Below are 144,179 nucleotides of genomic sequence, written 5' to 3'. Positions count from 1 at the left end.
TGCAGGTGTTTAGAAGTCCTTCCCTCCAAAGCAGCAATGACACATACTTCTCAGCTCATGCGCAAAATTTTCAGGAAAGTCCACTTAAGTATTTTGGCATTAAAATAAAAATCACTGCATTTCTTGTACAAGACTGACTAAGGGAAGGTGTAGGTTTAAAACCTCCAGACTAGTGCTCAGAAAGGAATATGCTCATGGCAAAATTAGCTGTTTCTAAGAACTGAAAAGGTTATCAATGGCAGAAAACTGCATTCCATGTGGACATAATATACTGTTTTACCTACTATTCCAAATATCCATGGATCTGATAAAATCTGACCTCTCCTCTCCTGGATCTACTACAGAGGCAGTGAGTAAGCACATTATTGGTCATAGACATCCATGGGACTAATCATATGCTTAAAGTTACAGGACTGCTTAAGTGCTTTGCTGGACGATGGCCTAATGGACCATATGTGCCGCACCAACTACTTATGAGAGGGATCAGCAAGGATGCAACTCAGACTCTTGTGGATTTCTTTTTGGCCCTCAGGGCTATTTGTGCATGTGTGTGTGACTAAATAAACCTCATTTTTTATATACAGAGCACCAAACAGGAGGTGGTCCATACACTGTGGTGGGATGTCCACAGGACGAGACAGGTACTTCTCTGCCTGCCACGGGGCCTTCCCACACCGCAGACTGATGTGCAGGAAGAGGAGAAAAATTAACTAGAGGTAAGTATTGGCTGAAAATATTCATTGTCAAGAGAGGTGTTGTGTTGGTGGACGTGTTCTTCATGGGGGATGATACTGAAGTAAATGTTCATTTTTAGAGAGCGTTCTTGTATGCTTTGTAAGTGGCAGAAAAGAAAACATTAGTGATAACCCTTGGAAAAAGTTCTTAGCCATTTCTAGAAAACTATTTATCTTAAAAGAAATGAAGCAGAAACAGAATGCATTTGCTGAGAACAAGGTGAAGCAAAGGTTATTTCAGACAACAAAACAAAAACCACATTGACTTAAGTGCAACCCTACACAGAAAAGCACTTAACGCGGGTACTTCAGGTACAGCATATACCTGATTGCTTTTCCAAGTCATAGCCATGATTACAGAATATTTCATTTGCTCTTTGCAGTGTCCTCAGGTCTGGAGATCTTTTTTTCTTCAGAGAGAAATCACTGTAATCAATCAAAAGGCATTAGCATTCCCACCACTGGGATTATGAATTACATTTCTGTAATAAACATGAATGCCATTTCCCTCATCTCCTGTTCTTTCAAGAGCCCTAAAAGTTTTATTTCAACTTTCAAACTTGCATTGAGGGCTTTGGCTAGGAGCGAGTGCTTCTGGCTCACTTGAGCTAATTTGGCAAATAATTTTAAAACAACTTCTACTTTACGTAGAGTTGCAGAGTTTGACATATTGCTCAGTCAGCTCTTATTTCATGAAGAGTTTGTTTGATTAGGTGCCCAGGTGAAACACAATCGGGGAACCTGGTGAGCTGTAACGCCTCCAAGGGGAGGAGGAAATGAAGTGGCTTTGCTTGCTCCTTAGCAGAGTGTTACAACTCCTCAGCTGCTGTCCAAAGGGATGTTTTAACAGTGCTGCTGCTATATGTTGTAAAAGGCCCTTTTCTGACAACACATATTGGGCCTGCCATAGGGCATTGCCAGGAGTGTTCCTCTATCAGCGGGCTTTGAGCTGGTGTAAGCGCGATAACCTGCCAGGCCTTGAGGCAGGTGTCTGCAGGCAGGAGGACCAGGCTCAGCCCTTACTGACAGGGCTTCCAGGTCCTGGTGCTCCAGGGTAGGTCAGAGCCACCCAAAAGCCACTTTGGTTGGGGTGGGCTTCACGACATCCGTATGATGATAAAGCTGAGCTGGCAGGAGGGGCCCCGGAGGGACTGGGCCTTTCAGGGTCTCAGCTGGGCCTTGCTGGCCACAGCAGGCCCTTCACTGTATCTCAGCTGAGGCCCAGGCTTGCACTCACAGACAATTTTCCTCTTGTTCCCATGACAGAGACATGAGCCTGCAGGCTTCATGTGGGTTTTAGGGCATCCAGAAATATGGAAACAAGTAGTGTTCCCCATGCCCAGCTGCTGCTGGGACTCTTGTACTGCTCCTGCAAGGATGGGGAGCCCCAACATCACTGACAAATTCTGACAATAAAGAATTTACCTTCAGCAAGGAATTCACTGAAAGTATAAGTCATAAGCTGTATGGAAGAAAAAAAAAAAAAAAGGAAAAAAAAAAAAAAAGACCGCAAAACAGAGCATTGTTTCCAAGCTCCTAGAGAAGCAAGACATGCTATATCCTGAGGACAGAACAAGAAACCAGACCGAGTTTATATAAAGCTACATGTGGAAACCTCCCCTGGTAACAAAATGAGCAATAAAAATCAAATATCAATGAGAGTCCAAACATTCATCTTTAAAATCACTGAGCAGTAAATTACATATCACAGACCTCTTCAGTCTTCTGGCAAAAGCTGCACAAATGGAAACTGCCGAACGCAAATAAAAAACAATGTATTTGTTTAAATCTGCGGCTAGAGAAAGGCTTCGTACCAGTCACATTTTCTAAACAAAGCACTTTTTTTGCCACCTGAGTTTCAGAATGCCTTTGTCCAGCACTACCTATGAGGCATTTAATCAATCACGGTGGTAAAATGAAGATGGCAAATTCCTTCCTCCCTTGCCCCCACGTGAAGAGACGGGCACATTTCCTAGGACAATTTGAAAGAATTTGTCAGACATTCTTTACTGAAACCCACAATCTTAAAATAAATCCAAAGGAACTGAGTGGGTTTGGTGTTCATTTTCCATCAGGAGCTTTTATTTTTCTTCACCCGGGGCTGGATTACATCACAGGCACACCAGCAGCAGCCTGCTCAGTGGTGTGGAGAGCAAGTTTGTCCTGTCGCTGTCTTCTCCTCAAGCCCGAGCAGGAGGAAGAGGTGGCTCTGTCTGCACCAGGGCCTTTTTTGTTTCAAATAAGCCAAAACTCAGCAGCTTTCCTCATTATTCTCACAGCACAAGGCAGCAGCAAGCCCAAATGAAGGCAGCAGTTGGAGTAGCTCCTGCTCCGTGTGAGAAGTGCAGAATCTGGCCCTTAAGAAACTGGGCTCTTCTTGTGCAGAGGTTGATGGACTACACGGCTTTGGTGCCATCTTTATCCCTGTCACAACATGTCAGGCCTATGGCCTTGCACTTCACAGGTGCTCTTGTTTTCTCATGTTTTATGTGTTGGTTGATGTAAAGGTCTCCACCACCTGAACTAGGCACTGACAAAAGGCCAATGCCCTTCTGAACAACTATTTACAAGACATCAGAAGGATCTTTGCATAACATATTGTTATTTTTATTGATTGGAAATAAGGCAGTATGTCATCTGATATTTTATGAAGTAATGCACAGATGCTCTTAATATGAGGAGCAGCAGTGGGGTTGCAAGCCTTTACAGTTCTTTTAGCAGTTCTCTTCCCCAGGCTGTTAGAAGGTGACTAGCACAAAAAGCTATATTAATGATTATTTAGGTCTTTCCTCCCCTCCTCTTTTGGTGAGCTGCAGTGAAACCATGTGAAATGACCATTTTTGGTAGCATTTAATTGTGGATGTTTGCACAAGACATTTTAAAGCTTCAGTGATAGATTATGAACCCTTTCTTTTAAACATGCCATTACAATTTCCCATTATATTGTTGCAGTGGACTGAACATAGCAGCAAACCAAATCCTAAATCCATAAAAGCAGTAAATTAAATGTGGCTCCAGTGGTTTTGGAGCTTGACCAACAAGTTATCTTTATTAATGCATTCAGGGAAAAGGTCTCATTTTATTACATTATTTTCTTAATGATAAAGGCAGTAATGGAATCTCAGCAGAACACACCAAAGGAATCTTAGTTTGCTGGCAGTTGGGTCAAATTTTTGTGTGTGTGCTTGGTACAGGGTTCAGACTTGGCAGTGTCCAACTCACTGACTTCTGTCTTGAAAAGCACAGTCTTTTGCTGCTTCTCTGTACTTGCTAGTTGACATTTTCTTGGCTTTAAATGAAATTTTGACACATAAATCCCACATGTCAAATGATATTGTAAAACAAGCATCCAAGTGTCAGCACATAGCCCAATAGTCTAGGGAGTACAGAATAGAATAAGGAACACCTTTATGCAGTCTTTCATCTACATCCAGCCATCTGCAAGTAATTTGAAACCAGTTTCAGATGAAGCTAGGTTGTTTGGCCTGTTAATGCACACAAAGCCAAAGCAGAAGTTTGGAGTCTTCATGGCTTTTATTGACTTGCTAATAAGTAGATAAAGCTTTTATTTTCCAAAACTGTTCTTTTCTCAGATAGCCTATTCCAAAGAAAGCCTAATTGAAATTACAGAAGTCTCTTGCAGAGTGCCACAAATTCCATTTTTAAATAGCCTGCTGATATTGAAAGACTTCATGATGAGCCTTTCACTTGCAAAGCAGGACCAGTTGGTTCCCTACCAATGAGCTGTTTTGTTTGATTTGGGGAGACACTAATGGTACTAGGTTCCTACAAAACAAGAGCGACAAAGGAGTGCGGATTTACGTGATGATGGGCTGGCTCTGAGATTCATGTCTGAAATCCCATAGGAAGTCTCATGTGCCTGCCTGCTGGGATGGGTACTTTGCCATACTTGGTTCTTTTCTTTGTAGTACCATTGGAAAAACAGAACTGCAGGTGAGCCATGATTTAACAGGAGATTCAAGGCCCCTCAGCTGCAGCAAACTCAGATTCAGCAGAAAGAAGCTGCACATTCAAAACGGTATTTTAAATATGAAACCTCTTAGGAATTTCAGATGACACAGAAACATGGACCTTGAAAATAAAACCAACACTCACCTGTGTTCCCAAGAGGAGAAATCCTATGCACCTCGATGCACAGCCACTGCCAATGAGACCAGAGAGGTGTGAAAGCAAGCATCAGGACATGCAAAATCCCAACTGAGGTTTGTGGGTTTGTAAATTTACCTGAAATAATAAGTGTAAAGCAGGTGAAGATGTGAAGATCCAGCAGATTAGAAATAACACATGAAGTAAATGCAACTATATACAGCTGTCAATCTGGCAAATATGAAATATAGTTTTTTTATATATGGATATACATATATGTACGTACATATATAATTTTATAAAAAAAATCTACCTGTTTTTAGGAAAGGTCCTATTAGGTCTGACTGAGAAAAGGATTCTTAGTAAACTTAACCTTGAAATACTTTGAAGGGTAATTAATAAAGGGCATTAAATTCCTGCAGGATTTTACTGCACATTATGTGCTGTGAGTGATTTTACTTCACTTGCAGTCATGCTGGGGACAGTGCAATGAGGTTTGGCAGAGGCTGAATGCACAGCTGTGATGATCAGGCAGAGTATGCCCTGAGGATGGGTCCAGGTGTCTTCTGACTGCCCCCACCCCAGGACTTGCCACATGTCTCTTGCTCCCACAGATGGCCTCTACCAAAGCTTGATGAGATCCAGCTACTGCCCTGTGACAACAAGGGTGCGAATGGGACTGCATGCAGCCAGGTAGGTCCAGACTGAGAACAATAATTTGAGACTAAACCCAAAAAGAAACCATTGGAGGCTGGTGAGACAAATCTGCATTTTTTTGGAGAGTGGTTTTGTTGGTTTTAGCTCAGTAAGGCCTTTCAGCTGCATTTGGTGTTTCCATGCTTAGGAAGATGTCAGAAGTGAACAGGACAAATGAACTTAGTCCATGGAGGTAGCTATCCCCTCTTCCCATGTATTTTAAATGGTTATCTGGTCTTCATCAAGGGCCTGAGATTCCTCATGTTGTGCTGATCATTTTTAAAAGCAAAAATCCACTCATGGCAAACATGTAAATGAAAGCAAAACAAATGATGCTGATTTTGACAAGCAAACAATAATGATATGAGGTTGGAGCTGAGGGGAACTCTTGTGAACTACTCACATGGCTAAAGCTTTTAGAGATCTCACTTCTGTTTGGTCTGATTCTTGGCTCTGTTTATTGTGCTGTCTTTTTAACTTCTTGGAGTGACTTGTGACTCAGTGTGTGTGAGAGCAAGAGGGGAATTAGATGTAGCAATCATAGGCAGAGGTGGTTTCATCCTAGTCCTGCAGTCCTAACTTAGCCTTGCACTGATGGCACCAAGCGTTCAACACCTACGACTCCCTTTGATGTCCTCCAGCACCCTTGCAAAGAGGTGAACCAACTCAACCCCCTGCCTGGTTGCTCTGAAGGTAATGCAATCCGTCTCCTTTAGAGAAATTGCTTTTCCAAGTGTGGGGCCAGTCCTACCACCATCCATGAGATGACAGTGTCACTAACATGGGAGGAAACCCCAAGGAGATCCTCTTCTTCAGATCTCAAGTCCTTCTTCATCAAGATATTTGCCACAGTGACATAGACAGGCATTACAGGAGCAGTTAAAGCAAGAGGTGCACACGTTCTTTGAGAGATGCGTACTGGTAAATATGGGGCTACAAATAGCAGCGTGGATATATCAATAAATAAAACACACCTGATTGACATCAGTTGACAAAGACTGGCCTTTTCCCAAACTAATGAATGCTCTTAGCTCCCAAAAGAGTGTGGTGACGTTCAGGCTGCCTGTTGGTTTGGTCTCTCTGGCAAGCCCAGGAGAACAGGTAGGGACTGCTACAACAACACAGGCAGATGGCCTTCAGCCTCCAGAAACATGCCCCATCTCTGTTTAATTTACTACTGTATATATAGCCTGTGAGAACATTGTGTGTTATCCCTGTAGAAATTTGGCTGTTTTCATGTTGGATTAGATACCAAGCATCATTTTTTTTATCAGGTGCCTGGCCTTCTTAGGATTTGCCCAGCTATTTTATTTCAGAAACATCTATCATATTTTCAGAAACAAGTATTTAGATAACATAAAGATCAGCTTTGCCTTCTGCATGCCCAGTACAGCCAATATCTCTCCCTGCTACATGCCATATCTCTTTGTTCAACTGTGTAGCATAGCGATACATCACAGAAGACATTTCTATGAGAACTTGTGTAAAAGTATTTCATGAGTTGCTTTCCGTAGCATCTAGTGACTGTTAATATCAAATAATTGGCCAGAAGCATTCTTAATGTCATTCCCCTAAAATCCACACAGTTACTATTAGGGAATATTTTTATTCACAGATACTTATCTCGTGTTTTTTCAATGTTATTTTTTTCATTAATTATGAATTTAAGACTCGCACTTTTAGTATACTTGAAGCTGAGTTTGCTGAATGACAGTCCTGTTACATAATCATGTAGAAAGACCACAGAACCAGGGGTAAGATCTGGAATTTCAGACATGCAGAGTTCAACCTATTTTTGAGGATGACATAATCGCACTGAAAAAATGAATGCGATCCATTTTATAAGCTGATCTCATTCAACAGCTAGCAAATTTGTAAGCCTGCTTTCAGAGATCAATTCCCCTCTTTTCCAGTGAGCGGATATGGAGCTCTTCCAATGCACTTTGTTTCTCCAGTTCACAATGCTACAGCAGAAACTGGGTTTGTTTCATACCTACATGGAGCCAGCAAAGCATACCAACACACTTCAACAGTTTATTGACCTTGGCTGTTAACAACGGCATCACAAAACCAGTGTTGCAAATTACATGTTGTGGAGTTTCAAAATTTTGTTCTTCCACTTTTTTTTTTTCTTAGCAATATTCCTAAGACAAAGGGGAAAGAGCTAACAGAAAGGTATGTTTCTGCAACAACTGTAATTGTGTTAGGCCAAACAACTGACAGTCTTATGGAGTTTAACTAGCTTCACTCATTTTGCAATTAAAAGTTTCATCAATGCAACAGAGAAAATGTGGCATTTGTGGCCTCTTAAGACTTTGATTTGTTTTCATTGCAATGTTGATGTAGTCCAGACAAATAGGAGACTAACACTACTTCAAGGCATAAGCTTCTGTAAGAAATTTTACACTCTATCTGCTTTTCTCCACTCAGGGGTCAGCTGTGCATCATATATATTGGTGAGATACATACGATGGTAAGATACAGAGTGATTTATTTACAAGATTTGATATACTTCCATAGTAGTGAAGAATGTAATAAGCAGCCTGGTGTGCTTCCAAAAATTATTCATCATCAAAGACTTTCCTTAATCAGAAAAAAATGTCCCTAAATTCTGTAGAGTAATAACAGAGAAGTTTTCACATGCTGCCTTCTTGAAGATCACTGAGTTCATCTATATTTTGCTTGTATACATCTACACATAACAGATTTTGGAGAAAATTCCTACCATTTCTAGCTACATACTAGTAGCAGTGTGTAATGAACTACCAGTATGAGCAGATCAGCCACATGCAACATATTCGTTTACCTCACCAGCTAGGTTAATCTGCCTCTACTGCATTCTGGGCAGTTTTCAAAGTCACAATATTTAAAAAATCTTGTGGTTACAATGAGGTTTCCTTTCTTCCTGAGTTGTTTCGCTTACCTCTAAATGTACTTTAAAATGCAGATCAAAATTTAACCCTTGGTCAAGACATGTTTGCAACTTTTGAGATATACGTGAGCTTGTATGTGCACAGTGTAATACAGAGATGATGTAAATATTTTTCTTCCAGATTTATACACAAACAGGTGGGAGTGTAAATTGACATGAATTACATTACATTTAAAAGAGGCTTGAGTATTTTGCTCTTTGTCTTGCTTGACAGAAGGACTTTTCCTAGTTTGCTGGCCCATGTCATTCATTATTTTTTTTCTGTTATCCCTTCACATGGGTGCAAAATGTAAAATGGTAGATTTGTACGTCTTGTGAGGCAATGCACACCATGGGCTTTTGCTGATCTGCTGCATCGATGCAAAACACATAGGCTATTCTCAGGAGCTGCATGAAATAATAAAGGAACTTTCTTTAATATCCCCGAAGGCACTGTGCTGAAGAGATATTTTTACTGTTAACACCATGACTAAATAAACCAATAAAATATGAAAAGATAATAGCTGAATTGGAAACATTTGCATATTAACATGATTTCTATTAAGTGCACTGATGCTAGTGACAGAGATTTGGAAACATTCAAAACTTAGTCTTGCATTCAGTCTGCTATCTTTCCTCAAAATTTTCCGTGCTTTCCCCTTCCTCCCACATCTAGTCATTGACCATGGGAATTCTCAATTTTACACAGACAAAGACTCTTTATTGTCTACTCTAACATGGCAAATTTTCTGTCTGCCTGTTGGATTCTAAAATGACCCCTACATTTTTGTAACCAGATTTAGCTTATAAGTTTGAGAAGAATGTGTACAAGAAAAAAGAACATAATAATACAGCTTGGCCAAAAAGCGCTAGGAGACGCTGAACATACTTAGACATTGGCCTGATCTTCATTAACATTATCCATGAGACTGTGGTAGGGAGGACTAAATTTTAGTTCTGAAGTAGGAGAAAAAAAATTAAGAGGCTACAGTAGAATTTGGGCATAATTTCTAAAGCTGTGACTCTGAACAGCCACTTTCACCCACTCCATAGCTTCATCCATAATTTCTCTCCTATTCTTCAGGTATGCAAACCGTGTTTCTAAGAGGCCAGATGTTTTTCCTCCAGGGAAAGTAGCACCAAGAATGCATGGGATTGCTCCCAGGAGACCAAGACTTATACAGCTGGAAAAGGATTTCAAGATCTACTCCTGTACAGTAGAGCAAGATCCATTATACCCATGTCATTCTTGACAAAAGTCTTATTTGGTCCTGGCCATGGGGACCCTACAGACTACTCAACGCGGTGCTGCACTACCTGTCCTATTGGAAGGTCTCCAGAACATCTGTTTTGACCCTTCTTCATGGTAAGTCAAGCCCTCTACACCTTGTCCTATTCCAAGGGATGCAAAGAACAACATATTGCTTAACCTTGCATCATGACGGCCCTTTACGTATTTCGGGATCTTTACTTTGTCCTTTCTTGTTCTTTTCGTCACAAGAGTATCCTGAGCAGCCTCAGTTTGCTTTGCCTTTCCTCTGAGGTCATGTTTCTGAGATCATTCCTGCTGGTCTCTCCTCTGGACTCTCTCTAGTGTTTGTGTATTTTATCCGGTGACTATTAATACAAAATGTGGCGATGTAAAAGTTGCTTTTGGCGCCTGTGGATGGTCCAAGTTGTGGGGAGATCCGCATGAGCCAGGATTTCTTCACAGCTGTCTGGGCCCTTCTGTCCTCTGTGGAATGCGTGCGGTGAGAAATTGGTACACAAATTGTGCTTGCAGCAACAACGAATGCAGGGAAAGGGAACATATGTGAATGTCCTCTGACAGTTAAACAAGACAGACAGTGAAAGGATGCTTTACAGGGAGAATACTTATGGTAACGTGCTGAGAAAAAATAAACATATTTAATTCTCCTGGCAGCCAATCAACCTTGCAAAAATCTGTTCTCCTCCACTCAGGGAAGGCCTCAGGCAAGGTCAGTGGTACCCAGAAAGCAAAAAATGTTGAGTTTTGGAAAGAGATCACACTGTAGCAAACAGCTCTTGCAGCCCCCCCAGGCTTCTGCTGCTCTTGTGTAGGAGGAAGCCCGTGTTCCTTCCTCTTCCCCTCGGGGACACCACCATGTACCATGTCCTACGGCAAGGCAGGGCCCTGTTGCACTGTGTCCCCTTGGGTTGACAAAGCTGCGGGTGCCGAGGGGGCAACCAAAACGTGCAGTGCCCCAGTGCAAACAGTCAGTGGAGGGGATGCCAGCAGATGGTGCTCCAGCCCATGCTGCCTTGCTCTTAGGTTCACAAAGGTTATGAAAAAAGTTACAGTCTTGTTTTGAAGAGCACCTTGCTTCCTGCTGCCCCCCTGTTTGGAGCCTAGAGGTCACGCTGCATGATTTAGGGGATGGAGTCAATCAGTGAGGACAGGCTGAGTTTTGGGTATCAGCTTTTGAACATGTGCAGCCAATGGCTAATGAGCAGTCTGTACAATAAAACCAGACATATAAAGGCTGTGACAAATGTGATGGAAAAACAAACAGTGAGGAAAACACAGTGTTCTTGTGGCATTACTGAGGACAGAAAAGGAACAGAATCAATTCTTTAAAAAAAATATACAAGCTCTGATTTATTTTCCTAACTCAAAGGAGATCTCAGGAAGTCCTGTGTATTTTTTCTTCTCCATTATGCTGTAACAGCTGATAGAAACTGAGATTAAAAATGTTCCACATAAGCAAGAGTGTTGTACAATAAGGAAACATATAATGTAAGTTAGCAGAGTGATGTTATTTCCCCTGTTTTATGTCCAACATAGCTTGATGCTAGCTTTGTGGAAAGAGTGTGGTAATTCTCTAAGCAAATCTGCCTATGCACTGATCCACTGCTCACCAGCGGTTCCTTTAAAGTCAAATAACTCAATTTTTAGAGGCCGTTGGTACAGGAAACAGGAAGAAACTGCAAGTTTAATTCAATTTCTCACTAAAGAAGGGAGCAGTCCTATTTTTAACAGGATAAATTATATCAGTAATTGCTTGCTCCTTTGTGTTTTTTTTTTTAAACCTCTGAATACTGAAGGCACATCCAGTGCATCTAAATAGCAATGCAGTGTAATTGACGAGGCTTTTTAGCAGGCAAAGGTGACAGATACTGCTCAGAAACTATTTTTACATCTGATCCTTCTCTCTCTGCCATTGCATGTATTCTACTCTGCTTTATACCTTTTATTCCATCTGGACGGGGTTAATACTGCTTAATCCACTTGGTTGAAACTGAAGAGTAAAATGAGCGAAAAAGGTCTTTTTGACTTGGAGAATTTTGTCTTTTTGACTTGGAGCATTTCAGCCCACATCTTTCGAGATGCTATGTCAGGTCCATACTCTGCATCCTCCCACATCACGCAGAGAGAGGCCATAAGAAAGATCTGATACTGGTCCCAGGGTAGCCAAAAGCTGAAATGAAGCTGCATATCCTATGATGTGTCCCTTTGATTCCAGGGGTATGATCTCTTCCTCCTCAGGCTGCAGCAGGGTGTGGGCTTTTGGAGACAAGTTCTTACCTTGGCTGGTAGCAGAGATCACACACGGCAGTAAGTCTGGAGGCTTGCAGGGCTGGAGTGTGGCAAAGCTTGCTCCCCAGCCACTGGGCATACGATGGGCACTGCAGGCAGCAGCGTGGAGGAGGTGAGGAGCAGGGCAGTGTGCCAAAGCAGGGTCGGGAAGGGGTGGGTGCCAGCCACATCTCCTGGGGCTGCCCCACCGCAAAGCTCTCACCCCAGCGTGGACTCCATCTTTCAGCAGGAGAGCATTAGCTTGTCACCCTCAGCCTCTCTCTTTCCCATGGTTTATTCCACCTCCTGTGCTGTTAGGGACGGGGTTGAAATGAAAAGGGATTCATTCTACATCACACCTTCCTCTCCCCAGTTGTCTCCCTCGCTGCTCTTGCTTATTTATAAAGAGATCAATGCAGGTGACACCTAGAAATTGCTTACACTCCTTAATCTCTAAGGTGTGTTTTAAATGGTGCTGCCCTACTGCTGTAGCTTGGTGATGCTTATTTAACATTTTTCCCCCTTGCCTCTCACACACTTCATTTACAAATGCTATTATTTCTATCCATACAAAATAGACTGTAGAAACAGGCAATAAAATCTTGTGGAGTATGCCTCCAGATGGAAGGGCAGTAATTTATCATACCTGTAAACTTTCTATCCACATCGGTGCTGTGCAAAGAAATGCTCAGCCAAGGGATGGAACTGCCATCACAATCTGTATGCACGTATTTTGGGCTGTATGAAACACTGCATAAATTGTCAAAAATATTTGATTTGCTTTTCTGATTGTTTCTACTTTTATTCTTTAATTCGAATGGTATTTTTAAAAGTAGTGTTTCAAAACAAAACCATCAAAAGGTTTCAATCTGAAATGAGTGAAAAGAAAATGATCTGAATGTACGTAATTTCCTTCCTCCCATATTCTCTTCTTTGGGTACAAATTACTCAGGAAATCAAGACAAATTTGATACTGGTTCTACCACCTAACAAAATTTTGCTGCACTCTGAAAAAATTTCTCATCGTTTTCCCATGAGCTTCGTGTTTGGCATCAATGCATTTTTCAAAACTGCCTCTGCAACTTTTATTCTTATTTATTATTTGCATTAGCACCTGCGGGGTTAGGGGTCTTTCTGGGGATATACTAAAAATACAGTCTTTGTCTCTGAAACCCCATAATTTTCAACATCTCCAAGGGATTTCAATGCATGAAATAATTCAGTTCTGGTACTCTCTTTGAATTAGCTAGTTAGTTAATTCTTTGAGTGATGTGTGTAAAACATTGGATACTGTGAAAGAGGCAGCAGGCATGACTCCTGAGGAACCACCCCATAATATTTACCAGATTTAGGTCTCCTCATTTTCATAGTATCTCCAGTCTTGAGTAGTCACATGAAAGACAAAATGAATGAGCTATAAGAAATTCACACCATGCAGCATTACTATAAGTAATAAATCTCCTGCAGAAAAGGAATTTGTATAGAAATAATAAAAGTATCGGATGCTAAGAAGAAGTGAAACCAGCTGTGTAATATAAAAGAAAATCTTTATCCTCATCTCACTGGTGAAAACTAATTCAAACAAAATCCATTACATAAATCATACACTTGAAATTATTTACATAAAAACAGATGGAGAGAGTTCCTACTGCGATAATGATGTTTTAGCAAAGTATGTCTTCCACAGATCAACCAGCTTTCTGCAAACAATGGAATTTATTCTGCTTTCGTCAGGGGTGTAAATCTCTCATAGCTTCCCTGACTTCTGTGGAGGCTCAGGTACAAGGCAGGGCAGCGCCTGCTCCCACTGCTGGAGCATCCTGCCGGTTTTGTGGTTACAGCCTGCAGAAACGTCAGGCTGCACAGAAACACAGGTTTTGCCTGCTCCCCGCTTTCGGGGGCTGGTGCAGCACATGCTGTCTGTTTTCACAGCACCATGCATGCTGCTGAGCATTACCCAGCTTTGCTATTAATTAGTCCAGTGTGTTTTTATACATTTTTCCATTTATTATTTTGTTTCCCTGTCCTGCCAGACCAAAGGCTTTTGTGGACAGACCAGTGGGACCACGTACCCCTTAGATGTTACTTTCTGCCCCTGCCTCTCTCCCTGCCTGCTGCTGTTCCCACCGGCCTGGGGACCTCATCCCATGGTGGCTTGGGAAGCCACTTCCTCCTCTTGGCAGGAGCTTCCCAACACTAGGTCGATGAGGCAAATCTTCCCTGACCCTCCAAAGGGCCCTTGGCACCAACACACAGCACAGGCTAATCAGCTTGTGGACTTACATGTCCTGTGTTCACACTTTTTTTTTTTCATGCTGCCTTTTCCTATCACTCTTTTAACCTGGTAAGAAAAAAAGAAGGGGTTTGTGGGTAACCAGGTTATAATGGAAATCCTATGTTTCTAGTGACTTAGGGAACTGATCAGAAAGTATATCAAATCAAAGAATGGATCACCACGTAACTAAGATGTATTCGATGGGTATTTGAAAAGGCTATATAAGTTAGGACAAACCATGCTGGCAATGGATTTAACAGAATAACATACTTCAGAGTAGCCTGTGTGCTAACGCAGAGTCAAGGTGCTGATACTTCAATGCAGATGACACTGCGTGCTCTTCAGCTTGTGTGTGAGGCTCATTGTGCAGGATTTGAAACTCTCCGGTTCCTCCTGATTACCTTCCTTTAAAAAAAAAAAAAAAGTAATATTGCAATTTTCACCTTGGTTCATGGTGGTTCTAACTCTCTGAATGACCCCCTGCCCAACAGAGCCCCCCCAGCTAGCTCCACCACTCCTGCGCTACTTCTTCAACTGCTGTCAAAACTCGCTTCATGTTCGAAACATGCTATTTCTGTCAAAATAACTGCCTTCATTTCTTCCACATGATGGAAATATATGCTGTCCCTTTAAAAATGTATCATAAAAATGAATGTTCGTAAAATATGAGTCAAGTTTCCATATACCTTAATCAAATTCTGGAGGGTCTCTGGGGGACGGCACTTTCACTGCAGCTGTGCAATGTGAAGTTTGTTCCAGTACTGATTGAAAATATTTTTGTGCTTCCTTCATTTTTGCCAGTGAAAACCCCAAGGCACTTTCTGCAGGCTGAAGGCGCCGTTATTTGGGGTGACAGTGATGGGTCACAGGAATGGTGCGGAGAACTAACTAGCAGACTTGAAACCAGCAGAGTCCCCAAACCGATTGTCAGTCTTGAAATCTTCAGAACAAAAAGTGTCTGTCTTTCTCATTCTTGATTTTTATTCCATGTGGGAATAGACAGCACCAGGCTTGCATGAGCTATAGAGGTTGTCTGTAAAAGCAATAATGTGATTGTGTGATTGGGTGTCACAGTTTTTAACATGCTTTTTTTTTTTTAAATTTTTTTATTTTTAATGAACAGTGTAGTACAGTTTCTTAACTTCCTCAATTTTCCCCCTTTCCTCCCCTGTGTTCCCCAGCATTACTATCACCTGTACTGTCAGGTTAGTATAGGATAGTCATGGCAGTGTACCCATGGTTTTTCCAGTCTGTTTGCTTTCTTCTCACTCTGAATGTCTTCACACAGCCCTACATCTTCCATGAGGAAGCACATTACCTCTTCGCTCTTTCCTGGTGTTCCCAGGGAGCTTTGTCTCTGCTAGCAAGGAATCTTCCTTCCTCTGGGGCCATGAGAGTCTCCTCAGGGCAGCTCTAGCAGGGCATTTTCAGTGGAGGTTCCCTAGTCTTGAAGCTCCATCTCTCAGCGTGTTTTAATTACCAACATGGGAAAGGTGTCCTCATCTGGTGCTTTAGGTGAACAGTTGTACAGGACCTTCAGCTTCAGATAGACTTAAAAAAAAAAAATCAAAGCTCAGCCAAAAATTCTGTAATTCAAAAGCAAAACCCATCTCAATCCTCCAAAGGCTCCAACCACGTGCTGTCGTGCCAGTACCTGGTAGCCACCTGGGTGAGGTTGGGGTAGCCCGTGTTTGTTGAGGCTGATGAACCCTGCACCCCGTCTGTTAGTAAAGCTCCTGGGTGCAGGGCTGATCTCAGCAGGGTGAGTGCCATGCATACATGCTCTGGACCCATACTGAATGTGGCCCGCCTCCATTCACAGTCACCCTAGGATGCGACTGGTCTGGCATTGTGAAGTCTTGGCACCCAAACCACAGCAATCCATCAATTCCAAAAGGACATTGCTGGTGCCTTTTCAAGGAACTACAGGAATCAGAGATCTGCCAGTGGAAGACAGCTCTTCATTCACAGCATATTTTCCAGTGCATTGTCCAATCCAGTTTTAAGTGATTCAAGAAATTAGGCTTCCCACTACCGTTTCCCTGGGGTGGATATTCCACAGGCTTATAGACCTCACTGTTAGGACATTTTTCTTAATATTCTGCCTAAAATTACCTTTATTTTTTTTGCTGTCTCAGGAAAACTTCTTGGTTGTATGTCACTGTCAAATGAAAGAGAAAGTCAGCATTTTTAGCATCCGGCGCAGCCACTTCCCCAGTACTTGAGCTGATGTTCGTTTTGCTATTCGGAAGATTTGTCAGGCTGCTTCACCATTCCTCTCCAGGCTTGACTGTATTTTTATGAGCTACCAAACCCACCCATTTATTATTACTGGCAACAAGTAAGTTCCATCCATTCTCGAGGACATACAAAATGATCCAGCCCTAGACATTACCTGAGCAAAGGCACTTACTAAATGAACGGAAACCACAGTCAGAATCCCCACGTTTCTCTTCAGCCCACCAGATAGTCACAAAATGAAGAATTTTATAAAAGTGTGCTGCACAACAGTGTCAGACTCTTACTATTGTATTTCAAGGTTGGTGATGATACTGCTTTTTCCTGGTCAAATTTCCAGCCACACTGTTTTATGCTTTGACCCAGAAAACCTCTGCCTGCAGACCCCCATTTGCTCGCTTTCTGGCTTTCTGAAGCATCCTTCCCAGACTTGTGCATTTGGGTCTGTGAGCTTTGCACCCAGAAGCAGTTTTCAGGTGGCAGTGGTGGAGACTGGCTGAAAACACAGCCCACGGTCTCTGTATTAATTGGTGTGCACTTCTCACATACAGTTCATGTCCAGAGTGAATTCTGAATCAAAAGAATGACCACGGAAAAATATTTCATGCCTTGCCTACTTTTTCTGAAGCAAAGAGTGGTAGATATCTTTTTAATAGCTTAATTTTTTGCTCACTAAGGATGGCAAATCTCACCCTTTCAAAACATACTTTTGGTAGAAATCGGGATGGAAATGGAAGTATTGATCTCTGGTTCTTGATGGAAAAGTGCACAGAGACTTCTTGTGAGATTTTTATTTCTTTATAGGCTACGAATGAGGCTTACAAAGATGCTGAAAGCGTGTGAACCATGTATATTCTTCCTATAAAACTAATTATATCCAGGCTCAGAATAAAATCAGCTACTACAAAATGTTGCTGAACAGACCCTTTCCCCACTAACCATTGAACGCTCTGAGCAAAACGGCTGATTTTTCAAACTTTTGAAATGTCTGCTGTGAAAATACTCCAGGTGTCCTCTCAGAAGGTACTCTGACAGAAGAGGGAGAAGAAAAAGAAGAGAGGAAAAAATAGGGCATACTTGTGGCTGAAATTTGGATTTCCCCTGGAGTTCTCTTGGAGTTCTGCTGGCAGCAAAGGATGCCAGGAGTGGAGATGTTTTTCAAGAATCAAATCCAAAGCTTGAAAGGGGTGCTGAAAGGGGAGGGCAAACTGGCCCTTCCGGAGGCATTGCTGAAGGGTTTAAAACTGTTTACACCTCATGTGACACAGCTTTTTTTTCTTTTTTCTTTTTTTTTTTTTAAAAAAAAAAAGGTAGGTTAATTGCTGTAGTGGGGAGTGACATGAAGTACAGCTGTCTGGAGACGCTATTTTACAATTCTCTTTGTATCTCACTGCAACTTTCAGTGGTTGTGGGTTGGTTGGTTTGTTTGTTTTTAATGCACAACCCCGTCAGCCTGATGAGTGTCAGTAGGACCTAGTTTTGAGGTTTTGGATGGTTTTATTTTCTAGAGGTATTATTGGTCTACCACTTTTGCAGACCAAGAATAAGGGTTGCATGCTATATGAGGCATAATTCAAGTGATCATTATAAGTGATTTCCCTCCCAGCATGTTGAGAGGGAAAGGTTGTTTCTTTGTGTTAGCAGAGTTGGTCTCCCAGAAGTCACGAATAGAGCTGAGGAGAGGCTTGAGTATGTTCCTTAACACCAAAGTCATACACCTGGGAGCTGTGGGAAACCTACTGGGTCTTCTGGAGAACGGGAAGAGTGGATTCCTCTATGCTGGGTGGACGTCCAAGGAAGGATTGTAGCCATGCATTGCGACCACTCTTGAGGAGGCAGCTGTAGTGCTCTGTTCGATGTTACCAGGCATCTGTAAGCGAGCTAACCATCGGCACTGTGTGTTTGAATGGGGTCCTGATTGCTTGTAGACTTCGTGATTGCTGTTGTGAAAAGCCTTGGCATGCTTACATACTGCCTGTCAGATTTACATGTGTGCCTGCAGACCTATGGGCTGTGCTGAGCTCTCCCAGCAAGGCTGGAATTAATGAAAGGGCATCACTGAATTCAGCGGAGGTAAGCACATGTCAAACCAATGTAAATACTTATCAAATCAGGCCTTGGGTTGCTTTATAAGATGATAGAAATGTTTCAAAACCTCCCTGGTTCTGTAAATCCTGTGCAGGTAAAACTCTGGGATTGGGCTCTCTTTGCTTGCAATTTTGTATGTCTGAGGCACAAAGAATAAGGTCTGGCTCTATGTGATGTACCCAAAGTAATAGCTACAAAAGTAGTAATAGTTAATTTTTGATCCCACCCAGAAGTATGTTCATTTAACTGATAGAGACAACTGATGCCTTATAACTTGACCATCTGCTGTCAACAGACATCTGAGCCTTAGAATTAGGAAAAATAAAAAAAAAAAAAAAGCTTTGCTGATGCTTCATACTTCAGATGGGTTTCATTTCATGTTGCAAAGTTGCCAAGGCCATGGGGAGAGTGGAATGGCTGTAAGATTTAGCATCTTTACACACTTGGAGCAATGTTTGAGGAGAGGAAAGAGTGAGGGGCATAAGCTGGGGACTGGGCTACAGCTGTCTGTTGAGGTCCGAGAAGTGTGTGTGTGCATCATCTGTGAGCTATTAAGCACTCATTGCTTTTGCCATCTAATATCCTTGTTCAGGAATGTACATACTTCAAAATAAATTAGACAGGGATACGGTATCTTGTATCTGTCTTAACTCATCTGTCTCTGCAGAAGGAAATTCCCCACTCCTGGGGTCCAGATCCTCCTGGCTGCCCAGAAGCAGCGACAGCAGCACGTGAAGCCAGCATCCACTATGTGCAGAGGGAGATGACAAGCAGCAAGCACTCGTGTGCACATCAGTGCATGGCTTGCACGGACCCCCTATAGGGTCTGTAAGACCTCCAGCGATCTGGCCTGCTTGCCTGGAAGTTGCCACTGACTTTCAGTGCAGGTGAGGAAGGGGCCTGGGGCACAGCCATCCACAGGTCCCCCAGCGCTGCCCCACAGCAGGGGAAGCCAGCAAAGCATCGCAGCCCCCAGCCAGGGCACCTCAGGGCTGCCCTATCCCACTCCCAGTTAACGCTGATGAGGGATTTCTCAGACATCTACCGGGCTGAAATTATGTTGCTCAGACTAAACATATTAAATGAATTACAGCAAATTAGCCCACGTTCCCTGGTGACTTGAGGCCTGTTAAAAGGCAGTTATGGTAGTTATTAGAGAGTTGCCTTTAGCTACTGCTTTGTTGATTCAATGTTCCTTGCATGCAAAAAAACCCCTCTGATCAGAGGTGGACTCCTCTGTGACAAGCAAGTACTTATTACTGGATGAAAGGGACGAACACACGGCTGCACCACGGACCAGCAGACATGTCCCTGGAGTACCAGGTGAGCTCTTCTGGAGGGGCACTGGAAGCATGGGCGGCTGGTGGGGGTCTCCACAGGACACAGAAGAATCACAGGGTGCTGAAGGAGGCTTTGACGTGGAGGGACCACAGCTGCATTAATACAAGTGGGAGTAAGGCTTTGTAAGCCCTGCTGGAGTGGTTGTGTAAGTCAGTGATCTTCCTCTTGAGCACTCTGGCATCCAAAAATATCCTTCTCACTGGAGAGGAAGCGGGGAAGGGTGAGCTTGGAGAAAACCAACATCTCGGAGCAGTGCTCACCATGGTTTATTATTGCATGTCCTTCAAGGGCTGTGAACATCTACCAGGGTCTGGAAATGCACAGCCGAGTACATGGTCCCAAACCTGACGTTTCCGCATGCTAAACAGGACAAGCCATCAGCAAAATGCCACAGATTTTGAGTCCTATTGTTTACATGCTTTTCCAAAACACTATTTCTTGTGAAATCAGGTTCACCTTGGATTGCTGGAAAATGCACCTTAAGCTGCTCACTCAGTAACTGGAGCCCTGGCGCAGGCTGCCCAGAGAGGCTGTGGAGTGTCCTCCTTGGAGACCTTCAGAAGCCACCTAGACATGTCTTGGGCACCCTGCTCTGGATGGCCCTGCTGGGGTTGGGCCAGATGGACCCAGAGGTCCATATCAACTGTAAACAGTCTGTGACTCTGTAACAGCTAGGTAAGCGACTGCTGGCATTTAACCGTTCGGGTGAAATGAGAACGTGTCTCAGTTCCACTTCCACTGCCAGCAGACCACCTCTCAGGTTGTGCCATCAGTGCTGGTTACAATTGACCAAAGGCTGTTGAGGGTCCTGGTTGCCTTCCTGATCTTGGTCTGTCTCCAGGATAACTGCACAAATTTTACACTACCCTCTGATTTTATGTACTCCCAAGCGCCCTGTGTTTGGCTGGAAATCCTGATGGTCTGGCTCTTCTGGTGGTAACTCTGTGTGTTTCAAGGGTGCGATGTCACAAAAGATGAAAGATGAGCTAATGAGAACAAAATTCGTATCCTTGTCATCTGTGTTTTCTATTTGTCTTCTTGGAAATAAGACACTGTCCTTTCTCCGTGCTTGCTCTTCGCTAATATTAGGCATATGATATGGACTGAATACGTAATTTAATCAAGACTCAGTGTTGCTTGATTAGTGTCATTTGGATCACATTTTGAGGTTATTACCACAAAATGGGCTGGTTTTGATATCTATTAATTTTTTTATGATGATACATGTAATTGTGTTTTTTTTTTCTCTTGTAACTTTAACTAAAGAGAAAGCCTTTTTAATGCAATCATCTAGACAGATTTCCTGAAAAGAAACCTGCAAAGGTAGGTTAATGGAACGTTTCACTACACCTACTAACCCCCCAAAAAATAGCAGTCGTATGTTTCCATTTACAAATATTTAGTGAAAATGCATTATGTGAAATATTTTAGTCAAGCAGTGTAGCTGAGCATTTACCTTCTCATGGTGTGGTGGACCTCAGATGTTTATCGTTTTATTTTTCAGTGTATAGAAATACAGTTGTTAGCGATATAAATTTAGAGCATCACTGAACCAAGACACAGGGATTAAAATGGTTCTCCTGAAGAACAGTGTAATGCTCTAATTGTAAGTGGAAATGGGACTCTGGTCCTAGAAGAAGGGCTCTACAAGTTTGGAAAAGCTGCCTTTGGGCCCTGCATGGGGCTCCTGGGATAAGGAGGACCCGGAAGGTTTCGCTCTGGGCAGCTGGGTTTCTGCTTCATATTATGGTTAATTATACCACGTCCTCATGTGCTCCCTGGGACTCAGACCCCAGGAGTTCAGGTTTCCTCCCCAAACCTCCTATTCCTGGTGCTGCTGCTGAACCCCTGGAGCTCCAAGTTCATTCTGAGAAAATGTTCTGCAGCATCAGGAAGGGTTTGCGGGAAATGAATGTGATCGCTAATGACTCCAGGATTGCATTTCAGCTAAGAACTGTGCGGTTCTATGTCTAGGTTAAGAGCTAATTCAATTTGGGTGGATGTTTGTCCTCAGAACAGCTCACTTCTCCTCAAAATAAGCTCCTCATTCTTCCCTATTCTGAGAAGCTCCATTCAGGTCCCCAGGTCTGGGGGCTGACACAGGAGCATTGTTCAACAGATAACATTTGGCTAATCTGAAATTCCAAAAGAAGGCAAATAGTGAAATAGGTCTGAGCAGAGGTCAGATTTCAGCTTCCTCTGGTGTGTGTATAAAGAGCAGATTCTGTTTCTCACAGTCAGCTAGGATTCTGCTCTGAGCGTGCCACTGGAGTAATTCACAAAATGACAGTGTTTTCCCAAGCCTTCACTCGAATTTATCTTTTGGTGTTTTTTCCCCCCACTTTATTCCTCACATCATTTTATTTCCTATTAAACAAAGTCACAGTGTGGCATAAGCATAATAAACTTTATACCTTACAATCTAAAAAATCAGTGCTATTCCAGCTGAGAGTCTAAGAGTCATAGCATGTGAATGCAGATTATTTTTTTTTTCCACTTTATACTTTAAGAGGTTTCCTTTGTGAACCATTTGGGAGCTTTAAGCTGGAAGACTGTCTTACAACCAAACTACATAGATAAACATATGCATTCATGGATATTTCACAAGCCAGAGGCCGTGTCCATCTCTGATGGCTTGGCAGAGAGCACGTCCCTCGTGCAGAGGTCTAATGGTGACAAAATAATGTGTGTTTCTATTGCTGTGCAAGATGGGTTGCAGGCTCAGACACAGTGGGGTTACATACAGCAATGAAAATCCTCTGGGAGGAGGGCTGGAAAAGGCCTCTGGAGGCCCTTTCCCCATCCCAGGCAGGATCACCTGTAACTGATGTGTTTTTGTTCACCTGGCTTTCCTCTAAACTCTCTGGCACTGGGGCCTAAAAAAGTTTCCTGAGCAGTTTATTGCATGACTCTTTACCCTTTCTGTTAAAATACTTTCCTTAGTGAATAGCCTAAGTCGCTGCTGCTGAAGTGACAGCCTGCTCTTTTGTGTCCCACAGAGAAGGGAGTTGATCCCACCCCTCTGGGCAGTGAGCTTTTACAGGCCTCCCCTCTGCCTCCTCTGCTTGGGGTTTCATACCTCTCTGAAATTTTGTTCCTGAAGATTTCACGTGGGTTTTTTTTGGTCAGTATTCAGGACTTCAGACCCCAAGCACTCTGACCAGGAAAGCAGTGCTGCAAAGCAAACCCCTGCTTTCTCACTGCAGCTGCGAGGCTGACATATCCCCATCTCCTAACACTACAGACTGAGCCAAAGAAGTCTCGGGGTGCCAATACCTAGGGAAGGTTTGCAGGTGTCTAGCTGGGTTTCAAGTACACCATGCAACCATGGGTGAGAACTATATCTTTCCAAAATGCAGCGAGAGGATGGGGAGATGCTGAAGTGCAGGAGCAGCAGCGTGGATGGGACCATTTCTGTTGAACTCTGGCTCTTGGTGGAGGGGGGAATGCTGCCTCTCTGTGCCTGCCTCAGCATCTGTCTTGGTGTCTAATGGGGTGTGATGTTATGGAGCCCTAAATGTCTTCTACTCTTCGTTGAAATCCATTTTCTAATCACTCCGGTCTCATGGGATTCAGGCAAGAACCAGTGACAAGAGGGTGGAACAAAAAATATCTCCAATACTCCCCTGGAGAGGTGGTGCTCCTTTGAGGCTCTAAGGGATTAAACTGGAAAATGTTGTGGGTGCAAGCTCTGCAGCTGCTCTGGCAGGAAACCCCAGCAGTGGTTTGCTGTGGGCAGCCCTCTGATCACTGGGGGTCACCAAGGCATTCATCACCATGGCAGGGTCAGTGTCTGGAGGGAGGGAAAATGAAAAGAAGCTCGCCACTCTTAAATATTTTGGGGATGAAAAAGCCACTGATGAAGGCTGCTGAAACCCAGTCTTTTAAACACAGTGATGACCTCGAGTCCCTAGGATTTTAAGCTAATTAAAATAGAACTGGATGGAATTAATATAAATATAGCCTCAAACCAGGCAAAGGAAAAACAAAACCCCATGCAGGCTGATCTGATGAAGATTATGGAATGTAAGTGCCATTCAATTTTCTGGAATACCACATTATTTTTTTATTCTGATGTTAATAGGAAAATATTTTACAGACTCTCTCAATAGGTTATGTTGGATTTCATTCCAGTGTCTCCTTTTGCAATAATGCTAATGGCAAAAGAAATGCACATCAATGTTGTTTTAGCTGCAGTAGAAATGCCAGGGAACTCAGACCTATGCTATGCACTATCACCTCGTCAACTGGTAAATTACTAAATCGAAATTTTATGAAATTACTCAATCAATATTTGTGCAGATGGCTTCCAGGAAAAAGCACTTGTGTCTGTTTAACTCTAGTGCGTAACAGATGGCTACAGACAAGTAATTTCTGTTCAGCCAGGCTCATATTGACATTTTAAGATAGCTTTCTTTAGATGCTTATTAGTTCTTGTAAGCCAGGCACTAAATCGTGCCTTACATATTACAGTTAGAATAAAATTCAGTCATATACAAGGCCTTCAAGCAATGTTATATAGCATGTTACTTGCAGGGAAATTAAGTGCAAATCACCCCTTCAAATTTGTATTTTATTTTAGCTTGTAGCATTTAGTTATTAGAAGTCAGTTATTTGTCTATACTTTCACTGCAATTCTTGAACAAATCGTGGATAAAAGCACTTTGTCTGTTATTACTGACTGACAGATGTGACTCATTCTTCTCTTCTTCTTGCTACTCCAAACACCAGCCTGCCTCTAGGCAGTCCGGGAGGTCTCCAGATCGGCCAGCAAAGAGGAAGCAACCCATGATTCCTCAGACTGGGACTTCCGTTGCTGTCTCAGGTCACAGTGATGGATGCCTCATGAGTGAAAGTGCAAGAAAACCTTTGTGGGGCCACCATCAGCACAGACAGATCCTGCATCTTCTCCAGCCGCAGCAGTTTGCAAGCAAGCCTCCATCTACAGCTCTGCTGCTGCACCCTCAATTTGTGTACCCTGTCCAGGTGTGAACCTCCTCCTCCCCACGTGGCAATGCAGGTAAAGGTGGGAGACTTTCACAAGCCTCCAACCCACACCAATCACTGTTGTCACCTATAGTCCCACTGCACAGAGAGAAGTGAGGTGTGCGATGGGATCCAAATAACATTCCCCGTGTGACTCGAAGCATTTCCACTAGCCTCAGGGTCTGTCCCTTCTCATGCTCAGAAATGAATGTCTCTGCGAGTGTTTATCTCCCATCCTCTCCAGCCTTCCAGGCCAAAATTCTGATTAGCCATGATTGCTAAGACAGAATTTTAGTCTTTTAGTGGCAAAATGTAATTATCTGTTGTTTCACACTTGTTTCTGAAATGTTGTGACCACAAGGGAAAAAAGAGGACAGCACATTTTAGAAATTAGTGACAGTCAGTGAATGTAAATATAATTTCCCAACATATCCCCAAGCACTGCATATCTGACTTCAGTGACTCTTGGACGAGTCCTTAACCTGAATGCATCTTTGTTGGGGTTTGTACGTTAACCGCACACTCTGTAGAGTTTTAATGTGCAAGAATAACATTTCCAGATGCATATTCCACTTTTTGGTATCATCCTGAAAATGGTTATGAAGTGACTTAAACATTCACTTAAAAGTCTTAGCTTTGTGATAAAGAGTTGCTTGTCAGAAAACGCTTATGATATGACTTAGTACAATTAACTGTCCATGGAAGAACTACCATTAAACCCCACAACAGCTGGCATTTCTCACTATCATTGCACCCACCACAGCTGAGACGTTAATGAGCGATGAACAACTTCTCTGCAACATCCCTTCTGTCACTTCTGAGTTATGCTTTTCTTGTGAGGGAGAGGCACACCAAAGTGCTTTTGAAGTATAACTGCCACCTCACAGTAGGGGTGAAGAGCAGTCTCACTGCACTTCTCAGAATGGTAATGCCATTCAGAGGTGTCTGCCATAATCTGGAGTTAGGAGGCTGAGTCCCTGGGGGAGCAGTGGGGCTGGTGTCACAACCAGCACACTTTCGTACGCCAGAGATGCCTTGTGGAAAAAGAAAAAGAAAAAAAAGAAAAAAAAAGTCAGAGTCCAAATATTTTGTTTTGTTTGATGAAAGGATTGTGAAAGAGAAGCTCTCTTGAGCAGCAGATAATTTCACAAGAGTTTCTCATCATCCACAGTGGAAAATGATAACAGTGGAATGCTCAAAATAAGATCAATTTTGTTGACATCTCACACCAGGAAAATTCTTGCAGAATCCTCTAATTATTTCAACATCATGCTAGCACGTTAAACAAACCAAATCCTCATGGAGGTTCATAAACCACATTTCTCCACTGGAGTCCTTGAAGGTACCTCTCTCCTTTAAGGATGAGGCTGACTACAAGAGAACATCCTCCAGTGATGTCCACTTCATCTTCCCTCTCCCCCCTCTCTCCATGTCTGGAAGAGAGCCACAGGATGGGATAAAGACTGAAGTGCAAAGGTTTTATACACATTAATCCAAAATGGAGAACAAATTTAACGTGTGTCTTTGAAGTCATTTTATGTAATTTTATACTTGGATGCTTCATGAGTATATGTAACGCTTTACAGCTAAGCCCCCTAAGATTGCTTTGGCCTTGATGACCTAAGGATACAACTGAGACAAAATTTGCAAGGATGTATTTTTCTAAAATTTAGTTTTCTGTCTCCCCACAAACACTGCCACCTCTGTAGAAATTTTATTAGTCCCTGCTGAGCTCCATTGAGTGCTTCCTCAAGAGCTCTTCCCATCTGCTTTTTCTTACCTAGGCAGCAGACAAGATTCATTAAGCAAATGGGCCCAGCTTTAATGGATTTGATGAAGAGGAACCTTCTATTTTGGATATGGCAATAGCAGCACAAACTATACTGTGAGTACATCACCACTTTCCTTTGCTTAGGGAGCCGGATTCAGAATTTTCTTCCACTTATTTAATCAGGATTTGTCTTTTAAAATAGCACATTTGTGTCACTAGTCTCTCTTATTTTTAATAGCCCATCTTAGAAGGAGTCTTTGTACAAAGAAAAAAGGTCAAAAATATTTAACATGGATGGGGCTTGCAAACTACATGAACTTCAGATTCATTTTCAGATACCCACTGAAAAAAAGGCTTTTATTATACCCCTTGCACAGTTCCATACAAATATTTATACATGGCCCATATTTTAAAAAGCCTTATGCTTGTGCTGAAGAACCTTTCAAAACTAACTGAAGTTGATGCCTCTGGAGAGGTGGCCTGTGTCAGCAGATGCTCAGATGTATCCCTGCTCAAGCACTTAGGGCACAAGGGGGCTTTGTAGGCTTGTCCCCAGGAGGAGCAGCCCTGCCCCAGAGAGACTGTCTGCTACAAAGCGTCCCAGATTTCTCCATCCAGTGCAGCAGAATAATTGCAACTGGACCATTTTCTGTGCAAGCCGCTTATTTTCCCTCTGAGGCTCCTTTGGCATGTACGTGGTGAGCTTGTGGAGCCAGTGCTTGGCCGCACCAGTGTTTCCCCTGTTTTGGGGCTTGTAGGTGGTTGGAAGGAAATTTCTGAATTTCAGCCCATCAGTGGGCTGCAGAAAAGGAGGAGCAAGCCCATGGGCTGCTTCTAGAACAGCAACACTTAATGCGGGTCAATGACAATTTATGGTCTTTGCTTGCCTTTTATTTTTTTATTTTTTTTTATCAACACTTTGAAAAGGCAGCTGTGGTGTTATTGTCCCATAGAACGTTATTAAAGCCTAGTGGAAGTATTCATTTAGTACTGGCAAGCTGAATATTTCACATAACTGTTACTTTCTCATCATGTAGCATGTTATTAAATGTGTTTTAAAAACCAACTGTGGATCCCATTTTACCAGTGGTATAACACAGATCCTTGCCTGTCCAAGCAAAGCAGCCCACTGCACCAGTCTACTGAGGAGCCATTTATGTGCACAGGGTTCCTGTTGGGCTAACGCTGGCATTTAGACATCAGTGTCCCCCAAGTCCAGGGAATTTCTCAGTTGCCCTTTTTAGAGACTTTTTTTACAGCCTTTTGTGCTAGCAGAGAAGCATTATAGCGCAGCTCAGTGCCAAGGGAAGAGAAGAGCAGAAGGATGGAAGTGACCGCTTCCAGCTCTCCATGCCTCCTCCTAGGGGATTTGGAGGAACCAGCTGCACCACTTCAACCACGCATCTCCAACCCCACATCTCCACATTTTAGGGGTAGATGCTCTGGATTCATTTTCAGCTCAAGCACTGTCAGGTAAAATATTGAGCTTTATCTATTTGAATTGTAGACTCACAGAATAATTTAAGTTGGAAAAGACCCTTAATATTAGCCCAACCTTCAACCTAGCACTACCAAGTCCACCTCTACACCATGTCCCTAAGTGCCACATCGACACATCTCTTAAATAACAGCAGGGATGGTGACTCCACCACGTCCCTGGGCAGTCCATTCCAATGCCTAACCACCCTTTCTGTTCAGAAAGGAAGATCTTCTGCATGAGGAAGATCTCCTGTCCCAGGGGCTTGTTCCAATGCCTGGCTCACGTGGAGTCAGCAGACACACTCTCACCGCACTCACTGCAGGGGATGCCAATGATAGCATTGTTCTCTCTCTACCACAGCCCATTAGGTCATTGGGACTGCAATTCCCAAAACTCCTCACATCAGCAAGAACAAGAGTGTATTTTATTGCCTTGATGAGCAAAGGCAGCCCTTTGGGTTGGGAAATTTGCAGGTGGCTCCACAAAAACAAGACCTTGCGTCTTCACATCAAGCCCTGTACAGCTGGGACCCCATAAACTCCTTCCCCTGAGCAAGTATTAGTGGTGATTCATGCCTGTGGGTATACTGGTAATGTACGTACGGAGGTTTTGCTGAAACTTAAAGGAAGTATGTGCCAAAGAACAAACAACGTATGAGTTGCAATTCACTGGCGGTCATTTTGTGAAAGTTTATAATGAGATAAATGAGGAAAAAAAAGTGTTTCGTTTAATTAATATGGTATAGAGCAGAAAACGTTTTAGGCTGAAAAATGATTGGGTAAGTTGGATGTGTGAAAATGCATGCAGATAAAGGAAAGGTTCGTCTCAGTGCCCTGAACCCCAGCCTGAGGCCCTATTTCTAGGCAGAATCATTTTTCCAAGGCAGAGCAGGCACTGGGATATGTTTCTGCACTGCATTCCGCTAAACAGTCTGTTAACCATCCTGCTAGAAAGGTTGTGCTGTGTGCTGCGCAGAAGAGCACCTGAAACATCTGAATTGGTCTCCCCACCTATTAAATACAAAACTAATCTCAGTAAATCACTACAGAGTCCCCATCCTTCTCCAGGAAATCTGTGGGTGGGGTGGGGGAAATATTCCAGTTTACTCTGTTTTTGCAAACCGGCATCGTAATGATGAGCTACCATCTGCCAGGGCCCCATAGTCCAGCTACCATACCCTGGAAAAGAGTTCCTGAGGAAACATGCCTGTTCCCCTTTAAGTACCATGTAGTGTTGCATACTGCCTGGAGCCTCTTGAAAACTGGACTTTGTGTCCTGCAGGAAATTCCAGTGCAACATTTGGTTTCATCTGCAATTGCAATAAGTTCTCTAAATGTCCATTTCCCACAGAGTGGGGAAATTTCAAGAAAAACATGATAAAAAATGGTCAGAGTGACCGATGACACTGTTACAGTCTGGTCCACAACAGAAGATGGCCCTGATATGGCTTTGCGTGTATCTTCAGATGTATGTGCGGCCGCTGCCTCCGTTGCAGGATCCGCAGTGAGCGGGTAGATGTGGCAGCTGACCGCATTTACAACAAAGCTGCATTTCGGGGCAAGTGCTGGAGGGCACAACGTCTGAGGTTCATCTGGTATGCTCCTGCATTTTTCCCATTTTTGCCACAAAGTGAGTGATGACTTTAATGTTTGTCTTTATAAAGTGAGTAGGAGTTATATTGGCTATACTGTTACTTGGCAGTCTTAATGGCACCACGCTTACAATTAATAAGCAATAACTATCTTGCAGTTCAGCCATAGAATGAAACGGGGAATTTCGGTAGCAGTTACCAAAGAAAACGTTGGCAGTGGGTGCTGTCTTTGGGCTATTTTTGCCTAACCAGACTACTGCGAATAGATTTTTTAAACGGCTCGAGCATATAAGTATTCAAAGCAATGGCAATATATTTTATTAAAAACAGTGCGTTGCTTGGTAGGGCAGAAGGAAATAATGGCTCAAGGGTCTGGGAATGGGAGATGGAACCGTTTACGTCTAAGTCACTCCTTCACATCCAGCCAAGGTCAGCAGTAAACAAGAATCCTATCGTTACCAGCTGGTGGCCCACAGAATGAGAAATAAATTGATAGCCGGTTTCCATTAACGGAGGCAAATATAACAGAAAGAGAACCAGAAGTGGAACTAATTGACACCACTGTTGGCTGTACCTGGGAAGCTGAGGACAGAGCCGTGGTAGAAACCGGACCTCCAGCTCTCGGCACGGCGGGTGGTCCTGGCGGAGCTCAGGTGGCAAAACGTGAGCCACTCTTCATGCTGCCACGGTGCCAAGGCGTCCCACGTCCTGCATGAGCCCAGCAGAGGTGCTGAAACTAGGCACTTCCCCCTGGCAGGGCAAGATCTCCCCTGCCCTGGCCTTCCCAAGGAATTGCACGTGTCCCAACAACACCCGTGCCTGACTGACCTTCAAGGGTATTTCCATAAGCAGCGTCCTCTTCGCCCACCTCCCTTTAATTACACATCCACTTGAAGTAATAAAATTGTAAAGTGTAATGCGTGAGCCCGGACTGAGCTGGCAGCTTTTGTTTATTATTATTTTAATTGTTTGCTTCTTCTGGATTTTCTGGTATAATTAATTTATCTAGCCATAATATTTTAGAAACACAATCAAAAGTCATTTTAATTTGAAGCCAAAAAATACAGCCTCATACTATATGAAAGCACAAAAAATGATGACTCTTTTTTTAAACACCACAAGGAGAACATCAATTTAGCATAATTGCATTAAAGAACAGTCCCCTGAGAGAGAAAAAAAAAAAAAGAGTGAGAAAGGATTTGCCAAAAATAAAAAGACTGCATGGGTCAGTGGTCTCTTGATTACAATGTACACATTACAATATGCATGTGTATATATAAGAACATACATGCTTGTGCATAATCGTATATAAACCAGCATGCTTTAACACTTAGCTCCAAATTTATACTTTACAAAATGATCCTTTCATAGGTATTAAGAGAGCATGAGGTCCAGAACTACAAAAGGAAGTGTGCTGGTTTGTTTTTACTTTTCTCATATGACAGGCCAAATATTGCCTTTCTTGACATTAATATCTGGAAATTTGTTACACAAGTAAGGTAGGGGGAAAAAATTAATAAATGGGACTCATTAAAGGTATTGCCAGAAAAAACTTACTAGATTTGGCCAGGACATTGATTTAATCAACATTTTTTCTTATTGAAAGCAAATGTTCAAGTGCAGTGAATTTGAACTGGCTAACCGGGGAGTTTCAAAAAGCAGAAAATAAATCCGTATAAATCTGCATATATATACCAAATCTTAAATGGAAGCTAGCTCTGTCTGCATATCCTGGAGAAGATCCTGGGGAAAGTAGAAATGAGTAAAATAAGGCAGAATTAAACTTTGATGTCTGCAAAAAGATGCTCTCTGAAGAATGAAATAGCAACTCCCCACTTCTGTTTTTTTGGGCTGTTTTATGGAAGTCTGGCTATGCTGCGTGGATAAAGCTCTTGTGAAATGCTTTTCGCTCTGCTCAACAGGCTTCCCTTCAACAGCTAGAGATGTGTGCTGAGCATCAGTCTATATGGGAACACAAAAAGCTGCTGAAAGATGTTTTGCTGAGAGGGGACCGCTGTGCCTGCCCTTTCTCCTCGGAGAGCTGTGTGTGGAGCTTCTGGTGGCTCCAGCTCCCTCAGATGCCACCTGGAGCATGCAAGTACCTTTGTGCACCTAAATCAGGCCTCATAGGTCTGGGGAGATCTAGCATGCAGTCATCAGCTGGGTGCAGATGCCACCCCTGTCTGTGCCTGCAGGAGGAACCTTCTCCTGGCTTTCTCCACGAGTGTTGGGAGACAGGACCAGTTGACACCATCTTTCATTTGCACACCAGTGCAGGAACGAATAGCAGCATGTAAGATAAGGCAAGCATTCTTGCTCCAGTTCATTTCCTTGCCCTTATATATTCAGCAGCATTTACTCTTCATGCCACATGATGAGTGGCACAACCATGGGTTGAAGCAGATGAAAACACTAAGCAGAAGCTCTGGGAAATGCCACATCTACAAGTAACCCACCGCAAGGCAGCTGTGCAAAGCTAAATGTTTTCCTTACCTCTCTGTGAGTGCAATCTGCACCTTGAGTCAGCTATGCCACAGACAAAGATTTTGTTTTAAGTACAGGAGTCTTAAAAATAGCCTTCACCTCCTGAACCTTTTTCTACAAATGTTCCTCCACTTAGCCACAAGCTGAAGCTAATTTTCACACAACATCTGCTGTAATCAAAACCATCTGTGTGGCTACACATTAAGGACAGAGAATTTATGGCCCACGTTCTTCCCATCCGACACCGGGAAGCTTTTGTGTGCATTGTCTATACATCTGCATTAGCTATATGGCTTTGGGTCCAGACACCCACCCTGTTTCTTTTTCAAAAACACTTTTCTTTTTCTTTTTTTTTTTTTTTTAAATCAGCAAGGCACACTCATTACCGAGATGCTAAGGAAGGAGCAAGTGATGCCAAGCCAGCTCTAGCAGAGATGCAGACTACTGTGCACAATTAGTTGTTAGGCACTGAAGAGGCCCGTTGCAGCTTTTTGATCATCTGATGTGCTTTAAAAAGGTTCCTCAGCTTGGACCAGATTTCCCTCACTATAGGTAATTAGGAAAGAAAAATAAACGAACGCAGGGCTCCTCTGGCTGCAGAGGAGTACTGTGCTCAACATAACCCCCTCGGCTGTACAAAGCCGGAGGGAGTTGCTAACAGCGCTGACAGTTCAGGGAAGTGATTTATGAAGCTTTTCTTTTGTGAAAAGTTGGCATCTAGACAAACTATACCCCTGCTGCTGCCTGTGTACACCTCTGGCAAGTATAAAATGTGAAAGTATTCTATAAACAGACCATTATGCCCAGCAACTTCTCTTAAAAAACATGATTAGAAACCAAAACAGCTTGATCTGCATTCATTTGATATTTGTATAGGGGATTATGATACGGCAGCAGAAGAGCAAGAGACATCTTACCACCTGGTACCACGGAAGATAAGTAAACATTTGTTTACTTAGATAAAAATCTGAAATTCTCCACTGCTGAACATGTATTGCCAAGCTAATCCACTCCATTATACACATTTTTCTTACAGTGTGTTACTTATGTGCAGTTTCTTTGCTGGTCTGCATGCAGCAGTGACCAACCTCAGTCCATGGAGCCCATGCCCTCAGGAGGATCACCCTCACTCCAGGGTGATCTCTGGCTCCAAAACCAGTCTGCAGAGGCTGCTTGTCCAGACATCACCCAGCTGCCTCCTCTGAAAGGCAATGTGGCTCTCTTTTCCCCTATCCATCTCTCTATTGACCACAGAGAGAGCCTGGAGAGAGTTGGCTGTTGGAAATACTCCCTTCCATTTTAGTGTACTCTGCTGCTGCTACAGCTGTTCTTGAGTTTAACTCCAGTTAACTCGAGGGAGCAGCAGCTGTTGGTTTTCATGTGCATTTGTGGGCACCGACCAAGTGCCCAGATGATTTTGGGTATGTGGGGGGGAGAAAGTCCTAGCACATATAGCCACACCAAGCAGTGCCTCACAGGACCAAGCACAGACAAAGGACACCATGCTGTCATCACGGGAACATCACATCAGGTCACAGAAAAATTGTCTTAAGCTTATGTGGTAACTTTCAATCACCATTTTTATTCAGCACCACAGAACAACGCAAAAGTTCCTGCAGTGTTTGTGATCTGATATTACACTGTATTTGTGACACTTTAAAAAGACAGTAATCTATTTTTAAGTAAGAAATTGCTGGGAAGTTTAGTTTAAAACAAAACAAAATGTAAAGAAAAAAACCACAACACCAATACTATATATCTGTATTTAATAGAAGGGATGCAGTTTTCCTTCATAGTCAAAAATAACGTAGTAATAAAGAGTTCTGCATTATCTGAAACCCATTTTCATGTGAGAACAACTGCAGAGGCAGATGAGAAGGAGGAGTGCCATGTTCACCACTAAGCTGTGTCAAGGCTGCTCGTAATTTGGATGAAAAGCAGTAACGAGAGTTTAAGGCAGCTTAAGAATAGGCTAATGTGTTTAACCTACAGATAACTCAATGAAAGCTTTCCAGATCCTGCTGTAATTGTACAATGTGGTTAATCCAGTGCAAGAGACGTCATCTCTGCAGCCTCCTCAGAGGTGTTCCTCTAATCAGTTGAGCTGTTTTCATTAGGGTAAATGGATTGCACCATTACGATCAGGAATGAATCTACAAATGTTTCTGGTCACGTGAGTTGAATTCCCTGTGGTAAAAGTAATTAAAAAAAAAAAAAAAAAAAGATAACAATGATCTTGAAGATTCATTAGCATCAAATCCCTCCAACCCTTAAAGAACATGATGTAATATAGCCTTTAAAATATGAGGGGAAAAATTTTCCTCAGCACAAAGGGGGACCGTAAAGAAATACTCTAAAGAAATCTTTGGAGATTTATCTGCGGAGGGCATTGAGAATTTTTTCTTCTTCCATCGCAACGTTTTACTTTCACCAAAATCAGATATGGAGATATGGAGACATGCTCAGCTGGAGAGCTGCAGGAAAAGAAAAATGAGGAATCGAGGTGTGTGTTTTGGATGACATCCACAGTGAGGTACTGTAGTTTCAGTGTGCTGGTTTTGTCAGCTTTGCACCTGTCCTACCTGGGAGGCGGTGCAGACCTGCCCGATCCACACAGGCAAGTTTATTCAAGGCTTAGGAGGTCGCCTCCCTGCCAAAAATCTGGAAAGTTTTTATAATCTACCTATGCCATCACATCAGCTAAATAAACTCTCCTTGCTCTTTCTGGAGTGGTGACTGAATTTATTTGATCTGTTTGGCACCACAGATTAAATACAAAAGTGTGCATTAAAGGAGAAAAATTTTGTTCGGCTATATTTTAGGTGAGATGGTGCAGGGTGAGAGAGAGAGAAAGTCAAATAATCAAGGTGTTACATTAGAAAAAGTAGCCTTTTCCTTGGCACAAAGTAATTGGAAGTAGAGCCAGGAAATTATGATTCTAATACGTACTCTGTCATCTGATTCCCTGTGTGGTCTTGGGCAAGTCCTTTAACCTGCTTGTCTAATTTCTTCAACCTGTAAAATGGGGACAACCAACCACAAAGGAGTTTGATGAGTACTAGCAGATGTTTTCACAGCACATTGAAACACACGTGAGAATCCATGGATGTGCTATTATTACTATTGCACATATATGTTTGTGTGCTATTATCGTTATTACACTTCCCAGGAGTACACCTGATTGAAATGAATTTGAAATTAAGTTTTCATATATAAAATACAAACAACAATCCTCTTTCCACAGTCTACAGTTTTCTTTTATTTATTTTTAATTGAGTTACAAAAATATCCTTACAAAGAATTCTTGCTCTGAAGCTCTCATAGAAATAGCTTGCTGAAATATTTTATCATTAGAAATCTGCTATTTTGACTGGTCCCCCAGGATATGTGGTATGTTTCTGTCTCTCAACTACCTGAGTATGACTTTAAGGATTAAGTTGCTGGAGAAAACTACCAGAAAATTTGAAATTTGTTTAAAATTTGCTCATTCAGGATGAAATTGAGTTTATCCTCCTCAAGGTAGACACTACAGGAAGCTGTGTTATGTCTTTTGGCATTTCTCTCTTCCTTCTGCCAGGTTTGATAAGAAAAGCCACTCCCCAAACGCCTCACAGAAAAGAAGCATGTGAAGACTGTGCACATGGACAGCTAGTATATGAAAAATTCAAACAGGGAGTCAGCAGGAAGATGTGGTAAGAACCTCCTAGCTTTGCTACTTGAATGTTCAGTAGCTTTTACTCCACTGAGATGACACACAGCAGAAAGCATAAATAAAGCAGTTTGGTAACTTGATGTCTATCAAGTATCGTCCTCTGCTCGGTACTTTACTGCTGGTCTGATTTGCAAAGATGCTGACAGTTTCCCAGTCTTCACAGAAATCCACAGGAGCTGAGAAACACTGAGCAGGGATAAAAAGCACCCTTGCCTACGTACCTCCATCTAATAGGGAAACCTAACTCGTGATGCCTCTGTTTGAAATTTCTGCTTTAAATTTGCTTTCAAACATCTGCTATGCTAATTCTAGCGTTAGTACAAATGAACAGACTCAGGGCTTTCTTACTGGCTTGAGACACACTGAAAAGCTCATTTCCAGCAGCCGAGGAAGGGGTTAGGGCTCCTTGCAGTGTGGATGTCAGGGTGTGGCAGTACAAACTCAGGCTAACGGAGCCGATCCCATTCAAACTTCGAGTATTTGCCATCCCCTGGAACAAGTGTTGCATTGGACGTGTTGCACAAGATGCTAGAAGAAAACTGGGACTTCACTGCCACTCTCAAACAAAGAACATATTCATTAGGAAAACCATCTCCTCCGAAGCACTAACCCTGGGTTATGTTTCCTACAGACAGCAAGGGTTTCAAATCGTATCATGTGTTACTCATTTACGTATCACGTTAACTAGTGAAGACAGCAGAAGGCTAATATTACTTCCTACCAGCTCGGGATCTCTCTGCAGCGTATTAGTCACTTCTTCGCTCGGAGGACTTGTGCTGTGCTGTATGGTTGTAGTTAAGGAGCCACCAGACGGTAAAGAGTCAGCACTCTACCTTTTTACACCCAAAGCCCACTCGTTTTTTAAGTAATTGTGTATTTGTGAAAACCTAGCTAAACGAGCAAGAAAGAAGGCTTAATTGAGGAGAGGTACTTGCATGGTACTTGCATGCATCAGTCAAGATGTTCCTGCTGTGGCCCTGTTACAGTGCTGCTTGGCGTGCACAGGGATGGGCCAGAGGTGGACAGAGCTCACAGTGAGATACCCCCACTGCACACGGGATGTGCACAACCCGTAGGTAAATGCATTTCTCCACTGACCTTGCTAATGCTGCCATGCCTGTACACCTCAGCCTTATACCCACAGGTTGCTTGCTGCAGCTCGATGATCCCTCCTGAGCAAGAAAGAGCCTAACTTTGACTGACTGCTTAACCCCATGACCACTAAAGGAATTTCACTGCCATTTAATAACAGTGGAGCTGCTCAAAGGTCCCTCTGCCCTGTCCTGTGTCAGTGCAACTTAGCATGTGGGAAACAAAGCACTGCTCCAGAGAGCTAGGCCCAGCCACCGCAGAAACCAGTAACAAAATTAAGGAAGGAGGCCTTACAAGGGGACCCACTGATTTCTTTTCCTTCGAGGTCTCTGGAAAGAATTTCACTTATTTCCCTGATGGAAGAGAATTGTCACACGTAATGGTTTGATCTCTCATGTGGCACAATGTTGGTTTCATTTAAACCACTTAGCAGCCCTGCTTAGGACATCTGTGTAACCATCGCTCCACTGGTGCTCCCAGATCTCCACAGTTCCCATCCTGTTGTGCCAACAAACTGAATGGCCTCTCAGATCCAGAAACAGTGTATTCACAGTGCCTGAAAAACAAGTAATTTCTGTAGCTTGCCAAGTAAACTAGGTTCAAGACCATTGTATTCTAGCAGTGGTTGTAGGGTATACGTCAATGGCTTTTGTTTAATGCAGCTTACTTGGACCATCATGTGGGTGATTGATGCATCAGGAAGTAAGTTTGAGACAGCTGAAGCAGATCCCTGTCTTGGAACCATTCAGATACATGATTAGTCCTGTTTGTTAGAATTTGTGCGTTTCCTTAGGCAGGTAATTTTTTTCAGGATCTTAAGCTAAACCACTACAGAGGGTGAGTTGGTGACTTCACCTGGAGCTCCATGTCACAAGCCATGTGGTGTAGCCACCTGAATTAGCAAGGAGTGACACAGGTGGACACCCTGGCAAAGTTCTTCAGGGAAGTTTACACAAGCTGTGCCTAAATTACACCTGAGTTAAGACCACTGTTATTAGCCTCTTGTTTTGTCAAGCAAATTATTTCTTTAAAAAATGCTTTTTCTTATAATAATTGGATATCACAATTTTTTGATCATGTCTTTTTTTGATCATGTGTTTTTTTTGTTTTGTTTTGTGTTTTTTTTTTTTCCAACAATAATCTCTTTTCTGTGTTGGGATTTTAAATTAAAACCTTTCGTCTTGTAGTTTTTCCACTTAGCAAGTGGATTATTGCCACTTAAAACAATGAGAAGCAAGCATTATCCCTTGTGTTACAGATTGATTAGAAAAAAAAAAAAAAAACACCACAAAAGCAATAGAAGTATGCCATCTTTTGTTTACACATGTGTGCACATCAATGGTTTTCTGGTGTAGGCACATGAGAGGCAGAGCGCTTGGAAGAAATCACCAGCATGATTGATTGCGTTTTCCTGTTCATGGTCATCTGTCTGTGTGACATACACACAGCAGTACATATGGTTATCATAGCACTCCTGACTCTGTGTATTTCACACATATCCATACTAAAATCAAAGCTATAGTTCCTTGTACTTGTTTATTTTGCTGGCATAATATATAGGGAAAGGTGACCCAAAGAAAACATAATGAATAATTCAAGAGAATTCCATTTTCCCTCAAAACTCTGCGAAAACCAGACAAAGTTTTCTGAAGCACAGAAGAGACGGGAGACCACTGTGGCCACCTGACCTTTTTCCCATGGATGCTGTCTTCTCCATCATCAATCCTTTAACTTCATACCTATTTTTGGAAACCGTTCTCACACTAAATTTCCAAAAGTTGTTTCAACTGGGATAGAATGAATGAAAACTGAATTAGATCCAACATCTTGACTTTTATACTGGTGATATATTTTGAGAAAGGACTATTTAAACCTTTTGTCTTGCAGAGAATGAAGCGCATTGCCGCTGCTACACAACCTGCCCATGAATAACAACTGTCTTCCAAAGCTGCTTTGTTTCTTGCCTCCAGCATTTTTTTTCAGGTTTATATATCTTTTCCCAGTACTGCATAAAGTATTGAAATCACTGTGAGGGATGGTTTTTTGATAATATTTCTGTTCCTATACCGGGAGGAAAAAAAAAAAAAAAAAAAAGAAAAGGGGTGGGAAAGAAAATGAGTAAGATTAATCTGGGAATTTTACTGCTTAGTTTTCGGCTTTACACATGGAGTTCTTGTAATTTCCTGAAGTACAACCAAACAAGATTTCTTTTCTATCAGGGCTTTTAGATTTCTTGAAACAGTGGCCTTGTTTTGATACAGGAGCACTCAAACACATATATATTTCTACTACTGATCTTACATCAGTTCATGGACATGTCATTTAGAGAGATCCTCAGTTTCCCAGTGGATTTCATTCAGACTCTGGATAACATAGCACTCCGACAGCATTACGTTCCCCCTGATATTAGAATCTGGTCACTGTCTTCAAAATAGACCTGTCTTTGTTTCTAGTTTTGTGGTTCATTTATCAGAGAACAGAGGATGGAAGATTTCGTGCTCAAGGATCTGTGTGTCCAAATATGTCTATTTTGCCACAATACACATGAAAAGGGAATTGTTCATATCTCCTTTTACATTTTATTTATAATTTAGTTTAAATTAATTTAAAAATAATTTAATTAGAATAATTTAATTTTATTTTTCTATTTATTACTTTTTTAAAAGCTCACTCAAAACTGCTATCAAGAAGCATGCTAGACCAAAACATGTCTCTTGTTTCATATGCAGTATGAAGAATAATAACTATTTTAAGAATAAGACTGATACTTGAACAGAATTCTGTTATACAATACTCCCCTGTTGGGGAAAGAAAATAGGACATAACCACAGCCTGGCCACTTACTTTTTCCATTTCTAGTCTCTGCCTGTGTTAGGAACTTAGACAACATTTTGCAGAGAGAACAAAGCGCCAGAGAAGGGAGTAAGAAGAATTTGATGGCTGTCTGTCTTTCCAGCTGTGTTTTCTTGTCCGGTAGTCTCCAGCCATTTGTCTCAGCTCTGTCTGGGAGTTCGGTGTCTGCCACCCTGCACAAATATTGCTGCTGCGGGTGCATGTTCATAGGTGCAACAGGATGCTCGGTATGATAATAGGGACCTGTCCCACCTCTTTTTCAACATGGTCAGGCCAGAATCTTACCAGAGGCATTTTGGGATGGTTATAAACTTCATATACATACCTTCACGGCACGTGTCCCAATCAGGAGCACCAGCAGCATTGCTTCTCCCAAGCTGTGCAGGCTTTTCTTTGGTTTTCTCTAAAAAAGGGACAAGAGATAATTTTCCCCAGAAAACATGGCTTGAATTCCCAGCCTGACTTTTCCAGATACATAAGTACATGTTTTTCTGTGCTGAAACAACGAATTGTTGGGAGAAGGAAGAAGAACCAGGAGCTTTCACTGAGGGGCTGGGAGAGGAGTCTGTACGGAGCCGTGCCTATCTGCCAGTGGCAGCTTGAAGCTTTGCTGGCACATCAAAATGGAAAGGAGAGCAATCCAAGCTGTGTCTCCCGCTCAGAGTGGATCAACACAAAAATGAGCCCTCCGGCTTCCAGGGGAAGGAAGGACAAAGGGAGCACTGAACCACCTCCCTAACAGGTTGTTGATTTCTGGGGGAAAGCTGTTGTAAAAGCAGAGCTTTGGTCAGAGCAGGGCCAGTCCCACAGCCCTTCCTCCCATTCTTAGACCTCCTTTTTGTCCATGTCCTTTTTCTGTTCCCCTTCCACAATGACTGTAGTGGACATGTTTGCTGGCAAGGGCGTTTGCTAAAGCTGCAAACTGGAAGGGAACATTGCAGACTGAGGAGAGCACAGGGTTTGCTCCCCAAGGCCACAGGAATATGCCACGTGGCTGAACACAACCAAGCAGGTTTGACCAGCAGGCTCTTAGCAAGCTGTTCACCAGCTTTCCGCAGACCACAAACTGCTTGCAGACAGTGAGAGGGGGTGGATTGTCAGTTGGTAATATGAAGCGCACGCATTTCTTGGAAATGCCAAAAGAAAGCACTTGTTTTCCTTCAAAACGTATTTCTGCACTTCGTGCACCTTCTGCTAAGATGTATGGCTGCAAAGAGCCTTCCTCCTCCTTGTGATCTGCAGGAGGGTTAGAAACCACTGTTTTGCTTGCATTAAAGTCTCATCTGCCTCCTCAGGGAGTGCGGAGCAGCCTCACATCCATGTGGCACAGCAGCTCCTGCGCTGCCTGCCCTGCACCAGCCCACGGAGTGGCACCAGGCCGGAGGACGCTCTTCCTGGGTGGTGGCAGGAGGACGCGCTGCCCTCACATGCCGGGGGGCTTGGGGAGCAGGCAGCTCGCATCGAGTCACCCATTCATCTGGACAAATTCCCGTCTACTTGGGAAGCTCACAAGGAAACAAGGGAAAGAAAGGAAATTGCCGGATAAAGCCTTCCACTCAGACGGTTCTCCCAGCCCCAGCCGTAACCTTCTCCCACCCAGAATTTACTGCTGTAACCGAAATGTCACTGGCAAAGCTGTGGGTATGGTGTGTGAGAGAAAAGTTAGCCCTGTCCTGCAAAGGGGAGGGTGAGCCCGTGGGCCCGCAATGGGGCCTGTATCATGTCTGCAGCGCAGACAAGGCCTGCTTTGAGGCCTCTGTCTTTCAAGACGGTCTGATAGGAAAAAGGTCCCACAGAACCTGTCTTACACCAACCAAGGAAAACACCCATAATTAAATTAAGGCACTTTTTGTTTTTATATCAGTACAATTTATAATGATACCAGTTTGACAGTTTCTAGGCACGGATATAAGCTTCATATTTTTCCTGGATGTAGCACATTGTTTTCTCAGCCAAAAAACCACGCTAGGGAGACACTTGGGCACTGAGCAATGCTCCAGGCCATCTTCCTTGGTAATGAGAAGGGGTGGTATCTGCTCTTAAATTGTATTTCTATCTAATTAAATTCAGCAAGAGTGCCTTCTTTAACCAAAGCCAGTCACATGAAAGAATTTGGACCAGGGAACGCTGATATCTGATACAAAAGTTCACACCAGCTGTAACGCCTTTCCAAGACGATAAAATATCCAACCAAGCCATAAGCTGGACCACTGTATTTTGACAGTGTATTTCCTGCACTTGGAGCCTCTGGGTGTAGCGGGGGACATTTTCAGAGCCAGTTCTCACTGGGTGTAGGCAGCATTAGGAGTGTGGATACATGCTGATGTGATATGACACAAAAGTTGATAGCAAGACATGTCTCTGTTGGCACCTGCACATGACCATGACATTACTGCGGGGCAGAACTTGCGGGCAAGGCTCCCCTTGCCTCCTACCTCAATACCATACAGGGCTGTTTCATTCCCACACTTCGCCCAGTAATGCTGAGTGCCGTCTTGTTCTGTCCCTGTGTGAAGCTTGTGGGAGGAAATATAAGAAAGTTTTTTTCTGACAGATGCAAGATGAAATGTGCTCCTCTATGGCATTGTTGTTGTTTTTTCTTGGAGAAGTGGAAATGAAAAACAAAAATCAAGCAATAGTAGGAGCAGTTGTGACTTGCAGAAAAGGCTGTCAGCAAGGAGCCTGGCAACAACGGAGCGAGGGGCTATGACATGGGATTTCAAGGAGATCCGCATCTGCCTTTGGTTTTAGAAGTGTTGTAGAGCCTCAGCAAAAGACTTAAGTTTTTGAAAGTTCAGTTATGATACGCTGATTTAAAACTACTAACCCATTGTACTCATTCTCCCCTACTCCCCGAGAAATTTCTCCTTTAGGATGACCACAGGTACCATGGGTCAAGCTGACATGGGGTGGGTGCCTCCAAGGCTGCCCCTCTCAGGGAGAAGGGGGCCTTCCTCCCAGGTGTGTGGGCAGGGAGATGACCCTTTCTCAGAAACGAGAAACATCCTTTTTGCTGAAAGACAGACACGTGGGTGTCACCCAGTGCCTGCTGCTGCTGCTGCAGTGCTGAGCCTGAGCCCGGACTGGCAGCAGGAATGGCCCTGAATGAAGGCAGAGTTATTGCTGATGTCATTCATAAATTAGCATCTTTGATGTTTAACAAAACTGGACATGCTGTAAATGAAATTAATATGTGTTCAACATGTCATAAAATGCAATCATTGTCAATTAAGGATTATAGCAATAATCCCCAGGGGGGGTGCAGAACAAATGGGATTTGTCTTCAATTTTTAATTTAGGGGCAGATTGCCATGCCCTTGTTCACAGTGAAACAGTGACTAACGTTACAAAAATAATGTGCTCTCATAGCACAAAGGCTCTTTGGAGTGGAGGCCTCACAATCAACCTGGCTGTGACATTTACCAAAAACAGTGTGTTTTTTTTCATGTACTTCTTGGAATATTGGCAACAAGGAAAATGTGCTTGATTTCTGTTCTTACAGAGAACAAGCTGACCCAATCTTGGTTTGTGCTGGTCAGGCTTGATGTTATTGGCTGCAGTGGGAATGAGCCTCTGCCAGGTGTCCCGTCTATATGACCTTAAGAAAAGAAAGGGTGTCAAGGCTTATTTTGAGACAACCAGCCTTCTCATAAAGTAAAACTGGATGATCCCAATAATTGTATTTCATTTAGTTTACAGCCTCCTACACTTGCCTGTTAGAGCATACTGTGATATCCTTTTGCTGTGGGAGTACATTGCACAAAATCTAATTGTTTCTGTCAAGCTGAAAAACTAATAAAAATAACTCAGGTAAAGGTCTTATGTGCAGTGTTTTAATAATCTTATGAACTGACCTGCGCATATTGCTGTTACAATTGTAGGCACTAAAAAGCTAAGGTCAGGCTGAAAAAACTAAGGGCTAGAGATGGAAGGGAGCACTGTCACAGTATTCTTCTTATATTACTTTGTTTTTCATTGACACACTGAAGGCCACTGAGTTACCTTAGAAAACAAACAAACAAACAAACAACAACTCCTAAAAGCAAAGTCCTAATGATCTCAGATGTAGTACATACTGAGCAGAAAGCAGAGCATTTGACTTTCCTCTTTCTGTCTCTTGTGCTTTACATGTAGGCACATAGGGTAGGCCTTTGGCTTGAAATTATTTTCTCCTCCCTACACATTGTCTTTAGTGCCTTAGTTAATCCAGGGTTAACACAGAGCTATAATCCTGAGTGGGTTGGAACCCATCGCATTAAGACCCATATCTGAGAGCCTTATAAAAATGTTATATTGCATGTAACCTACTATATTGATCCTAAAAGACTCCCATTTACGGAACTTGAAATTAATTAAAAGGTCAATACACCCTTATTCATATTGTTAGTTGATAAAAATGAGATGTGTGAGGCCCATTCTGAGTCTGTTTTGTCGTTGCTTTTTTCTGTTTTTGTTTTTGTTTTTTAAATTTTTGTTTTGCTTTGCTTTTATTCTGTTTACTAGGGTCATGATGAAATGCATAACTCACCACAACCTTCACATCATTATCAAGGTATTCTTTGGTCCTCTCTAATCAGGATCAAATTTTTAATGAGGAATTTGTACCTATCTGAAGATAAACCCCTTAGCTCTGCATATAATCTTTCTCTGTTTCCAAAGAAATGAACATATAATTCATTTTTTCTGCTTCTTGCAGATAATTTGATACATGGTATTTTAGAACATTTCTTTTGTATTTACATTTTGGCACAAGTACATCATATTGTTACATGGTTCACAGTCTTTCTATCATCGTTGCCAACATCTTTTGGGGAAAATGAAAGAAAAGCTGAGACAAGATATATCAAGCCACAGTCATTTGGCTGCCTAATATTTGCTCCTTTCTTATCGGTTTCCAGTTCTCAATCTTTTCATTTAGTGCTTCTAAATAAACCATTCTTCTTTCTTGTTTGCTAAATAATTTTACAAAAAGAACTTTCTGAGGACATGCATCACACTCCTCTTCAGGTCACACAAGTTAAAATACTCTAAAGAGTCTCTTCAAGCTATGGTTGACAAATGTTTGGTAGATTTCCTTTTTACACTGGATTTGATAATATATTTTTTATTTTTAACGTATTATGAAAAGAAAAATGAGGTGACTTTCACTGGGATTTCTTAGAAACAATAAAAACAGAGTGCTTATAGTGTAACCAGTTTGGGATTCTAGACCTTCAAGTGTTGAAGTCTGCTGCCTCTAGAGAGATTCACAAGAAATTAATGCAGTTGCTCTTGTGTATCTATTCCCTCCAAGTGGTCTTACCTATAATTAAAAGGCTGTGCATACTTACATAAAAACAATCAGATTTGAGGGGGAAAAAATGTTTATTTACCCACATGCACTACCCACAGTCTTGCAACAGCCTTTCTGCTCTCAGGGCTTTCACATGTCCAGAAAAGTCTTTACTGAACTGCTTGTGCCAACCTGACTTATTTCACAAGCATCAGCCAGAAAAATAATAGTCATTCAAAAACCCTAAAGAGACTCTCTGCTGTGGCTTGGCTTTTGTACGTTGTTTCTCAGCACAGCATAGCTCGTTTCCTAAGGATCAGTGCACTTCTGCCTGTTCTCCCTGTATTGAACTGTCAAAGCCCATTCCAACTTAGTCTGAAAAATTAAAGGTATGAGGCCTGGAACTTCAGGGGAATAGAAAAAGCCCTGCAGTAAGAGGTGGGATAGAGGGGAAAAGTGGGAGAAGAGGCAGGGAGGGGTTTTCTGCTTGCATCCTACCTCCAAACCAGTGATGCTTCCCTTGAAAAATGGCAAAAAACATTAACTCAGATGTCTCTCTGTGTTATGAAGCCTTTCTGCCTCTGATCTCTGTAGGCGTACAAAAGGTCCAGACCTAGGGAGTAATTCTGGGGCAGCAAACCATAGGGGAAACAATAGACCTTTGCCATCCATCATGTGTGATCAGGGATCTGCTGCTTTGGCCCCTGCTGATCAGGCGGGAGTGCAGCAGCAGGCACTGCCAGCATCAGCGGGCATGAGCTGGCTGCAGGCTTTAAACATATAAGACTAAATTGGACACAAGTCTGAAGATTTTATGCGGGCAAAGCTCCCTTTTGAATCTAGCTGTCTGTGTAGTCTAGTTAAATAGTCCCCTCAGGACCTCATTAGGCATTATTATCTTTTTTCAGTTATTCCAATATTATCTTTTTTTCAGTTATCCTCCCCTGGAGACTAGATGATAATGTTGTTTAGTTCATATAAATTCATTAAAAAAAAGAAAAAAAAAACTTTTTTTATTATTTTGCTTTTTGTTGTTGCTGCTGTTTTTATTTTGTTATATCCCTTTATTTAACAACAGGTTTGGTTCTACCCAGGCTTAATTAAGGTCTTTTTTTTTTATATTTATCTCATACTATTGGCCCCTCATGATTTCATCTGCTCTCTTAACATTTATTTCTCCTACATGATCATTGGCCTAAGAAATTTCCTTCATTTTGTCAGTAAATAAATAAATAAACCATATTTTTGATTGTAAAGAGGATGCTGTGATGAATGAATAGGGAAAACAAGAGACCGAATCTTAAGCATCAAGACACTTAAGAGGAAACCCTGTCCTACAGTTGTTAATGTTATTGTTGTTTCCTATTGCGGTAGAAAATGACAAAAAATTAGGTGTCAAAATATGGATGCTGCTGTTGCAGATGCTCTGGACACTGGTAGGATGGGATGATCTGTTAATCTCGCATCTCAGAGAGATATCTCTTCGCTGCCTGATGAGAACTCTGAGCGCTGCCCCTGGTGACAGATGATGTGATTCCCACCTCCATAGTGAATCCCTGGGGATTTTAATCTCTCTGATATTACACGATATATCACCAAAACCCTTTGCATGGGTCCAATTCCGTCCACAGTCAGAAGAGCACTTCAGCACAAGCTTGATGCAGAGCATGTACTTGAGACCGCTAAAGTTAATGATGCTTAGGCAGATTTCAAAGTTAACTTTATGTTAAGGGTTTTTCTGCAGTTTCCAAGGGTTTGCCTGGACGAAACTCCATTAAAGGTAGCTGGATTGAACCATGTAGTGTTTTCACTGTAGCAAATTTGTTTGTCTTGAAAACATGCATGGGGAAGCATAAACCTCTGTACTAAATACTGCTAGAAGAATGATTTATACACAGTATTAAAAAAATATTGTTACAAGAGTCTGGATTAGTACAAGCTCTTTAGGGAGACAGCATGCTTTCCTTGGGTTTTGCACAGTGCCTGGCATACTATGGATGCCAGAGTTAACAAAGTTATTAATAATAATAGGATATTTTTACTGACAGAGTTAATGCCAGTTCTTCCTATCACCCACGTGTCAGACATAAATATAAACCTGATCAAAGTAACTCTTTGTGAGTTAGCAAATTTTTAAAGATGAGACTAGCTCTATTTCATTCTTTTTCCACCCCTTACCCTGTCTCCTTTCAGTCTGAACCCGGTTTTTTCAGACCCCTCTTCTTTGCAGAAGAGCTGTCTGCCTGAGACAAATCAGCCGGCCTAAGTACAAGAGCATCAGCCACTCTATTTCGCTATAGGAATAATGTAAAACAAACCCACGTGTCAACAGAGCCCAAGCTGTTGACAATTATATAGCTCTATTACAATTATAGCTCTATAGCTCGCATCTGACATTTTTTCGCAGCGTACATCTCAGACCTTAATTTGTCATAGCCAGGAATGTCTTGGTTCATGTTAACTGCCTGATGTAGTCTTTTCCCATTAGTAAAATAGTAGTAAAAGATTGGTGGTGCACCCAGTCTTGTAAGTGTGTGATTCTGACAGCAAGGCTTGAGGTATTGCAGCTGGTACGGCCTGATGCTGGAAATGCAGCGTTATGAGGTCTGGGGCAGTACACCAAGAAACACGACATGACAGCAAGCTGGCTTGCTGTGAGATGTGAACAACTCCCTTCCCAGCTTTTTGGTCTTATGCTGCAAACTGGTACTGGCACGAATACTGCCTGCCCTAGTCTAGCTCTTGGGAAATGCCCTTGTAGTGGGTGGTGAGGACACCTAGAGTGTATTCTTGGCTTGCTGCCCTGCTGTGCCACCCCAGGCAAGCTGTGCCACTGCCTCACACCGTTAATAAAAGGGTGAGAACAAGAGCTGAGGTACTGCAAGGCAAGGATAAATCCAGAGTTTTTTTTTTTTGTTTTTTTGTTTTTTTTTAATTAATAAATAAATAAATAAAGCATCCCACCATTCCTACAGCCCCAGCTGGGCTCTTTGTTCACTTTCTGATTTTAGCACAGCCAAAGCACATTGCATGTTTTCAAGCTACTTTTTTCCACAGTCACAAGGGCTCGAAACTTGCTCTAAAAAAATAAATAAATATGAAAGCTAGGATTCCAGCCTAATCAAAGCACTCTGGAGGCTGAGACAATAAAAATAACAAGGAAAGTTATGAGAGCTGCTAATGCAGCCAACGTCACAGTTGTGCCCACACCACCTCCAGCTGCCTGAAGAGACAAGCGCTGAGTTTGTCAGGCCCTAAGCTTTCTTGAGAGCCCAGAAACACTCACATGTTTTGAGGAAAACAGGATTATTTTGACATGGGCTGCCAGAAACTAAAAGGTTTATACACGCAAGGAACACTGACTCCTCTATTTACAATAAACGGTCCCAGTGTTTCCCAGCCCAGCTCCTAAGGGCTGTCCAGGGCAAAGGCACAAAGAGGTTTTTTGGAAGACTCCATGTTCTCCGTCTGCCTTCAGGCAGCTGTCCTATATTTTCTTGATGGGACCCTCACAGCTGAAGCAAATGTCCTTGGCCAGAAGTCAGGCATCCTGTGGTACCTTGGGGACCCACCGCTGAAGGTGTAGGCCCATCCATGCCTTCCCCTTCATAGCTCCACCTGCAGCTCCCAGCCCATTGCTTTTCTTCTCCAAATGGCCTGCCTGTGCTCATGGCCAAGCCCTCTCCTGGGGGACGCTGTCCCTTCTGCTCATCAGGGCAGCAGGAAGACAGGTGGTCAGAAGACGAGGAGTGTGATGAAATGGACTCGCACACACAAGTTTGTAGCTGGGGGTGCAAGGTTGGGACCCTTCCACGTGACTGGGCCCTGTTTCACTAGACTCACTCAAACATACAGAGAAACAGCTGCAGAAATCACTATGAAAAGTCTGTACTCATCTTTCAGTACACAACTTTCAACAGGTTGGGCCTGGGAGAGCAAAAGGTGAGGAAAGAAAGGAAAGAGAGGTTGCAGGAGAGTGACGCCTATTTGCACACAGCAGGCTCTGCGCAGCCAGGGTGCAAGCTGTGAGCAACGGGCAGGGTTCCCCCACAAGCGGACTCAGCCCATCACACTTCAGAATCTGCACTGGCTTTAAAAGCCATTTTACAAATAAATATATTAGCATGTGGAAAGTTGTCCTTGATAGAGTGTGTAAAGGGTTTTGGCACAGAAAACATGTGTGACAAAGTGCATTCCAAACCAAAACCCTGAATTAAGTATTTAAGAACATCTTCCAACAGGGAAAAGGGGTAAAGAAAGAAAGAAAGAAAGAAAGAAAGAAAGAAAGAAAGAAAGAAAGAAGGAAGGAAAGAAAAGAAAGAAAAGAAAGAAAGAAGGAAAGAAAAGAAAGAAAGAAGGAAAGAAAAGAAAGAAAGAGAAAGAAAAAGAACCGAAGCGGTTGGCAAAAGCACAGATGAATCATGAAACTCTAGGTGGAGCTGCCAAAGTTTCAAAAACACTCTTAGGTACAATTTACTAAACCAACCAAGTAAGAGGTGCTCGTAAATTATGGATGTACACAGATATTGGTGGACTCCAGAATTAACTCTAAGCCTATTAAAACTTTAAACACTCTATGTGCTTGACTGTCAACAAAGGTTTTAAGTAGTGTGTTGCAGTTTGCAGATCACCAGGGATTCAGACTTTCCTAACTGAACACCATTAGGCTGAGGACTCAAGGGCTGCAACCCACTGTGCTTTAACAGGACGCAAACCTCAACAGGATGGAATGTACCTACAAATCAATCACATAATGGGAAGGTCCAGAGAACGGCTGGATCCATGACATTTCACAGATTTAAGATGGAGAACCCTCTATGAACAGTTAACATGGCATCTGCTGTGTTCTCCAGTGCATCAAGAGTTACTTCAGTATGGCACAGACAGAGGACAACCCCCCTCTCCTGCTTTGTGCATGGAAAAGGATTCATCTTGTAGGACAAAAAATTTAGTCTCCCTGATACTGTGCTGAGAGACCCAATCTTGTGCTCAAGCTGCTTCTGCTCTCATGAAAGCCCAGTTTCACCTGAGGTATCTCCCTTTAGGGAGGGTTTCTGGGGAGGATGAAATTCTTAGAGGACTAACTTATGAAACAGAAGATTTTTATGATGTAAAAGTCATGCTTAGAGCATCAAAAAATGGACTGTCATCTATTCTACTAAACAGATTCCTAGCCTTAAAATTAGGGACCATCTCAGGAGATGTACAACAGGCCAGATCTGCAGTTTTTAGTAGGCACAAGGAGAAAGACTGACTGCTGATTTACATCAGTTGAGCCACTGGCCTCCAGATACAGGAGGGTCTACTGAGGCTTACTCTGTCCCCAGGACAAAAAGAGGAAAATAAATGCAGAGGCAGCATACCCTCTTTAAAGAAGTCCACCCATGCTCTTGGGAAAGGGTGAAGCAGAAATCCTCCTCCCTTGCCAATCTTGGTTTTCAAGCTCTTTTTTTTTATCATCTGAACTTATTAAAACCTTTTATACACTTATAAATTCTTCTGTGGTACATACTATTTTTAAGGCCAAAATAATAAAAGAAGGAGAGTGTTTCTGCCCAGAGTTCCTTAAATATTGAATGCAAATTTCCTGATAAAATCCTGAAGAATCACAACATAGTCTAGTGTACTATAAATTATACTAAATCAAATAAATCAGACTATATTGTCCCTAGCGGCTCCTACATAGTCTTTAAATATATTACCCACTCCTCATCAGTCCATTCCACTCAATAACCAGCTCTGTCTTCAGTCCCCAGGCCCGCTTTAATTTGAACAATATATTAGCCTTCGCAGCATAAAGGAGAAAGAAACCTCAGGAAGAAGGTAGGCCAGCTTACAAATGAATCTCCTGTGGCAGCTTACTCAGACGTGGAGGATGGATCATTATCCTGAGCAGTCTGTGTCCCAAACACAGCCAGGGCAATAAATCCTTCCCCGGATGGCACGCTGGGACCTGGAGCGGTCCCCACCTCCGCCTCCCCTGCTTCTCGGCCCCTCAGCAGCACAAAGGGCTGCAGTGTCTCCTGCTCTGCTCCACGGGCATATTTCATTGCGGCCCAGGGAAGAGCGTAACCAGAAGCGGCTGAGCGGCCTCCAGGGAGAGGCTCTGGATGGGTGGGCTCTGGTGCCGGGTGGACATGGTCCTTCCCACATGGGGAGAGCCAGAGCCTGCACCCAACAACCCCGAACCGCGGGGAAGAAGGACCTGAGCATCACCTCTCCTACGTCATCCCCTGACCGCATTGGTAGGCTGGAAAAGGGGAACATGCAGCAGCCGGGCAAAAACCTGCTCCTCCCCAAGGTGTCTTACAGCTGGGGAGACCAAATCCCCCATGCCCCTTCCCGGCATACAGCTAGCTTATGGCATGTCTGAGATGTGGGGTCACACGCTGAGGGCTCGTGGTGCTGAGCCAAGGCTTCGCTCGGCCATCCCTGGAGGAAAGAGCAAACGGCGCTGCCTCTAGCACTGTAAAACATCTGGTAGGGCTATCAGGAGGGAGACTGCTGAGGATACGGTTTAACAGAGCTGCTGGGATTTTTTTTTATTGCATTTATTTTCACGAATCATAATAAGAAAAAAAAAGTTGGAGTTGGCTCAATTGAGTTAATGCTTTCGGAATTTTATTAATCAACGTCTCAGCATTCATAAAAAAATGACACCTTTTAAAACCAGTGGAGAGGAACATTTCCAAATACTTCCAATCAAAAAAAATAATTTTCAAACTCACATTACATGTATTTTTAAACCAACCCCTCAGGGATAGGGGTGTGAACTCTGAATTATCCCAATTAACTTTAGAGCCAGAGATCAAGGCCAAAAGATGCAAAGTCAGCTCTAAGCTTTCTGAGCAGATTGCTGAGGGTGCTCCAGTGCCAGGAAGGCAGCAGCCGTGCACAGATGAGCTTTCTTCATGCCCTGTGTCCGGGTTTGTCCTCAAGCAGCAGAGCTTCGGTTCAATGCCACAAGGTGCTGGGCATGGCGAAGAATGAAATGGTGCTGCCTGTGACAGCCCCGTCCTGACAAAATAAGATCTGCCTGGTGAGGAGAAAATGGAAACCGAATTATGTTAACGTCCATAAAAAGATGTTTACTGACCAAGCAAATGCATTCCTTTTGTCTGGGCACATGGTTAGCATTCACTAAAGGGCACACAGTTCAGTGCTGAATTAAAACCCCGTATTTCATGCCCAGGGCAGGGCTGAGCATCAATATTTTCACTGTGAGTCTGTGAGTAAGTGAGGGGGCAGCTCATTAAGTGTGCAAGCACCCTACAATACCCCATGGGTCCTGTCCTCTCTACTTCTAAGTGCCTGATAATACACCATGTCCTGTTATTTACCTTGGAAATGGAAAAGCCAGTAGAAAAATCTAAATTTGGAGCAGCAAAACTGAAGCAGGGCCATGAAGCAGATTTTTCCAGGGCATACACATAGCCGGTGGGACATTCTTGGGGGGGTAGAGGGAGGAAGCAATATTTAGCTTTTCTACTTGTATTTAAAAAGCTGTTTCTGCAAAATAGAAGTTGCCTTCCCCCCTCTCTTTGTCCTAAGTTTAACTTCTACTTTTTTTTTTTTCCTTTCAGTCTCTCTCTGTCTTTCTCAGCTGACTGCTTTGCTTTGCCCTTGGAGGTTCAACATCCTCCTCATCCCGTGCTCCTGAGCCCTTCCTTCTCCTGCAATATCTGCTCAGCCTCGTTTCCCCAGTCAAGGCCTCTCTGCCTCTCCTGCTGCCTGGGGGAGCAGGGCAGACACATAAGATGATAACAGCAAAATGAATGTGAAGGAAAAGGCTTAGTGGACTGTCCCTAAGTCCTAAGAGTCATGTCATGCAGCTGAAGCATGGAGGCAAAAGAGCAGCTCTAATCTGTTGTGTCAGAGGAGAGCATGGGTCCAATCAGATCATGATGAAAGACCAGCAGTATTTTGGTGGCCAAGATATAGTAATTCTCACGGGAACGTGACCTTTCCAAAGCAGCAAGATAGGACGCAGAGCCGTGTCTTGCAGCAGCACTCAGCAAGGTTACGCCTCCTGGGGTGCAGCAGGGGAGCTGGCTCAGCATGGCTGCACTCTGCTGAGCCACTTCCAGCAGGTCCCACAGAAACCAGATGGCCGTTCAGTGCACTGACCCGTTTCGTCTTGTGAACCCAGACGGTGAAAGAGAGGAGCTGACAGAAGGGAGTGGCTGTCATCAGCCCCACGAGATACAGGAGCTTTTTTCTGACTCTGAATGAAAGAAAAGCATTCAGAAACTAGCAAGGCTCTTCATTCAAACAGATACCATTGAGCACTACTTATGCCACAAAGGTTTATTTAGCTAGAAGACAGTGAGGGGCCAAGAACTAACAAACACAGAATTTGATTGTTTTCAAGGGTACTAAGTTAAACTCAGAATAATGCCCTAAGAATGCTAATTGTTGTGCTGTTCACAAAAGTCCATTGTGAGCAGAAACGTTCATGTAAGCAAATGCTACTGTGTAATGTTTGAGCTTCAGTGTCACAAAAAAAAAGGCCAGTCCAAGAGCCACTTAGCTATCTAGAGCAAAAGGCAAGGTTTTACCACAAGCCTCAATTCTTCGAAACAAGCTTTACTGCGACAAGCAAGACCTGGTGAGGCACTGTCTGCAACAGCAGCCAAGTAGCCCATGATCCCTGAAGGGCCAGGTTTCTGCCAACCCCATTGAGCCAGTTCTTAAATCCACTTCACGAAGGGAACTTCCAGTTGGAGTGAGCGGGAACCTACTCGCATTGCAGCTGGTGCTGTTCAAGTATCTGGGAATAAGGAATTCCATAATTTAAAAAGTTGTTGGACCTTAACCAAATCCCATTGAATCATCTCCCAAATTATTCAGCAGACTGCAATATTTACAGTACATTGTTTTAAGAAAATTATGCAAACTATATGTCTTTGTCAGATAAATTATTCACAGTGAGTAATATGACCCTGCCGTTGTTCATAAATATAGCTCCTGACCCAGTTATTTCTCCTGTTGTCTAACTACTGCTTCGGTTAGCTCAGGCTTTTGAGAAGCTCTAAACTTCAGCAAAAATAACACGGCCATTTCAGTCCACTTAGCTCTGCAGTTCCACGGCTCCTTTACCAGTGAGTCTCAGAGTGCTTTATAAGGAGGATTAGGACTGATATCTTCATTTTACAGATGAGGCAGCAGAGGCATGGCAAAAGGGGACCTCCTATCCAGAGACAAACAGTGGCCAGTGACAGAGGCAGGAGCACAATTCTGGTCAAAAGTGTTTGGTCCTGTACTGAAATCCATAGTTTATTTAAGATGTGGATTTGTCTGTCCCTCTCTTTCCCTTCTAGATACAGCCAATTTAGCAGCACAGAGCCCCAGCATCCGCTCTCAAAGTCAGTCTTGCCTTTCTGTCCGTTTTCCGGTATTTGTCTCACCTCTCCAGGTTCCCAGGTCCCTGTCTTCCTCACATTGGTGAACATCTCTGATCAACTGCTGAGCACTGAGAGGCTGAGGCTTGCCTATTTCAGGGCCTAGCTACCAGAAGAGCCACCAAGCAGCATGGCAGACCAAGGTCTCCTCTCGACTCTTTTCTCTAATGCCCGCTGGAGCCACAAGATCAGTGCCACAACAAGAAGAGCATGGGATGAGATGCTGACACGTGGTTGAGAGAAGCTTGTAAGGGCAGCCTTCATCTTCTCTGCTTTGTGCATGTTACTTGAGTGAATAACCAGAAAGGTGCCACTGCAGCATTTAATAATCCAGAAGTGCTCATTCCCTAGCTGGCTAAAAAAAAGGTAAGTGTGGGAAGCTAACAGCTATTCCTGTCATTTAGCCAAAAACTTAGTCAGGACTACTTCTCAATGGTATCAACAGTGGCTGAGTGATAGCAGGACCTTTTTATAACAGCACTAAACATTTGCTCCACCGCAGAGTTAGCCCAAGAACAGATGCAGAAACTAACTCATTTTTTCAACCCCAGATTCAATCTCAAGGCCAGCCTCACAGGCAGGCACCCAGGGCACTCGTGGGAGATGAACAGAGCACTCAAGCATCAGCACATGTCGGGGCAACCTGTCCCACTGAAACCCTGAAGCTAGCTTTGCCCCTTTGGCAAATGCCCCTTACATTTCCAGGGCGCTGAGCTGCTGCTGAGCTGTGGGGTTGGGACTGGAGTCCTGGAGGAGGATGCCTGGGGATCCCAGCAGATACCAGGACTGAAGCTGATGAAGCTCTGGCCAACCAGAAATCCCCAGACCCCATCTGAAGAGGTTCAGCTCAAAGGGTTTCTCAGAGCCTGAATCCAGGAGAAACTGCATATGCAGATACCCCTGCTGTGGCATTTAACAGAAACCGAGCAGACAGCTGGCATTTGGAAAAAGCAGCCACATCCATCACAAGCTCGCCTTGGACTGTTCAAGTACTAGACGAGTGCCAGAAGGAGTAACGCTAACATTACGAGGAAAACCACAGGAAACAGGGTGTTAATGGCTAAAACGCAGGTCTTACCAAATGAAGGAAGGAGAAGCAAGGAAACGGAGAGAAAGATGAAGACGATGTGAGTGCATAGGCTTTGCAGAAGGGAAAAATAAAAATTAAAAAAAAAAAGAACAAAAAACAGTGAAACCTTAAATAGCCTCATTTACGTACATTATTGAAAGAACGTAATATGGGAAAGCGGAATTTTCCCCTCTGAGGGGAGAAGCCTCTGGGGAGGTGGTGGATGCCAAATGTTTTCCTGTGCTTGATACAAGGCTTTGGCGGGCACTACTGCACAAATGGAGCACACATCTGCGCTCATTTGACAAAGGAGAAGACACCTCTTACTTGTGGGGATTGGAAGTCTGATGGCATTGATGATTTGAATCAATGCATTACATTTTTGATGGTGTAACTGAAGTGTTGATCAGAAGAAAAATAGTATGGCTGTGCAGAAGACTGAAAAACAAACAAACAACGACAACAAAAAGCAGTGTTGGCCTAAAGCTGAACAAATAAAAATACACATTCTGTATAATAGAAATAACATGACTAGGATTAAAATGAACACAGCAAAATGAGTAGAGAGATACCAAGACTAAGCCTAACATCACTCTGGTTACTCCAGCAGAGATGGGTATGAAAGGACAAATATCCCTCAAAACGTAGAACAGGGAAAGTACACTCATGCTTAATCCACCTACTAGACTTGAAAGTGTGTCTGTGCAGATAAGACCATAAGGCGCTGGTCTCACTGAGGGATCTGAGGTAGTTAATCAAAGGATTGGAGAAGTTCGGCCCAGAGGTACCAAGACAGTGAGTAAAAAACTGAGAAGCCCTTGGACTTTTCCTTGATGGTGAGGTCATCCCAAGAGCACTAGCTTATATCTCACAGATGCTAACAAAAGTGTGTCGCAATAGTGAATGAGGTTTTGCCTATGGTATTTGAGTGTCAAAGGTTTCATGTCTTCACCTACTGGTGGCTCGTCATGGCTGGAAAGGACATTTTGCCACCTACTGCCTCTGCTAAAAGAGCTTGACAAACTTGCCCTGGGAACAGGTGACATTTTTTTATTCTTAAGAGAGAGCCTTAGTAGGGGACAGCACCACTAAACAAGGGACTCATCTGAGCTCTAGGTGCACCAAGTGTGGCACACTTAATATAAGAGCACAGGTGATCTGGAGTTTTAAACACGTTGCAGTGAAGCCCCAGACACACAGCTGCAGGCCCCTTTTACACCAACGCAATGGGCAGTGATACTGTCAACACAATAAAGCACCTATTGAAAAAGGAGGCAGAGGGATAATCAGATCTGCATTTAGTACTTCTACATTACAGAATACCAAGAGGGGCATATGGTTCGTCAGCTGCAGACATCTTATTGAAAAGAAATGAGAAACTGAGAATGCCTCTGCTATTAGAAAGTGATCACAGAAGCATCAGGGACTTGCTGGTGCATGAAGAAATATTTAGAGAGAAGCCAAGTATAAAACGCAGTGGGGCATCCTGAGAGCTGCTCCCATGTCCTGGAAGTAATGCTGTGTGCCCCTGTCCATGCAGGAAAACATAGGTGGGTCAGCAGGCGTGTGAAACAATCATTCTGTCTGGACATGAATATAGAAGAACCAGCATCTCATCCAAACCCCAGGCACAAGGGAAGATGAGGAGTGTGACCACAGTATTTCTGACCAGCGAGGACATCCACAGCAGCCTGAATCAGAGCTCCCCACAACACAAACCAGCCAGAAATTAATGTTTTTTCTACTGCCCAGTGCCATGGGGCTGCTCGCTGAAGACAGGAGAAGCCATCTAAGGACAAGGCACCACAGAAGTAAATTGGATGATTGTGGTTACTTTGATTAACAAGCAATTTATAAGCATTCCGTATCCTTTCTAATCTCAGTGCTAACCTCAGTGTCATTACTATAATGAAGCTTAGCTGGGAAAGGACAAGGTAGGGAACTGTTCATTTACAAGTCTCTGGCATGACCTAGTTGGACTGACTACTGCTTTACACAATAGCAGGCATTTAAAAGCCAGGCATTGAAAGAAATCAGCCTCTCCCAAACTTCATGGCCTCACAGGCTTTCTGACCAGCACAGGAATGCCAACTGAATTATAGGAAACCTTGCCTGCTGCCAAGTCAGGACTTGTACTTCTAGGGTCCACTTTCTTCTCATCATCCTCCCAAAGGTGGAAGGCAGCAATACATTCAAAAGAGAGATGCCCTTTGAGAATAGATGATGTCCAGAGAGAGCACAGACATTTCCTCGTGCAGATATCCCACCAAATATGCGGATCTCTAAACAATAAAGGACCTGTATCTCCAGATCTGGCCTACCTGGCCTGACCTAATTGAAGGAAGAGTCCATCTTCTTTATGGGAGTCAGTCCATGGAAACCTTTTTTTTGTTACTTGCTGCTACAAAAAAAAAATAATAATAAAATAATAATAACAAAAAAAACTCCTACTAACTTAGCTTTTTTTTGACAGGACAGTTGATGTAAAGATTTCTATCACTGAAGGATGTCTCTGAATTTCCAGTTTCCTACAGACATTTGCTACATCAAAAAGCATCATCAAAAAGCAGTGCTGTGCTGAGACAGGGGTCGTGTGCTCCCATCTGTGTGCACAGTGAGAGGCACAGATGTTAGCCCTTCCCTTTCCCTTCCTCCCCATCTCCCTTCTTCTCCAGTCAGACCCCTCTAGACAAAGCCAGAAGATAATCTGGAGAAAGAAAGATGCATTTTTTCCCCTTTGTTTGGATATAATAGCACATTTCTCTTTTACCCATTGAAATACAGATCTGTACCACAGGGTCCATGGAGACTCAGAACCAGAAAATACCACCCTGGGATGAGAGCTGATGGTTTGCAACTTGCGTGTGCCCATCTCTGCTGGGCTCCAGTCTCCACTGACGCTCCATGTGCGGGCAGAGGCAGCCAGGCTGCTCTCCAGAAGTGGACAGCAGCTTCATTTCTGCCAGAGATGCCATTAAAAACAATGTTAAAGACAACTTTCTGGTAGCTAGTTTGTGTGTGTATAAAAAGTATAATAAAGCAAATAAAACTCTTGGTGTCCAGCACAAAGTTACTGGATCTCAGACTTGCTGGCATTTGCTTTTGGACTGAAGAGGGAAATATCTGTGTAAAGTTTCCATTGATCTATAAAGCAGAAACATCTGCTGGAAATGCTGTCACAGGCCATCTCTGACTGCAGTCAGCAGGAGGCAAGCCTGTGGTTAATAAGCTTTCTCTCTCCCTTCCACAGTAGATGTCATTGCAATGAGTACGAAGCACAATAAGAAAGTTTACAGGATATGGGCTAACTCAGCCAGAAAATACAAAACACAAACATGGAAAAAAAGCATCATTGAGAAAACTGTCAACAGCTTTCAGATTAGTAATGTGCTCCTGCCAAAGCAACAACAGAACCACTGGACCAGCTACCCCAAACGAGCCCCGGGACTTGTCTCCATCAGAAATGCCATAAGGACCTTTTTTAAGGTTTCTTCTGTGATCCTACATAAAAGCGCTTGCAAGGTGGGATTTAACTGGTAAAAGGCTGTCCAGAGCTCTCTGCCAGTTGTTTTTGTTTTGGTTTGGTTTGGTTTTTTTGAGGGTTTATTTCAATTTGCAGTGCAGTTTATGCCACATACCCGCACTGAGATTATTACTTTCCTCAGTGATGCTAATTGGTACTCCCTCCTCACTCAGCAACCAGCTTCCCGCTGGTACCAGACAAGTGGAAGCTCCACAGGACAGAGGTAAGCCTGGGATCTGCTGCCGGCAGTGATATTGAAGAAGTCAGGCAAAGTTTGCGTTCCCTTGGGTAAAGCTTCTCTCCCTCCAGCTGGCACATCCTCCTGCCCACCGAGGCAAGGCAGGGTGCTCGGCGCAGAGAGGAGGGCTCGTTTTGGAGCAGGACCCCAAGGTAAGCACCCCAGCAAGGTCCCCCCATGGTGCTGCTGGTTACTGCAGCTGTCCTCAGGGCTGCAGGGACCTCCTGAGGCTCTGCCCCCTCCAGCACCCTGATGCTTCTGGTTCATGCCAGCATCTGGGTGAACGTCCAGCACATGCTGCCCGTACAGACACGGCCAGCGCTTTTCTGAGGCGTAGCATCTTTTCCCTCCTCCTGGGGAACTGAAAGTTAGCTGGTACAGAGAGCAGTGCATTTAATAGCAGGAACAACAAGATTCTTCTTATTATACTGTACTGGTTATAGCATGTCACTCTGTCATCACCCTATCACCGCTCTGCTGTGCACTCCACTTATTCTGACTTTAATGGTGTTATACTTACCAAGGTTATAATTACACATTATAGTGTGGCTTTCCTATGCTTAAAAAGGACTAAACGTACAATTACACAGCTCATAAATACAAGGACATCATACTACTACATAAGTGCACATGCCCACATAAAACCTTTAATTTAGGTCGCAAATAGATTATAGAGATTTTACAAGCATTTCGTTTTGAATGTGGTAATTGTTAGCACCACCTCTTGGTGAAAACCTCAAACTGCACGGGACCGACACCGGCACTGCTCCTCTCTAGGGGTGAGGACTAGACGATGCTTCCTGCAAAGCCAGGCACTAATTGGAAAACCGTAATGAGAAAAAGGGATTTACTGGTTGTTCTCTTGTTGTTCCAATACTTCCAGGTAAATATCTGAACCTATCTGTACCTCTTTAAAATGTTTTAGGATTTAGAAACATTTATTAGCCCGTACGTCAGAGACATAATCAAGTGAAAAAGCATGCGTGCCAGAATCAGTGACCCCTCAAAACTTTAACATTAGTGCTAAAGAGGAAAACAGATGGCAAATACAAATGCCTAGACAACTATCAATACTAAGATTAACTGTCACTGTGACCAAATGTGATCTGAGAGCCTTCCTTTAAAAGCACCCCTCATTTGAATCATAAATATCAATCAGAGGGGATCAGAGAGCAAACTAATCCCATCTCCTATCCCCAGAGGGTTTCTGAGAGCAACACACTGCATTTTGGTGATGTGAAAATTCACTGTACAGCTAGGCTCTACCAAGAGGGTCTACCACACATTTAAAGATTTTTAACACTCAGTAGTTCAGTCAAGATAAAAGCATATTCCGTGGTGTTCAATGGTCTTTTTTTTTTAGCCAGTCCCTTGTCTCAGAGGCACTCAGAGCCCCACGTCCTGAAGGAGAGAGCACCAAGAGGATTTCCAGCAAAGGGAAGCCCTTTGCATGTGCCATTTCCGTGAAAAGCATCAGGGCAGGCAAGGTAGAGATACTTGGGCAATATCCTCAAATGACAACCCAAGACACCCTCTGGCTATGCGTCTAACAGCCATGTATTTTATAGGATTTGAACAGTTAAATTTCATTGTGTATCAAGTAACTGCATGTTGTCTAAACATTGAGCTCTGTGTTCACATGCACAGATTCCGCTGATAGCATAGTAAGAGTGACATGACTTACATTCACAGTAAAGACAGAAGAAGGAGAGAGAGAGAGAAAGAATGAAAGAGGGAGGGAAAGGGAAAGGGAAAGGGAAAGGGAAAGGGAAAGGGAAAGGGAAAGGGAAAGGGAAAGGGAAAGGGAAAGGGAAAGGGAAAGGGAAAGGGAAAGGGAAAGGGAAAGGGAAAGGGAAAGGGAAAGGGAAAGGGAAAGGGAAAGGGAAAGGGAAAGGGAAAGGGAAAGGGAAAGGGAAAGGGAAAGGGAAAGGGAAAGGGAAAGGGAAAGGGAAAGGGAAAGGATACTTTATTCCTTTCCATTCGTTTCATTTGCAATTTTAATTGTGCAGAGCAGGCAAATAGTTACAAATGAATGACTGATGTTTTTGGAAAGGTATAAAACATGAAAAGTATGCACTTCCTTTAAATCAGCTTTTATATTAAATTACTTACAGCACACTGTTCTCAGAGTAGCTTATTGTGGTGTACAGAGCCCCGTGATCTACCGAGAGGCATGAGTTTCGGGAATGGAAAGAGGTCACTAAAACCTTTTTCTTGTTTCTTTTTCTCACATTTAAGTAACAGAAGAAGGAAGGAGGAGAAGGAAAAGATCTCAGTGCTTGTTAGCTAAGATTTCCTAGTTTTCCTTTGTTTCCTATGTGCATCTCTTGGAATGAAATTCCTTTATCTCTTGTGCTTACATTTTCTACTTGCTTACAGTAGCATCTTAGTTTGCAGGCTCACACAGGCAGAATTAACAATAATATACTTGTATATACTGGCCCATGTAATTCTTAACCGTGGATATGGGTAGCAACATAGATGTGCATAAATAGGTTCAAGTCTTACTTTCCTTACTCATTGACATGTCCAGCTGAAAGTGCTTAAGAGAGGTATATGAAGTGTGCAGGATGTAAATCTGTGACTTGGAGATTTAAGAAAATTTCAGTTCCAAGGGTCAAATGAATTTGTCACATCTTTTGTATAACAGCAGCAGTTTAAGTTAACATTTTCAAGAATGATTTTCAATTCTAAATGTCTGTAAATGAGAGTGAGGCCTGATGTTTTTAAAGGGGTGTGATGATTTCTTAAAACCCAACCCCTTGCTCTGGGCAAGCAGTATCAACTCTCACTTTTGAAAAACGCCACATTTTGGCTATGAAAGCTCTTGGCTTTTGGCTGTCCTATTGGCTGTGAAGTTTCAGCCAAAAGCATTCACACTGACAATTTGCTCACCTTCCTGTGCAGGGTAAATTTCCCAGTCATGGCCCTTCTCTGGTTGCGGTTGTTTAAATGTTCTCGCCTGCTCAGCTGGGACAAAGAATGAAGAGCCTGTGCATGCACAGAGTCACCTGGCTACAGAGGTTGCTCTACACCCTCCTCAAAAAGATTGCAGATGAGTTGATGGAGCAGGAATACAGGAGGGAAAGGGAGGAATTTTAGAGTAATTCTTTGCAACATGAATTAATTCTTTACCAGGGAAAATGATGAGAAAATGTACACGTATTTGAGGACCTTGTGCCCTGGTTAGCTACCATCTGACTGAGCTGAAAATACACAATCAGCATCACACCTACTGTGTCCCTCTGTCAGTCTGAAAGGCCCCTGAGCCTCCATTTTCTGGTGGGACAGACTTCTACGAGAAGAAGGACATCCTAGGGGGATACAGGTGAGCTTCGGTCAACAGAGACCTTGAGACCAGCACCGGTGATGTCTGCTACAGCAGCAATGAAGGGAAGTAGATTAGGCAGTAAAAGCTGATTAATGTCCTCTCAGACTTTTAGAGATTGGAATAGGACAATAAATAGGTAGAAAGCAGTCTTCAGTGTCTGAAGGCAATGGAGAAACAAGAAGAAAGTCCCTGAGGGGAAGCACAGTGATAGCATTTAGAAATGAGACATGGGAAAGAACTGGTTAAAATCAAATAATGAGGGACTGGGTCACTTGAACTCATGGGTGAACGTAAGTGCCAGTGTAAGAGCACAGTAAGAGCTGTAGTAATTTGCAATGTTACAGGACATTCAGAGCACTGTGTTTCTTTCCAGGGGCTCAAAAACTAACTGTTCAATAAGACACAGCAATGGCATTTCTGTATCAGCCAAAAGAAAACAATACAAAAGCGCTGGAGGAAACAGGACCATTAAGCTCATCTCCCAAAGACACAATGCAATACAGTTACTGACAGTGCCTAGAGAGTCACAACGAGTTCAGTTCAGCGCTTCCTAGGCAAAGAGCAGGAGCAGACAGTACCAGGCTGTCAGTGTTACAGAAGAAATAGCCAAACCGCTGAACGGTGTTTACCAGTGATTATAAGGCCTTAGCGAAAATAGACGAGTCAACATATATTTTGACCTAAATCAACTAAACAAAGTGCTTGAGAGAAGCACCATCCTATCCACAGTGGATGACATCTTTCCAAGATGAATGCCCGAGTTTTTTTCCCCTTTTAGATGCCGCAAATGGTTTTTGGCATATTCTTCTACACCCAGATGGCGCCAAGTTAACTACTTTTATTATGCCTTTTGGATGGTGATCTTTCCGCAGACTTCCTTTTGGCATCACTACTGCACCCAATATATTCCAAAGGAAATGACAAGGCTACTGCAGCACCTGGAAGGGGATAGTTGCTTGTATAGACAAAGTCCTGGGATATTGCCATTAAGAAGAGAAGCATGATAAAAGCCTGTCTAGATTTCGAGAGACACTTGGTATTCAGGTCTAAAATGCAATAAACATGAGGCTACATCAAAAGGAGTTGAACTATTGAGACAGCGTGCATAAAAAAACTAAGCATAAGGACAGAGTGAGAAAAGGTAAATTGGCATAAGAAAGTAATAAATTAATGCAAACTCCTGAATCTATGTCAAAGTGAAATCAATGCTGGGTTATGGATGGCAATAATATATCCTTGGAATGAACTCCTGGAAAATGAAAGTACCTGATATTTGAACATAATACTAGAATATGTTTTCAACAGAAAGGAAGCTCTACCTGAAGCACACCCATGCTCCCTTCCCGTAACCACTCATAGCCACATGTATAACTGTGCTGAAGATTACTGAATTATTGCAACCAGGTCAGACTGGTGGGACTGCTACATACTGCTCCCGGACATTTGCTGATGATATAAATCACTCTCTGCAGACTGAGGAGTGTCTCACTGTAAAAGAAGCATGTAAAAAATGTATAAAAATGCTCTTCCAGAGAGCCATTTAAACTTTTGACTGACCACAAACCGCTTGTACCCCTGACAAATAGGAAAGACTTGGATCATGTGCCAGTGACTTGTCAAGTACTACTTAGGGTTTAATAAGGTACAGTTCACAGACACAGCACTGCACTGTGACTGGCACAGCCCTGGTAGTTGGTGGTACCCTGTCCAGATACCTTGTGAAAGTGATAGATGTATGAATATTGCAAATGGTTGGGGAAATTAAAGCTTTATGAGAAAGGTCTGCAAGCCTTAAAACCAATGTCTGATTCATAATTATAACACATCTGACTGGCTACTACCAAAAATGTTGAGCTGCAATATTTGAGTGTGGGAAGAGTGACTGGCTTAAATACATTAGAAACATACCCAATAATAACTGGACTCTTATTCCAAAGAGAAGCAGCATTTCGGAGTGCAATGGGGCCAATGTTATCCCAGCGAAAATAACCCTATGGTATTTCATTAGGGAGAATTACAAATAAGCCAATATATCCCTTTAGTGGTTTGCTACTGGTAGAAGACATTCTGCTTATTCTAGCTATGCCTACATGTAGCTGCCTGTAAAATACAAGAGCTACCACAATTTCCTGCTAATGGCTGATAAATGTATCCCCCCTCTAAGTTCAGCACACCACGTCCTCACAAGTGACTTCCTGACCCAGTTTCTTGACCAAAGGTACTCTGCTGTGTTATGACAATAGTATTGGAGTGTGCCGTGGGACAACACAATTACTTCCCATTTATTCAGAATTCTCTTGATTGGGGTATTATCCTTAACACAATGACTTCTAAACTGGAACACCCTCACTCAAATGTTTTAAGGCTTAAGCTCTCCAGAATTGCATTGTACATCTTTATCTGACATATTCTCTCCCCCTTCCCTCTCCTGGAATTCTTGCTTTCAGCAACCACATCCCTGTTTTTTTTATTCCTGGAAAAAATTCTCCTTTCTCATGGTGTCTTGCTCGATCATTAATGTTGACATGCCAAAAGCTTCCCACCGAGATCTTGTTGGCTTTTTTGGCATCCCACTTCTCCACATCTGGTATTTTATATAGCTATCCATAATATTATAATTCTTGTGCCAGTAGCTTGTCCTCTTCATATGCAGACCATATCTCTCACAGCTTTTTCCCCAAATCTGTGTCTTCTCTGCTCCATTAGCTCCTCTAGCCCCAAACAACCAAGCTGTCTAAAAGCTCTATGCTTTTCAGAAAACACAAATCATCATCAAGTCCCAAAATATCTGACAACCTTTTACATAACAAAATTCATGACCAGAAGTAATGCACTCACAACCTGTGATTGAAGGCCAATGAAAATGACACAAGAAACTTTACTTTGCCCCATGCTGTTGCCGCTTGACTAGCATCCAGAAACTTGCTAACGACTGATGCCCTCAGAAATAGGAATTGATGCAGTTTGTCAACAAATTACTCGGTATTTAAGATAAAGGGAGTTTATATCTGTAGACCTTAAAGAGATAGTGTACGCTGTTCCCTTTTGAATGGGAGGGAGAGGGAGAGCACAACACACACACAAAAAAAAAAATCACTACATCTCAGATTCTGACCATCCTTTTACCACATCACAAAAGCTCTCCTTGAAAGGCTGATGAAAACTACAAGACAGATAAAAGAAGAGTGATTCTAGTACAAAGGAGCATGATCAAGGGACCAGAATGCTCTTTTACCATATTCACCAATAATATAATAATATGAAATATCTTAATTACAGGAAGGAATTTGGATATGATCATACCCATCTGCACTTACTTGAAAAAAGATAAAAGATATCTTTATTGGATACTTAACAATCACACCCATTCTGCTAAAGTTTTGCTCATAAAAGGTCTCATTTCATTTGTGTCTTTTATCCCTGATTATTTTTTGACCCTGTAATTTCTCTTCAGCCTGCTAAATCTAGGTTGATCCAAAATGCCAGTAGCAACTACTCAAAACTAGTAAACTAGTATTACTTCTACTCTTACCCTACCCACTGTATAATGGTTGTTATATATGATCTCCACTGTCTTACACTTCATAGTTCTTCCTACTTGAAGAATTTATCCACAAGCCTACAACCGTCAGAGTAACAGGTCTACAATTTTTCTTATGTTACAGTGAAAGTGATTTTTTCCTATTGCCAGTGTTTAAGCAAAATCAGGTAAATTTTCTGACCAAATGTCACAGTAAAAACAAACCAATAAACAAACAAACAAACAAATCAAACCAAGCAGCTAATTACAATTGGATTATCATTGGGAAAACAACAACAGCAAACAAACAAAAAACCACCAACACAATCAGAAAGAAAAAGATCATCACATTTTTGAAAAATGAGCAGAAAGACTGCTCCCAGCTTTTCCAGGAATTGCTCAACATGAGAGCATGCCAAGCTCTAGAAAGTAAAAGTCTGTCTCCAGGCACGTGTACAGCTACCTTCATTTTAAAAAGCCTGAAGAGTGAAGTGTCCAACTTACACCTGGGTTTTGCTGGAAATCAGGAAATAGGTCTTGTCTTACCTGTGTCTTGAAAGAAGGAAGGCTAAGGACTCTTCTCATGGGTGTAGCTGAGCACCAGAAGAGGTCATCCAGAGAGACTATGGAATCCCCATACTTGGAGATGCTCAAAACTGGACAAAACAAGGCCTTGGGCAACCTCATCTCATTTTGAAGTCAGCTTGGCTTTCAGCCTGGGTTTGGACCAGATGACATTCAGACATCCTTTCCAATCTCTTTTTTTTTTCTTCTATAATTTAATAATTTAATCACTAAATAAAAGAATAAACATTCCACAAATGAAAGGGTTCTGACATCCTTCTTCTGTGATAAACAGCACCTCTGTTTTCACCACATTGAAATAATGACGTAACATCTATTGATCAATTCTCTTTTGCTTACAGAACATGATTTCTACTTTTGCAAAAATGCTGTTCCTATCATTTTATCATCCGTGTGCTATTTGGACGGGTTTTATCACTGGGATTCTGATAAATGCTTGTTTCACCAGAACTTCAAATTAAATCTTACAATAAGTTGTAAGGCTACACCTACCCCTACATCCCCCTGGGTACTGCTTCCCTATTGCACAGGTAGAGAAAGAGGCATAAAGGAAGTCTGCAGAAAGGTCAGCAGATGAACCTTTCCTCCTGAATCTTAGTCTGTTGCTTTAAACACAAATCCACCCTTTGGTCATTGTATATACTCTATGGGCAACATCTTTCAGTATGTTAGGGCTTCCTCTTGTAGATATAACGGCTGATATAAATTACTCAATGGCAAAGACATATTTTCATCCAAACTGCTCCATATTCACGGTGTAATTCATATTTTTCGCAGCATGTTTTTGAAATGCTTACAGCTGTAGGCATTTACTCTGGTTGTTGCTTTATAAAGACTTCCTCCATGAAGGAGAAAGATCTCCTTCATTACAAGCCTCTGGAAGAGCCAATATCTCCAAAATTTCCTGCCTGTTAGTGAGAAGGATGATACTGAAAACATAGACAGCATCAGACATATGCTCATGCCAGAGCCAAAGGACCCACTGTGCAACTGCTTTGCTTCTGGATGCTCAGCACTGGCACATCCCCAGGGCAGAGCTGAACTGCTGTGCCAAGCATCTCACACCTTTCCTGCCTCTCCCTGCTTGCTTTCTGGCTCCCACGGGATGCATCTGGCACCACACAGACCCTGGTGACCTCCACTTATCTGCAGAATTTAAGGTCTTTCTGGTTTTTATGGCTGTCATTATTTTTGTTCGTGTCTTGCAGCCATTGCTAATAGCCTGAGTGCTGCCTTTGCCAGCTGTTGTGCAAGCTATATGTTCTGAAATGTCATCCATTTCAAACAGAGGATACTCTGAAGACACAGATTTTGAGCAAGTACCTAACTGCTTAGTTTTCTACTGGCTTACTGAGGGTTTTTTTGCTAAACTGACCAAATCAGAACAACGAACTGCTGGCCAGACCTTGCTCACTTTCTTCGCTGGTCCCTGTTCATCAGCCAGAGGCTGTCCAACTCCAGTCAGGACAGGACGAAAGAAACCATCCTCTCTTCAAACCATATTACCCCACAAAGGCATGGACATGCATCACACCTCTGAGCGTGTCACACCACTGACTGTTGGTATACTCATGCAGGCAAAAACCCAGTCCTTAAATGCCAGTGCTCAAAACCAGTAATACCTTTGCAGCAGTGGAAGCTGAGTATCCAAATGCTTGCAAGGCAAAGAGGAGCAGCCTACATCCTGACTGACTGTTGTGCTCAAAAAATCTGTCTTGCATGTGTGAGCAGCTGGGACAGGGCATGGTCTGCCTCCGGGGACATCCTCTCTTTGCATTGTTTTCCCTTTTTAAGAGTACAAGTGTTGGGAAGCTGCCTACAACTGTCGCTCAGTGAGATGAAATGAAATATGGTGTTATTAATGAAAGAAAAAAGTGACTTGCACAATAGAGAGATTCAACTAGCCTTCTGGAAAAGGAAGAGCAAAGAAGCATTTCTCCACACATCTCGGAGACATTCTGGGGTGAATATTTAGCTCATATAGCTGTATGGAGCTTGGCAACATGTGCCTAATTTACAGTGGGACAGGCAGAAGGGCCAGCGAGAAGGGATGCTGACAGCCTAGGAATGGAGTGGCAATGTGGTATTTTAACAAAGATGAAAAGTGTCGCTCTACATCTGTAGATGTAGACTTTGTTAATGCCATTGCATTTCTCAGGCCACATAGCTGAACCATCAGTGGGTTTGGCCTTGTCACCTTGGTATAAGCAAAGTCTGATGAAAAGTGAGTAATTTTTAAAAGAAAGCATTTCTGTGGCTTTGATTCTCTGTTTTGTGGTCATTTCCTTGGAAGGAACGTTAGTCATTTTGGGCTTTTGCACTTGCATTGAAAAAAAAAATGAAAGGGGAAAAAAAGTGTGGGAGATACAGAAGGTTTTAGCAATGTCTATGTGAGAGGTGGGGACCCACAGCCAGAGGCTCACCAAGAGGAGCAGGCAGTTTTCCTCCTGTGGAAACCTGGGTTCCAGGCAGGAGCCCTTGGGATGTAGGTCCAGGCTGCGAGCAGCACAGTCTCCAAAACCAAAGACAACATGACCAGTAGCACTTTGGGTGCTGTTTGCATAGCTCTGACCTTAGAGTTTGGCTTCCCTCTGTAATGCCTGTGAGGAGCCAGGTGCCCAAGCATGAGCATCCCAGGAACCAGCAGAAGGGGCAGGAGACAGCAGAAATCAACCAGATGCATGCTTAAGGTCCAGCAAACATCTACACTCTAATGAAAGAAAGCACCTACCTCCACCTGGGATCTGTGTCCATCCATTCCCCTCTTGAAGCCAGTCCATACACCAGTCTCGTACAAACCATTTTTTTCCAGAAGAGTTTACCCCTGAGCGGGCTCCTCATTCCTCAGCCGAAATGGAAACATCCCTGTGGATCCCTGCAGATGCATCTGCCCAGAGGTTAAGGGCTGTGCAGCTCCTTCTTTGCTCCCAGGAATTCACCTTTGAACTTGCTGAAGTCTGTCAAATCTAAGGCATTTCAAGAGCCCTAGCATCTTGGACCCTACGAGCTGTGGAGAGGTTTCCAAAAATATTTTGATTTGCTGGAAATTTTCCAACCAGCTCTAATTGGCAGATGCACAGCTGTGAGTCAAGAAGGTGATAGAAAAATTAGTACAGTCTTGCTTGGTTTGTAATTGCAACTGAGTTTTTTATCTGTCCTAAAAATTCTTGAACAATAAAAAGTTGCCTCTAATCCCTCTCCCCCAAAGGCAGCACAAGCTTTGCAGCTGACTAAGAATGGGATCTGTAACATGTATTATGCCATTTGCCACATTCCAGAAATAATTTTCCTATAGCCTTGAAGCAGAATGAGTGCAGCGCACATAAACAAACAGAAAGCTCTTCAGGGCTTGATCTTTAAAGGTTTACCTCACTGTTCTTCCTGCAAAATTGGTACCTTTGGCACTGGTGCTCCTGCAACAGATCTGAAAACAACTCATATTTAACTTTGTAACTGCTCTAAGTCATTGTTTTGATTCCTGTGTGAGCTTTGGCTGGCTGATCCCTTGGTTTTAAAAAGTCTGCTCAGTTGTATTTTTCTGACAGGTTTGAGGCTTACAACAGAATTGTTTTAAAGGGCATGGTGGCTTCATGGTACTTGGCATTGCCTCATGATAATACATCATCTTTCCACAAGGAGATCAAGAACAGCAGCTTCTGTCCTGAGCATGGTGGCTCTGCTGAGAGAGGTGCCTGAAATACCTAGGGAAGCATAATCTTCTGAAGCAAAGACCACACTCACACATTGCTTCGTTGAAACTGTTGGTGTCGTTGAAGGTTCTTTTCTGGACCACTGCTTCCACCACAGCTGCCAATGATGAATCCCGTAGGCAAAGCAAGCACTGTGCTGCAGGGAGGAGCATCGGTGGCCCTGTGTCCAGAGCCAGGGAAAGGGCAACTCCAGGCTGAAGACCTCAGTCCAAGAGCTAGGTTTCACAATACTCTAAGAGAGATGTCGCCATCTGCAGTGCTGGTTGTTTACTCATTCCATCTGGAGGGCTGGGGGTGCTTTCCCCAGGAAGTAGCTTCACTAAGAGCAGCACTATGAGGGAACGTAGCTGCCACAAATCATTCACAATTATTTACAATTTTTCCTTCATCCTTAAGGAAGAAGGAGACCAAGAAAATCAGTGGAAAGGTCCGAAGAGCTGCCTTTCAGTTGCTTTTCCCAGCTTTCATCTCTGCCTCTGCAACTGCCTCCTGCTTGCTGCCTCACAGATACTTTGATAGCAAGCCACAGAAACCACAGCAGCAAGTACTTCACAGGTCCTGGGGAAACTCTCCAGGGGGAGGGGAAGAAATAGGTACGAAATTGTTACTCATTTTGCTCTCTGTGTTTATTTATTTTGGACCCATTGGACTAGACCGCAACTAAAACTTTATGAACCTAATAAAATTCCCAACATTCTCAGACATGGGTCGTGATGTTTATATATTAGGCAGAATACAAAGGTGTATTTATGAGGAGACTGGAAGTACTTAAGGATGCTTGAGCTCAGGCAAGGCATAAAGCACACATTAGAAATGTTTTCAAAACTTAGTGCAGGTACAACCGAGCTAATAGGCATGCTTCCCACATAGGAACATGAAGATAAACGGCACGACACATCAAAACCAGAAGCGTTTTGGAAACACTGTGCACCGCATCACAGAGCTATGCCTCCCCCTCACAGGTGGTGGTGAACAAGGCAATCTAATTATTTTCCGATAGATGTTATTGACTTATTTATTTGTCTAGTCCCACTGGGGCTAAGACACAAGATACCTCATTTGGATGTTGGTGGTAGTTACAGACACTAATAAATAGAGGAAGGGTACAATAGTAAACATCTCTTTTCCCTTCTGTCCTCATAAAAAATATTACATTCCCTAATTCCATAAGATATACTGTCTGACTGAAGTCAGAGGATAATGGGTCTTGGCGACAGATTAGGCTTTCAATTTTTATAAATATGAAAACGCTAGAGGGAATATACGCCAGGGTTTATTTTTGCCAGGAGCAAATAAACAGTTCTGTCAATACACAGATAATCTGCTTCCCAGCTTCCCCCTTTCTTCTCTTGTCTTTGGCCATCTCCACCCCTAAAAAAAAAAAGGGAAAAAAAAAGAAAGAAAAAGAAAGGTTGTGTGTTCATTCTCCTCCTGTCACGCATGATTTTTTTACTGATTTCAGCATTAACTTTTCTGGATACTTCCTGTCACTGGAAGACCTCTCCCTCCCCACAAGAACAGCATACGTTTTCAATTTAGATTATGTTCCCAGCAGATGTTGCAGGACGTGAAGGCCTTGCTTTCTCTTTCATTAAAAAAGCACTTGTAATACATTTTATTGTCTTGGATGGAAAAAAGGCGTGTATCACAATCTTCAGAAATTGGTTGATGTGATTTCATAATCTTTATCTTAGCAGAACAATGAAAGGTTAACAGAAAAGAATCAAAATCAACGTCTGTGTTGAATGCTTATGTATTCTGATGAGTAGATGTAAGCATCCCTCCAAGGGGTACTATGGCAGGAAAGGTTTAATGTCTTGGGGAGAACTCTTCAACTCTAATGCACAATCATCCTAAGAAAATTCCCATTATTTTCATAATATTTTGCATGACAATTCAGAGCACACGTGGGTGCATTTGATTCTCTACAAGGAGCTCCAGGCTATCTTGTATGCGTACAGTTTTATCTGAAGTAAGACCTGCTAACACAAATCCCCTCCATTCTCAAGACACAGCAACGACGTCCCACATGGACCCCGAGATCTGTGTTGGAGCATAACATCTAAATGCGCTGCTGGGGGAGTACTGTACACATGGTGCTTGCTGCTGGCCAGTGGCCACATAACCCGTGTCTTCCTGGCATCGGAAGGACCTTCTCTGAAGGGCAACCAAGAAGTCAGGGCTTTGAACTTCCCTATGAAAGAGGGTACAAACCAATCAAGCCCCTACTTTCTTAATACCCACCCGTGAGCAAAGCTTGACACGAAAAGAATTAGGCAGGTTACATGAAAAACAAACAAAAAGCCACAGAAATCCCATCAGAAAATAAATATAACAGGAAACAGCATGCTACAGTCTCAAAAAGTGCCCTTTAAAAATCTTTAAACTTATTTGCACTGGGAAATTGCTGTTGGTAGTCCAGAGGATGCTCACAGTGCCTCAAAAGCATCTGTTATTGCCTGATCTCGCAAATACCTACTGCTAGGGATGTCTATGTGCGTGTGTGTGTACTTTACATACACTCATATTTACTTATTCCGTCCTTTGTGTCGAAACTAAGAACAAAATGAGGTTATACCCTACGGCAAAACATACACAAACATAATGTGGAATCACCAAAGCTGCCAAAAAAGCCCCGCTGTGGAGAGAAGATCAAGTCTAACAAAACGGACAGCAAACCACAAGTTTCATACAGAAAGCTTGTTTCCAACGCAGTTAGATTTTATCATTCTTGTTTCTTCCTGTATTATGGAAGCAATTGTTTTTTTACCAAAGCATAGGTATGTCAGAGCCAGAAGCAATGGTCCATCTAAACCTACATTTGCGACTGCAAGTCATACAGACAATTTGATATCTCAGCATCTATTCCCAACCACATAAATCCAGCCAGTGGCTCTCTTTCGTGTTTCCTCATTTTCCATAAATTTGTCTATCTTCCCTTGAGATGATATGTGTTGCTTTTTGCTGCTCACTTTGGCAAATCATTACATAACTTAAAAATCATTTGTGAAATAGAAATTGAGCTTGAATTACAGCTCAGGTTGGTCGTCACCACCTCTGTCTCACTGCATGGCGTGTTGGGTTTCCTGACTGTACACGCTAACTTTCATCTCTGTAACCACTGCAGGTTGTTTCTTAACAGCACCATGCACAGTGCTGCTGGAGATGAGAGCACACTGCCTCTGAATCCTCCCTGCTGCTGAAAACCTGAATCTAGGCAAGCTGTCAAGGTGGCACACCCTACCAAGGGCTTTCACCTGGGCATGAACGTCTGAGACCCAGTTCCTTCCTTTGGCTGGTGTTACTCAGGACCAGCAGCAGTGCTCAGCAGCCTCCTGATCACACCTGAAGCCCCCAGGATTGCTCCCCCATGGTTTGCCTTCCTATACATTGATTTTTTTCTCCAACCCGTGAGCTTTCTAGGCAAGGGAAACCCCTCAGGAGACACGCTGAGCCCATCCTGACTCACTCCTCCCCATGCAGTCACAGGGACAAAGGAGATGACAAATCCAAGGGATTGACACTGTCCTTAAGGGATGGGACAGTTGGGTTTCGCCCATGCTCATGGCATTGCTGGACCAAGAGGGCAAAACCAACCTGGGTGCAGCAGAAGCAGCTAAACACAGAGAGGCGGCCACGGGGAGGCAAAAGTTTACACTGAGGATACAGCAGCTCCTCACGGGCAGGACATCTGAACAGAGCATATAAACACTCCACGCTTCCCAACATGGCTTTAAATTAACATAAACCCTTCTGTAACACCGCCAGGGAATGACTGACTGAGAAGTTTATAGGCCAGAGTGTCCAAGAACTCACTCTCTATTGCCCTATGAACATTTATTAAAAAACATAAAAATGAAATGGAAATGTCCATATTAGGAAGATTTGATGCCCTTGGTGGACACATATCTTTTATTTTCAGGAAAAAATTGCTTTCCTTCCAAGAAGCCTGATGGACTCAGAGATCAGGACTTGCTAAAATCACCCGTAATGCTATTCTACAGGGCTGCTTTTGCTTGCTGTTAAGTGATATTCTGTAGTTCCTCCACTAACTCAGGAGGCTGAGTTTGACTGGCCTGGGTTAAGCCAAAAAGCCGTAAATAGAAATAGAAAACCAGAAAATATTGTAACAGATATTCAAAATCATAAATCTGTAATCAGCAAAGCAGAGAACCTCTGTTAACATCTTCACTTAAAACAACTATTTGTTGAGGCATGCAAATAAAAAGACTTAATGAGACTAATTTAAAAAGTAGCTTTTGCAAGCCCAAGAGTTTTGGATTACTTGTTTAAGTATCCAGATTGCTGAAAGCTGGGCTGCTCTCAAGAATCCCATAACCTTTTGACATTTCTGTGCCGCGCATTTACATCCCTATGAGATGCATGGGTCCTGCCTGGGAAGAAGCAGCCTTTCGAGGCTCTAGTCATGCATTTTCCATGAGCCATCCCCTGGACAATAAGCAGCACTAAACCCAGAATCAGCCACCATGTGTGGAGCCCCACCAGGCTACTGCCAAGCTTGTGGGGACACCCCATGCACGAGATGGGTGGTGCACACCCGAAAAGCACCATGCATCAGGGTGCCCTCACGCAGGGAGAGGGCTGTGTGGAGGAAAGGTGTGGGGACTCAACGTGATGCCCATGGAGATTTGGGAAGTTGGTCCAGCGCTTCCCTCAGTCTTTGCAACCAGCTGGGGAAGTTGACTCAGTCTTGTACCTTGTACCTTGTGCTGTCTCTCTAGGAAACAGCAAAATGCCTGAAAGGGTGGCTGGGATACACTTCAGCCATGGATTTTTACCTTGGCTTTACACTGCACTTGCAACTGGATCGATGAAATAAATTGACCATAACGATGTCAAAATCTCTGTATACTTTTCTCTGACAAATTCAATTGCTCAGTAAAAATGAATTACAGGAGAAAAGCTTTATCATGTGCATTGCCTTGTATAAAAAAAAAAAGGAAAAAAAAGAAAAAAATGTTTTGTCTCATTTTAGATCGTTTCTTAATATTGCCCACAAGGTGTTACCACATTGATTTTTTTTATTATTATTATCATTACTTTCATTTCTAAGCTGCTGCTTCTTTCTGATACTCTTAGGCACACTTTGTGCTCTTGTCCTAGGATACAAGACTTTGCCTTTCTCCTGATCTTTTAGGAAGAGCTGTGCACCTTGGTGGGACTAACAATGAACGTATAGAAACTGTGAATAATTAACCCGTAGATCAACCTCTTCTCACAAGTGCATGACCACGTAAGCTGGTAAACTCAGAAACATGTGCATGGCTCTCAAAGGATAAATATATCTTTCTGTGTGACGTATACTTGACAAACACCCAGCATGTCTGAAAAAAATTGACTTTCTAGATGCCTCCTTACAAACCTAAAAGCTTACCTCTTGACCCCAGTTTTTAAGCTTGATTCAGAGCAAACGTTTACCCTGAGAGTAACACAGCCACCAGCACCAGCACAATCTTGGCAGAAAAGTCCATGTTGATACTTATATCACCATAAAATCCACTCATGCTGAGTGAATTAATTACTTACTGAGCTGATAGTTTTGAAGAAAAAGCAAGATAAAAACAACAAAAAAGCCAAACAAATAAGAATCCAAATACAATCACAACGTCTGCTGAAATGTTAAAATAAGAATGGAATAATGTTTGCAGTGTTGAACCTTGGCTTTTGGATGAGTTTGTTGCTATCAGATTTCAAAACACATTGGCGCCTTTAGACTCATACAGGTTTCCTGCAGTGCTTTTCAAAACGCCTGGCAGCCAGTCCCAATAGGCCAGAGCCTCAGAGCAACTCTGCAAACTATTTAGCACCTGAATCCCATTTATTTCCACATAAATGTCTCAGTTCCTCAATCATAATTTGGAAAACTGTACTTCTCTGCCTCTCAGGAATTGTTCAACAGAGTTTTTAAATAAGACTTCTGAAGTCTTTTAGGTATGATGGCAAGGGGAGAGCACGGAGATATCCTGGACAGACCAAAGTGAAATGAGGAATTAAGTGACAGAAATTGCCAGTTACAAGATGAGCTTTGCTTTGGTTCCTGGAGATAGATAGATAGCCAGCCAGATAGATAAAATGTAAAAACACTATTAAAAGCCCCAAATTACAATCCATAATCTGTAAAACTCAGCTAACAGTGTGCATACTGAACCAGACTCAAAGTTATTCTTAATTCATGATGCTGAAATTTTCCATAGTGCCATTTATGGCATTATCAAATTATTTCCATCGTACACTGGAACAGATAAATAGCAAAACTCAGCAATCCATACCAGAAGTTATATATATGGAAATACTGTCTAATTTTTGGAGAAAACACTTTGTACCAGCTCACTGGCTCAAGACAGATGGCCCCATAAACCTCTCAGCGATGTATAAAAGCTAAGGTTGTATTTGAAGGGCTCCAGGGAGCAGATTTCACACACATGACTGAGTGCTGCAGCAGAGGAGCAGAGGCCATTCACCACAAGGTTATGGGACATGAGCTGAATGCCCCATCTCCTGTGCACAACATAGGGTGAGACTGAAGTGAAGAGCAACAGCAAGTGACTCCATCGGTATTTCCTCACCTACAAGGACCCAGGGGTGTTGCTGAAACCATAGCTCAGAGAAGCTGCACACTCCAAGCACTCTGAGCAGAAGCGCCCAAATTTATATACCTAATGGTGTATAGCTATTTATATGCCTCCCTTCTCCATTATTAACTTATGCACTGTGAACATCAGGCTTGACATGACATATACTCATATACTGGCATGTCACAAGGGAAGCCTGTTTGCTTCAGTCGATGTATCCACAACTATTTACTCATATCTTAAGAGACAGACAAGATACACAATGCTAAACAATTATCAATCTTTTCCAGCTTCACAACATTTTGGACCTATCTGTAAACAAGCTATCATCCCCAGTGCTTCGATTCATAAAAGCGTAGCAGAAGGCACAGTATAAATAAATATGGCTACCATATGGTACTTCACTTTTGCCCTTGCGAATCAGGCACAATAAGCACTCTGTCCTCTGTCTGCTTTGGAAAGCCCTTGATTATTTAACAATACCTGGAATGCATTGCTTTTACACATCAAAATTAATCTCACTCCGTGAGACATCACTCTAAATTGGAAAAAAAAAAAAAAAAAGCACATATATATGTGAGAGGGAGGGAGGGAGGGAGGGATGGAGGGAGAACTTTGCACATGTCAACACATTATTGCAAACAGGGCCACAAGACATATACTGCAGTGTGGGGCTGGGAAGTGTGGACCTGAGGTTTTTGCTAATATTTCACTTGTATAAGAGATTCTTCTGTTTTAATGGAGAGAAAAGTACGTAGCTGGAGCTAGCAACTTGTTTACTCATCAGTTCAGAAATTTCCTAGTGTTGCTATAGATCGGCTACTGCTAGGAAGCAGTAAGGATGCTACTGTTTCCTTTGTTAAATAAATATAAAGCCAGAATGTGCACCCGTCCAGCCGGTGCCTCTGCCCCAGGCTCACCTTGTGCTGGCCCAGTGATGCCCGCAGTGGTCCCTGGGCCCAGAGCCGTGTCCCTGCCGTGCTGCTGGGCTGGGGAGGAAGGAGGAGGCAGCCGCTGGTCTGACTGCAAAAGGACACAGCTGGAGATGGGGATCCGGGACAGAGTATTTCTGGACAAGTAGCCTGCGGGAAGAAGGTGGCATCACAGATGTCTCTGTTTGGAAAATGCCGCTCAGGTTTCCCCAGGCACATTGCTGGGAAAGTCAAATTAAAAATTATCCATGCTATTTAAACTTAGCCCTTGCAGGTAAATCTTTCAGAGAGGGATGGTCCTGAATGCCATTACTGCGCAGCACATTTTTCTCTGACTCGATGAGCAGGGTGGCGGGCACTACTTAATGAGCAGCGACAGCACAGTGTCCTGATCTCCTCTATCAGCAGCACCGCCGGGCTCCAGCCCCTGCGAGAGGAGACATGAGCAGAGGTCTGTGCAGGTGACAGCCCCCACACTCATTAGCTCTTGGCCCTCCAACTCCTGAGCTGCAAGTGATGTGAGCTGTCACCCTCCTGGGCACAAGCTCTCAGGGACAGGGACAGGCTGATTGACAGTCATTTCCCCAGGCATCTGCTGGCAACGGATAAATGCTGAACTCAGAAATCTCACTGTCTGGCAGATCCTCAGGGCAGTTATGGGTTTTTCGTCCTAGTCCTGACTCGACCCACTGATCTTCAGCTCATTTTCATCCCCATCTGCCTCTTCTATCTCCTTGGCCATGCCCCTCATGCCATCCTTCAGATGGGGCCTGGTTCCCAACCCAGCCTGAGCTGGACATCCAACCCACCCTCCACTCTTCTCCCTCTCACTCTCGGTTTCCCTCCCCATGTGCTCCTGTTCTCACCTGCCTCTGATTCACCTCCTTGCACAAGTTTCCAGCTCCCACCTAGGCTGGTGGTACTTAGCTCTCCGTCTGTGTGTGGCTGTGGCTGAATACTTCTTGCAGAATGGAGAAAAAACATTAGGAGACGTATTTCTATCAAAGAGATGAGTATAAGAGATATACAGAAACTATGTTTTTCTGTTGCTTTGGTGGCTGTAGTATATACATTCCACGTTTTACCTTTCCAGATATATATTTTTCTCATCTGGGAGGCACCATCTCGTGAAAAAAGGCATATAACCCAATAGAAATTGAGTGTGGGATCTCAAGGACGCACTGGAAGACTTTGTGAGTTCAGAGTCATGAAAGCCATAAATGCTAATACAAGTGGTCCACGAGCACATATTCAAAGTAGAAACAAAAAAGGATTTCCCCACTGTGGCTCATGACTCATTACCTAGCTGTAGCCATGGTAGGCAGAAGAGCATTCTTGCAAGGCTCTATAAGCCCCCTGGGACTGCGGTAACACAGGGGAGTGAAACTGCTTCAGAACAAAACATATTTTAGGAATTAAATAACTTCAGCCCTTGTCCACAGTATAAACATTCTCCTTTTTTTTCTTTTCCTAGTGGTAAGGGTAAAAATGCCAGTAAAATGTAGAAGTCTCTCCAGAGGGTCTACTTTCATGTTGCAAGAAGGCTCACACAGTGTAAAGAGGATGGCTGGAGAGCAGAGAGGCCATTACCAGGGATAAGATAGATCATGCTGGATAGACCATGCCCAGAGAAGTGGCATGGAAGGACCAGAAGAGAGAGAGAAAGTGATGAATGAAAGGGAAGGATGAAAATAACATTGGACTGGTCACATTTTTGAGGGAATGATCATTTTAACCACAGACTGTCAAATAACTGACTAAGCTAGAAACACTTTGATGAACACCCCAAATACAATACATTCCTGAGTGTTACCTTTGACTTCAGACCTCTAAAATCTGGCGTTTTAAGAACATATGCCAAGTATGATAACACATATAGGTAGATTTCCGTCACCCCCCTTAATTGTTGTTGGCCTTTGAAACTCTAATAACAATTACTGAGTGTCTTCTGGACATCTGAGCTGCTAAGTCTCACTTTACTCCGCACCTATAAGCTACATTCTGGGTAAAGTCTCACTGTCTTCTGGGTTGGTGAGGGCCGCCTTTCCTATTAATGTCTCCTATAGACTCCACTTTTTCTCCAGCCATTAATAACAGTGATTGTAAGAACAAAGAACTGGCTTGAATGTCATTCAGAGAGGCTCTCAGCCATGGGAGTTTTCCCCCAGCTCCATTTCAGGCAGCATCAGTGAGGGGTTAAGTATCTCATAGAGAAAGGACCACTATGTAAGCAGGAGTGACTTTTTTTGGATGAAATTGCCAGGATTCCCTAACCTAAAGAGGGTACCACCATTCTTTGTCTTTTTTATTTTTTTTATTTTTTTTAACCTTGAATTTTCTGCATTGCCTGTTTGTTCGCTCTCTGGACACTGCCAGATATACATTTTTAAGCCCTCTTGGCTTTGAGACATCTTCTTTTCTGCCTTAATCAGTAGATACTTTGCTGGATATAATTATAACCGGAAACCCTTATGTGCATGTTAACATAGTTTGAAAATCAACTGAATATCTAGAGTTTGGGAGTTTTGGTTATAACTTACTATCCTCTCAGTGATTAACAGGCTATTCCACATTTGCCCACAATTCCACTAATCTTGTAAATGCCCCTCCACATCCCCAGATTGTTTTGTCTTGCTTAGCTTTAACTCATCATGGCTTTTAACTCCAATTTTTTCCTGCTAGCAGTAACTTAGAGAATGTTCTTGTGTAGCTGCCACCTCTGTTTTCCATTTCCAGAACAGTTCATTTGTTAACCTCAGATTTTTTGAGCAGTCCCTTGTGAAGCCACATTGGCTTTTTTCGTGTTCTTTGCATATTTTTTTTTCTCAGAGGAATTTTAATCTGTTGCACCCTAAATTCTCATTTCTTATTAGAATTCTCCAGCTTGTTTTCACACCCTTGGATTTGAGGTACTTCTTCTCATTGTATCCAGCCCACTAAGACCCTGATTTAGCTAAGCAGTTAAGGATGTGCTTAATTTAAAGAATGTGTATAATCCTATCCCTGTTCAACAGAACACATATATCAACTGCTGCTCCAATGGGACAAAGGCACATGCTGAAATTTACTGTAAATTTGTAAAAATGTCTATTCCTGAAATCTAATCCTCCAGTCCTACTGCAGCACCTTCTGGCTCCTAAACAGTTTTTCTCAATTAAACAAAAGATGATTTTGTAATTCTCAGTTGCTTTTATCCTTTCGTTTTCATGGTACTTGTTACCTTCTGACCTTTAAGATCACTGAGTTTTTTACATCCCCTAGAGAGAAGTAACCGCATGTTTTACCATATTGGCATAACAGGCTATCATGTTCTTGCAAAGCAAGAGACTCTTTATACACAGTAAGCAAAATAAAGCTGACTTTCTAGACCTCCAATTTCTGACTGATAGGATTTGCATTTGTGAAGGATCAACTGTGAAGGCTCAAACTTACATGGTTGTAAGGCTTTGTATGGGTGCAGAGAATGCCCAGAGACAATATGCTCCCAGACCAGGCTTTACCTTGTTTCCATAGTTAGGTGACTTTTTACTCTCTTGTAGAAAGTGACACCTACCATGCACGTAGAAACATGTTTCCATGAGATGAAGGAGCAGAGAGAGACCACACATGCCCCAGAGTGGTTGATCATCATTTCCATGCTCTCAGTCACTGCTCCCTGCAGTAATTTGTCCCCTCCTCATTGCAAGAATCAAATGAACTATCCTGAAAGAAAGAAGTTGTGATTCAGTACCATAGTACTGTCCTGGTGACTTTTTGTTTTCACCCCAAGCTTCAAAAACAGTCATATTTGTTCTAGTAGCCAAATGCAAATTGAAAAGAAATGGAAAAGAAGTGACAAGCAAATCTTTTCAGGATTGAGCTTTGTCTTATTAATTAAAGCTGATAAAGTAAGGATAACACTTAAGAATTTTGCACCTTGAGGCAATCAAGGAAGTCTGAGTCCTGACAGTCAATCTGACACAGCACTTACAGCTTCATTCACTGTCTCCTAAGAAATATGTCACTTTGCTTCTTGGCTACACTGTTGACTCAGAGTGTAACATGATTTCCAAGCGAAAAGCAGAACAGAATACAGACCTATTTGATTCCTGGCTTGGTATCTTGTTTTTGGCTTAAACAAAGCTTTGGTTTAAATTATTATTATTATTTTTTTGATGTTGTTGGATTTTGGAGGGAGGGGGTATGTAGTTTTACCTCATTTTTCAGTATTATCTGTTAAACGTATTGTGCAGCTTGATGCTATCACCCACACCCCAACAGCACTTTATCACTTTATCACTTACTCCCTTTCAACCAGGAGAGGAATTTTTCTTGGTGTTAATAGAAGTGCAGTAAAGCACTGCACAGGACCCCTCTGAGAGGAGAAGTACAGAGGGGTTAGTCTAAATTAGAGTTTGGGTGTTTTTTTAAACAAAAATAAAATATTTTATTAACATAGGAAATGATTCAGAAGAATCTGCAGTCTACAAAGCAGGGTAATGTCCTTCAGATGGTACAATTACCCAGACAACTGGAAAAACTTGCAATTGCACAAATAAGGCATAGCACTGAAAAGCTGATAACAATGTAAGAAGTTACAGATAGGTATTGCTCATCTAGGCAAGGGTGAGCGTATTGCAATCAGCAGCCAAACTTGGATAACATGATATGTAACATATTAAATAAAGATGTTTAACGTTTCTTCATAATAAAGTAAAGAAGTCATAAATCACAAAGTACTGAATCCTTTGGGTACCACAATTCTACAAGTTTGAAGACAAAGAAGATATCAAGTTTCATTCTCGTCCTCATTATAATCTCTGCGTAGTAACCCTGAGGTCAGGGAGAGAGGTGAGAGTCTAAGGAGGTAAGCCTTCAATGGGGAAGGAGTGATTTTGTTTTAGACTGCCATGATTTCTTAAAAGAAGATTCTGCTGCCTGAGTAATTTGGAGCATTTTGCCTCAGAGATCTGAAATAACAGTGAAATTGGTAATACATTAAGTAATTCGGGGATCATTTTGTAACTGAGACTGCCCTTTAAATTTATCCACTTTCCCTGTAAAATGTTCCCTTCCAAGAACTAATTACTGAGTCATTCCATTCCTGTGTCATGTAAGTACTGTTTCTTTCCATTTCCAGGGTTTTTTGTGTCTGCATGAACCATTCCTGTTTCTCCACACTAGCACACTTTGGCTACTCACAGAAAGGTAGATGGGACTATTCAAACTGACTGGCCATCTTGCACCAGAGGGGAATTAGCAAACCCTGATAACTGCCTATTTGCTATCATTCACCTAATCATTTCCAAGTACTTTTGAGCCACAAAAGCTTTAAAATGTCTCACGTGGTTGGTATTTTTAACCTTCAGTAAGAGATGCAGGAACAGCTTAGCCACCCTGCCGTAGGTCATACAGGCAGCAACAGAGAGGGGCCCCAAAGAAGCTGATAAGGCTGCAGCGTTCCAGCCACTAGACAACACCACCTCCTTCTGGAAAGAAAAGTCAGCAACATGGTTTTCCAATGCAGGGAAGAAAATAAAATAAAATCACTGCAACTCCTTGAAAACAGTTGTGACACAGCCTTCTTCCCTGAGAACAGGGAAATAAAAAGTGAATTGGGAAATTCACCTTATGAGTCACATGCTATGTATTTCTACATTAAAATGAAAACAACGAGGTGTTCAGAACTTGTTCTAAAAGATAGAAGGACACACGAAGGTTGTGTCCAGGGGCTCAGCTGGCCTGAAGAGCCTGTGTTTGAAGCAAGATCACCGCGACTACGGAGAAATTGGGTAGGCACGTGAACAAGCTTTTGCTGGCCGATCAAGATTGGGTCTGCTTTCTGGTTAGGTTTCACAACCCATGAGGCTGTCTCTGGTACCCAGCCTAGCCAGCGCAGGGAGAGCTGTACTGGAGGGTATGCGTGAGCACCTCATCCATCTGGTCTAGTGCCATAGTGACGGATTTCCGAGAATACAACCTGGAGGCTGCTTTTGAAGTTTCAGACCTATGGGGAGACCAAGTGAGCAGATTGTGTCCAGAACCCAGGACGTATGGAGCTGAGATCATTACAGTGTCATTCCTACCGCGGTGAGCACTGAAAGGAGTCCAGACCGTTATTGCATAAGAGTCAAGCGTTTTCCTGGCAGTGACAGCGAAGAATATGAAAATGTTGAAACTGAATTTATTCTCAGTTTCAACATCATCTCTCAGAAAGAGTCAACCAGCAATGGAATTTCACGGAGGAAAAGCTCCTATAAAACTAATAGCTTTTCACTCTCTCTCTGTCAGCAGATGATTAATTCCTGGTGCTGGAGGTGCATCTGAGTGACTTAGAAGAGCTCTGGAAGTCATGAGGAAGCAAGAGAGGTTTCGACAAGGGCTTAATCATTCTATTCTCAGGACTTGTTCCATCCAAATCTCCACTGAGTAGAAGCCAGCAAGAATTTTTCCTTAATAAAGGCAAAGGAAAACGTCAAGATAATCTTCGTTTGCATCTTGGGATCTCACATGAACAAGAAACTAAAGCAAGACAGATTAAAAATGATTTTTTTTTTTTTCAAAGTCAGATGCCTGATGTTAAGCACCTAAATATGTTTTCTGAATCTTGTGTGTATACTCCTGGTGCCAGAATAAACTGGCTGCTTGGGGCCTCTGAAACGTATGCCACATAGTCTGACACATTAATTTAGAGTCATGAATTTAATTAGAGTGACCCAAGTTAAAAAACTTTCACTAAACTATTCACCAGTGATTACAGGGGAAGAGAAAGAGAGAAAGAAAAAAAAAAAAAGAAAAAAAAAAAGAAAAAAAAAGAAAGAAAAGAAAGAAAGAAAGAAAGGAAGGAAGGAAGGAAGGAAGGAAGGAAAGGAAAGGAAAGGAAAGAAAGAAAGGAAAGAAAGAAGAGTCCTATTTCTTCAATCTCCCTGTTCCTATGTTCTGAACAAAACAACACCCAAACACAAACCCTCACTTTGAAGCCCCAGCAAACTGTGGCACTTCTGAAAACGCATTCCCCAGCCCCCTTTGCTAACTTGTGGTAGTCGCTGCAAAGTAGCTCTCAATATTTGTGATACTCCTGTATCAAAAATAGTGCAGAATAATGGAGAAAGAAGCAGATATAAAGATATTTCCCGAGCAACCATTTATATCGAGTACCTTCTAAAAGCCCTCTGTGCTAGAGCTGAGAACACAGAGCTGAAAACATACCATACTTTATCACTCTCTTCAGAATTTAAAAAGTATTAAGAATACAATATAGATCCAGCATGTATGGACATAGATTAGAATATTGTAATTTTTTATTCTATTTAAATATTTTTTATCATTTTTTAAACTGCCCTCCAAACATCTGGAAATTTTCTTTAAAAAAAACCAACAGTCTTTTTAGCAAGCGGTAGAAGAGCCAAAGCTTTCTTTCCAATCAAAACATTCTCAAATACTGATTCCATTTTTTCCAAAATTTCATAAATATTTTTGAAAAATCCTCATGATCTTTCTTTCTTTCTTTTTTTCCCCAAATAGAAAAGTTTGGTTTAAACAACACTGCCACTACAGACAGAGAAAGTCCTGCTCCTGAGGGAGATATTCAACAGTCCTCATACACATTAACCATTTTCTTTCTTCATTGCCCTTCATTCAGTCCATATGTTTGACTTCTGCAGTGGAAAAAGCAGGTGTCCCTCAGAACAAATTGCCTGAAGCACCTCTGGAGTAGCTCTATCTGACATATGATCTATACATGGAACCTGGTTGACATGCTGTGGAAAAAATAGCTTGTGATCACCTAATTAAAGACTGTATAATCACGCAAGTAACCTTCAGTCAGCGCTGGAGGTTATACTAGGATGACTTATCAAAACCATTTGTCTTACTGAGCTTACTTCCTTCACCTTGACCTTTTTGTTGCTATATTTGGTCCCATTTCTGCTGTTCCACCTAGAAGGTCTTCCTATTTTCCCCAGGAAAATATTTCAGTCCTTCCCTCTGCAGACAATGCCTCCCAACTCATTTCATCAGCTCATGCTTTTAGCATGCTGTGACTTCTGATGACAAAGTTATCAATGGGACAACTACACAGGAACGCTTTCCAGATGGCACAGAAGGAATGCCACAGCTTTCTTCCTCCAGCTCAACCCTTGCCCTTTCCGGAGGCAGACCTGTTGCTTCTTCTTTAACCTGTTCCTTACCACTTGACAGTTTGTGTAGAAGTACCCATCTCCCTCAGATTATTTCAGTCTCCCACACAGCTCAGTGGTACTGAAACCCTGCTAGATTAAATCTCTACCTTTTACTTCCTCTGAAAATGAATTGTCTTGTCAAAGAAGTATCAGTTAACCTCGGAAAATTCATCTTTGATAAACTCTTGTTTTTTTTATGTGTGTGTTGTGGGTTTTTTTTTAAGTCAATTTTCTACTTGCCTTTCTATCTCTGTTCTCTCTCGGTTTTTTCAAATCCTTACATACTACTGAGGTCACACTAATAAACTGCCCAGATGATTTTTTCCTTACTTCAGTAGAGTGTGTTACAGGCATTATCCCCCAGTCATAAATTGCTACCTTTGAATTAATTAAATATTGAAAATCCTTTCTACCAGACCTGCAATTTCCTGTGACAGATCTCAGACTTATGACATGGACATTAGCCAGCTGCTCTTCCACCACAAACATGCTCATTTGTACTTCTATAGCTACTCCTGTCTACGTTTGTCTCCACAGTCTACCTTATAACATATAGCCTCATCATAAAATGAAAGTAAAGTATTCTTTAGTTTGAGGTCATACTCAGACTACATCGATCCTCATTCCTTTAACTGAGGGAAGAGGGGATGTCTTTTGCCCCAGCTTCTAAACAGACTCAAGAAATATACTCATTTTGGAAATGGTCTTGACAAATGGTCATGCATGTCTTCAAAGGGTTCAGATTGGCTACTGATGGCAATGACCATACCTTACATTGTGCTATGTGGCAGGAAGGCCCTACACACAAATGCTCCAATCTGAAGCTTTTTTCCCCCCCAGAATTGCAGCAGAATAATAATCTAAAAATAACATTTGGTCCAACAGAGAAATTAAAACATTGATTTCAGCTATCAATGTATTTGACATTTTGAGTATTTATGTCAATAAAGACTGACCAGAAACCATTTCAATGACTATCTACCTAACCTGCTGTAGCATCCCCAGAAGAGCTCCGTCTGAGTAGAATAGCCTGGCTTGCTGACATGCCTGGGACTGAACCTGGTGTTTCTGCAGAGCACTTCATCCTCTTCCAGCTCACCTGAAGCAAACTCAGACAGCACTGTGCAAGCGGTATAGCCCAAACCCACCCATCACCTAGCAGACAGGAAAAGCGCACACAGCAAATATAGGAAAAGTAGAGACAATTTAATGATTATTTTATGTTTCTCGTGGAAAAAGCCATAGACAGCTATTCATTAAATCCCCAAAACTGTCTTCCAAATTTTTCTGTTTGAACATGTAAGGAAGATCCTCCCTTCTCTGTCTCAATCTCCTTCCATCTTCACCATGCCAAAACCCCAGATCAAGCTGCATTTAAGCAATATACAAGGAGTAATTTCAATCCACTTAGTATGTGTAACCAAATAGCTCACTACTCAGTATATTCCAAAGTTTGGGAATGCTTGCGAAGCTGCCACATAGCTTTCAGTGCAATGCAGAGCTCTGAACTGCCAAAGAAACTGGAGGTTCTTGCCATTAAATTGAGGTCCAGTGTGTCACAGAGTGCACATTGTTTTGCCTAATTAGAACCTGGAAACAATTTTTTTTTTTTTATTTTTATTTTTTGTAGAACTGGTGAGTAACCACCGAGAGACCAGATTCACTTCTCCACATTAGTACTGAAAGAGATTTTGACAGTGGGTTTGGCCCTCTAAGAACCATCTGCCCTATGATACCATCTCCGCTCCTAATTTCCATATATTAAATTTCATTTTAAAACAGCTGAAATGCAGGATGCTTTTTTCCTCACATCACCCCTCTGAGGAAACCATTGCTTTTAGCTTCCATAAGGGTTTTATGAAAGACTGAGAGAGCAAGACGTCCCCATGACAACCTCTGTAACGCTGGTCAAAATGGCATATTTTTAGCCAGTGCCCAGCACATTTTATGTTTAAACTAAACGCTATGTCTGTGAGCCATATACCCATGACAGATGCTTAATTTGGCAGCAACATGACGGTGTTCCCAGGTGCTACACGCTACAGCAGAGCTGGCAGCAGGCTTTTGTGTCAGGGCCTTCTTGGCACAATCACCTCCAAGCGTTCCATCCCTCTAATGATTTTGATTGCCTCTCTCTGCATCTTTTCTAACTTCACGATGTACTTTTGACAAGAGCTACACAGCCTACTTGAGATGCAGCTTCAAGTGGGAATTTGGTCAGAGCGAAAAAGGGATCTGACTTAACAGATTTGTGGAGTAAAGTAGTTGTAAATAAGCATATGCAAATGTGAATGCACTAATACATTTGTCAGAGCTTACTTCTCTCCTGCTGTTGCAAACATTGCAACAGAGCATGTTTTTTTGGATTGGTAAGGTATACCTTCTGATCATGAGCTGTACAATCCTAATGACCAAACAAAACAAACTGGGTCAGTTTAATCCCTTGAGCTCTCCTCGGACAGGCTTCCTGATTACAAACAATAAGTAGGGCAGCACCTCTTCGCTAGGAAAAAGACAGAGGAGTCATAAACGAGCGTACAGAAGCCATGGGCTAAACTGTCTTATTAAAATGTGTTAAGCCTGGCTAGCATACGTTATCAAGCAGAGCCATCCCCCACTGGCCTCAGACGTCCTGGAAAAGGGATGCCCAGTGGGCTTCTCCTCCCAAGGTGCTCCCCCACCTCCCTCGCCAACACCCCTCTGAGGGTGCAGGCAGTGCTGCAGTACAGGCAGAGGGACAGACCCAGATGGCAGTCGAACACATCAACCCTGTGGTGAGGCAACCTAACTACAACTGCCAAGAGGCAACAACAGGAGAATACCCTAAAAAAAAACTTTTTTTTTTTTTTTTCCTTCTGGCATGGGAGTCCATATTTTGTGAAATACTGGTAATTTGCAGGGCAAGCAGACAGGTTTTTTTGGTCAAAAACACAATATTTTTTCAAAAAGCAGGTTTTAGTGAAGAACATTTGACCAGACCTTCTTCCAGTTTCCTGCTCAGAAAAGCCTGTCTCTCCCTCATTGCCCCTGGACTCACATATGCCAGAGACTTGTGACTTGGAGCCACCTCTCACACTGCTTTCTAGCTTTGGTCTTGTCAGCAGAGAGGAACAGAGATATGCAAAGAGAGAGAGTAGACAGAAAATAGAACCCTTTAAAAAGAAAAAAGAAATAATGAATACACACAGGCAACTTAGAAATGGATTACTACAAAATGATACTGACAGATGTCCTCAGAAATAGCCCATGGTGGGGAACTGGCTAGTCATACAGAGCTGGCTCTCCTTAGTCCCAACTATTGAGCTGTTTTCAAGCTAAAATTGCATGAAATATTTTCCTAACTTTACTTTTCCATGTATATAATAACTATCCACACCACAAGTGTGTTTCACAATTGCAAAGTGGGAAGAGGAGATATACACAAGACACTCTGTATTAAAATGTGATTCATGCTATGAAAAACAAATGAGAGCCCTGGATCTGACCTAGTTGTGAAGTAATTTCAAGTGATAATAAGACACCAATGATGAATTTGTTAAATCTGGAGTACATGTGGAACTCATCTGAAGCCTAGAGCCCCAAAATAAATACACTAATTTCAAAAGTGATGCAATGTGACATTTGGCCCATAAGCAACTTGCAGAGGACAGTCTAGCCTGCAACTATATTTTTTGTAGACATAAGTTTGGGAAATTTTTAATGCATATTAATATTTCTTGTTTACATATTTGTTCAGTGAGACAGCATTCTCTTCCCCAGTTTAGAGACAGCAGAAGTCACACTGCTGGGTATAGTACAGTGTCTACCAGCTCTAGATGATACATACAAACAGTGTATGAGTCTTTTAGCTCAGAAGAAAGACAAAGACAAAAGTCTGGCTTTATGCACATGATAATTATTATGAATCAATCTAGCATTTCTAATATCTAATATCATGTTCAAAAAATGGCTCGGTCCAATCTGTACTATAATTGAGTTGTCAATATGTCCATAACAGGCCTAAAGCAGTTAATCATCTGAAATCTTTTCCAGCACTGCATTTCTATGATTTCATCCCACCAAGTATGTGCTGCCTTGTTCTGAATCAAGCTCCAATGTGCCCAGCATGTCCTTCATAGATTCTGTCTAATCTCTTCTTGAAAGACCTCAGTGACAGCAATTCGGCGACTTCCCAACAAAGCCTGTTCCAAAATATAAGCCTTCTGGATATGTCTACACAGTATCTCTGTTTTCCATCTACTACATATTTTGTATTTATAGTTCTTTGCAGTTCTTTGCAATATTCATTACTTGTTTTTATGGACATGATTTTGCAATAATTTAGCCCATTCTCATACACTGAGTTCTGCCTATTCACTGAGTAGGGAACTTAGGGCTCTAAGATGGACTTCTTTATTCTGTTCCCAGAGCTAGGAGCATACAAGTCAGGAGCAGAGATGCTGCGCTTTGAAGGACTCTGGTGGACCTGGACATACGTGCTTCTGATCAATGAGGCTCATCTATATATAAAACTTATTTCAGAAGAAAGTAGAGCTTGAACCAAAATTATTCTCTGATAACTCTTTGGCTAGGCAAACCTTTGGTGGCTAAAATAGAATGTCAATTTGCATCAGTTTTCAGAGCAGGAAATCTAGATGCATCCTCCTCATCATCGACAATATAATTTACTGTCAGTCTGCTTGCTGCCAGTTTTGTTTCTAAAAGGTTTTAGCTTTGCGTAACTCAAGAACATTTGTCAACTTAAGTCAACAGAAACTTTGTTCTCATTGTACAGCCAGCAGCTGAAATATATGAATATTGCCATGTAATATAGATAATGTCTAAAGTCAAATCATTTTCTATTCCGTAGTTTTTGCTTTGTCTCCACAGCATCACTTCTTTTCTTTCCCATAGCCTAATACTAAAGTGCAAGGTAAGAGTTAAGATGTCCTTTTATGCCAAATGCTGATAATTTGTCAATAAAGGAGGAGGAATACAGATTTACTAAGGAGGCATATGACAGACTCTAAAGTAGTCTGACAATAAAAGGAGAAGATTCTAAATTTTCAAGGACTTTTTGGAAAGTTATTTTAGATGGCCCAATGCAAAGAGAAATCAGGAAGCAGGAGGCATATGTTACATTGCATTCACAGCACAAGGCAACACAACAGCCTAAGGGCAATGAGAAAATTTTTATACTGCTGAAATGGTTCACAAGTCCTCCAGTAAAATATTCCATGTCAGGACAACAGCCTGACTTGTTGGCCTCTGCTGATTCATATTCTTTCAAGTTAATACTGAAGACAAAACAACTGAAAATGAAGTTTTGACATGTACTTAGTTGTAAACCCATGACTGTCTGGCCAAAACCCCATGCAAGTCTTTATAAAAAAAAAAAAAAAACTCATTACCATTACTCCCTTGCATTTACCTTTCTCTCTGAAAATAATATGTTACTGCTGAGACTTAAATTCCAGATAAGCTTCTGGAAGGGTTTTCAGGCTAAATTCACTTTTTTGGATATTCAAATGCACGCTATGTAATGAACATGGGACATAACCTAAAACTCTCAGAAAAAAAATAAAATCAATTTAATCTTAATTAACTAACTTATAGCAATCATTTTCTTATGAGCACTTTTAGCAAATGAAAACCTGTCTGAAATAAATGTTTCTATAGATTTCATAAATCAGGAGACATGTTAACTTTAACATCATCTCTGAAGACTTGCCATGCCTGTAATCAGCCATGTTAGTAAAAAAAAAAAAAAAATCCCTACCCACAGATACTTGATGAGCACAGCTATTATAAATATGTGGTTCCACATTTACAAAGAATATCACACAAGACAATCAAGCATTGTGTTGCTCCGTCACCCCCTGAAAATCTCTCTGTTCTGGAAACATTAATATTTCCTTCCTATAAAGAATGGCTCAAAACAAATTATAATTCCAGTCCATATACTGGTGAAGTTTCAGAACAAACAGATTTAGCACTGAAAGGGCTGTGGAAAGGCAAACAGTATGTTTCACCCTCATCTATATTGAGTCTCTTCTATTGTAATTTAGTATTGTAAAAAAAATTAAAAATTTAAAAATCTGATGTGCAAATTATATTTCCACCCGTACAAAGACCACTTTACTTTGCCAGAAGAATACAAAGAAGACCAGGTAAATGAAAAGCAGCCCAGCATTTATATATGAAGTCTAACTGTCTCCTTTCTTCTTGTCAATAACATGAAGCTTCTGAATAATACCTGAGGACACATTTTTTATAACACAAAGCCCACATGTATGCCTGTCTCTACACAGTTGTTTGCATTTCTATTATTATGACATATACCGGGGTAGGAGTTAACGTCCCACATGCAAACATCAACTTCACATCCTCAGTTACAGTGATGTGTGTTAAAAAACTGGCCTGGGCTCAGTATTACCCCTGCATCTCCACAATCACTACATCAGAACTGCAAGCCTGGTCTCGAGGTGACCGCTCTAAACCACTTCACTGCGTAACATCCCCACAGCTACCAACATACATTTGCCAAAGACCCCACCGAGAGGGTGCAAAGAGGCTCACATTAGCTTAAATTTCATAGGCATTTTCTGCAAGATCTGCAGACTCCTCATGAAGTCCAGGAAGCACAGAGTGCCCTGAAGCAGGACAACTACCTAGCAATATGCACTACCCTCCCAACGGGATGGGATTAACCCCTCCGGACACAACCTCTCGTAGGAGGCCCACTGGAGCAGGATTCGAGCTGCCCTGTCCACACTGGGGCTCCTTACAGTGCTGCCTTCTGCCTCACAGGCACAGCCACCACGAGGTGGACAGACTTTGCACGTGTCTAATAAGTCAACGTTATGATGGGAAAAGTTCACCCAATGCCAAGAGCTCCAGCAAAACCGTATAACACTTCATTTGTGTGCTAAAAGCTCAATAGGGATTTAAATGAATTAGATCCTTGTGCACAAGAGAAAGTTAACCCTTGCTGAGGAAATATTTTTTATCAGTAGGGCAGAATTAGATAGGATATATTTCTTGGGATGCAGTTTCATCTGAATGAAAATTAAATGACTGACGTACCCTGTCTCCGAAAGTTTCTTTTTCATAATTTATTTCTTCTCTTTTGTTTTATGAGCACACAGTGCCACCAGGGTCTTCTTTTTCTTCTGGGTAGCAAAACCAAAGATAAATTCTAAAAACAGAAGAAATAAATAATATTTCAGAACACTCAAATTCAAGGCTCTCTCTCTGGTTTCACTTGAAACAAACAAACAAACAAATAATAAATAAATAAGAATAATAATAAACTTGTTACGAAGTACAGTAAAAGTTTGCCAAGTCTCTTTAATGACCCAGAAACTGATTATGATGTACTGAATTTTGCAAGTTAGTAAATCTGCCCACATACACGACCACAAAACAAAGCGCTAGGACTGTTAACAACAGGATTTTTGTTCAAAATTACTTAGGTCCAATGGCAGAGTGATTCCTAGGGAAATTTTTTGGTGGCTAACTGGATGACACCAACAGCATATATATAAATTATTTGTAGACACCACCAGATGCTTCTTCAGTGGAAGATTTCTGCCAGGCATGCCGCAGAGGACTCCGCTGTCACCCCTGGCTCTCAGAAAACCATGGTGAGACCAGAGGGCTGCCATCTCCTCTTACCTCTGTACTCATATGTGTAATTGTGTATGAAAATAATTGTCCTTTTATGCTCACTTATGGAGCAGAGCAGGACAAAGTCAGGAAAGTTGCTCTCAGACATATCATCCTTGTTTTTCACTAGCACAAGGCATAAGCAGGACCTGACCCAAAGTCATCCCAAGCCAACTGATATCCATCCACTCAGTTCCCTGGGCTTTTGCGTGGGACTAAACACAGAGTAGCACAAAACACAGCACCATTATTTTTCACACACCAGTACACTGACAAGAGGTCACAACTGTTTTAAAGGCACTCTTGCTGTGCCTACCAAAACCAAGGGGTGTTAACCGTAAGATACGACTGAATCTGGAGGGAAACAGGTTGGAAAACAAAAATATATTTGCTACTGAAAATCCATCTTTGCTAACCAAGTTTTTCTTGCTTTCTTATTTAAGTGTTTTGTGTTTCCCTTGTCAGGAAGCACCAGACCTTGGGAACAGACGTGCCCTTGGGTAGACTCATGATTTGTGATGTTATTTCTTCAGCCTCTGCGGGTCTTCTTGACAAATTTCTGTCTGAATTGTATTCCTTTCTGAAAGAAATATGCTTGTAAGTCAGGGTTTACAAATATCTCACCAAGTCAAGTGAAGTCCAAGTGGGTGAAAGGCAGTTTTATTTTCCTGCTATGAATTTTTCAATCACACCTATTTTTATGTTAGCAGGGGAAACTGCCGTGATTTAATAACTACAAGCCATTTACCAAACATGAACTCAAACAAGTACTTGTAAAGAATAAAAACAAATGCTTCACTCCAAAAGGTATGTTTTCCTTTTAAACATGTCTTCCGTTAGAATAGAAACATAAATTTAACTGATTTTTACATGATTTTTTTTTTTTTTTTAACAAAAAGTTATTCCCTCCCCCCCATCCCAGATGGCTAGATGTTGACTCAGTGCAAGGAACTTGGGAGGTTATACAAACAAGAACCTAGTTTGACAATCCATTATAACTTGGCTAATACCCCTCTGTTGCCAATAACCAAGTCTCTGCTAACACTTTCATTCCTTTCTTTCTTATTTTTGCTGAGTACATTGCGCTCTGGTCAGCTGAATCACCAGAACCTCTTTTCTTTTCTTTCAACAGGGTCCTTTCTTTTAAAGCCTCTTATGGGAAAAATACTTATTTCTCAAATGCAGCACTTGAAGGGGTTTGCTTCTTGCAGGTGAATTTGCAGAAATGTTGATTTTAACAGCAGTGGCAGGCATGGTTTTCCCTCTGCTCTCCCACTTCCAAATGGCAGCGCCATGCAGGGAACCTGTGCCCAGCTGTGGCACCCAGCTCCGCAGGCCTGCCCCCCAGCACTGCTTGATCAAAAATCCCAAACTGCAAGCTGATCTTAACAGAGATGCCAAAGTCCTGAGTCTGCCTCATACATAGTGCCTCAGTCCTAGCAAAAAACCTCCAAACAAAACAATCCTGCTAATTCAGACTTCCTTATAGGCTTCTTTATGGAGACCTGAACTACAACTTTTAAAGGGGCATTGTTTATTTTAAATTATTATTATTTTTGGTTTGCAGGGCGGGGGGCACAGCATCAGCCTGCTGGCTCAGCTTCTCCAGAACCTGAATCCAGGTTCTCTGGGGGGAAGCCTTGGAATCCCATCCAGACACGTGGCAGCACAGCAAAACAGCAGTCCAGGCATTGATTCACAAGCTGCGTGGTCTCGTATGGAGAACACACAGTTCCACACTGGCACCTGCCTGTCAGTCTAGGTGGCTCTGGAGAGGCTTTGGCACAGCTGCCCCATGCAAAGGACAAGTTCCCAGGGTCTGCCACCCCAGGAGCCGCGTCTGCAAAGGAGCCCGCCGGGGCGCTCCAGCCCAGCGAAATCCAGCTTTGTGGTCTGGAAACCTCCAGAACAGGCTCTCTAAACATATGGTGTTATTTTCACGGGACTTGACATTCTTCTAGGATAGTTCAAATGGTACATTCATGTTCCCAAAATTATGTCACTGCTTTCTGCATTTAATGGCTATAGTTAATCATCGCTCACAGCTCTCCCCTGTTCCTCTTTGCCTGCAAGAGCACCACGAGACGCCTCCAGCTGTGCATACTTCACCCAGAGCTGCTTTGCACGCTTTCTGTGCTCCCACTCTCGTGTCGTCCCACAGGGCTTGGGACTCATGAAAAAACAAGCAGTGGTGGGGGCACGCAAGCCCTGCTCCTGCCAGGCAATGCATTTCCCCATGCCGATCTCCAAAGCATGTCGGAGCCGTGCATCTATCAGCATGCCTCGCCTCATGCTGGGCTAAGGTAAGTAAAGCTTGGCAGGTTTGCATTTCCCTGCAGAGCATTGCTACTGCAGGCGGGAGTCCCTCCCAAGCTGATGAATGATGACTTCTCCCAGTTGGGGTCTCTTTGATGGAGCAGAGCAGGACTGAATAAATAAACTCGCCTCCGTGGGAATCAAAACACTTCTGAAGATTTTGTAAGCTGAAGTTGAATACAGGAGCAAGGATAACATTTTGAAGAGATCCTAGATGTCCAAGGGAGAAGCTTTATTTATCAGAGAAGTGGCTTAGGAGCTCTGAAACTTATTCCTACCAAAGCCCTCAGGTATATGGTCTTAAATCGCTTAAACACCTACAGTCCTTGTGGCAGGAGGGGCAACTCCCAAACACACCGGTGGTGCTGGGGACCACACTCCATGGGGCTGTCAGCTGGACAGGATGTGCTCCTAACTGCGTGGGCAGAGCAAGTGCAACTCCTGCTGCAAAATAACCCAAAAAGGACCTACCTTGTGAGGCACCTCTGGCACTGTGGAGAAGGAGAGTGGTCCAGCTTTGGACGGTGGAAGCATCCTAAAGGGTAAAGAAAGCAGTGGTGGAGCCAAGTGGTCAGGGAGCCAGGAGACGTGGAGGGAGCCAGTGGAGAGAGCAGCATCCAATTCAGCAAATCCCTTAAGCATGTGTTTAAGTGCTTTGCTAAATCAGGACCACAGGGCGTCCACACAGATGGCCCTGGCAGATCTCGGGCTATCTGCTAGCACCCCACGAGGTGAAGAGGGGCAGCTCAGTGCCCTACAGCAACGGGCGGCGGCAGGTGAAGACAGCGTGGGGACACGGGCAGAGCCTGCAGCCTGCTGTAGCAGAGATGGTCTGCATCCAGAGGGCTGGTCCTCAGAGCACTTCACTTCTGTGGGCAGTCACATTGAGTTATTACCGTGCAGTATCTTTTCCCTTTTGCCATGTATTTTTTTTTGTGTGGGTTGTTTTTTTTTTTTTTCCTTCCACCCCCCAAGGTTGTTTATTTCAAATTTCCCATCTCCACTCTCGACGGTGGAAAAGCTGTAGCCTACATGTGTTGTGCAGATCCCTCACCTCCCCCCTCCAAGGGTTTCAACAACAATCGGTTGTTTTCTGTACAGCAAGAGGGATTACAGCCCTGTGGTATCTTTCCACATTCTTTGAAATCTTCCCCTCTCTCGGGGGAAGAATCTGTTTCTGATGTTAATGTGGTGCTACGTGTTTGTAAAGCATTCTGGTCCTGCCTGCTGTCACCACAACAAGATGATAAATTAAGAGTTTAATTTCAGTTTAATTTGCACATGCAGATTAACAAAGGCAGGCGACAGGGCAGGAAAGGACAACAGCAACACTAATATCTCTGCCTCACTCACTTCACTCATGTGTGTCTCTGGGGGCTGTAATTGCTTTGTCCTAGTGTTGATACACAAAAAGCAAGAAAACTGAAGATTTAGTAGAGTCAGTATTATTTTGACCCAGATATTATTGAAGGAGAGAGTTTAGGAAAGACTTCTTGGCAGCAGAGCTAATGCAAATCCTTCCCATTGGCTTTAAGTTTCTCCCCTTCACTCTCAGTGCTACAGAAAGCACCATGTGCTGCCTTTCTGAGGTATGCCCTTAAACCTCATTGATGAAGGGTGGTGGATAAACAGCTACCCCAGCGCTGAGTGGATGGGAGCACAGACGTCAGCAGGCCCTCACAATGTGGGCACGAGCCTTCCCAACAAGCTCTGAAGGAGACAACCCCACCGCTGCTAGAAGCACACTGGTCCCCTGCCCCACAGCCGTTGGGGAGCTGGGAGGACACTACTTCCAGCCATGGTCCTATTCACAGTTTCCACGTGGAGAGCTGGCCTCATGGATCTTCTCAGGCATGACCTTTGTGGAGACACAGGTGGAGGAGAGCCAGGCTGAGGCCTTGTGGTGACTCCTTTTGAAGGCAGCTCCGTGTGTCCACTTGCCCCACAGAGGATACCCAAGTCCCAGGTCTGCTGCAGAGAGGAACAAAAGGGTGTGAGGAGGAGGAGGAAGGGCTCTGACAGCAGAAGGTGCTAGGCAGCCCATAAGACCTTAGGAGACAGGGTTGCCCAAGCCCTCCTCCATGTTTCATCCCCAGAGCGGTGGCTTTGGCTCTTCCCCTTTCCCACCAGCCAAGGCAGTAGGGACGCTCCTCAGCTTGGGGTGGAAGCAAAGCACGGCAGTCAGGTGCTGAGCCGCTGTGTAGGCCCCACACCACACCTCTTAGAAGGAAGAGATATAGTCAGAACATGTTATAAAGAAAATGACCAGAATGGAGACCCCTTGGATCTCGGCATGACAGCTTAAATGGACCGAAGCGTTAAAAATGGAGGAGCCACGTCTTGGCTGCAATGTATAAAAACTGTGCTAGGCATCAGGAACTTTTCAAAGAGAGCTAATTTATACATGCTTTTCTAAGGAGGACAAGTGAGTATATTACTTTTCTTTTAAAGTGCAGCTGCAACAGCAAACCACACGCACGCTGTAGGTTTTATAACCTTGCTAATTTTCCATAAGTCTTGGGAGCTATTGGTGGTAACTATAAAGTTATTTTGTTTCAATCTAAGAAGAAAAAGAAAATTAAAAACAAAAGGATTTGTTTTCAGAGTACAACTAATGGCTGAACTAAAGAGGTATCAACTGATCTCCACAGAACAGCCAGCAATAGCAGGGAGAATATTGTATATAATTTACTCAGCATTCAATTCAATGAATTGGATTTTTAATCTTATTCCCATCCATATCAATGGGAAAACTGGACACAAAGTGTGCAGGGACAAATGACAACCTAAGGAAATGCCGGATGAATCAGTAACCATTTTGGCTGCATGCAGAAAATCTGTAGCCATCAGAAGAGAGATCCTGGGAGTATTGCACTGGATGAGGTACTCGCATGGAGAAGAATCAACTCCCAGCTCTGCCACACATTTCCTTGCATTGATACTCCCACTTGTAAAACAGGCAGCTACAATATAAGTTCAGTGAGGTGTGCAGGAAACTCAGATACTGCGGTAAGGAGGAGCATGTAGATACCTAGACTGAAATCCTCATCTTCTGTTCCCATCACCACCTAAAGCACCTACCAGTCATTTCATTTTATGCCAGCTCTCAAGGTTTGTAATGATGCTTCTGTCCCATAGGAGAGGAAAACCAAGTCTGGCATGGCATCATGCCAAAATTGCTCAGCATCAGGGTACAGCGTAGAAGACTTAAGTCCGTCTTCCGATTTTACCAGCAATAGAGGAAACTTTTGATTTGAGTCAAGAAGAGTAGAGCTCTGACTGCAAGTTTGCCTAACTACCTGTGGAAAAGGGGTAGGAGCAGCTTTCTCTGCAACTAAAACATTTGCAGGGGGCATAAAATGAAAATCTACTCAAGTTCTAACCACAGTCCACATTTTTTAACAAAATATTTTAGCCATATCTTAAAATGAGACAAGAGGAGAAGTCTGCACAGAAAGGTTTATATTTAACTTTAACAGACTGAAAACGGAACTGAAGATTTTCTCTCTTCCACTTTTCTGCAATTTTGTTTTTGCTCGATGGTTTCAGAAAAAAAAAAAAATCACTGTCAAACCCCTATGGAGGTCCAAAATGCTGCTCATGTTCCAAAATCACCGGGAGAGCTCACATAATAAAATATTTGTTGGAAAGGCACCAGGGCATATTAAGTATAGAGAGGCAGCCTTAACTCTCACTTTCCATACTTTCATGTGCCTGAGTCAGAACCTTAATGTTATTTGAACTATACCCATACTGTGGATTTAACGTAAAGCATTTCTTCACCTATCCAACACCATTTTTTTTTTTAGTCCCACGTGTTATTATCTCATTAGTTGAGTTATTTTAGCTTCACTTAGCATGCAGGTGATATTGCCAATTTGCTACTTAGTCATAAAACTATGTATCTTTTTATTGTCATTGGAGTTTTACAAAATATGTGCTAATACTACCATCCCAAGATATATTTTACTAGCTGAAGAGTATATAATTAAGCATTTCATTACCATAATAAAAATGAAATTGTATGAAGAGAAAATTGTAGAGTTTTGTATGCTATTCTCATTTTGTGCAATGTTATTCTAATTTTCATTTGCTTCTGATTCTATATATAACCTGATTAGCAAACATCACATGAGAGACTTAAAACTAAATGGTCTGGAAACGGGAAAAGGAGTTAAGTAAGTTCATAATGTCACCCAGAGATCTGCCAAAACAGTTTTTAAACAGTTCCCGACCAAGGTATAAAAATCTGTGGCTAGCTATACTCATCAGCACAAAGGCAGTGATATCATCAGCTTGTTAATATATCTTCCTTTTTAGGGCCACCAGCGGTCAAGAAGAAGATTCAGCGTGTTGGTTTTGTTCCATAAATAGTTATTAGCAGAAGCACCCAGCAGAATGAGGGAAGAACATTAATATCCAGGAACGAGTCCATGTTGCAATGAAACAGCAACAACAGAAACAAAGGCTATACACTGTTTTGTCCTTAAACCAAGCAATCACCCTCTGGCTCACAGAGAAAACACAACCCATTAAATGAGAGTCCTGGTAAAGCTCTTGAGAACCTTCTGCTTTCTGCCCTGTCTTAAAAGACACCAGAATTTCCATCTTTATACATTTCCCTTACTTCTTGTTTAGGGAATACTTTGTGTAAGTATTCCTTGTAAAATGTGTTGATCCTGAGGTATTTCAAATAAATATGCTGGTTTTATTACATGTTAAGATTTGTTAAATTATTATTATTGCTCAGAGCCCAAGAGTTTAGGAGCCCAAGAGTTTCAGGTGAGTTTAGCATGAAAGCTTAGCATACACAAAAAGAAAGTCAGAAACATGCATGATAAAAGTTGAGAATGCTAACTGGAAGCTATATGGTCATTCACTGAATTCACAGAAAACCAATAATCTTGTTAAATTTTACAAATGAAAACTCAGTATTCTTGAGTTAGTCAGTGCGGCTCATGATTCATGTTGGCTAATTCCTGTCTTTCATATCTAACATGGAAAGCTTTATGAACTTTTTTATATTCCCTCCGTCTGAAACAGAGTGCTGCTGTAGCACACATGAAATAGGTTTCCTAGTCTACAGCCTTCACTTTGTATTCAAAAAAATACTAGTTGATAAAAGAGGACAACATAACATCAGGTGAGATGACAAGTAACGAATCGGTTATATTACTTCACAGAGAAGACTTTCTGTGTGCACATTGCTGAATTTTCAATCACAGTTAATTTACTTAATAAGACTGGTGAAATAATACGCAAAAACACATTAGCTCCTTTGACTCTGTATGGGATATACAGACAAATGACTCTTTGCCCCAGCCCCATGAAAAGAGACAGTGAGACTGAGCCATGGTGACTGAATTCAGCAAAGATCCGAGTAAAATTAAGAAGAAAATATCTTGCAGTGTTGGAGTGTAACGGGGGAGGGGGCTTCAAAATAATTCAAAAAGATAGGCCACATATTATTGGTCTTAAAAAATGTCAGTCCGGTCTGCCAACTCAGCTCTGCTGAACAGTAACTGATAAAATAGGGTCTTCAAGTGAGCAGCAACTAACTTCTGGAGCTTACTACTGCTCTAGCGCACCTTTCTGTGTGCGTACCATGCACTGGAGTTCGTCTCAGGGAAGCTGCCCACAGCTGTACACAGCACCCCTATTTCCAAACAAGGAAAAAAAAAGGACATTTATAGGGCTTTTTTTCTCCTTCAACCAGAGACACATACCTCACAACTAGCACCCCTACGGCTCACAGGAAAACAGTCACAACTAAGTTAATTCTGCTCCCAAACAAGTGCTGTTGCACCACTGCCATCATCTCCAGCTCCAGCAGGTCCATTGCCAAAACCAGATAAAGATCCTGACCCTCACATACCACCTAGGCACAATTTTGTGGAACTGCACATACCAAAATTTAAGAACGATTGTGCAGAAAGCCATACCACATCTTTTCTGAGGAGGAGTCACTGGCGTGTGAATACATAGTAGTACCACTGTGGCATGGACGCAAAAATCTATGCATGCCTCCTGTACATGTAAATGAAAACAGTACAGATCCTCGTTGTGAGTCCAGTCCTGCTACCTTTTATGTATATCATCTTCACCCATGCAGAGAAAGTTCAGCAATTACCCCTGAGTGAGCAAAACCATAAGGTTCATATGCATTCCTTAAACCCAACGAGAAACAGTGCTCTGCAGTGGTTACCGCACAAGGACTCAGCTGACTCAAAACCTGTATTTGACTTTCCTGCTGATAGATTGTGTGATCTTGAGTACCCAATTTCTCTGCAGGTTCTGAAAATGGAGGGTATAGGTGCCAACTATACACTGAGATGCATAGTAGCTGAGCATTACAGCTGTTTGTGTGCAGAATACAAACCTTAAACACTGATTTCCATGGCTGTAACCACACTTCCCTGCGAGCGCTGACTTTCATTAGCACGGCATGGAATTATAGTCAGTGTCTGGGTGTGAAAGTCCCATAAGAACCATACATTTCTGTAACTTATAGGCCATGCCAAAAGAGAAGAATTTGTTGGAAGAAGAAGAAGAATCTCTTATAAATGATAATTCTTCATTTCTTCTTACTGTAACTAATATCCAGCATCACTTGCCAGTTATTTCAGAGCACCACATTTCTCAAAATGAAGTTACACCATAAAAGTCTGGTGAGGTGAAGCTCATTAGTGCAAGGTATCCTATACTGTCTGACAGAGAACTAGCTATTAGATCTTGCAACATGCTTTGATTATTTATTTAACTTGACATTAAAGTATTTAATGAATAAGCAAAAACTAAGATGTTGCATAGTATCGTAGCATCAGCTGTCACGTAAATTAGGATTGCTCTGCTCCACAAACACTGCAATCCAGAGCTGAATGTTTCCTCAAGACTAGGTCAGCTGAAGAAATACCTCCTTTAGGAAGAAAGACAGTGGATAATGCTCTCTTTCATCTGCTTCTGCAATTCCAGTCACCTTCTAGCTTACATGGCATGAGAAAGTGCTTTTGAGAAAGCCTGCTGCAATATAAGAAATGAACACTGGGAGTCTTGGAATTGCTTAAAAGTGAAATAAAAATGTAGCTATCAAATTCCTCAAAGCCACAGGCTTCAGCTTAGGGCAGTTCGAAAGCCCACTAAAATTAATATGAATTTACTGATTTGCTTTATGAGCTGCCTTTGATAGCCATTGTATGTGTAATATGAGCATAACAACATTTTGGATTCAATGGGATATACCCCATTTCTCTCACCAGTTCCAGGAGAGCATCAGGGATACTGCGTGATGAATGCACTTCACTTAGCTGCAATTCTATTGTCTCTCCATTTCTGCAGTGGATTGTGCAGCAAAAGCTGGTTTCCATGATGAGGAGAACAATTCAAAATGAGTAGAGAATAAGAGCGAAACAACTGTTATTAAATTCAATGTATATTTATAAGGCTATTGTTTCTATCTAGTCCCTTGAATATTCTGGCTCAGCAGACGCCCCTAACATGTCATCAGTCTGACTTTTCAGCAGTCCAAACAGAGGACATCACCATTAATGTAATTGGGTAATGTCACATATTTGTTCTAGGGCAGTGTACTCTATAGATTTATGATACGACTGTATATTCTACTGGTTTATTACCAAAAAAGACATTAATCACCATGACAGACATGAAGCAGTACTATTCACACCCTCTGTACGGAGACATCAAGTAGACCCATTGCTAATTAGGATGATGACAGCCAGGAATTACGTTTAAAAGCCTCTGTTTATTCCCCACTTCTTAAAACTATTCCTCTGTTCCATCTTTTTCCTTCTTCACAAATCTGGTAGTAAAACATTAGGCAGCCCCTTGTGTGACTCTGCTAAACAGTTCCTTGTTAGCAGACGCATAATAACGATGATAAACGACGGACAAGAAAGCAGGCACGAAGCTATTAGGACCTGGCTGTGCACCCTCCGCATACACGCAGCATTCATCTAGCACTAGCTTGCTTTCCTAAGCCAGGAAAACAAAATGATGCAGAGCAGAAAATGGAAATCATTCATGACGTAATAGTAACCTGTGTGATGCCTTGGAAGTGCTTAAACAGACATTAATATTTTCTTTACAAAAAAGAAAAAAGAAAAAAAAAACAAAAACAAAAACACCAACAACACAACTTTGTGCTATCTTGACATATGAATGTCTGCTTACTTTCTTCAGGCCTTTTCAGAAGACACTAAAACTCTGTATTACTTCACACACCACACGGGCCTTAATGCCTGTCTGAGAAGACGCATCGATGTTGTCCTGCACACAGCGATGCAGCCAGCAGGTTCTGGGGAGGATGGGGCTGAATACTACGACACTTTTTTTTTTTAAGTTCTGTTTTTTAAACCTCTAAAAACAGGCTAAACTTCTGGTGAATTCTTGCTTGTGTAGAAGGAAAATTTAAAAAATGGAAAAGACAAAATAACCCAACCTGCTTCCACGGTGATTTGTCATGGGAACTTAGCATAATCTTGTGTAAGAAACTTGACTAGGAGTGTATAAAGTTACTTTGGATGATTGATATTTGGCTTGCTGAAAGAAGTATGAAGATGACAAGGAACTTGTCACATCCATACCTGAATGCTGGAGACACTGAAACCAAGTTACACCGGAGAGTGAACTGGAGCTGTGAATGCTGAAGAAGAGCAGAAATGAGCAGAGTTACCCTCAAACTTGTGATATCAAGAGGTAATCAGCAAATCCAGAGACATAGTTGAGGTGGACTTCTTTCCACGGATAGCCCTTTTCCTGCCTCATTGGCCAGATTAATGAGCTGATAGGTAGTGATGATAAATTTCTTTAAAAGGCTTTATTGGGAAAAAATGGAATGTTAACTTCTTTCCTGTTTTCTGAAGTCTGAGGTTTGTGTGTTCAAGAAGTCCTGCTTTGAATTAATCTTTTATCTGAAGTGGCTGTGGATTTTTTTTTTTTTAGACAAAACATTTTGATAACATGCTTTGAATATATTTCAATAATCATTTCAGAACAAACTATCACTGACATTTTCAGGAGTTTAAGTGTTGGAGAAGCCCAGCTTTTCCACAAGTATTTTTTTGTTTTGGAAGAAGCCCATTCTGGAACGAAAACATTTATCTTACAAAGTTTTAAGACAGTCATCTGATGATTCTGGGGGTTCATTCTTATTTGAGATGTTGATTCTTTAGTGTAAGAAAGATGTGCTCAAACAGAAGAGCTATCTAATAATAATAATGAGGAGTGTTAGAGGCAATTTGCAGCAGTGATTTTCCTACCAAGAGCCCTTGGTTAAAAGTTCAAAGGAAGAAGTCAGAGCAGAAAAGTCCCCTCTTCGGTCTTTTTGACCAAAGACCATACCTGTATAGAAATTGATGGCTTGTTAATATGCACACTGTATCTTAAAACAAGCATTTTTTTTCTCCTATCTCCTCATGTTGAAATTAGCCTTTTTGATCTGCCTACATTTTGCACCTTTGTTTTGCTTTCTTTCAGTGGCTGGGTAAAAAACAGTTACAACACAGCTGCATCTATTGTTTCCTTTAACCTCCATGTTATTTTTACATGTTAATATTGAATTAACTTCAGGCTGACAAGAAGACATAACAGAAGAAAAAGAATTTTTCTGCCTAAAGTTAACTTAATATACAATTACAACAATATAATGAGAAAGAAACGGTGCTTTACAATGAAAACATTCAAATAGTTAAAATAACAACACACACATTTCTGCATGAAGAAACTAAAACCCTTCACAGGTAATCTTGGACCTAGCCCATGAGTACAGAGCAGATAAGAGAGAATATCCACTGCCAGGACATTAACAACAAGGGAAGTTCAGTTTTAAAAGAGCCACGAAAAGAAAAACATGAATAGCTCTTAATGCTTCTCATAGCAATGAAACAGCCACTTAAATGGAAGATGGAAATTTAAAAAACAAATGAAGTGTAACTTCGATTAAGGATCTGTTTTTCAAAGGCATTCATCCACATTACACGACTGGTAGACATCAGTCCCTGTAGTGCAACATGTTCATAGTCAAGCTCGGATTTTAGGGAGTACATGATGTTTTGATTGGAAACTGGATATAAGGAGATTCCTTCAAACAATAACCAAAATGAAGACATTGACATGAGGAATTCAGCTGTGGTTTCCCATGCAGCTGAGGCTGTCTAGAAGCTCACTGACCACAGCAGGGCTGCTGCTTTCCTCCTCCCAATTTCTCTGCGGCTACCCCAGCCCCAGCCTTGCCCCGCTGATCCTTCCCTCCACCACCATCACTCACTAGAAGGCAGAAACCAATGCAAGATATCTGCTTTGGGGTTGCTTTTCTCTTTTACCTATACTTAGCCATTTTGGTGAGTGGCAGAGAGTACCAGGGGCAGCACCAGGTGCAAGTGGCATAAAGAAGGTGGGACAGAGATGGTCTCACTGACTACAATGGGTACTTGAATAGTCCCATATTGAAAGGGAGGAACACATTCATCTTTGCCTATCTTTGTTCTACATTTGTAGGTGCACGTCTATGTACATAACTCTTTCTGGCAGCCAGCCATCTCTTTTGTGGTACATTGTATGCCTTGGTTAGGGAGAAATAAGGCTTACGCCACATTTGTTATAAGAAAAAGTATCACTTAATAACTACTGAGAGTCCCATCAAGCCTCTTATCTTCCACTTGCCCGCAACATCACTTTACTAGAAGAGCTGTTTGGCTCACTCCCCGCTGGCCTGTATGGCCAGGTAAGGCCAACATGAAACAGCAGGAGTTTGGCAGCTTTAATTCAGGTCACAGCAACCCAGCCAAAACCAGAGCCCATCCTTCACTTCACGGAGAATTTCAAGCTATGCAAGGTTAATTACGGACAGCAGAAAGGTGAGAATGAACAGCAGTGGCACCCGTCAAGCTGAAAGCTGTGCTAGATTTATAAACAGGTTCTGTATTCAATTAATGCTCTTGCCTTTGGCGCGCAGAACAAGTTTGCTCAAGAGCAGAAAATACTGCCTAATACAAAGCTGCACACTGCAGTGCTTTATTCATTTTTCTCACATGGAACTGAGGGCCTAATTAGTTACATTAGTGCAGAACTAATAGCACATTTGTTATAATGGCTGTTTCTTTCCTAAATGTTTTATGTAAAGCTCACAAGTTTGATATTACTGTATGCTAAAAAAAAAATAAAATAGAAAAAAAAGCAAGAATACTCTCTTCCTCTTCTCTGCTCTTGATAAAACTTGGTCTGTTTGGGTTCATTTTTCTGCCTAGATGATAAGCTGGAAAGATTTTCTCTCAGAATAAAAGATACCAGACATACTTATTATTCTATGTGAAGGTGGTCAGGAACAAATCCGTTCTAATCACTGATGTTGTAACATTAGAGTAGCAGTGATTGTACTTCAGTTAGAGATCCCATAGTTATTTGTAGAACAGGGAACATTAAACGAGATAAAAATGTACCCATTGGTTTGAAGAAATTCATAGGTCTAGAGGGAGAAACCCCAGACAATAACACTAAGATGGTGATGTATGTTAATTATATGAGTAATTACATAGTATAGACCCCAATGTTCCAGGTCCACTCTTCCATATTTTTCTTGGTGTGGTATTTATTCCACTGAGACTGTAACTAAATATATCTATATCTAAATATATACATATATATATATATATATATATATCTCACCTCCACCCCTGCTTGCTCTTTCAAATTGTGATATATGAATATTTCCTGCTGATAGGAAAATGCCCATCTGTGGTGGACCTTTCACTGCAGCCCTCAAAACTCCCTGCAGTCACAGAGAGCAGAGATACAATAACCCATACATAGCACATGCCTAGCCCAAAGCTTCCACACAGTCACAGTTACTAATCACAGCCATTGATGCTAACAACAAATTTGTCCAAAGACTTCCAGTAATATGCTGGCATTGTTACATCAAGCAGGTCATGCAACACTTGACAAATATTAATGCAGATTTCACCAGCCTCTCTTTACATAGGGTTATGAAAACCCAGCAGGGATGAACTGTTTCATGCATAGAGAGAGCTCTTCTAAGCCAAGAAGAGAGTCTACACGCTAGATTTGATTGCTCGACATCCCAAGCCCTTCTTTTAAATCACATTGCTGATGTTATCCAAGTGCACCTGGGGTGCAGAAATTCTCCCCACTCTGTGCCCTGGCATCCCCTTCCCCTGTGGTCAGAGAGTTGGGCTCCAATGCGAACAGGAGCATCACTATGTGGCATGGGAAGATGTGGCATGGGAGGCATGCCTAAAACCTGCTGGACTCAGTGCCACAGGGAAAAGTGACTTACCTGGGCATCACAGGGACATGGCATCAAGAGCTGCCCAGAGGTGCAGAAACCTGAGCAGATCGACAGCACTGAGCAGCCATCTCCAGTCCCCTGGAATTTGGACGTGGAGTACTGACATTAGGTTCTGGGCCTTTAAAATTAATAATTTGGAAAATAAATATACAGATAGGGTTTTTTGTTGTTTTCTTGTTTGTTTTTGATTTTTTTTTTAATCAAGATACAAATTTTCCTTAGAACAGTTGCTTTGTTCTTTTATTATCTGTACATGAACTATTCAGGGCATTTGTTTAGGAACTGTAAAAATCTGTTTTCTATAAGCAGCTTGGCATTCTGTCTTTATTAGCTACAACAGTTATAGAGAAAATATTGTGCTATCAAAAAGAATCATTATTACTTCAACTTTATCACACCGGGTGATTACAACTGGGATAATTAGAAGCTAATTTGAGAGGAACCAAAGAGAAAGTGGAAGTGGAGCTAGAAGTTCATCAGAGTGTGTCTGTATTTAAATCATCCCTGGCTTTCTTGCTTGCTGTTGAACAGCCCTTTAGAAAAGTTTGCTCCTGATCTTTACTAAAGAGCAAAAATGGGACACTGCACGCTTAGACATGAAAACACCAGCAAGGACCTCATGGGGAATGGGCAATGGGGGACCTTTTTTCAGCCTGATTTTGCATTAGGGACTGTTTGGAGACATATTTTTTCCAGCATGACCTTCTCAGAAAATCCTCCTTGTGGGTTGGTGGTGGTTTTTTTTTCTTTTTTTTTTTTGCCAGAATACCATATAACAGCTCAGTGTGTGAAATAAGCTATTACCAATAAAAGCATTTTTATGGCAGGATAAGGGAAATTTATGCTAGGGCTTTTGCTTGTTTGGCAATGTGGCTGAGAGAAGAACTACAATGGAAAAAACACATTTGCTACACCTGACAAGTATGTGAGGCAGCTCTTGGCTCCCGTCCGCTTCCTCTGATAGCATGTCAGAGGGTTTGGGTCTGTAGGAGCATGGGTGCCCTGTTCAGTGTGGCTGATCTGATCCCTTCCCTTTTGCCTGTCATCTCCCAGAGTCTGCCACCAGCGTGGCATTTTAATCAGACATTTTGGGTCTTCACCCAAACACTGACCAAAACCCTTTGAAAGACAGGATGTCTTTGCTTCCACGCCAAGGAGACCTCAGCAGTTTTGCCTGGTGCACTTCCACAAGGCAGAAACCAGAGACCCTTCCCTTCCAGCCCCAGGAAGCCAACATCTCCAAAAGAAAGCCCTCCTGTGCGTGCCTGCTGTCTGCAGGCATTGCTGGATTTCACCAACTGCTCGACATGCGTAAAGACAAAAGGAGTGAGGGCACGACCAGACACACAAATGCTAGACACTTGGCAACTGCCCCATCTCTGTTTTCTTGCTTCCTGTTTAATAGGTCCTTCAGGGAAGTTTATTGCTGATCTATGCTAGAAAATTACTCATATAATTGAAACGTCAGTGTAATGTTGTTTGCCCAATATAACATTTTCTTCGGGAATTTCTGGATGCAATTATCCCTTGTGACTAATAAAAACAATGGCTTAATTGCAAATATATGGTTAGAAATGTCATTTTATGTGTAAATATAAAATACTTGTTGTCTCAGCCTTTCAGATCAAATGGACTGTCCTTCCTGCGAGCAGCCACAGGAATTCAAGGCACACAAACATGGCAGCAATGACCCTGTCTCTTATTTTTTTTGATAAACAGTAAGCCTCCTCCATCGCCTGCCCCTTGGCTGGTTGCACCCCCCTTTGCAGCCCTCTCCATCAGCTCCTTCTGGGCATCCAGACCTCAAGGCATCTTTAATCCACTGGCAACAAAAGCACGGCACCAGCACAAAGGAGAGGGGTCCGACCACACCTCTGCCCTGCCTCAGTGACCATCCTTCATCTCCCCTCCACACAACGAGGAGGAGGGCCATGGCATGGCCACAGGAGCTGCTCAGCATCTGTCCCCCACTGATGGACAACAACACCTCACAGAAAAAACACCATGTAAATTCTTAGGCCATTTTCAGTTTGTAAATTTGGGGATGAAATCCATTTGATTTTATGTTTTTATGTACACATCCTCCAAATTCTACCTACATAGGGATGTAAAGACAAGAAGGAATCAGAGAGAAAATATTCGCTTTTGAATCCCTATAAAATCCCCATTTGCTCCTTTTTAAATAATTGTATTTTGTTAAAAAGAAGAAAACTGTTTTGCAGTCCCATTTTCTGAGAAATAAGAGCTACTGGCAAAATATGACTGAGGCTTAATAGCATTCAAACTTGATACAATCCGAACAACTTTACTAGTAACCAACCATAAGGCATTAATAATTTCTTTTCAAAATAATTTTAAAAAACTAGCACTCAGACAATGCCAGGAAGTGACGTAAAAATGGATAGGTTGGGTACTCAGCCTTTAGCACTAAACATGATGGTCCTTAGCTCATAAAGTGAACAAATCACGTCCTTCTGTCCCAGACAACATGAAAGAGGATTCAATATGAATAACATAACACTGTGCACATGCATTGAAATGAATTCCCACATTATGTCATCAATAGGCTTATTTTTTTATTATTAATTTAAAGAGTTGGAATATAATCCACTAATATTAAAGATAGGGAAAAAGAAAAAAAAAAAGCCAGACCTCGAACTAAAATAAGTGTTTTAAGCTCCTTCCAGTCTGTGAGATCACTGGAGCCTAAACCTAAAGTGCAAGGATGTTCTCTCCTTACAACAAGCCAAGGCACCACTGGACTACACTGGAATCAGAAAAAAACTTGGATCCCAGTTCTTGTGCCCACACTTCCAAATGATTCCTCTCTTTACAATAGAGGAAAGCTGTCTCCTAGCTCTGGAGACCACAAAGCCAGAGGAAGCCCAGATTCACCCTGAAACTTTGCAGCTGATGCTTTTCCTTTAATTTATCATGCAGTGAATTCTCTTTGGGTTTTGAATGATTTACTACAAATACAGATTAACTGTACTGAAGCTGAAATCAACGTATTACCATGTATTGAAACAATTTTGGCTTTTCCCTAGTCTTCAGACAACATCACTGCAAGCATTGGCACCAGCCTCAGCATCAGCAGAATGCACATTTCGATATGTATCCTAAATTAAATATGTATGAGAGCCTGAGAACCACAATGACAATTACTGCACCTTGGAACGAGGCTTGGAATATTTCGTCTGGCAGAGTTCAAAAGACTTTTCAGCTGGGAGCAGCTGCAGCTCGGTTAGCACAAGAATGGATTGATTGCAATTCATAACTTGGAATATGGATTAATGCAATATTCATGGAAAGCTGCGTGTGCAGAGCTCCATATGCCCAGTGCAGCTCTGAAAGCGCTTTGCTTCAGGAAAGAATCATGTCACCAGAAAGCATTTGCCCTCACTGCTTCCAAGTTAGGAAGGAAGTTATTTTCCTTGCTTAGATGGTACACAGGTTGTGGAGTCTCAGACTCCGTTCAACCCCTACACCAAAAGAAGGCTGGAACAGCCCTGGTGGTCCCTGAGCAGGGTCTGTTGTTCGGCTGCCTCCTTATTTACACCCTGCAAATGACAGACTGCAAAATGCATTGGCTCTATCTTTAATGTCCTCACAGAACCTCTGAGGGTGCAGTCAGGATCAGATCTGGTGTCCATATAGACAACGAGGACCCATGCACAGCCAACAGGGACTGTCAATAGTTAAAAGGCCACCATACATCCAGCACACCCAACAGCATTATATAGTACTAATAAACACTCAGGTGACCGAACATGCCATCGAGCACACTCAGGCAGCCTCGGGCAGAGGAGATGAATGCGAAGAGAGCAGGCAGACTGCAGGGCTCACAGTTTTCTATCAAAGGCTGAACAGACCATTGCAGCCTCCGCTACGCAGTATGCCAGGGAGAGGCCAGCCAAACTCACACACTTAGTTATTTGGCACCAGTTTTCTTGTTGCTCTGATGCTATGGAAGATCTTAAAGTCAAGACTGAACAGTGTATTTGGCAAATCTCACCTGGGGAGGCAAAACATGGAAGACAAAAAGATCTGACGCCAAACCACTCTCCTCATTGGGTTCACATACATTCTTCACATGGCTTTGTTTCAAAGCACATCAGGAAAATATTAAAAACCAGGATTTATCCTAAATCACTGAATGGCTGAGGTGGGAAGGGACCTCTGAAGGCCATCTGGTCCAAACCCCTACTGGACCACCCAGAGCAGGGTGCCCAGGACCATGTCCAGGCAGCTTTTGGAGATCTCCAAGGAGGAGACCCCACAGCCTCTCTGGGCAGTCTGTGCCAGTGCTCCGTCATGCTCAGAGTAAAAATGAACAAATGAAAACAGCCTGGCTCCAACTTCTTTGCACCTTCCCTTCAGGTATTTGTATGCATTGACGAGATTCTCCCCTGAGCCTTCTCTTCTCCCAGCTCTCTCAGCCTCTCCTTACAGAAGAAATGCTCCAGTCCCTCCCTCATCTTTGTTTCCACCTTCGCTGGACTCCTTCCAGTAGCTCCATGCCTCTCTTGTGCTGGGAATCCCAGAACTGGACCCAGCACTCCAGCTGTGACCTCATCAGTGCTGAGTAGAAGGGAAGGATCACCTCCCTCGACCTGCTGGCAGCACTCCTGATGCAGCCCAGAACACTCTTAGCCTTTTTTCCTGCAAGGGCGTACTCACAGCGTTTGTTCAACGTGGTGTCCACCAGGACCCCAGGTCCTTTTCCGGCAAGCTGCTTTCCAGCTGGTTGGCCCCCAGCCTGTACTATTGCATGGGGTTGTACCTCCCCAAGTGCAGGACTTTGGGCTTCTTGCTGAAATTCATGAGGTTCCTGGATAAAAGGTGCTTGCTGCACAAAGATGCTGCTGTTGGAATGAGTAACGCTCATTTGCCTGCAAATTTGGATCTTTGTGGTGGGTTTTATGCACAGAAATCATTCTCCTTCCAATGATCTGAAATGCTGCAGCTGCTCTAATACATGAGACATCAATTTAAGGTTTGAAATAAATAATATGCTCCCAAAGAAGAATATGCTTCTGCAGGATGAACTTGCAAAAAAGAGAGTGCAATTACCTGAGTTTGAAGTGAGACAGGATACTGGAGTATGTCATAGGTTATCACCCTCACCCAGGGGAGATCACAATTAATTGTAGCAATTAGAAATGCCTCTGGGAGATAAGCTTCAAGCAGTCAAGACCACCTCCCACTGCTCATCAGCGGCAAGCTGGTCTGCAGCACCTACAGCTCACCCAGTACCTGAGTGTGCCCAACTGGGAATCCCAGCCCCTCCAAGAGACATTGGCCCAAGAAGACCTGAGCAAAGTAGCACAGCGAGAGGAGAAAAGAGTTAATTACAGCAGCAGGGAGACACCTAATGCACTTCCCAGACACATATTCGTGGGAAGACAGTTAAGCAAACCACAGCCTATTTGAAAACATGCCCATAGTTCCCATAGTTTCCTTTCTGTCAAGAGGGTTGTGTTCAGCACACTTTCAAAGCCTGATTACAGGCATTATACCACCCAACTTGCAATCCCTTTTAATGACTTGACTTCCATTAACACTATTGTGGCTGTTATCTTTTCCCTGGGTAGGTTTTACAGGGTGCTTGGTGCACCTTTGCATCTTTCTCTGGTGTCATTTAATCTCTTCTTCCTTTTCTGTTATTTCTGTATTTTCTGATGAAGAGCTAACATACTGGTAGCACCCACTTGGTTCAGATAGAACTGTAATATCACATCCAAATTTCCAATAAAACCATAGCATAGCTCAGAGAAACAGAAGCGTGCTTAAAGCAGCTCGTGCAACTTGCTAGAAATCACCCCAGCTATCACACAGAGGAAGTTATAATTATTGCACGCTGTTATCTGACTTTTGAGAATTTGGAGGAGCGCTGCTAGAAGTGGAACAAAATCAGTGAAAGATCCCCTGCCAATTTCAGAGAGTCACCAGTGTTTGGGGTTGATGTTCCCTTTAAGTTATTTTCCAGAGAGTAAAAGTGGTTTGGGGGGAAAATAAATCTCAAATTCTAGGACTCCTCCTGCTTCTCCTCAGTGTTGAAGTGCTGTGCATTTGCAACCTTCTTGGAATAGCAAAGCTTCAGCCAATTTTCATGTGGTGCTCCTGAAATCACACTTTGTGATATATGTTCTGCAACATCGCAGGCTGGTAGAGGTTGTGATGACTTGCTAGATCACTTTATTTTGCCCGCTACAATGACTAAATATTTTCCTCGCATCGCGTTCTTTAAGGCATACTGAAATGATCTGGGATCTGGCAGACCTGATTTGAGGGGACAAAATGATCAGACCTGATGCTAAACTGCATTCTGGTTTGTTCACGTTCTCATTCTTCACATGGTGTTGTTTCAAGGCTTTTTTTTTTTTTTTTAAAAAAAAAAAAAAGGATCTCTTGTAGATCCATGGACAAAGAAGTGTTGTCTTGTCTTCTCAGGACTATTCTACAACTACAAGCACTATCTCATGTGGGAATGTTTCACCAATAAATAATCAAGCTTTCTAGAAGGAGGTCAAAGCCACCCTCCACAAAATGGAGGAATATTTAGCAGTAGTGGAAAAAACACTAGAGGCTACTGGGACATAAGGAGTGAGAACATCTGATCCCCTTCTGCAACCACAGAGAGGGGAAAATCTGCGTTTTCCTTAAGTACCTAAGCCCCTATTTGTCTATTACAAAGGAGGATGAAGAGCCTGTCTCTGTGGTACCAACATCCAACTCAGAAAGCAAAAGGTCACCAAAAAGCACCCTCACACGAGGCAAAGACCGACACAGCCTGAAGTGCTCTCTCGCTCTCTCTACCACCCAGAAATTCAGCCAAATGAAAAGCAAAGCCTTCCCTCCAGGAAAACCAAACAAAAGCCATGTGTCTTGAACCCTCATTGTGTCCAGACAGGCACAGGGAGTTTGCCAGAGCAAACAAGCTCCAGAGTCAAAGGATTTCCGCTGAGAGCACTCTGCAACTGGTCCTCCGAGGCCTGGCCCCGCGCTTCCCAGCCAGTTCCCACTGCCGAAGCTGCGGCGAGGAGGCCTCCCATTGCAATGACACATTTGACAGCTTTGCCAAGAGCACTTGGTGAGGTGCCAAAGAATCACTGCACTTTCCTGAAAGCAGCAAACACGCCAGGGAGGAATACTCAAAATGCTCCTTCTAGTAAACCTGGATGGCAAAGCGCCCCTACAGGAAAATACCTAGGGTGTCTCCCAGGGGAGAACGGGGAACTGGCTCTTTCTGGCTTCTCCCACTCCAGAGCTTGCCCACCCATTCTCAGTAATGTTCAAGGCATCTGCCTTGAAGAACAGCCATCTCTCTTTGTGCTCAGGCCCACTTTGAAGACGTTTTCGCACTCTGAATTTAAAGCTAATTAATGCCCTGTGTTTGCCTTGCCTCAATTAGCAGCACTTCAGAGCCCCAGTGCTCAGCACAGGGCTTTCACCAGGTCTCCTCGTCACCCAAGGTAAAGCCCCAGTCCTGGCCCCAGGTGTTCCCACAGCAAGGAGAGCCACAGCCACCAGGCTCTTGCAGCCCATGAGGAAAAGCACCACGAGAAAGCTGGAGCTTTACAGCTTACAGCCACTGGAGCACTTCTCATGGCCTGCAATGAAGGATGCCCTCCAGAGGCAGGATTTTAAGGGAGTTATGGAGCAAAGCAGGACAAACAGCCACACATATACGTGCGGGTGTGTGGAATGAGTGTGTGAAAAGTGTGCTTAGTAAGGTCTCTGCTATAGCTATCTGAGGCATCGCTCTACTTCTTAACTTGTATCTTGCGGGAAGGTTTTAATAGCATGACATAATCTAAGACATGTATTGACTCCATTTTTAAGACAGTTGACTTCTGTCTGGTTTACACAACGCCCTCTGATTTTACACAAAGCATAATGGAAGGCTCTTCTTCCATCACTTTTATGTGCCATATCCTTTCTTTCTGTTTCTTCTTTAAAACACATTGTTTTCTTTATTTAATGCAGGATTGTGCATCCAGAGCCTTGCAGATGGAATGCATAATTGAACATTATATTCCACTCTTGAGAGACACAACATAAAATTAATATTTGAACCATATTCTTGCTGATCCAGGGGAAGGGAGCAAAATAAAACAAAGAAAAATATTCTAAAGCAATTTGTGGCCTATCTACAGAATACTTTCCAGATATTAGCATAGTAAGAGAAAGACTTAATGTTAATAAAGAGGTTTTTAATTCACAAGTGGTGTTATACTGTGCTGGATTCCTTTGGGTAATTTTGCAGATAAGAAGTCAGCATGAACGACGCTTGGGGGTGATGAGGAGAAAAGAGAGAGTGAGAAAAGGCCAGGTTTCAAGCAATTCTTCTTATCCCTGTCCATCCCTCCCACCCTACCTCTCCCCAGAAACCTGGGCAGTGGGGAAATGCGAGCAAGAGACTGCTGGAGCTCAAACCACATTGCAGATGAGACCATAGCGGGGTCAGAGTTTCACAGCATGGAGGTCCTGGCTCTGTGAAAGGCATTTGAAATGCTTAGGACAAAAGATTATGAATTACATTTGATGCTGTACTACTCTAAAGCCAAACAGAGGAGAGAGAGGGGGGAAAAATGTATGAACTATAGTCAAGAGAGAATGAAGGTCAGGGGAAACAGAAAGGGGATGGCCATTACTAATCAGCTACTTCAGTCATTACCATAGGCATGAAACTAAGATATGAATTTGGAGTGAAAAGTGCTTCATATGGGGCTGCTTTGCCCTGGGACATTGGTGTGAACAAAGACATGTCAAGTCATTAAATTTTGAGCTGATGCCAGATAGTCTCAGATTGCAGAGTTTCTATTTGTGTCCAAAGCTGTTTCTAGAAGTAGAAATAATGAATTTGAACTTTATTATAGGAGCGCTGATGCTTGATCTTGATACCTACTGGCATCCAAAACCATCTGAGTTCTGTATAAGTATGTTTTGTGCATTGTTAGGGCTCTATTTTTCGTTTTCCCCAGACATTAAGGTTTTTCCTTGGTCAAAATGTTAGGTTCTGGTATTCATGGCTGCAGAAACACACCTCTGAAGGCATACAGTAAGCAAATGGCATTGGTCTGCTATTGTAAACATACAGCTTAAAATGGGGCAAAAATTTGCCCCCCCCCCCCCCTTTTTTTTAACCGGGCTGACATCTCTGCACTCCATTAATGGATAAGGAACAAAGAGAAGATGCATTATTTTATCATCAGAAATAGCTAAGGCACACAACCACAACCAGCAATTCTCAGAGTAATTAATACTAGAAAAGGTTTAAGGCAACAGGTACAACTACACCACCACCACCACATCTGCACTTCATATGTTTATTAGTCACCACTTGACATTAAAAGGTCTCATAATTGGCAAGGGTTCATTCCCTCTGATCTCATGACGTTTATAATCGGGAGGGCCACAGACACAACACGACCGATGTCTGCATCTCCCACGCTCGCTTCTGCCTTGCAGAAGGCACGCACCGCGGTGCACAGAGCAGGCGTCCAAAAACGAAGACTGAGCCCCCATCCCATCACGTCCAGGCACAGCAGGACAGGAGGGCACGCAGGTGCCCCAGCGATTTGGCACGTGGACTTGCAGCCCACTGGCAGGGCTGGCCACACGCAGAGCCGCAGCAGGGACGGCGCAGTTGGTCACCGCCACCCCGCAGGGTGCCTCGCTCACCCTGGCTGCCGCTGCCCTGGGAGGAAGCACCCTCTGTTGCAATGCCAGGGAAGTTCTGGCAAAGAACATTTCCAGAGAGCTGCACGTTTGAGGAGGCACTTAAAAGCCCAGACCTCTTTGTTTAAACTCCAATTGAAGACAGACCCATAAGCTCTGTATATTATTTATTAGTTATTGTCTCATTTAATCCCCTTTGGAAAGGCAACAATAGAGGTTTTAGTTATAGTTCTCTCTTTTTTTTCCCCCTTTTTTTTTTTTTCCCAAGCTAGTGATGTTATTCCTTCACTCAGAAACACAAAGCAGAGTGTACCATACATTTAGCTACTACCACAGGCGGGTTACGCTGACCCACCGCATCTGTATCTTTCGTGAGTCACGAGTGGTCACCATTAACCAGAGCATCACTTGAGAACTGAGTGTTTTGCCCAAATATCTGGGCTCAATACCTGGATCCTTGCCCTCAAGCAGAAGTGATCTGATCTCCCACGAAAAGCCTGAGCCAAGCCAACTTGAAATTCTCACCTCACGGCCAGCCTATGGGTGAAAACCAGGAGAAGAAAGGAGCAGTTCTCAAAGGAAAGCTAAAACTCATTGCCAACCTAAGCATGGTCCAGTCATGCTCTCACTGAGGAGCACCAAAACTGCCACTGATGTCAGAGATATGCCTGGTTTACCAATGACAGACAGGAGGACACCTCCGATTTTCACTATCATACTTTAAAAAGCAAGATCAAAATGAAACAACAACAACAACAAATGCCACTACTCTCTCATGCTAGATGAAAGCCTATTGAACAAGCAGGAAAATCAGCAGACTTTCACTGTCCCTTCCGCACACTGGAGCAAACTGTCAGATACATGGGCTAGTTTACCCACATCTGCTGACATTTTTGTTTAGAAGAGATATTTGTTTTGAGGGAAGAGGTGAGTAAAAGTCAGACTGCACCCTGAAATCCGATTTTACTCCTTTAATGGTGGGCTTGGGCATCTGGAGTGTGTATGCGCAACAGCCAGCCTTCAGTTCAGCTTGTAAAATCTTTTTGTGGGGGGTAGAGATTTTCCCAGTATTTTTCATGTTAGAATAAATTAACTTAAGTGTGCATGGAAGGTAGGAATACATATGACTGAAATGAAAAGTCACGCTAAAAATAGCACTAAACCAATTGCATTGTTCATAGTGAGGGAAAGGAAACCTGGGGGGAAAAAAGAAATATATTTAACAGCTGTCTCAACATAATGTCAGATTTATTCAAGATTTCTAAAATGGTCTTTGACAAGCCTTGACTCATTGTGTAGGGCTGGAAAGGGTATTGAGGGTGGACTATTTCTTGTGATTTATAAGAGACCACTGTGACTAGTTTGAAAAACCTGCATACAAGTGCAGTAAATTAAAACAGAAGCCTACATAAGACGTGTACCTTACAGACAAAAGGCTTAAAGCATTCTTCAGTCTGAATCACTAGTGCGTGGTTTGCAAAGGGAAATCAGTTTCAACAATTTCTGCTAGCCGAATATGTTTTCTCTGATATTTAGAACCAGTTTCTTCCATTAGCACATTCTGGAAATTATAATCCAAAATCACGCAGCTGTACCAGGCTTTCAAAGGCACTGCACTTGGACTCCATATCAGAAACTGCAGAAGTTTTCAGTGGCTCATTAACACCGGATCACGTAGTTTCATTTACTGAAAAGCTCACATGGCACATACAGCAGCCTCTACATGAGCACAACTTAAAAAGTACTAAAGCTTGCGTGTACAGAGGAGTGGAAAACGAAACCATGTGCATTTGATCAAAGATGGACGTGTTGGCCTTCCCCTTAGCTCCTAGAGATAATTGCACAAATTTTCATATAAAATTCGAACATTACCTAATCCATCAACAGAACCTTGTACAGACTGTACCATAAAGAAAACACTCCAGACATCTCTTCACTGGAAGCAATCGGAAAGCAAAAACCCCGCAGCTAGAGGTGCTCTGCATAAGAAGTGTATTAGTTTCACAGATCGAAGAGAAGTCAGATTGTGATCTTCTTTAAAACCCTGTTTTTCCCTCTCCCTCCAGGCAGATACTTGCTCACATTCCCCTGCAGAGTCCAAGAAATTACTGCGGGGAGGTTCTCACCAGCTCCCACAGCCCTCTCCCAGCCCTGCGAGTAAATCAATACAGGCAGCCCCTTTGACTGCTACCGCAGGTCTGCAGAGGTACGTGATCCTCACCAAGCAGCTTTGGAAAGCCATAATATGCAGCTTCAGAGGCTCTAGAATGGGTTTGGATGGCCAGTATGGCTGGACAAGCAGAAGAGCCACTTCTCCTGGGAAGCAGGAGACAGAACTGATGGAGATGACAGACAGCCCGGTCCTGAAATCCTTAGGAATGAGTCATCATCTAGGGTATGCCAGAACTAGCTAAGGTGCAGTAGGTGCTTTGCTTCCCATTGCATTTTCACACATCAACTTACCTATCAGCTGATTATTTGTGTAACACTCACTTCAAACCACATATTGGAACTCTGGACCCAACAATCTACCATGACAGATACTGCCTTGACTACATAGAGGACCTGCAGCCTCTCTGTCACCATGCAAATTTTGGGACAGTAGACAAGCAGACCTCCCATAAACTTCTACACATAGTATTAACACCTTTTTTCAGTGATGGGGCTTTATTAGCTGGTGTTTGCGGAGGAACGACCAGGAACAGACTAGCTGATAGTCTTAATGAAGGCCTGAGATCACAGCAGACTGGCAGCTCTTCTTTATGTAACACTGTAGTTAATACATTTTGCATAATACAGTCAGGAAGGTGTAGATGATGACAAAGGACTGGCTCTTCATCATCTCCTTTTACACAGAGTATAACCAAAACACCACATTTTGGCCACTATCTCTGTGATGTGGCTATTACACTAGGAATTAAGTATTTTCTTGAGTGCACCTGCTCCAGTTTGCCTCACACAACTACAGCCTAAAAGATTTCTGTATTAAACCTTGGGCATAAAGGTTCCTGCTCAGTATGACGTATCTATGGCTCCTCCTTTATTCCACAGCAACTATCCAAGATAACATTGCCAAATTGAGGAGTTGACTGTCTATAGCAACTTCCCCCTTCCTTCTGTGTCAGCTAAAATAAAGGAGCCTGATTTTGAATTCACAGACATTCCCATATAAACCTAGCTTCCAGTCAGTGCAGAAGAATTGCTGTAAGATATTATAATCAGATGCAAATATCTTTTATCTGCCAGACATCCTACAGGCTGCTCTGAAATGATGGGCCAGTTATCACAGAGCTGTGCTCTTCCTGGGCTGAATGAGAATGGTTAAGATGAGATCTCACCAATCACTCCAACTCGTATTGCTCATGCAGGGAGAATTGTTATGGAGAAACCCAGGTTTACAGTAACTGAACAGATAGATTCCCAAAATATGGGATGTTCTTGCAATGGAAACACTAATGAATTACAGGAGAAGAACACATGCCACTTAATTAACCTCCTGATTTTCTTTGAATCATTGCAAGGACAAACACACAAGTCTTAAAATAAAAATTAAAAAAGGAAAAAAGGGAAAAAAAATGTAAAGAGTAACACAGCTCTGCTCTCTTTCACGCAAGCTGTAGAGCTTCCTTCTATGCCAGCACACCTTCCCGCCTCACCATGCAATTCCAGGGCCCAGGATTGCTGCAGGAGACAGAGGGTGCTTGGTAGGAAAGTTGGTTACACTGCTTACAGGCAGATGTCTCTGCACTTTTGCACAAATACATATTTTTCCCCCCTAAATAAAAGAGAAACTATTGTGGAGATGCACTGTGATAAAGATAAGCATTCTTCTTCTCTGGCTGAGTAAAATGGGAAGAAAACAACTTCTGCATTCAACCTGTCCTCTGTGTGTGCAGGCACACAATCAGAACACGTATATGCACACACAGAGCACACGCATACACCGATACGTTCACACACAGGGGAACAGTTAAACAAAGGAATTATTGCAAGTATATCCATGCACATGCACACAGACAAAACCTTGGCTTTCCAGTAAAGCTTGAGCAATTCAGTGTAATAAAAAAGGGCTCCTCGCAGCAAAGCGCTTAACCAATGGCAGACTGTGTCCAAAGGGTGCCATTACCCCAGGGAGCCGGGGGATTTGGCTGGAGCATGCAGTATGAACAAATGGCCTGAAGATTTGTTAGGGGAAGGACTGGATTCAGCACAGTCAGGGGGCTTCATCTCCTCTGAAACCCTATATATTTCATCCCCAGAGCAGACAAAACTGCAGTGTTTTTCCATACTTTAAAAGTTTTTTTATATATATATTTTTTTTTATTATTTTTTGAGAGGAATCCAATTTCTGAAAATATTTGTGTCCTCCCAGTATTTTGAGAGTCAAATTCTCCTCTTAGGCCCACTGGAGAAGAAGAAAGGAAAAAAAAAAAAAAAAAGGAAAGAAAAAAACACCTAACACGTTTCATTTGAATTTATTTTCATTACTAATTCTGTTCTTGTACTGGCAATGGAAAATTGAAAAACCTAATCAGACACCACTTCAATGTGCTATTCTAGATGCCCACTAGGGATAAATGATGGCTCTGACATTGGCTACCTTCTGGAAATCATCTTTTCACTTTCCCCTAGAACCCATAATTTGAAGTATTTGCAACTCCTCTTGTCTTGAAGCAAATATAATATTTACAGCATGTTTTCTATTCTGGGAGCTCAGAATTCCTCCTTGACTCCAGCTCATACATCACTTCTGTGTCGAACTCTGACCTCATCTCTATTTGCATTCCCTACTCTGATGGAGCAGCTATTTCTGATTACAGACTGGCAAAATAAATCATAGAAAATTGGAATTTCAAGGAAAAAGAACATTTCATGTTTCGTCATGTTGTTGTTATGAGACAGGCAGGCTTTTTTGTGTTTGATTGTTTTATTTTTACCAGGGGATGCTCAGTGCTATGCTTTATGTGCTCTCAGAATACAAGTCTGTGTACTCATGGTGCTCCAAAACCTCAAAAACCACAGTCAATTATAACGCTCAAGAATGGTGACTCTAGATTTCTGAGAACCAGTTTCTCCTAAGGTACTGCTGGCTGGAACTGCCCCGTGCAGCCATCCTCCTTGTGGCCTTAAAAACGCACAGAATCACAGAACGGCTGAGGTGGGGAGGGAGGGACCCCTGGTCCAACCCCCCAACCAAGTGGGACCACCTAGAGCCAGTTGCCCAGGGCCACGTCCAGACAGCTTCTGAACTGAGCATTTGCTTGATATCCCGCTCAACAGGATGAGCGATTCTTGAGCTTAGAGAAGGCGATCCTTGGAAAAATTACCAGCTCTCCTGGACCCCTCTTCTCTCTAGGACTGTCTCCCACCGGGTTCTTCCAAGTAAGGCCCTGAACAGGCCAAAGTCTTCTTTCCTGAAGCCCAGGATTGTGTTCTTGCTATTTGCTTTGTTACCTCCTCAGGATTCTGAACTCCTCCACCTCTGGGTCATCGCAGCCAAAGCTGCCCCTGACCTTCACATCCCTAAACAGCTCTTCTTGTTTGTAAACATGAGGCCCAGCAGAGCATCTCCTCTCACTAACTCCTTCATCAGGTTTTACATTATCATCAAAAACAAAAACAAAACTAGAAGCAGGGCACAAACAATGCAGGAGGCCTTGTCAACCATCCAGTAGACATCAGGGTGGCTGAAGTCTCCCACAGGGACCAGGACTTGTGCATGTGAGGCTCCTTCCAGCCATCTGAGAGCCTCAGCTAATTCTTGTTGATCAGAGGGTCATAGTTAAAAATATTATTTACTTCATACTAACTTATAACCTGTAACATTTCCATAAGTGTTTTTATGTGATGGTTTGTTTGTTTTTTTTTTTACCACAATACAAGAGAAATAGAACATAATGGAAGAATACTTTATCTGTGCATAGTCAAGCCCATTTTCTTTCTTTCAGGTTACTCCATCTGTGGGACTAGCAACTTGTAAAGGACACCCAACAACTAAGAATATACTGTACTGAAATCAGTATAAGAGTATTGACTTATACCTTCAAAATCAGTGCTTGATTTATGGATGCCTGGTTTGAAGATATTTTGAGCTTAAGCTTCCAGCCACCACATGAGGACCACAGTGTGTAAAGTCCCCTTCTTTAGAAGGAATTCATTTGTAAGTACAAAATGGCATCACCCACAATGAACTGCCAACCTATGGAAGAGAGTAAGTTTTGAAAAGTCAGTCCTGATCTGGTGCCCATGGATGGGAAAAAGCTGTTTCTTGTTAATGCCCCAGCCATTCTATCACAAGAAGTCGGTCTCTTTTTTGATTTATGTAAATCTAAACCAAAAAGTAACACACAGCTACATGTTTATATCACCTCCAAGTCAAGTCTGAACAAAAGGGTAATGAAACTGATGAGTATCAAGGAAATAACTGATGCGCTGCCTCTTCTCACCACCTGCAATACCAACAGCATGATATTGCAGCAAGTGACCCAGAATCGAACATATGTTATGGTGTTAATGCTCCTAAAGTAGTTCCTAAAAACAGACCTGTGCAGAGAGATGCATCCACTCCTTCCTTATGAAATATGTACTCCATACACAAAAGCTAAAGTATGATTAAAAATTGTGATTTGTAAGCAGCAGGGTGAAAACTTCCCTCATAGGCAGAATATAGAGTGTACTAAAATAGCACAGCTAAGGGTTTTTGTTTTACCTGTGAACATTCGTCCAGCCAAAACAGAGCTTTGCCTAGACTGATAACAGTGCTGAATGTGTCCCCATGCTGGGATAAATAATAAGGTAAGTTCCAGAGCTCGGTACTGCAGGAGACTCAAAGGGCCTTGAGGATAGGTATTAGTGAATTGACTCTAACAATGCCCCTCTGGGGCAAGCAGATTTTCATAAGCCCCTTTAATAGAAAACAAAACAGAGATATGCAATGATTTCTTCAAAATCAGAGATATGCAATGATTTCTTCAAAATCACATTGAATTAAACAAAGTTGAAGACAGAATCCAGATTTTTTCCAGACGTGTCTCCCATGGAGCCACCCTTCAACTTTCACAGAACAAAGCAAGTTAAAGAGGGAGCATATGCATACCCTGCTATAAAGCAGAGAAAAGTAGCTGGGATTTGCCACCATTAAATCAGTGAGATCTCATCTGCTTAATATATGAGGCAACATAAGAAGGGAAACCTCAATTAACTGTTCAATAGTCATTCTCCACAATCACATCGTCAAAGGAAAATCTTCTGATTGATCACAATATAAGTATTCATGGGCATACTGCAGATACAGTTAATAATATTAATAAGTCTTCCATAACTATAAATAGGTCAGAGATGCCAGATGCTTTTCTCCCTTCTTCACAAACTCAAGAGGTCTAGCAAAAATCTGAATTCAGAGACACATCCCAAAAATAACAGCAGGCGTTTCAAATATGTGGATAGCTCCTATGGCTATAGGCACAGCTGCGCTTTGCACAGCATTACAGAATTAAAGCTGTTACCTGCACACATTTAAGTGCACGGCCATTAATGACACAGGCCATCTAGGAAGGATTAAGGATTAGTTATCATTTCAACCCAATGAAAGAAGATCTATATTTCTCTTTTAGACACGTAATTCACAGGAGAATCATGCTTGCCAACACTCTGAAAAAATAATCTTTCAGAATTCTTGCAAACCCACTGTGTTATGATTTCATCTCATGAAATACAACACCTTTACATTAAACCTCATAAAACTAAATCCTGCTGGATCTCTTCCAGGCCCAGAGAATAAACAGCTATATCAGTGATGCCTAGAACAGTAAAATCTGGCCCACTGTCATATGGCATGTTCCCATTTACAGAGGGGAGCAGGTCTGCAAACAGCTAATTCACTTTGCTATTACAAAATCCTCACATATAATGAATTTCTCACATAATTGGTCTAAGGAATACTTCAAGGGAAAAAAAGAATGCTTTGAACACCAAAATGCGTATTTATTTCTCCTAGTTGTTTTTTTTTTACCTAGTCCCTGCCTTCCCCCTAATGAAATACGTAGTGCAGCCCCACTCTGGTTTCAGGCGAGCTGAAGTGAGTTCAGTTGTGGCTGGAAGCCTGGGAGATAGCAAAGGGTGGAAATCTGTTGTCAAAACAGTTCAAGAGCACAGATGAGTATGTCCGATGAGATTACTTCTTAAAGCCCAATTATTTTGGCTTCGCAGTCTGAAGAGCTAAATGGATTCCTTTCGGTCTTGCCCGTCCCACCCAGAGCATGAGTAAGGATATTAAAATAACCAGCACAAGTGCACCGGGTGTCACGGCTCCAGTGTAAAAGCCATTCTGGGGAACACACAACCAAATACCGGTCAAATGTTCTCCGTACATAGCACGTGGCCAAAGAACAAAAGCAATTTTCTATTTGAATTAGGCTCTTCCCCACTCTCCACATAGAAGTGCGTTTCAATCCCCAAACCTGGGCAGCCCAGACATGGGAACTTCAGCTCCAGATGCAGATACGCACATCTCACACATTCCTGGAGTCTCCCAGATCACTTAGCGGGCTAATTACACCTCAGGCGAACCGCAACGAGATAATCTTCGGGGCTGAAGCACACGCTGCGCAGCGGCCGAGCCAAGGCTAACATTACCCGATACCACGCCTCATCCTAAGATTCCCTTCCTCACTTTTTCCATGTGGGTCGGAGCACGCCAGTTTTTAGTAGCCAAGGCTGGAAAGCGATATTTCTATAGTAAAAGGAGGAGGAAGGGGGGAGAGAAAAAAAAAATAATAATGCAAAAAGCAAAGCAAACTGCCTTGAACCTTCCTGCCCGTGCTCAGGGGCCGGGGGAGGTTAATGGCGCTGTAAAGCACCCGTGGCCTGGCCGGTGACACAAAGCAGAGGGAGGAATCGCTGAGCTGAGGCCCCCGGCGGGCAAGAGCTGCCGAGGAGGGCACAAAGGTTTCCTGGGAACTGTCAGTGGGTCCTTTCTGACGGAGGCAGAAGAGAAACGTCCCTATTAAGCCGGGCGGTGGGATGATGTAACAGCAGGGCAAGGCCGCTGACCCTGCCGCCGGGAATGATTAGGACGGGATGTGGGCCTGGAGCGTGGCTAACAGGGCCTGCATCCCCTGTGTGTGACATCTCCACTATCCGGCGGGAGGCTCGGGGGGCATTGCTGGCCCTTCCCTGCGGTGGGGAAGGCTGATGCCCCAAGGACAGCTCTCCTCGGGTCTGGGGCCATCCCGGCCAGCAAAGGGACTTCTGTCAGAAAACGCTCTGGGGGTGTTGGGCAGGGAGGGTCTCGGTGTGCACTGGTGCTCTGGGCTGGGAGGAAGGATCAGCAGCTGTCTGCACCACAGAGGATGCCCTAACTCAGACTGGCTGGTGACCCAACCCCAGAATCAGCTGCTTTTATTAACCAGACACCCTGAATAGCCATGCAGTACAGTGCCAGCTGAAACCCTCATGACCACAGAGGCATATTGCCCTTAGAGAAAGAAAGGAAAAAAAGAACAAAGCACAGATGGCAGAAATCCAATTTAAAGAGGAACTCCGACCTGACCTAGTATTACCATTCTTATGGTTTTATTCTGATATTTGAAGCATCGTTTTAAATACAACTTGTGCCAAACCAAATTAATACAGATTTGTTTCAGCTTTGTTCACCTTTTTCCAGCGTGGACATTTTCAAGCTCCAAAGTGTAACTATGAAGTAGCTAAGGATATGTATGTGTAAACCAAGGTACCTGTATTTTCAGTGTTTATAGCATTGCTCTAAACAAGGTAATTTCAGCATTTGCTCACAGATGTAAACATTAATTCTAACCTGACCCTAATATACTCTCTGCTGCAACTCCACTTGCAGGGAATATACAAACTGTGTTTGCCCTGAAACCTCACGGGCAAAAAAAAAATATTAAACAAGTAAACCAGAGAATTACATTCTCACTTTTTTCCCCAGACATGAATCTTAGCTCTCCCTAGGGGCATTCAATCAAACCAGCTACACACGGTTTGGGAACATGGTCCGCAAGTTACAGCTTCCCTCAAAACTAGCACGGTTTCAACCAGACCGGAAAACCAAGCATCGACTTGGATCCCAAGGTCAGATCCTCTGGCTAGCTTTAATTCACTGTCAAATTTCAGCCTGCAGCACTTTTATATCACATAAAAACATGAATATCTGAATAAAGGTTTGGAAAAAAAAAACAACTGGCAAATAAGATTTCTGTCTAGTAAAGCTGCTGCTCTAGCATATTGCAATTCCTCAAGAAGGAAATTAAGATAATGAGGTAGGAGAAAAGCACAACACTTGTATCATGTTTGTTTACGAGAAGCACTTGGGAAACACACAGGTCATCAAAGGAAGCTTATACTGAGCAGCCCAGCACTTCCAAATGAGTAAGCAAACCTCATCCCCAGAAATAGGAGATGAAGCAAGCTCAGCTGGCTGGCCACATCAGAAGGCACATGGGTAAAGCACAGCAAGAAAAGTGTAGTCATGCCATGCCAGTCAAGTCCAGATATTTGTCTGCCTCAGCTCATGAAAAAAAAAAAAATTAATTGTGAGGAATCCAGCTCCAGCCATTCTTGTCCCATCTCTAAAAGCTGATCCCAGGCAGCATAAGCATTTGGGAACAGTTTGCAGAATAGCAAAGGGTGGGCACACAGCCTCCCCCATATCTCCCTGATGGAGGCACAACACTCTCCTGGGGCATCCTCTCATTAGCTTTAGTGATAGGAAGCACAGTGCTTGGAAGGCTTTTCTTTTTCCCCAATATCTACTTCATGCCTCCCTTGCTGCACATTTGCTGCACAGGAACAACCCCGCTCACTCATGCAGATGTGCCCCTTTGGCCAGGAGCAGGATTTCTACCTCTGCAAGGCCAGGAAAAGCTTTGGGGTGGGACAGCAGTCTCTTCTGCATGCAGAAAAGCCAAGCCACGGTCCCAGGTACTGTGGTTTGTGTTTTAGCTTATGAACTATTTGGGCAGTCATCAGGGCTCAGCACTCTACTGGCTGTAAGTCTGCATTTGGGCAGAGGAAAGATGAGATATAGATTAGTCACATGGACAACTTAGAGCTAAGAATATTGAAAATAAACCCAACAGAAACAAAATAATAGGTAAAATACATTAAAAATAATAATAATAAATGAATGTACCAGGTGGTTCTAAAACTTACTTCTACCTAAGTTACCTGTATGACTCTGCATGTACTGAGACAGAAAAGATACACGTGGGGAAGAAGAGTGTGTTTAAAATGCATTTCAGATGGCTTTTTCTACAAGCTTCTTCAAGTTTACGTTTGTTTATTAAGTTCAGAAAGGTTTGTCCTCTGCAAGGAGAAGAGTAGAGGAAAGAAGAAATAGGAGATGATGACCAAAAGTCTGAGTGTATTCCTTGCTGGTGACTACCTGCTAAGTGACTGTTGTTGATTTTTCAACAGCTTCTGAACTTTCTGAAAACTACTGATATCTTAAGCCATTTCACCCAAACAGCTCCTGTGTCAGCTTCTTCAGAACTGGCCTTGAACACTTGGATTTATTTTTTTTTTTTAAATATACGGAAACACCAACTTTATAGTCTGCAAATATACTTTAACTACCCATGCATGTGCCTACTGGACTGATGATTTAAATCACTTCGTAATTTAACTACAATTCAACACAGATTAATTTGTTGTTTTCATCATGGTGTCCAACTGATCTAATTGCTTCATTGCTTTATTTTAAATTGGGTTTAATAATATTTTTAATTAGCATAGCTTTAGGCAACAGCCCCTCTTGATTTTACTCATTTAAGAATGTTTTATTACAAGTTATTATTTAAAAAATATTTCTCTGGACAATCAATACGTGCCCAAACCTTGAGGTCATTAAACTAACTGCAAACCTGACCATTTCCCAAAATGGAACTGGTTCTGAAAATGAGTTTCTATGCCTGCCTCACTCCCACACTCATTTGTAGTTGCTTTCTCTGGCAAAGAGATGTCTTTCTCCTCCATGCACCTGCAGCACTACGACAGCCCCCAGCACACGGACCAACGCCAGAGCTCAATATGTGTCCATGGGGCAGGCAGAGATCAGCAAAAAGTCAACCCGCACCTGGCACACGCCACTGAGTTTGAAGATGGGCCTGGTGCTAAAATGCCCGCACACCAGCACCCACGGGTGCTCTCCGAGCAGGGGATGGAGACAAGCACCTGCCTAGCGGGGAGCTGCTCAACCTAGGATGCAGATGACTGAAGGCTGCCTAAGTCCTGACTTGGGGAGTGCAGTTTGGAGCTAGACCCCTTGTGACTGGCAACAACAGCAAAACTCTGCTGGGGACAATAAGGGCAGTATTCCTGCCCCGTGCCACCCTTGCCATGGGGAATTGATGATTTTCCCTTCTTCCCTCCTGCAGCACCCATCCCCTACCTGGAGCCCAAGCCCTTTGGCACACACGCTGTCCCTCTCTCTGTACGACTCACGCAGTGGGGCCCTGCTCTCTGCCAAAGGTGCTAGCTACTGCCAGGCTGCAGGAGGACGGGGGCGGAAAAAAAACGGGAGGATGAAAGGAAAGATATATTACATTATAGCTTTTTAAATATAATACACTAGGAACACCAGGTACCACGCAATTGTTGTCCTCTAGGGCATGGTCTCTGCTATCTTTAATTGTCATCCAGCACTTAGATTATATAGATAATAAAGGGAACGGTAACCACAAACAGACCTTCTGCATGAGTAAAAATGCTCACCATGACAAAAATTGTAGCCAGATATAGATGTACGTCAGATAAATCTGAAGGATCATAACTTGCTAAAGCACTAGCATACAAATAAACCCAGATTTATATACATGTGTGTGTAGTACAGCATCCAAGTACCTTTATTTACCATTTAATATAAGATGAGGAAAGTAGCATGCAACATTATCAATTATTATTCCAATCCTCTGTTTTTTTAATGTTCCTGTGGAAAACATTCCAAATTAGAAAAACTTGCCCAAAGATTTTAAGATAAATGCGAGGAAACTATTGAGGGAATGACCACTAAAATAAAGATAGAAACGCTAGGAAACTTGCCGTGACTTGGTTTTGTTTCCATTTGAAAGCAATCAGCCTCAGCCTGATCCTTACCCTTCGTGACATCAAACCCTGATTAAACGCGGTCTAGAGTTTCAGTCCCCGAGCGTGGCGGTGCTGGAGAGGAGCGGCGGGCAGAAACACGGCGTGCTGAAGATCGATGCCTGGTGTCACCGGGCAAAGAAAAAACTACGTGGTGTGCACAAGCGCCACCACGAGGTTCTTCTTTCATATTCTAAAATATTATTTCCCCCTACAACCCCCTGCACAGCAACCTGTGCCCCTCGGGCACACACCCAGCACCCTGCGGGCGAGCTGCTCGTTTACACCAAGCATTGCCTGCTGCCTCTTCAGGGAGCATTGCACATGGGAAGCAAAACAGGCTAGATTATTATTATTATTTTTTTTTTAGGGTTCGTCTCAGAACAGGGTGTGAGGGGGCAGATGTATCTACGGCACAAGCAGGTTTTGACAATGGAGCTTTGAAATGCTGCGGTAACAGAAAACAAGGCTGCTGCCCAGTCCCGGATCTGGAAAATGTTAAATTCCACCTTATCAGCCACCTAAACAGGCAGCAGGGATCTGCTGCCGACCTGCCTCCCATCAGAACCTGTGCAATCCTATTTCCCTGCCCCCCCAAAACAATTGTGAGATTCAAGTAATAATAATAATAATAATAATCTGATAGTGGGACGCTAGAGACCACTTTTAAAGGTAAGCAGACATTTTCATCAGATTTTTTTTCATCATGGGGAGAAAGCCAGTTTTGTCCTCTCCACTGCCCTTTCATGGGTTGATGAGAACGAGCTAAAAAGCCACAGTTTTTCCACTCCTCTACAACACTACTAACCAAAGGGTAATCGCTCAAGCCCCAAGTTTGTGCTTACAGAGCCACTGAGGTCAGGGTCTCACCAAGCTGCTTGGCTAGGCTACCCCAGCAGCGAGCTGCAGTGGCTCGTGGTGGCTCTGGACACCCCTTGGAGGGGAAAGCAGCACCCAGGTCCTTGGCAAACATGGGTGCTTCTTGCTAGCTAGGGCTTGGCTGCCCTCCGTGGGTGCACATCCACCCTGCTCACCCGTCTTGGTGGGAAGCCAAACTATAGGGAGCCCAGAGATACAAAGGACCACACATACCATATGCAGCCAGGTAAGGCAACAGATTCGGAAAAACATGCAAAGGACAGACTAACAAATTGATAGCATTTACTGCTGTCTGCGTTGAATCAAGTTCTTCTTGACCATTCCTTGCCACACAGGCAAGCACCAATGCATCTCCCCCTGCCCACTGCTCAGCTTCCAGGACAGGCCAGAAGAGGTGTAGCAGATCTGAGCTCACACCAAGGCTTCAGACAGAAAGAAAGTAGCACCATGGCTTCAATGTAGATAGCACAGACCATGCACGCTCCTTAGACAACAGATACACCTCACGGGCACCAAAGACCCAATTCATTTTTGCCACAACCCATCAGAAAATTTTTACTGATTTTTTTTTTTTGGGGGGGGGGGGGGGGGGGGGGGGGGGGCTGGGGGAAGCCTTGTGCTGGCCCCAGGCTATCCAGTCATTACACGAAGCCTCCACCAGTCCCATCCTCCTTCCACAGGGACCAGGAAAGCAGGAAAACACCTGAGGTACTGTCCTGTTCTGTGGGATCTCAGGAGAGAGCAGCCACCTCTCTGGGGCTCACTTCAGCATCCCTACCTAGTTTCAGTGGCCCCCAATCATGGTCTCCTTTTTCTGGGCAGCTTGTTCTCTCAGCTCGCTCCCAAGATTTAAGGTGATTTAAACACTTCAGGATTAAAGGCTTACATTCCTTTAAGCAGCTAAGGTGGCTTAAACACTTACACCACTTTCAGGGTTTAACACAGCTTAACCACCTATGTCACCTGATGAACTTGCAGGAGCTTAAAAGCTTACACTTAAAACAATAAAAAGGCAGCTTTACCATACCGCTGTGCTTCAGGAGCGATGCCTCTTTTGCTGGCCCCTCTTCCCTCCTCCCTCCCAGTTCAGGCCAGGGGGCTGCAGGGCTTCACCCAGGAGGATGCTGGGGCTGCACCCTGCCCTTACCTGCTGCTGCCAGCAGGACCAGGGCAGGACTGGGCTTGGCAGGCACTGGGCGGGGATCCCAGGGGAACCTCACCCCACCCTGGGGTGCAGCACCTGGGGTGGAGCAGCTGCTTGGGTTCCTTCCCAATTAAGCATCAAGCTGCGGCTGTTTCTCAGGCAGGGAGAGCCCAGCCTCCTGCTCCTGTGCTTTCCCCTGCAAGGGAGCAGAGCGAGGGCAATAATGATGGCTTGGGTCTGCAGGCTTGGGCTGGTGGTGTTTACGTGATTGTTTCAGATTTATAGCCAATGAGTTCACCAGGGGTGATTAAAAATGGAAATAGCAAGGTCTCGTAAAGCCTTATCTCAAATCAAAGCTTAATCCAGGAAAAGCAATGTGTTTTTTTCTCTTTATTTCCTGTGGATGGGAAACAAACAAGCAAGCAAACATTTCTGGTGAAAATAAAATGAGCAGATTTCTGTGAGAAATGCCTCATCCTCCACCATAGAAAACAGATATTATTATTGTAGTCTAAACAGTCTCTTCAGATCTTGGGTCCTCGCTTGCACACTGCACAGCCAGCTGGGTCCGTGCAAAGCAGTGTGCAGGGCTGAAACTGTCTTCTGATCATGCTGAGCTCCAGTTGACGAGCTGTCAATGATGCCAGAAAATGACAGAAGCAGTGAAAAAAGGTGAGAGGGTGAGAGAGAGGGGAAAAAAAAAAGTCCATTTACAGAGACCCGACTCAGGGTAAAAGCAAATGTATTGGTAGGTCTCCTTTTACTGAAGAAGAGTTTGGGGACCAAGGCCAGGAGCTGGAGGTGACATCTCCTGCAAATGGCAACAGATACAAGCTCTAGCAGCACTCAGGACTTCGCAAAATGGGCTTAAATTGGGCACTGTAAGTCATCTGTAGGGCTCAGTGCCGTGGAAGCCAGCTGAGGCCGAGAGCTACAGGTATGTTGTTTAAAGGAACGAACTGAATGCAGACAATAAATGGCAAAAGTATGTGGAGCTGTAGGAAACGGAGTACTTTTAAGCACTTCCACAAGGGATGTTAGATATTCAGGGTATTTATTTTCCAGGTTTGGAACAACTTCAAGTAACAGAGAGGCTGGCCTGCAGGGAGATCACACCCATAAGCACGCCCTGCAGGAAAGCATGCTGAAATCTTCCCCGAAACAGCGTGCACTGGCTTTGGTGTGTGCCAACAGCCAGCCCGGGGCAACGCTGTGGCCACTCAGCACAGCTGCCCCTTGCCTTCCCCGGGGACACCACGGGTCCCATCCCTTTCCTGTGCTGCAAGCAGTGAAAAAAGCAGGCCGGACACTGGATGTACAGGGATTGTGCAATTTACAGAAGTCGCAGCAGGAAGGCTGGCTTCCCATAAAACATCTCTATAAGAAGATCTATTCAGTAGCTGATTAATGAATGTGGCTTACCACAAAATGATACTACACAGGCCTACTCTCTTCAATAATAATCCCATAAATAATTTTACTAAAAATCCCAGAAATACCCAAACTGCGCTGGAGCTGTGCTGTGATCCCAGCGCCTAGTCTGTTGTTCCTCCCTTTTAGGCAAATCAACACCAACATAACTCTTGGAGGGAGCTTCTAGGTGAAGACAGGAGCGAAGGGGCAGGGACGTGCCTGCGGGCGCGGGGCCAGTCCCACGCTCTAGGCCCCAGAAGAACGTGCCAGGTGATGGGATGTCAAAAGCCCTTGGACACTCACACCCAGGGGAAACCTCCTTTTGTGGTGGAGGCCACCCAGGGGCTGTAGCTCCAGGGACCGCCCGGCTCTGCCAGCAGCAGCCCTCTGCTCCTCGCAGCGGGGAGCCGGGGATCGGTGCAGCTTTGGGAGAGGGGTGCTGCGGCGGCGGAGGGGTGCCGAGGTAGCCGGCATCCGAGCACCCCCGGGGGGCCCGGGGAGCTGCTGGCTCGGCCCCAGGTTTGGGGAAGCGGCCCCAGGTTTGGGGAAGCGGCCCCGGCGGCATCACCACGGCTCCGCCGGAGGAGAAGGGACCAAGCGTGGGCACGGCGGGGCGGGGGACAGAGGAGGGTCCGGCGGCTGCAGGGCAGGCTGGAGAACTGCAAAGCTCACCTCGAAGCACCCGGCACCCGAAAGCAGCCCCCCTGCCCGGCCGAGGGGCTCCGGGGGCTTTGGTGGCTCTTTGTTCGCGGGGATCTCTCCCCCCTTTCCCCGTGCGCGCCCGGCACCGTTTCTCTCAAGGATTTCCTGCCAAAAGACAATCCCCCTGAGCAAAAGCAGAGCAAGAAAGTAGTGACCAATCCTTTCTGGATGGCTGTCACCAGGCTCCTCCCAGCCCCCGCTCCCCCTGCCATTTGCATACAAAAAATCCAGCAAACTCCCGTTTGCCCCCGCATCTCGCTCAGAGCCTCCGTCCCCGTCTGCCAGGCAGCAGCCCCGGCCGGGGCCCGCTCGGCACCCCGACACCCGGGCACCCCGACACCCCGGCACCCCAGCACCCCGCTACCCAGCACCCCGAGCAGCCCCGGCAGCGCCCCGCGATGCAGCGCCGCCTCTGCGCCCTGCTCCTGCTGGCCTCCCACTGCCTGGGCTCGGCCGCCGGGCTCTTCCCCTTCGGGGAGCCCGACTTTTCCTACAAGCGCTCCAACTGCAAGCCCATCCCCGCCCCGATGCTGCTGTGCCGGGGCATCGAGTACCAGAGCATGCGGCTGCCCAACCTGCTGGGGCACGAGACGGTGCAGGAGGTGCTGGAGCAGGCCTCCACCTGGATCCCGCTGGTGCAGAAGCAGTGCCACCCCGACACCAGGAAGTTCCTCTGCTCCCTATTCGCCCCCGTCTGCATCGACGACCTGGACGAGATCATCCAGCCGTGCCACTCGCTCTGCGAGGAGGTGAAAGAGAGCTGCGCCCCGGTGATGTCCGCCTTCGGCTTCCCCTGGCCCGACATGCTGGACTGCAGCCGCTTCCCCAAGGACAACGACCTCTGCATCCCGCTGGCCAGCAGCGACCACATCCTGCCGGTCACCAGGGAAGGTAAGAGCCCCCAGCAGGGGCGGCCCCCTGCCCTTACAGCCCGGAATCACGCTCGGGGGCCCGGGGGAGCCCCCCCAAATTCCCCACAATCAACGCGCTCGGCTCCGCGGCGGTGCCCGAGCCCCCAGCCCCCGAGCTGGGGGTGTGGGGCTGAGGCTGGCACCGCTCCGCAGCCCCCAGCCTGTCCCCAAACCAGGGAGCAGCTCTGCCGCCCCGCACTCGAGCTCCCCAAGCCGGTAACGGGGGGAAGGGGGGGGCGTCCTCTTCCCGCAAAGATCGGCGCTCAAGCGCCCGGCTGGGGTGTTTCCCCCCACCACACACCCCCTTTTGGTCTTTCCACGTTTAAACAAAAGTTTGGGTATAGGTGTGACCCTAAAAGCAGCCCGTGCGCCCCCCTCCAGCGGCTTGCCGCCGAGGTGAGGGGCGGCCAAGTGGAAAGGCAGCGCACGGTGGGAGAAGGCGCGCAGTCTGTCTGTCTGTCCGTCCATCGAGGGATGGAAAAACCGCCAAGGTTTCCCCCAAGGGTTCCCAACGCCACCTGCTGTTCCTTTCTCCCCGAGCCTGACGAGCACTGTCCCTTGCATTTCCAGCACCCAAGGTCTGCGACGCCTGCAAGAACAAAAACGAGGACGATAACGACATCGTGGAAAACCTCTGCAAAAATGACTTTGGTAAGTGGAAGCAGAGCCCCTTGGTTAAAAGTTGAGGGATTAGCAGCAGGTAAAACTCCCAGAGGAGTAAGAGAGAAGTGCCTAAATAAAGGCAGGGCTTTGTCTCGTCTGCAGATGGACCCGTCCGTCCCGTTGCGTCTGACCGTTCCGGTCAGGAAACGCAAAATTGCATCTCTGAATAGAAAGTGGCCCCGTTAGAGTCCTTTTCTGTGTGCTTTTTCGAAGTAGTGCTCTTTTATGTGGATGTTGCAGGCAAGCCAAATAGAAAGTGAAATGAAAAAAAAGGAATCTTTCATCTAGACCATTGCCTGGGGAGAGGTACAGCAAAGCTTCCCTTAGACACATGAGAAAGAGCCGCATGACCAATCTCACCGTGTAGCAAGAAAGAAAGTTTCTCCGCAGATTAAGACTGAAGCTCTATATATCATTTGACAGAGAAGGTAATGCACAGACAATTGGGGATATAAACTTAATGTGAAGATCTGGGGTTAGAAGAGGACAAGAAAGCCCCTTCAACGCAGACAACTGAACAGCACATTATCCACACATTAGCATTTCAAGAGAAAAGGGGAATAGGGAGGGGAATCCTTTTATAAGAGGTCAGTGTTTATACCTGGAGACAGATTTGTACTATAAATATCTGTAATAACTCAAAAGCTTTTCTTAAATACCAAACCAAAAAAAAAAACAAAAACTGGAACCCTGCTTGTGGGACATAATTGCTAAAACAACCAATAGCTTTGACCTGGCAAATTGCACTCAGATAAATCCTCCTAAAGCTAAACATGCCCCACAGATTCTTAAAGAACCTTGTATCCCCCTCCTAGTTATTTCACCAAATCGAATGCAGCTGTTGGACCAATTTGCCCTCCGCTGGATCTATTCTTTCAAAAAAACAATGCATGTGAAATATCATTTCCTTGCAGGTTTGCCTAAAATCCTCTCCAACCTAATAAATTAAGTTTAGAAGTTTTCAGCCACAGCAGAGATCAGGTTTCAGATTAGGTTTAGGTACTCACCTCCCCACCTCCCCTTCATATTCTAGGGTTTCAGGAAGACAGTCCCGTCCCAGGAAAAAAAAAAAAAAAAAGAAAAAAAAAAGAGCGCTGCTTAACGTAACAAAGCTGCCCTTTCTGTTTGCAAACACGAGAAAAGCTGGAGAAAATATTAATTTAGAAAGGAAGGAAAAAGAGGGGGGAGGGGGAAGAGGAGAAAAGAAACCCAAAAACCCTCAGTCCTAAGGTTGATTCAAACTGAAATGACTTGCATGCCCTTTGTGGCTTTAGAAATGGAGCCACCTGCTGCCTCTTCTGTCAGCCCTGACAGTTTAATTAGCAATAGAGCACCTCCCTCCCCAGGTCCTCTTTATGTGCACTAATGGGAAAAAAAACTCTCAATCTCTCTCCCTCTCTCCCTCATCCCACTCCCCCCTCCCCTCACTCCATTAGCCTTGAAGATAAAAGTGAAGGAGATTGCCTACATCAATGGGGATACCAAGATCACCCCTGAAACAAAGAGCAAGACCATCTACAAGCTGAATGGGCTGACGGAAAGGGATCTGAGGAAGATCGTGCTCTGGCTCAAAGGTGGCCTCCAGTGTACCTGCGATGAGATGAACGACATCAATGTCCCCTACTTGGTGATGGGGCAAAAGCAAGCTGGGGAACTGGTGATCACCTCGCTGAAGCGGTGGCAGAAAGGGCAGCGGGCCTTTAAGCGGTTCTCCCGCAGCATCCGCAAACTGCAGTGTTAGTGGCTTCGGCTCTGGCCGCCTCCAGCAGCCTCCTCTGTCCCGAGCTCTCCGGGCCTCCCGCACCTTCTTGCTTCGGCTCCTCTGAGCCTTGAGATGCCCTGGGCAGGAGATGCAGCGACCATTCTCTGAGAGGGGAGGGAGCCCTCTGTTTCTGTACATAGGTTAAAGTGTAATAAAATAAAAAAAAAAAATCATGACTATTTTTGGGAAGTATTAAAGTATCTCACTTAAAGCTTTTTTTTTTTTATGGTTGCAAATGTGACTTTGGTCTGAGGTTCTCCCTCTTCATTTTGGTAATGCTGGTTCATTTATATTGCTGCTTCTCTGTATACATGCATGTCTGTTGTGCAGAAGTAGGAGACGCAGAGAAGACAGCCACGTGTGCAACTGGCCTGTCACAGGGGGTACGACTCTTTCACTGAGGTGAAATGGCTTGCCATCTATATTAACACTATAAAGGTCATGTTACGACTCTTGCATGTGATACATAGGCATCAATAAGAGTATATTAACCATTCTCATGTTTTATTTTCCACAAGTCTGAGCCCTTCTCTCAGAGAAAAAAAAAATGAACAGGTTCTGGAGCTGGTTCATCTGAATGCAACTTTTTTTCTTATTATTTTGCAAATTAAACCATCTGTAGCCTAACTGTAATATACCTAGTGGTTAACCTGAAAGAGTTGTAAAATATTGCTTTAATTAACCTTGTAAATATTCCAGATAAATGTTATATTCTTGTATATAAACTTTACATCATAGTTTACCCCTTGTCTTGGTCTGTTTTGGAATGAGTTCACTTTAACATTTTTGGGAGAAAGCTGACCAACTGGGCTTTGTCATGGCAAAGCACAATATGCCCTTCCACTCCAAATCACCAACAGAGAAGCACAGTGAAACATCTAGTGCTGCAACCAAAAAAAAAAAAAAAAAAACAACATATTGGACCTTATTTCCCTGAAGACCAACCCATGAGACATGGGACTTGAGGTTCAGTTACCTCATCTTAATATATTTCCATTGAGCTCTTCAACACGAAGAGTTTTCTGTGGTTCCTTTGTTTGACTGCCTGCAATTTCATCCTGTCTTCTCAGAAGACCCTGATCTTTGCTGAAGAGGAATGACAAGGAGACCATTTGCTTACAAATCAAATCCATTTATCTGTTCCTTACACTTGAAATAGTCATATCGAGGAGTTCAAGAGTAGACTGAAAAATCTCATTTGCTACTAACAATTCACAATAATTTAAATGGTAGGAACAAGGCATGTTTTGTGTGTATGTACACTCACTATTCTTAGAAAATAAAACATCATTTGCACTACCTAATAGTGTAACCAGAGCAATGTCTTTCAGCATGTTGTCCGTGGAAGAGCATTACCTGCTAGAACTTTATTGTATTTACCCTGAAAAAGTCTTGCTTCCCAGTGCTGTCACACATGTAAAATTCCTTTTACCCCCACTGAGAGAATGAGAAGCTCGGTATTTCCAAGAACAATGTTTTACGCTAACTAAAGACTGAATGCAAATCCAACCCTAGATTTTTTAAAAGTAAAATGTCATACTAATTTCATATATTTGGTGTGGTTTTTTTTCACCATTAGAATAAGAAGATAAAATCTAAAGATATACCATGTTAAATTTGTTTTAGAAAACAAGTCTCATTTGCCCTCTTACAATGTCTTCATATAGTCACTACACCCAACACAAACAATGGTAGGACTCTGAACAAGCAAGACAAGATCAGCCCTCACAAATGTCCTCAGAAATAAAGTAACAACAACAATAATAAAAAGACCCATTCCAAAGTGGTTCTTCATTCTTTTATGAAACACTATCTCTATTTAACGGCCAGTGCATTGCTATAACGTCCTTACAACTTTTCTTCTGAATGGACCTGGCTTCTCGGGAAACATATTTGAATCTTTGCACATTAAGGAGTAACAATTTTAATATCTGTACTGTGTTCATCATCATCCAGATGTCACATAGCTCTACGCATCACACTCAGCACATAATAACTGTCACTTAATGGGTCTTGGGTATTTTAGAGGGAACAAGCTCACAGAGAAAGAGGAGCTGTCTGAAGATGAGCCTGCAGAAAATAAGATTGTGCTGCCTGGTAGAGGAAAGCACTTTGAGGAGGCAGCAGTTGCAATGCACGCTTTGCGGACCGAAAATGAACAACCAGGACAGCTCCACTCAGCCTGCCTTACTGCCTTACGCTAAGTCCTCCTACAGCAACCATAAAATTATCTTAATTGGGCTGTCCTAGAAGGCAGCAGTACTGATGCTGATGAGGACAGACAGGTCACAAGTTACTCACTCTGGGGTCATACTGAGGCCAAGACTACATAACAGAATTTTGCCAAATGGCTTGGATGTATGAAAAGACATTATCTACGACCAACATCGCTCCATCTTAGAAAAACATTCCCTTTCCTACACCACAAAATAAACACCGCTACACCAGCAAAATCCTGTTCCTGTCAGGACAAATTCAGGAGAACAAGAATACACTAGACCAGCAAACGTTCAATTTCACGAGTATAATCAGTGTCCAGGATTAGGAGCATTCTGCCATGCAGCATACCCCAGCTGATAAAGCCTTCCACGGGAAGCCCTGGACTGACTCACTGGGACTATCCGCCCCCAGGGTGAACTGGCAGTGGTGGGATTACCTTTCAGATAAGCAGGATTTAGGCAAATGTCAGGAGTAATGGAGTTGCGTTTTCCCAGTTAAGTTGCATCACGTTGTTCTAACAGCATCAGGGTAAAAGACGGGTAACACTCCCCCTGCCAAGGAGAGGGAGTATCAGGGGTGGTGTTATACAATCCATTTCCAAAGTTGTATAAACCAGACACTGCAAACTGTTCAACCAAATATCAGAATTTCAAAGTCACAGCCTGAGGAAGCTTCATCTCACATATACTGGTAAAGAAACAAACACAGACATTTTTCATATTTTTACCCTTACTCGTATTCACACAACAATAACTGAAAATCTTTGTGTCAGGCAAAGAGTGAACAAAACACAAAACAAAAATTATCTGGACCTGTTACTTCTGATCAGCGTTTGGCACTTATTTTGGAGTTGCTTCATTACCTGGTATGGCATGGTTCAGTTCTAGCAGAAATTTGTTTGCAATTGATGAAAACAGGCAACCCACTGTTGCATTTTTCAGACACTTTTTGTCTTCTTCTAATTAAAAAAACATTGTTAGGCAGCCAATTATGTAGCTCCATTGTATTTGCTTTCATAAAAACTATAAAAGCAGTTGACTACAATGAATTAGTTTAAGAACAATAATAATGATACTTGACATTTATACAGAAGTTTCCATTTAAGTTTCTCAGACTGCCTTCACAAAAATAGGCATTAATATCCCAATTTTGCAGATCAGGAAAATGAGGCACACTGAGGTGAAGTAACTCACTCAAAACCACCCAGCAAGTCCTTTGCAGTCATGAAAAGAAGTGTATTTTTTGATTCCAAGTTTTATGTTCTAATCACTAGACCACAGCAATCAGAATGGTATATAATCAAGGCTGCACTAAGATCATAATTTGAAGTCATAATAGTATTCAAGGCTCCCTCCAACCTCTTCTTTCCCCCCAAGTGTATAAAAAAATGACTGCCTAAATCCGAATTTAAAACCCATGAGCAATGTTGCTTGCAGTCTTTCCCTTTCTTCCTTATTTATCATCCTCTCTATCCTTTAATTACTTCTTAATCCTTTCCTTTCTCCCCCACTTCTCGTTCACTTCAGATACCCACAGAGAAGCCACTCAGCCTCTCTCTCACCCCCTCTCATGCAGACACTTTCTCCCTCAGTATGTTTTATTAAAGGACTCATGCGGCATAACTACGCACAAGCCACAAAAATCCTAATGACCAGCTTAAGACATGAGAAGACCCACGTGGGAAATCCAGCAAGAGACATTTAAATTTAATTAATGATTCCCTGCGAGGACAGGAGGGCGGTTAGATGCCACAAGGACCGCCACAGACACATACCAGTCACCGCAGGCACAGCCACTAGCCTTATTCCGCAACAGGCTTTTAAAGAGTATAGACTGCATAAAGGACATACAGATAAAAGTACACCTTCCCTTGCACAGCCAGGTCTCCCACACCTCAGCCCTGCTGTTATAACACTTGTTGCCCCACCGGGACCATGGTACACCTATCTCAACCCTCTTCCTGATGTCTCACTACCTCTCTGCAGTCATACAAGGCACCAGCCAAGAGCGGAGCCACCATGACCCCACCTCATCGTCCCCCAGTGCCTGCTGGAGCACAAACCACCCCCTTGAAGGTGGCAGGACAGTCCTTTGGTTGCTCCTTCTGCTGCCACCCTCCCCACCCTACCAGCCCTGTGAATCCCTGTGACACGTCTGGTGTTGGCAACACCAGAGGAAGAGCGATGGATTGATTGCTACCAGAGCAGTAGGCGGCTTCCTTCAGGACGGGCAGCCCAAGCTTTTGGTTTTGGAGCCAGAAGCTCTTATTTCTAGGCTTCAGAGATATGCCTCTATGATTTATCTACGAGTTGCCTTCTTATCAGCAAATGTAGATTCAGTACTGCCTGACTGTCTGATGAAACAACCACAGGAATGGATCTTGTTTGCCTCCGGATGAAGAGAAGAGTGCAAGACATTCACATCACAGGAATCCAAGACCTCAAGCTGCCTCACAAACATAAATTAGACCACGCTATATCCCTTCGGGGTAAGTTTAATAGGGTAACATTTTCCAAATGCATCAACCCCCTTCAGGGTAAGCTGTGGGCTCCTAAATCACCTAGATGCCTCGGAAAATATTAGCGTTTCTCCTTCCCCCCCTCCCCCCGAGTTAGAGGCGGTTGGCGGAGGTCAGCCAGCAAGGCTGTCACCCAGCCAGGAGGAACACCTCAGCAATCAGCCAGCCAGCCCATCGTTCTCACAGCTGATCAAAATAACCAACCTACACAGAAAGCTGCACAGCAACGCAGCTGATGGAGCAAACCTCAATTACCGTGCGCACAGAAAAGCTGTCCTGTAAGAAAGACCAGCACAGGTTAGGAGGCATGCTCCGTGTCTTACTGACCAGACACAAGGAAGAACACATATGCTTATTAAAAACCATGATAGGACAATGATATTAATGCAGCTCTTTCAAAACCTAAATGATTCACATCATCATTTTGGAATAATTTTCAAACCACATAGGTGATGCCAAAATCATGGAGTATTTTCTGTTTGGTCACATTTTTTAGGGTTCCATTAGAGTCACAACCAAAACTTGCAACAACTCTTGGGAAAGATCTGAAAAGGTAGCAGAAATGCTCATTTAAGCACAAACGCTTTCAACTTTCCAGGTCTTCGTTTCCAGAGGTTAACCCCTGGCAGTCTTCATTAGACATTAAACTTTCCATATGGAGCCACTA

General features: G+C 43.1%; 1 protein-coding gene and 2 long non-coding RNA genes across 5 annotated transcripts; 2 read left to right on the top strand and 1 right to left on the bottom strand.

Moving 5' to 3' along the window:
- The first annotated feature begins 3,768 nt into the window (after nucleotides 1–3,768).
- LOC106032378 (uncharacterized) lies at nucleotides 3,769–9,886 on the top strand. Its single transcript, XR_001204824.3, has 4 exons — nucleotides 3,769–4,957; nucleotides 5,456–5,534; nucleotides 7,968–8,010; nucleotides 9,533–9,886. It is a non-coding gene; the product is annotated as an uncharacterized lncRNA (long non-coding RNA).
- A 23,399-nt stretch (nucleotides 9,887–33,285) lies between these two features.
- LOC106032354 (uncharacterized) lies at nucleotides 33,286–135,544 on the bottom strand. Of its 3 annotated transcripts, XR_010831135.1 has the most exons (9): nucleotides 135,409–135,544; nucleotides 133,327–133,954; nucleotides 96,665–98,164; nucleotides 94,355–94,457; nucleotides 93,296–93,407; nucleotides 81,625–81,773; nucleotides 40,223–40,300; nucleotides 35,190–35,255; nucleotides 33,286–34,427 (listed from the first exon to the last, which is right to left on the bottom strand). It is a non-coding gene; the product is annotated as an uncharacterized lncRNA (long non-coding RNA). The 3 variants fall into 3 exon arrangements; XR_010831134.1 differs by lacking the exon at nucleotides 94,355–94,457; XR_007166096.2 differs by lacking the exons at nucleotides 33,286–34,427; nucleotides 35,190–35,255; nucleotides 40,223–40,300; nucleotides 94,355–94,457 and adding an exon at nucleotides 77,753–78,221.
- Nucleotides 135,545–135,694: 150 nt separating this feature from the next.
- SFRP2 (secreted frizzled related protein 2) lies at nucleotides 135,695–139,516 on the top strand. The gene is made up of 3 exons (XM_048071761.2): nucleotides 135,695–136,329; nucleotides 136,920–137,000; nucleotides 138,449–139,516. The coding sequence occupies exons 1-3, from the start codon at nucleotides 135,837–135,839 to the stop codon at nucleotides 138,751–138,753; spliced, it is 879 nt and encodes a 292-aa protein (XP_047927718.1). The 5' UTR covers nucleotides 135,695–135,836; the 3' UTR covers nucleotides 138,754–139,516.
- The last annotated feature ends 4,663 nt before the right edge of the window (nucleotides 139,517–144,179 follow it).

The sequence above is a fragment of the Anser cygnoides genome, chromosome 4, assembly GCF_040182565.1.
Source record: "Anser cygnoides isolate HZ-2024a breed goose chromosome 4, Taihu_goose_T2T_genome, whole genome shotgun sequence".
In the NCBI taxonomy this organism is placed as follows: Eukaryota; Metazoa; Chordata; class Aves; order Anseriformes; family Anatidae; genus Anser; species Anser cygnoides.
This window is presented reverse-complemented; position numbering and strand designations above follow the sequence as displayed.

Excerpts from the sequence above, each read along its gene's own strand:
- SFRP2 (XM_048071761.2), top strand. The coding sequence starts at position 135,837 with ATGCAGCGCCGCCTCTGCGCCCTGCTCCTGCTGGCCTCCCACTGCCTG. Across the intron at positions 136,330-136,919 it reads CCTGCCGGTCACCAGGGAAG|CACCCAAGGTCTGCGACGCC; the intron begins GTAAGAGCCCCC and ends TTGCATTTCCAG. Across the intron at positions 137,001-138,448 it reads CCTCTGCAAAAATGACTTTG|CCTTGAAGATAAAAGTGAAG; the intron begins GTAAGTGGAAGC and ends TCACTCCATTAG.